Here is a 120377-nt window from a genome sequence, read left to right as displayed (position 1 = left end):
AAAGTGATAATATGAAGTGAGCCCAAGTGAGCTCAGAGTCGAGCCTGATGCTCCAAATAATTCGAAGAAACACAAAAAACAAGAAAATATTTGGGATAGGGGAAATAATCGTCCACGTCCAGAAAATATTCCTAACCTTAGAAAGATGAAGAAGGGAAGCAAGACTACATATGGCACAACAAAAATGCAGAAAATTGGGTATTTACTAAAATTTCAGTTTAATCAAGGTCACAATGATCTTGCAAAAATTCACTGACAACATCTTGCTATAAATATCTATCAAAAACACCAAATATATGTCGTTCTGGTCTCCAGTTCATATTTTATAACTTTATTCATGTTTATCTAACCTACGCCACAGACTTACAGAACATCCAAGAACTGTAAGAAGAAGACAACGTAATCAGGGCATGTCAGAAATTAATAGGCGCATGAATGTTGTAAATCCAGATCACAGAAATAACACTGACTGTCGGCAATGTAGATTAATTACATTTGATGTAACATACATATTGTAATGTTATCCTTTTTTAACTTTTTATCTGGTTCTGTTGTTGGATAGGTTGCTTGTAAATCCTATTATAAGCCGGATGTAACTTAGAATATAGTAATAAAGTGTGAAAAAAGGAATCTCATAAATTCATAACATTTTAACTTGGAAACAGTATGATTTTAGTATGTATATAGGGTATCTATTTCAAGTTACTGCACTTGAAAAAGGGTGCAATTTCACACAAATAAGTACGTGTTTAGAGTTTTTTTGAAAAGCTATACTTCAGCATGGGTACCAGGTCTGACTCGGAGTACCCCCACCCTATGCAGGGCGGGTTGTTTTTGTTCAGTCAGAACTCGTACTGCGTGGTTATGACAGTTGATTGCCGCCGTTAGATGTTCATCGAAATGAGCGCAGTACAAGCTTTCATCATTCTCGGCAGCATGTAGAAACAACCTTGCTGCTTCCGTCAATGCATGTGTTCGCATCTCGCCTGAGCTAATCAACACAGACCAGTATATTGGGGACACTCCTGGTTTTCAAGGGTCCTCGCAAGTGTTCCAAACTGCTCGCTCGCTTCCGCTATATTTGGCTTTCTTAAAAAACGTTTTTTCAACTTACTAGAAACTGCGCGTTATTTTCCAAGAAAGTCGACTTCTCTCTCCATATTTACAGCAAGAAATTGCGAGTTACGGTGTAATACGTTTGAGAATATTCAGCGATTTACGTAGAATATATCGAAATTACAGTATTACCTTGTTTCGCCTTCATGTAATTTGTAGCTTGTCATTCGTACTTGTTCTAATATTACAAAAAAGCTAGTCTATGACACGTTTAAATATACAAATATTCAGATATTCAATTTATTAGGTATTTTAATTTATTTTTAGATAATTTAATGTAAGAATAACATGTAAATTTACAAAATGTTTTGGACGAATTGTCAGTTTATAAAATTGCTAGTCATTGTCGGCGACAGGCGTTGGTGGCGCTAGTCACATGCGATGGCATATCGAGTTAGGGAATATACATAATATATTTGTGGGAGGTGAATAAAATGGTCAAATTAGCAAATTATTATTTTCTTGACTAACAAGAATTTTTTTTCACGAGAAGATTATTTTGCAAAATACGGATATTTCTATAAATTATATAAAGAAAAGTTAAAATATGTTTAAAACGACATATTTATTTTCTATGATTTAAAGTTGTCTCACACTCCGCAAGAAGATAAAAAGAAGATAAAAATGTGATAACAAATTATGCAGGTTTAGCTAAAAAATATATGAAATAATAAAATTAGATAACTGTCTCCTTTTTTCAGTCTATTTTATTTTGAGAGTATTTGAGTGTCTTATCCCTCGGGCAAACACATCTGGTATAACTGATTTCCAAGGGAAAAAAATCTCTGTATTCAGAGAGTATATTTTGCAAAGTGGGAATGCAACTTCAAGGCATTCTTACAAAAAAAATACGTATTTTTCTGAACCCATACAAATTATATTCTATAATTTTTTACATGACAATCATTAATAACAATACATATTTTAAAGTAACATCATTGTATTGTCTATTGCCTATTGTGGATTACGAGAATTGCTGATATATTGGTAATACTTGCATAGTGGTAAGTTGAAATTCTGAAGGTGGAAGTCAGAATTGGAAACAAATCTTGCAGGGACCAATAATGGACACAAATCTGCACACCTAAATCTTCGGAAAAAAATTCAAAGAGAAAACAAAAAATGTAAATTTATCATGTACAACATATCAGAAATCTACATGAAGGAAAACAACTATTTTGCACACTTTTTCTGCCGTCATCCCATGAGTTTCTTATGGCCCATATTTTATTTAATTTCTGCTTAAAAACAATATATTTCACTTCCATAGACAAAAATAAGCGAGATGTAATACTTGTTTGTACAAAAAATAGTATACGGTTATGTTATTTTCTGGATTATTCATTCTATTATTTCTCTATTTCGTCATGTTATGTCATATTGTGGCGTTTGCAGATCAAGGTGTTTGTCGCCAAGTGTCTGATCTACTAAATTGTGCCAATACCAGGCACTCAACATTGTTATTGTTTTATTACCACAACGCCTTTTTAGACTAAAAGCCGTCCTGGTGCAAATGTATGCATTGACCTACAAACCCCGTATGTAAGGCGAACCGGGATGGCGACTACCGCCAAAAATAAGTAAGATATATAATAGCACGCGCCCAGGTGCGCGGTACCTAATTTCTGGCATGTTCTGTGTGTGTAGCTAAACTGGCACGAATATCAAAGGTTTTTGTCAATACACCTTTCCTATAAATCGCGCCATCTGGCGACGAAGCGCTTCTATGACGCATGAATCAAATGCCGTTCAAAAGTTCAAAATCTCTGATCTTCAGTCAGTTGTCCATCATCAAAGATGATATTTTGAAAGATGTGACTATATTCTAGATGATGAACGTTTACACTACTAATTTTGAAGCTACAGAAACGCACCGCCGCATTGCCATTGTGCTACAGTTTCATGAAAATGTTGAAGCTTTCCTAAAACTTACCCAAGTTTGAATAATAACCAAATATATTGAAAATAAGTTTGTTTGCGGTGATTGTTGTCATTTAATCAATGTTGAACATCTCTGTTAAACACATTATATGTCAATATCGTTTAAACCTACGATGGCACAGCTCCACAACACCGCAACACCACACATTGAACTAAAAAACATTCTGCATGCATTGTTAGTAATATCATGACCCATCTTTCTCGTAATACAATTGTTATTAAATTTTATACATTAGCACAATACTGAATATAAGCGTGGTAAACAACTATTTTATGTTGACAAGGTCATCGACGTAGCGCTGAACAGACTACTGTTGTGAAAACTTTCGTTCAATTCTTCATATTCACTTGCGCGCGTTTACGTAATTGACTAACGTTGTCATTGCCTTCTGCGCATCTGATATTTCCCCCTTCTTGCCACTATTAGTTGCTACGTCATGGGCAGTAAAATATTGCTGCAAGACGATCAATGCTTCCTGTATTTTAGACACGTTACCTAACTCGTCTTGATCTGCTTGTTTCTTTTGTTTCGGTACATCTTGTCCTAATTCAATCTCCTCATAACAACCAGGTCTAGGAGTATTAACATAATCCACGTCTGTTTTATTTTTCTCGTCGTGATAATTTAAAGTCTGGTATGCATTGTCAACGTTGCCAGTTATGATAAGGTCCTGATATGTACGATCATTACTTTTATCCAAGTTTGTCATTTCTTTTTCTTCGGTCCTGGTAGATTTGAGTCTGTTGGATAAAGTGACAATGAGGAACTGACAGTATGTTCATTGTATGAAGTTCCAATTTGTTTATATTTAGACATATATAGGGATCCTTTCATTCTAATACTGATAGTTTCTTCAAGGCGAACATGTACTTGTTAGATACAATGTAAAATATTGTTTGATTACGTCAGTAGTACTACAGGCTCGTTCATAGTTCGTGCAAGATGCGCACCGTCAATGGCTCATGTTTAATCAAATTTATTCAAAGGGACTACAAGTTTCCAAGAATTCACGTTTATCTGCAAACACATGGCTTTATACCAATTGGATACGTGGAAGAATATTTTAGTTGTTTTTATAATAACCAATTGCGAACGAGGACGAAACAATGGCGGATAATGATGACGTATTCAGACAACAATTCCACGTTACACAGTAACTCACAAATTGTCTTTTATAATTATACCAATTATACCGATTGACTCAACAATGTAACTTACCTTGCTCTTCTATACAGCAATACCAACGTTACTATGGCTACTGCCATGACGACAATAACAATACCAAAGCCTACGTATACACCCGGATTAGCACCTATAATATTGTAGATATGTGTTCAAAATCAGTGTGAGGTGGCTGGTGGTTTTTATTCGCCGGTCCAGTCTGTACATTTTTTCTGCAACACCTTGCATGTATTTTTTTTTCTCCGTGCATAGCTTGGAATATTTTAAGTATTCCAGCCACTCCATGATTACAAATAGTTTACCAATGCCACATTGTTATTATTGTCTCATCACGTACGCACATTTGGTTCACATGACTTTGCAGCATTATTTAGGTCCAACAATTTGCGGGTTCATGCTAACTATAATAAACACATATTACAAGAATTTTATAAATACATTGCTTACTAATTGCATTCAGTAGTAACAATTTCGAAATGCTTTAACTTTCGAGACATATCCCTGGTAATGACATTATTATGACAACGATTACAGACATTGGCTGATTGCATGTTTACTCTACCATCCCTAAAAGTATTATTGGAGAATTGTTAAGATTTTCTAGAAGAGGACAGCGTAGCGTGACTTCAGTTGACCGTTTGGATGAATAAAACTCGACTATCTGTAATGTACTATATATTTCATTGGGTCGAACCAGGTATCTCTACAGTGTAATCGTCTCTTCCACTACGCTTCTTTCGTAACATGTCGTATACCCGGATTTATCACCGACATAGAGACATATATGTATATTATAAATACATTGTATTTAGATAACTAAATCTCTCTTTTATATTTGATAGTCGTATTACCTTTCTGATTGCACTGATCACTCCTATCTATCTCTTCCGCATTCTCACCTAATGATACACTTGGTTTGAATGTAGTATCACGAATAATTGTGCTTCCCTCACTCGGTGTCGAGCTGTGCTTTAATGTATCACCAGTACCTAAGATAAAAAAATCATAAGAATATTTTGTTTTATATCTATTTATGTTATATGCAAATGTTAAAACAATAAACATGTTTACATTGTCAACAAAGGCGACATAGATGCGATATACCAGTTTTACAATAGTTTTCATAATAGCTGATAATTGCGAAATGAGAGGAGTGAGGATATTGTCTTACCAGTGGATTCATCACTGAGCTCGTTTTGTCTAGTAGATATTTCAGGAGATTTTGTACTGGGCAAAGAAGTCGGTAGACTCGTTATAACTAAAATACATTAAACATGTTTATGGACAATATATTTAAGTTACATAAAAATATAATTCCTAGTGGAAATCATGGATACCCTGTAGGTAAATAGTCACTGAAATATGTGAAGATCAAAAATAATTATTATCAAAGGCAACATTTAAAACAGAAAACACGAATCATGTTTGATCACAGGTAAAAACATCGCTAACACAATATAGGGTTCTACTTGTTCAACACGTGACTAGGGATGAAATATTTGCAGTAACGTAATATATATAAAATAATGTAAAAAGATATTATGCATGTGTAGTGAGGAATTATCACAATTGTTAACTGCATGATCTTTAGAAATTATATAATAGTTTGCATCAATATGACGTCACATAGAAATACAGTTGTTGTCTTCCACAAAGTAAGATATTATGGAATGCATGAAAACCACAATAAATCAATTGCGATTCATATACGAATAATGTGTATACTAAATGTTTTTCAATTTCAGAATTTGAATAACAAAAGTTAAACCAACCTGTACATTGTGGTTCTATTCCAACTGACCATTCACCAGAATCCAGACATTGTTTATATAGTGTATCGCTACCACTATGATAACCATTATTACAATAATAGTATACAATATTTGGATAGATATATTCAGTATTCGTATGGTAGGCATTTGGAAATGATGGCGGGACACCACAAGACACAGCTGAAAATACAAATACTAGTAGGTTACAGTCAAGTTTACACTACCGAATTTATCTATTGCTTTAAATAGTTCCTGGTATCTATAACTACAATCTTTTCTCAACACACCTTCATGGAACAATAAAGTAAAATTCTAAATTCACACAACACAGAATTCAAGCCTTAAATGTTAAGAAATTAACCTATTTGTATATTTGTATAAATATTCTTTGTCGATATTGAATACCAATAAAAAACATTACAATATGATTCATGAAGTATAATATAACCCCAGTTTTGGAAGCAAATATACCCGTGTTGGTTCGATGAAATAAGGAAAACTCTAATGCACACGTTCCGGAATCAGTAGTACGTACGGGTAATTACACAATCGTGTATTCAGTATGAATCATACCCTAATGTTTTCATGACGTTGTAAATCAAATCTAAATTTCAAACATGTATTGGACATTTAACACTTAAATACGTCTTCTACTAAAAATAGTAAAAAAATCTTATAATTCTCTAGCAAAGCATAATTTAAAAAAGCATTTTTAAACCTACCACTCAAATTAAATAAAGGGCTAGAAGGTTGGGCTACGTGATTTGTGTCATATTCCAATTAAAAACTGACATTTTAAAGTTATTGTGAAATACTAGTAGTACATGTATGTGCAATTGAAAGAAATTATTGTATGTATCAATATAAAACAACGCATAAAATATGATCTGAAGTTGTATTTGAGGATGAATGTGAAATTGACTAAAAACAAAACAAACAAAATACTGCATGAGAAGTAGCACAGACAAATAACATAACCCAGCAAATAGTTCCTTAGATGAACATTTATATTTGACAATTGAAATATTGACTGTAAATAACCAGGTTATACGGGGAGGCGAACGTGGTGCATGGACTCAAGATGCATGCCATTTTAAATCACTATGTATCTTTAACTGTCTTATAAGAAAGCATATGTTATAGTGTTCATTATATCCTTTCATATATACAGACATATGTTTAACTGTTCCACTTTCATTATCTTGGCATGCTATAGCACTTACTCAATTCAATATATAACCAGTTGTACATCTAAATGTAATGCTATATTTATCATCTCACCTGTACATGTAGGTACACTACTATTCCACTGCCCATCATCTTGACATGTTATAACACTTACTCCATTCAATATATAACCAGTTGTACATCTAAATATAATACTGTCTCCAGGTTTGAAATGATCAGGAAGTGGAGATGGAATCGTTAGTATGTTTGAATACACTGGCTGTGGTTTACTGCACATGGGTAGAGCTGTTGAAAATACACAAAACCAGGATTGAAAGAAACAGTAAGTAAAGATGTCTCATTTAATACACATTGAAACAATCGCAGTGACATTACCATCAGCATGTTATTACACGATGTCTGTACATGTTCGTATGCATGTCTGTAATTCATATTAAAAAATATATGCATTTCAGTGTCATTTGAATTTTGTTATTAAATAAAACCCGTCATAATATAGATCCAAACTTGAAAGTGAATTACTATCTTCATCGGATTGAGCAACGGGTTAAAAATAACCCAGATACAATACCTGTAAAGTTTATGTAAATTTATACTGGAATCTGAAAACTTCAATACATTTAGCAGTTCTTTTACCAGATTGCATGAACGTCGATGTGAACAATTCATTTATAAGTTTATGATATTCAACTTTATACCTTGTCACGTTGATATGTGATAAAGATCTAATGATTTTGCAATTTCTATGCGAGTAACAATCGAACGCATTTCTAACCTACGGTATTAGAGAACCCTTTGAAAGCAAAATATATGCCAAAACACAAACTCAGAGTAATACACGGTTTGCAAATAAGCAAGGACATTAATAAATACAAATTTGAGCGATTATAATTTAACAGACCATCACAAGTTTATAAGTTCATATTGTTTACTTTCATATGTTCAACAGTGTTCTTCATCCGTGGAATGCTAGTAATCTAAATTATAATGATATATTATAATAATAATGATAATAAGTAACACAACTAACACTGATTTACCTTGATATGTCAACGCAAATCCCAAATCTGTGTTCATATCTGAGCTGGAATAAAATTGTAACCATAATATATTTCCAGAACTGTACACTGTCATGCTGTTCCATGTAATCTGTGGCGCTGTTACGTCACTACCATCTCGTATATTCAGAAAATCACTAGTGTTTATCTTATACATCAACATACTAAGTTGAATTATATGGTTGTCTTCAACTGTAATGATCCATATACAATTCTGATCATCTGGATACTTGCCAGGAAAGTTTGGGGAATATATATAACCTCTGTCACCAGTGTACTGTCCACCACATGTGCCGACGGTAGCTGTCAATTTATTTATTATTATTACGCTGTCAGTGTTGATACTCCACTTGTCATCTGTTGACACGCAACTAATTGTGTTCCAATTATACCTTAAACATCTTTAAAATTGATTTATAAACCGACTTTTTATATAAATTGTGTATCTTTTCTTGAATATGTGTTGGGTCAAACCAGTATATCAAACAGACTCCTTGATTTGCGCTTTAAAAACTTTGACTTTGATTCACACTTCATTAATTATATAATTAATGATGTTTCAAATAAATAACATTGTCTTTACCCCCCTTCTATTTCAACGTGGAATGCAATAGCAATTTATCTTCTCGTGATTCGGAAGTAAGCGAAACATGGTTTACATACGACTGCCCGATGAGATGACATTGTTTCTATGGAACACTGTGACTATAAATATTGGTAGACAGCAACTATGAGTTTAAAAATTATTTCTCAGTACTTATTCACTGTTAAAATGCTGTACCATTACTTTCACCATCCTACTACAGCCAGATCTGAAGGCCTTTGCCGCATTCTGGCCATGCTGTGTGGCGCGTATCGCGTGGACGGGTTTCACGTTCTCTGCACGTAATAAGCTCGGTTATTAAGCATCCTTTCTTTGGGGATGCCCGGTGGCCGAGGGGAAGACGTGTAGTGGCGTGAAGCTAGGCGATTAGGTGCCGTACGCGAGCGCCGGTTCGAGTCACGCACGCAGTACGTATTTACTATAATTAGACATAGTCTTTACCTTGCCGTTTATTCGGTGTTATTTGCTTACTTTACTTCCTATGTCCTATGAGTTTAAAAATTATTTCTCAGTACTTATTCACTGTTAAAATGCTGTACCATTACTTTCACCATCCTACTACAGCCAGATCTGAAGGCCTTTGCCGCATTCTGGCCATGCTGTGTGGCGCGTATCGCGTGGACGGGTTTCACGTTCTCTGCACGTAATAAGCTCGGTTATTAAGCATCCTTTCTTTGGGGATGCCCGGTGGCCGAGGGGAAGACGTGTAGTGGCGTGAAGCTAGGCGATTAGGTGCCGTACGCGAGCGCCGGTTCGAGTCACGCACGCAGTACGTATTTACTATAATTAGACATAGTCTTTACCTTGCCGTTTATTCGGTGTTATTTGCTTACTTTACTTCCTATGTCGACAGCAACTATGAGTTTAAAAATTATTTCTCAGTACTTATTCACTGTTAAAATGCTGTACCATTACTTTCACCATCCTACTACAGCCAGATCTGAAGGCCTTTGCCGCATTCTGGCCATGCTGTGTGGCGCGTATCGCGTGGACGGGTTTCACGTTCTCTGCACGTAATAAGCTCGGTTATTAAGCATCCTTTCTTTGGGGATGCCCGGTGGCCGAGGGGAAGACGTGTAGTGGCGTGAAGCTAGGCGATTAGGTGCCGTACGCGAGCGCCGGTTCGAGTCACGCACGCAGTACGTATTTACTATAATTAGACATAGTCTTTACCTTGCCGTTTATTCGGTGTTATTTGCTTACTTTACTTCCTATGTCGACAGCAACTATGAGTTTAAAAATTATTTCTCAGTACTTATTCACTGTTAAAATGCTGTACCATTACTTTCACCATCCTACTACAGCCAGATCTGAAGGCCTTTGCCGCATTCTGGCCATGCTGTGTGGCGCGTATCGCGTGGACGGGTTTCACGTTCTCTGCACGTAATAAGCTCGGTTATTAAGCATCCTTTCTTTGGGGATGCCCGGTGGCCGAGAGGAAGACGTGTAGTGGCGTGAAGCTAGGCGATTAGGTGCCGTACGCGAGCGCCGGTTCGAGTCACGCACGCAGTACGTATTTACTATAATTAGACATAGTCTTTACCTTGCCGTTTATTCGGTGTTATTTGCTTACTTTACTTCCTATGTCGACAGCAACTATGAGTTTAAAAATTATTTCTCAGTACTTATTCACTGTTAAAATGCTGTACCATTACTTTCACCATCCTACTACAGCCAGATCTGAAGGCCTTTGCCGCATTCTGGCCATGCTGTGTGGCGCGTATCGCGTGGACGGGTTTCACGTTCTCTGCACGTAATAAGCTCGGTTATTAAGCATCCTTTCTTTGGGGATGCCCGGTGGCCGAGGGGAAGACGTGTAGTGGCGTGAAGCTAGGCGATTAGGTGCCGTACGCGAGCGCCGGTTCGAGTCACGCACGCAGTACGTATTTACTATAATTAGACATAGTCTTTACCTTGCCGTTTATTCGGTGTTATTTGCTTACTTTACTTCCTATGTCGACAGCAACTATGAGTTTAAAAATTATTTCTCAGTACTTATTCACTGTTAAAATGCTGTACCATTACTTTCACCATCCTACTACAGCCAGATCTGAAGGCCTTTGCCGCATTCTGGCCATGCTGTGTGGCGCGTATCGCGTGGACGGGTTTCACGTTCTCTGCACGTAATAAGCTCGGTTATTAAGCATCCTTTCTTTGGGGATGCCCGGTGGCCGAGGGGAAGACGTGTAGTGGCGTGAAGCTAGGCGATTAGGTGCCGTACGCGAGCGCCGGTTCGAGTCACGCACGCAGTACGTATTTACTATAATTAGACATAGTCTTTACCTTGCCGTTTATTCGGTGTTATTTGCTTACTTTACTTCCTATGTCGACAGCAACTATGAGTTTAAAAATTATTTCTCAGTACTTATTCACTGTTAAAATGCTGTACCATTACTTTCACCATCCTACTACAGCCAGATCTGAAGGCCTTTGCCGCATTCTGGCCATGCTGTGTGGCGCGTATCGCGTGGACGGGTTTCACGTTCTCTGCACGTAATAAGCTCGGTTATTAAGCATCCTTTCTTTGGGGATGCCCGGTGGCCGAGGGGAAGACGTGTAGTGGCGTGAAGCTAGGCGATTAGGTGCCGTACGCGAGCGCCGGTTCGAGTCACGCACGCAGTACGTATTTACTATAATTAGACATAGTCTTTACCTTGCCGTTTATTCGGTGTTATTTGCTTACTTTACTTCCTATGTCGACAGCAACTATGAGTTTAAAAATTATTTCTCAGTACTTATTCACTGTTAAAATGCTGTACCATTACTTTCACCATCCTACTACAGCCAGATCTGAAGGCCTTTGCCGCATTCTGGCCATGCTGTGTGGCGCGTATCGCGTGGACGGGTTTCACGTTCTCTGCACGTAATAAGCTCGGTTATTAAGCATCCTTTCTTTGGGGATGCCCGGTGGCCGAGGGGAAGACGTGTAGTGGCGTGAAGCTAGGCGATTAGGTGCCGTACGCGAGCGCCGGTTCGAGTCACGCACGCAGTACGTATTTACTATAATTAGACATAGTCTTTACCTTGCCGTTTATTCGGTGTTATTTGCTTACTTTACTTCCTATGTCGACAGCAACTATGAGTTTAAAAATTATTTCTTGGTAGACAGACGACGTTTCCCCTACCAAATGTGGTATAAAACCAGCATAACGTCATACTAGAAACCAGGTCACCATCATATCATATATTAATTACCACTACTACTAGAGTAATCGTATGATGGACATTTTAACATCAATCCTGGGTCGAGAATAGGAATATTGAAAGTCATATTCATATCGCACGCAAAAACAATATGTATATACTCGTGATAACTATCTTATTGTGACAGAAAGCGGCGAGACGTTTCAATGGAGTAAATAATAGCATGTGTGACAATGAGTATGATGGTTACATTTGTACATTACCAAAAATAAGTACAGTTGAAAGCCGTGGTGAATAAATGGATCCATGATCCACAGTGGTCATTATTGAGAAAGAACTTACATTAGCCGCAGATACACTTTATTATAGAACGTTTTCTGTTCCCTGTGAGATCCCGCGTTATTTGAGAAAACGAAAAACAGGACAAACGAAGGTCATAGCGTCCCAAGGACGTTAAAACATCGCGTGGGATTCGACAAATACAAAAATATGTTGTTGTATTTCAACGCTTAACAATATGTTATAGTCATTTGATGATGGTCCATTTTGATGATGTAAGGTTATCTCAACACATTATTCCCTCATCAAAGATCGGCATTTCGACATTGAACTATGACAAAGAAATTTAAATTTGAAATCAAATCATTCGATATTTGCGGCAGACGATCGGTATTCCCCTCTCGCAGTGAACAAAAAAACGCCTATTACCAAACTTAGGCTACACTACTTTACTTAACTATACAAGAAATTTTAGTTACTATGTATTAAAAATAGAAATTACAATTAACATGTGATACTTATATATGAGACCATGAGATTCAGAAGTGCACCGTGTGGCGTTGTATGTTCAACTACAACTACTATTATTGTTACTCATCGTTTTACTTGTATTTATAATTTGTCAGTGGGGGGTCTGAATTAAACTTGTACATGCAATCTGGAAGTTTAAGATCTCTTTGTTTAACAAATGGGATTGATAAATCATTAGTGAAATACTTTATTTGAGTAATTTCGGAATAAACTGACACTAATCCTCGGAAAAGTGAAAGTAACATATCTAACCCTTACAAAAAGTCCTATAGGGAATAATAAAAATATCTAAAACAACACAAATGACAATGCAATGAAAGCATAAGAGCTATCATCGAATTATTAAGTAAACAGTGAAGTCGAAACTTGACCAGTTCTATATTTTGAGACAGTGCTCGAAATCATTGAGTTATTTATTCCAAACACCACCATGGCCAAGATGCTAAACAGTGAATAGTTTATGCAGATATGCGTCGCTATAATCACTATTACCAATGTACTGTCCTCCACGTTGGATAATAGTAGCTGTATTGACCACGAAAGAATCCATTCGAATGACTTAAACGAAGGACTGTGTATTTTGTTAATTGTATTTTAACATTGTTCTCTACCAATTTATTTCCCATTTGTGTGCTACATTTACATAGACATGCCTCTAATATTGTCTGTATGTAGGACGAACCACGCAAGCACCGAGCGGGCCGCTGAAATGCTAAAAGTCCAAATACCGACAGGTTCGGCAAACTCGATTACTGCGATAGTCGAAACAATATTGTAAATAAAGATGCTGAAAACCACAATGCCGCGTCATCTTTAATCGATCTTAAATTGAATATGTAAACAAACGAAGCCAGGTTGATTGTGAGGCACCAGATGAGTATTTGTCAACCGAGATACATTGAAAATACCAGTAGGATAAATATCTTGTAGCGTGATATTGTCTCGACTATTGTGCCAAATAGTTGGACGTCACGTCTGCAGTCCTTGCCGCAGAAACTATAGACATTCTGATGTATAGGTACCCTCCCGATTTTGAGATGATAATACATTTATTAACTGTAAAATTCGGGGTGTATAATGATTTGCCTTCCCGATGTTACACTTATTAACATTGGCTGTGTTTCAATGAATAATCAGTACATCGGGAGACAAATATTAAATACCCATCAGTCCAGTTAATAACTGTTCAATTTTTTCGCAGCTAAATGTGAATTTTAATGCTCCAATTTGAATAATAGAGAGTGATAACTCACAGATGTAGTTGATAATTAAAGATTTAGAAATGTTTTATTCTATGAGAACGGTATGGCATCTCAATTTCAACACGGTTGTATTGTATACGTTTGTGTAATGTACATTTTTTAATGTAATTTTAACAAGTAAAACAAACTAGCGAATCTAAGACGAAACTAAGGAGATGGTAGTCAAATAGCAACATGTCTATTTGTTATTCTTGTCGGAAATTTTATATTTTTTCCATCAGTGTGCTCATCTTACAAAAAAGATAAAACCAAATAAACTTACTATCATAGACATCTAATTGGTAATGACCACCACATCCTTGAATGTAAGGTCCAGTACCAGTATCTCCACTACATTGTAGGGTACCATAGGATACATATTCGTTGATCATCTCTCCAGGCACAGCTTCACCGTATTGTTGGTAATCAGTGTCGTCATCACCACAGTAACATTCATCTGCACTATTAAGTACTGCTATTGGTTTAGAGTTGTCTCTACATGTCTGGATGCATCCTTGAATTGTGGTAATAGAGTTTCCAGGAGTGTACATGTTTGATGATGGTTGAAATATTCTGTTTTGATCTCCTTCTTTGTAACGACCTAGAAAACCTGGAACTAAAATGTAATAGTATGTGATTAATTTCATTTTAATGAATAATAATATTTGTAGCGCACTAAGCAAATATATTTACATATGTACCATTAACTCACTCGTATAAATTATTATTTTCTGTTGGTATGATGGTATACTGCATCCGTTGAATTATAAAACGGAAATATTTTTATTATTATGATTTTTATTATTACTATCTTTATAAACCCCCGTTTATCGTGTTATATTGTGGGCTGCGATTCAACTATATAACTGGCGCAAAGTGTTCAGTAATTGATCTCATTTGTTAAAAAAATAGAATGTTATCATTAATCACTACATCCAAAAATTGTGGACACAGTTGGGGTGACTGTGTATATATCGTAAATGCCGGGATCAATGAAACACGTGCGCTAAATATGCAGAGGAATATGCAATTCCAAGCAGATATTTTACAGAGTACATTTTGTAAGGTACATTAATAAGACAACAATGTGTTTTATCATCCAACCTCTGGAAACAAATAAGGAAAAACATCTCACAATCGATATATAATATTCTGTTAAATGCCAAGTCCCTCACATCATCAACTTTTATTAGTATTATTGTTCTCTCTATTGAATTTGAGAGTGTTGGAAATCGTAGCTCCCATAGTTACTGTAATGTAGTTATTACTACCACAAATACGTATGACATTGAGTTTAACCAATCTTAACTCAAATCGTATAAATGTTTTTTACAATCCAAAAGAAATATTTACAATTTATAAATACTCACAATAGCAGGTAACTCCAGCTTGATTATCTTGACAATTATTACAAGACTCAGTACTAGATATTGTACAATCATTAAGTGACGTGGCTGATACGTCACAACTGATATCACATACACTCACTGGTAGATTACTGACACCATATTCACTGTTACTCCACGTCCACATGGCATCTACAAAACCTGAAATCGAATACATATTAACTATCTATTGATAATAATAATTGATAATAATAAAAACAAGCTCACATGTTTATATAACAAATAATATATACTATATATAGAAATAATGTAACAGTATTGTATATATATATTCAGTTTATCACAGTACCTAATTGTTTACACACAACCCGTGCTTCAATCGAATCCCATTTTTGTGAATTCATTGCACATACCAATCCCCATTCACCATTGTCTCGTCGTATCTCTACTCTTCCTTGGAATGGTGTCACACCTCCTGATAATCTCACATCAACTGAAACATATAAACTGGTGATTATTATATAATCTAGTGTTACCAGTCTCTCAGAATGTCATGTTATAGTTGTATTAATATAGTAATAGCCTGAAGTAAGTGTTTTTATAAAGTTTCGAATACAAGTAGTATCACGACTGTTTTTTGTATTTACCTTTATTGATGAATTTTTGCCATAATATCAAATGTATATTCCTGAAAAATACTCACTTTAGTGAGAATTATATAATTATAGATAATTATTAAAGCATGTTCCTGTAGTCTTTGCTAATTTCCCTTTCTTGTATTTTGAAACCCGATATATTATGTACTTTGATTTATCAGAAATGATTCATATACAAAGTGTATAGACTTTTCAATGTCATTTTATACCTTGTTATTTCTATTTCATGAACGAGACAAAGACACATGACCTTCATAGCCATGTATTTATCTAGTAACCATTTCTAAATTCAGTTGCTTCGCTGGTCGTCATGCTATTACTGGTTATCTCACTGTGATTCCACGTGATATATAAGTGAACCACAATAAATAAATACTGATAATCTAATTTTTTAGATTCATCATGCTAATGAGCATGCTAGCAAATTGAAAAAAAAGTAAGGGTTGGGTACACTGCTGGAGGGTAACGAAAATACAAACAATGCGCTGACGTAATTATGTATTTGTGACGTTTTTTTAACAGTTTGACAAGTCACAGCAACAACTCTTTTTTATATATATATATATAATGACTATTTATTAAACATTTCGGGCTTATACTAAATCTCGATCTTTTAAAATCAGTTTTTAATGATGCTGTATAATTCAGATGAATTATTATATGTTCACAGTGCTTACCATTAACACGGTCATACCTAGCCATGGACCAATGGCTTTGTAAAAGTTGGCGATATTTACGTTATGTCGTTGACTGCCTCTGAAACAGTAGCAGTAGACAACCGACGACCGAATTTAAATAATACCCGCTCCTGAAACGCCGTGGATCAAGGTCTATATCATACGTCTAAGCAATTTATATATTTATACGCAACACAAACAAACAATCGTCTCATACTTAACTATTATTGTCACGTTTTGTGGTGTATTCTTAAATAAATAACTGCGTACACTGTGATCAATAAATAAGGAAGTACAGTGACTGTACATGAGCTGGTGCTAAAATTATAACAAATGAATCTCAAAAAAGGTAATTCTCAATGAGAAAAATACCTTGACAATTGACAGTAGGTATACACACATATATAGTGATTAGTATGCACACAATCAGGCGTTGTCTCTTGAAACACATAGTGCGATGTATCGTTAACCCACACACAATGGAGATAGGTGTACAATGAAAAGTGAGACGAGGTGTTGACCCTTGACACGTGGCGGTCTACCACACAGACTGAACAGCCGACAGTTGACAAAACTACTCGAGACAATTCACTAATCGGGACAATATTTCTGATTAAGGTAGATGTTAAGATTGCTTATAAGGCTACTGTATGGCTAGCGTATTAAATATTCGTCCCGGTCAATGTGCATTCGTGAACGGTGGTTTCATTGGGGTTGACGCATTGTGGTATTCTCAACAAAAATAAATGCGTGCTACTCTCACCAGACTTAAAAAAAGTAATTCGATTCCTTGGATCATCGATCATATTTCAGGGGTTTGAATGTTCGAGTCTAGTTAAATATTAACTGGGCGAGAAAGTTCTATAATGGGGCCATGTCTTGTGATACGAACTAAGGCTTCACAACTGCTAATTTATTTGTAGAGATGGGGGTCTGCCAGGCCGACCCCCTATTCCCATACCTTTTTGTAGCTGCATTGAAAATAGCAACCTCAGTTCATAATACAAATATAGAAGTTTATTACTGTTTTAGAAATGAGTATGATTAATTCATATTATTAATTCAACCACAATCAAAGCACTCTCCCATATGCGTAATCATAAATCACAAAATATCAAATGGATTTAAAGTTTTACAAAGGGCGGCGGTTGTCAGTCAATTGAAAACACTGTTCAAGGACAATAAACACTAACTTAATTAAAGGGGAACTAAATAGAGCCTATTTTGGTGTTTGTATTTATCAAGTTATGTATATTGATTATAAATTTGAAAAAAAAATGATTATCTTCAGAGTTATGATGATTTAAATATGAGAAACCATAAACCTGCGAAGGACTTCCATTTGCGCCATCTTGCCATAAAAAAAAACGCCTTCATGTGGTATAAACAGGTAAGGTAACAAAGCATGATGACGAAATAGTATCTGATTAAATATAAGCAACTTAGGGAGCCATAGCTGGCTGGACTGGTGAATTGACTTCTAGTCTAGGTTGTTTCGACTTTTACGTTAATGTTATTTACAAGCATATCATCATACAAACATTATGGATGTGCGATTGATCGAGACAGGCATTTTGTTTTGTTTTTTGTCTAACTGTCTAATAAATGCTGTTTCCAGTACTGCACTGTGCGGCGTGCAAATTATTCAAAGTATGGATGCTGGAGTATGCAATCTTGAGTTCGTAGGGTGGTGGTGGAAACATTTTCGTCCATGTATTCAGGGGCTGCACTGGCAAATCATGGGACAAGCGTCACAGGAACACCAAGCAGATTGTTCACAGACTTCCGTGTAATTTGAAATAAAACTTTCATCCGAACAAGGGGCATCGTCAACGATATACTCTCATCACTCACACTGGACTGATCTGAATCTTCACAGTATACCGTACTTCCCTGATCATAAGCCCGGGGGCACGAACACGTAAAGGAAAAGTAAGGGATGAGCTTGTACTCGAGGACCAACTCAGAAAAATGATTTTGTTTTGGGGTTAAACACTGTAACCATCTTGCAAACAACGAAAAATCATCCAAAAAAATATTCGTTCACCACGCCGGGCTCGGGAAAATAATACTTATTTTTGAAAAAAAATGCGTCATTGATTTGAACGATACTTACAATGAAGAAACAAACATGTTCTTAAAAAACACACACATTTTATTACAATACGATTTACATACCGTCTGAATTTACGGTGAAATAATGGGTAGGGTCTGTGAGGAAACAGTGGACGAAGGCATTTATCATTATCTTCGTTTTAGTATGTTTTCGATCGTACGCAAACTCTCGACGCAAAACAATTTTCCACCATGAGGTTTTTCAGCACGATTTGACCTGGAACAACTTCCTTTGACATAACAGGTCATGTCTTTCATTAACCAATCAAAATGATGTGTCGTAATGATGAAATTTTCCGATTATTGACGATGATTTTTTAGCGCAATGCGGAAGTGAATTACCGCAATGTTAAAATGCGATCTGTAGCACTGATTGCAACGAAAAAAGATGATTTTTTCACCTAAAAACTGGCGATTCGCAATTTCCGAGATATAAACGACTGTTAATAGTAACCGTGGGTAAACTGAGTGTGGAGGAAGAATTTAAACACCTTTCTCGGTCGCCAACATGTCTCATCGTTCACCCTAGGCCTTTCATGATAGTCTCAAAGTAAACCATGCCCAATAACCAGGTACACGCCTTGACGATCACATTTTTGGCTTTTCGAAGGCTACTACTCAAAGAAATATGGATTACTCCAGAATTGCAACATCGATGTTTATCCTGAGTAAATGACAGAATAGAAATGATGCGAATCACGTTGTGTACGTTCGCCATGTATTTTGAACTTGAAATTAATGCGAGTTTTCTCATTAAACTAAAAGCATGAACCAAACTAACATGCCAATCACGATTATTATGAAATGAAACACACCTTTTACAGACATATTTTAAAGAATATCGTCGACGCCCAGTAAAAACCAATAAATAAATACCAAGTAAAAACATAGGGATGGGCTTCATACTCGGGAGGGGCTTACATTCGGGGAAGTACGGTACTTTAACGCAATTGGGCTTTCACTCTCAGAATACTGTGTTTCAAACGCATAAGGCTCTAACCCAAGTTTTAAAAAGCACACTGTGCATATAAAAATTGAGTTTATATTAATAGTACACAATGCTTAGCAGCATGAACGGCTATGTGCAATGGCGTATACGAATGCGATCAGATACTAAAACGTCATATCTTTGAAAAGTACCCGGATGTTAAATATGTTCGTTCGTTAATTATTCCCCTCCATGAATGGCCTCCATGGCAAGCACTTCAAATGCCTATCCAAGCTACAGTTATAATTAAAACAAAATTAAACCACTGCAATTTTATTTCGAATACAGTTTAGAATATACACAACTATAAATTAAGGCCGCATTTAGGATCGCTTTAAATTAAATTAAATTAATGGTTTGTGTCAGTCACATTTACATTGAATTACCCCAGTATTACGAGGATGTGACTTTCAAGGGTTTTACACGAGGCATATCACCAGCCACCACCAGCTTTCATGGAGTGTCATCGAACTCTGAATAGTTTTTTCAGTGTTTCGTACCTCGTGTATGTGGCATATAGCCAAGTGTCAAAGGTCAAAACCTCGTCTCACTTTCCATTGTACACTTTACCCCATTGTATTCTGGATAACGTCACATCTCAATATGTGTTTTACAAAACACAACTGGATTGCAAACACATTAATTACCATATACGTGTGTATGTGTGTACAGTCAATAGACAAGGTAATATTGTTTTGTTACATAAACAAGCAAGAATATTAATTTGTTTTTCGGAAGTTTAAAAAAAATACATAATTAGCATGTAATTTTGGTAATATCAGCTAACGAATAATAAAAAATCATAAAAACAAATTATATGTCGATTCAAAATGTAGCGTCAATAATTTGCTATCTCTATTATGTTAAACAGTCTCAACCAATGATAAAGCAATACAGGTTGCTAAGAGATACATATGGGCAGCGTTTTTTTAAGTCTAATGTAACGACTATTGTGGCAAAGCAAAACTGCTAAAATTGGGATAACGGAATATGTAATTCATAATTCAACTATATAGATTATTTGATAGCGAGTATTATTTATATCGGCAAGTACTAGTACCTGCGTGTTGAATCGGACATTTTTCTCATTCTTCAAATGACCATTGTTATAAAATATAACAGACATTTACATAATATTTTCCGTAATGACTAACACTAATTCCGACATTGTACAGTATTTCACGGTCGGTGTAATTCTATATAACATATATCTATAGTACAGCGTTGGATGACACAAAGTGTTCAATGAACGTAGCGGCGAACACCTTTATATAGAGTGACAACCTATCACGTCAGTATCAACGATGACAAATAATTTCCTATTGAAATTTAATAATAAAGCTTGTATACTTTCTTATAAATATATCTTTCTGATCTGCCAGCTCCGACCCAGTAAAGCTGAAGAAACATAAATTGTCGTGATATGTCAGATAACTGCATAATCACTGTACAGCACGGTAGTGTGTGTTTACCCGAAGCTAGGACACAGAGACGTCTACCCCGTAACCTTGACACACTGTCAGCAAGGTGAGACAAGTCAAAGAGAAGGTATATTAACATATGAATAGCACCAATCCATTTTCTATTGTTGGTATATCACACTGTAGAGTCAATACGAACTGTGGTTATAATACCTTGGTGTGACTTCAGTACTGTACAGTGTAATGATTATGACGATATTACGTGTGTATTCACTGTTATTAACCATCATATATGTATGTATATCTGTAGTACATGCACAAGGTAATACTATGTATTCTTTGTATTTTACAATCGTGTCAGTATTTATCAATTTGTTGGAAACGTGAATCCGTATGAGGAAGTAAAATGTTTGTTGAATTATTGTTGCACTATTTCTAAACGCAGTTATCCTGTTAAAACTAAAACATTGTGACAGTAATTACTATGTTGTGCTGAATTGTTTAAGTCACCGTATTTATACCCGTTCAACTACACGGTGTGTAAATTAGTTCAGTTTTCACCGTTCTCTTACTTCCGCATTCAAGTATATCAATGAAAAGTCAAGTAGGAGTGGTCTCCACAATCCACGATACTAGTAATGATTTCATTCTTATTGACATAAATTATTTATTTTTCCAAATTAAAAAAACAACAAACAAAAACGAAACGTACACTGTTTCAGGTACGACCACTCGCGCTGCTTAACTACTTCCTTATCCCCTAAATAAGGTCACATGTCATGTTGACTACTTTTAATATCACATGTTTTCAATTCCAGAATCTTACATAACAATGCAATTGCTTCCGTGCCGCCACTCTACTTGTAGCAATAAAACTCGACTCATTATTATTTAGTACCTTGAATGAAATGTGAACATAAAATTACATCATCATTCAATATTGATTGCAGGCGCTTCCGGGTAACTTTCGTAAAATCGCTCTAATTACTCCGTACTCCGTTTTATATTATTTATATAAATACTCCACTTTTATGTTTAAGTTGACGTGAGACTATCAGGAGGTCACACACCATTTGAAGGAAGAGTAGAGGTACGAAGAGAAAATGGTGAATGGGGATTGGTATGTGCAATGGATACACTGAAATGGGATTCGATTGAAGCACGGGTTGTGTGTAAACAATTAGGTAATGTGAACTGAATATTTGTTATACGTCTCCTTTTTAGAGATATGGGTTAACATATAGTGTTATTTTATCTATTGTACAATTCATTTCATACTCTGACATATAATTGTGTTTATTCGGCAATATAAAGTGTGTTTGATTCTAGGTTTTGTAGATGTGATGTGGACGTGGGGTAACAGTGAATATGGTGTCAGTAATCTACCAGTGAGTGTATGTGATATCAGTTGTGACGTATCAGACACGTCACTTAATGACTGTACAATACCTAGTACTGAGTCTTGTAATAATTGTCAAGATAATCAAGCTGGAGTTACCTGCTATTGTAAGTATTTATAAATTGTAAATAACACTTCTGTTCTGTATGGGCTATTTTACACGATTTGATTTCAGATTGCTTGAACTCAATGCCACATGTATTTGTGTCTATAGGTTTCATTACTTCCAGTTTTCCAGAATTCCATGGAGAAAACAATAATTATAATTTATAGTTGAGTGAGGATAACTAGAATCGGACTAAATATGTCACAATCAGAAATGTGTGGCTTTTATAATTGATCCAATGGTATGATTTATGTCACGAGTATATTATATATTCTGAGTATTATAATTGATTGTATATTGAGTAGGAAATTGAAAATCATATTTACGAGTTGGAAATATCAAAACATATATCCCTTGGCTGTTTTTATGACAATGTCATATTGTATGAATAAAAAGTCTTCCCTTTTAATGAATTATCGAAGAAAATATTAAATAGTGTCTTTTTGTCCTCCAGTACGAGAAAAATACACGGTTACCAGCCTACGCATACCCACAACAGGAGGGTGTTAATATTTAATATCATTGTGAGATATTTTGACGAGTTGAACTGTGGGTGACATTTAAGGCTATTTACGAATAACTTAAAATCCATTGCATCGTAATGTTTTTACTCACCTTATAACAAAAATGTTTGACGTTCTAATCTGCGTATTTACGCCGAACCGTGACGTTATTGATACCTTACAGTACGCGTTGGCGTATTACGCTCAGTCTGCCAAACCTCTCTAATAGGTAATATTTCGTTCACTGTCAGATCTCACATTATTTGTGAAAGACGCGGTTCGAACGTCTGCCAAAAAAATTGAACTTGAATTCCTATATTTTTAATGTCAAAATGTTCATCTGTCGGAGAGAAAGAGAAATTTGTTTTTCATTCTATCAAAGTTGACCATCATCACACATAACGTGGTATCTCGTAGTGAACGGTAAATACTGGCATTGTGAGTAGTAGTGCGAGAAAAAATATCAATATTGCTCCGAACACATTGCCACACATTAGCTCCGATATCACCGTTGCATGTACTTCAGAAAACGTACTTGTTATTGTTGTGGAATACGCAAATATTTGACGTGTTGATTATGGTCGAACATCAAGGTGATTTTTGAAACTAACGAATGATAAACTATTTCTGATATCTTGCAAAGTACTAAGGATATGAAATCATTTTGTAAATAAGAATAATTTTGAATATTCATATAACTACAATATCAGCTTGTGAGAATAGAATCGTCTAAACGTCATCCCGTGGACTTCGCTTTTAGTAATTAACAGTGGTAAAGTTGCGAAATCTTAACTTTATCTCTGGATTCATTATTGTGCTCTGTATGCCATTACGTTGTCAGTTTTGATTTTTTGAGTCCATATTAAAAAAATACCACTATTATAACATGGGAGCTAAAATAACAGGACAGTTCAACATCTGCTCAAAACTACATATTTCTCTTTTATGGAAGTGTTTCATTATCGATTGACAACCTCATTTTTGCAAAATCGAAATTAATATAAATAAATGTGTGTTTACATCTCAACACAGGCAAATCTCAATATATAGTTCAACTGCCATTAAACGAGTGAGGTAATGGTATATGTATTAATAAATTTGGCCGCATATAGCAATAAAACAACATACACTCACATACAATTATATTTTAGTTCCAGGTTTTCTAGGTCGTTACAAAGAAGGACTGAATCCTAACAGAATATTCCCACCATCATCAAACATGTACACTCATGGAAACTCTATTACCACAATTCAAGGATGCATCAAGACATGTAGAGACAACTCTAAACCAATAGCAGTACTTCTCAGTGAAGATGAATGTTACTGTGGTGATGACGACACTGATTGCCAGCAATACGGTGAAGCTGTACCTGGAGAGATGATCAACGAATATGTATCCTATGGTACCCAACAATGTAGTGGAGATACTGGTACTGAACCTTACATACAAGGATGTGGTGGTGATTACCAATTAGATGTCTATGATAGTAAGTTTATTTGTAGAACCTCTCTATGTGAATGTAGCCCATGAAGTCAGGTAAGGCTTATTATGATACAAACAAACTTGTATACCCGTTGAAACTCCTTAGTTTAGTTAGGTCTGTATTCCCCGATGTTCTTGTTTGTGAATTTATAGACAATACACTTGTGTCTGAATTGTAATGAACAATATGTTATGTTAAAAAGTAACTGTTCAAAAAATAGATTTTCTATAATTACCATTTTCACGAATGAAAAAGGGAGTTGTAACTCCCTTATTTTTTACTACATCTAATTCAGCACAGCTTTGTTATGTTCTATGGGACACACGGAAGTCAATCACACATATACAATTCTATACATTTAAAAAGCGACTCACACATGTATTCGATTCGATTTCATACAACATTTAACTTTTGTCTGATGTAAATTTGGTGACAATTCTCCAAATAATGATGGCTTTTCTGTTATGTTCATCAAATTAGAATCATCTACCTTATTTGTTAAACTATCTGTTATAACTAAACATCATCTCGTTGAATAATTAATGCCTGAAAATATTTGAAAATAGTGAATGATTAATTTCAATATCAATTATGTTACAGCTACTATCGGTGCATGTGGAGGACAGTACACTGGTGATAGTGGTTATATATATTCCCCAAACTTTCCTGGCATGTATCCAGAAAACCAGAATTGTACATGGACGATTACAGTTGAAGACAACCATATAATTCAGCTTAGTTTATTGATGATTATGATAAGTACTGGTGATTACCTGGATATAAGAGATGGTGATGACGTAATGGCACCACATATTACATGGCACAACATGACAGTGTACAGTTCTGGAAATATATTGTGGTTACAATTTTATTCTAATTCAGATATGAACACATATTTGGGATTTGCATTGACATACCAAGGTAAATCGATGTTGACATTTGTACTTCGCCATGAAAAATAACTCATTTAGGTGCATACACATGTGCAATTATTATCTAGTACTATTCCTTCTACAACAAACTGTCAAATGTAAATAATGCCGAATACCATCAACATTGCGTTGAAATACGTGTACTATCAGTTTCACAAGAATTCTGTTCTAAAGGTGGTATGTCTTGAAAAAACAATGTAAGGAGATTAAAAGTAAACAAGACGTTTCACCACCTAGCATGTATTACGATAAAGAGGATATTTTCTGACAATGTAAACTCAATCAAGCAATACCAATTAATAGGTACATATTATACACATATTATAGTGTGGATAAAGGCAAGTTTAAATTGTATTTCCATTATTTCAGTTTGCACATTAGATATATAGAATCAAACATTTACATTTCACAAATGGTTTGCAAGTGGAGTGGAGAATTTTGCGCTGACCACAACATCATAATGCTGTGATTGTTACAATTGGTTTTGTTAGTGATGCAAATGAGTGATTCTGGGAGAACAAGTTTATTTACTTATCCGCGTAATCGGGTTTGCGTTGTTGTACACACCTATTACACACCTATAATTTTGCAATCGTATTGTTCAGAGCGTTCATTGGTAATAGATAATAAAGTTACATACCTTTATAACATAACATACATTATATTATATACATCAACGGTTGATTAATCTTGTAAACTACTGACACGAGTGTGGCGAGTTCACGGATGCCAGTATAAATTTACAACAAACATTACAGGCCTGACATCTTTCTAGACTAAATCAAGACACACCAATAGCTATATATTTCAATATCGCATACCATACAATAAACGACATACCATCCATAAACATATCAACATAAATAAACCAGGCGATCTGCAACGAAAGGACTCGAATCAATTTAGGTAATAAAAGTGGCTGCACACCTCAAAATATCAAATCTGACAGTGAGGGCGCTGCGTACGGATTTTGGTATTCTTTGTTTCACTTTTAGAGGCGTTTTTAAAGGTTTACTTCATTTTCGTTTCAAAATTTGCCCTTGATATCGGGAGTGTTGATGTGCATCCATTCAGTGTATTAATTGATCAAAAATACATGATACTGGAGGGTCGTCTGATTTACTACTGTTGTCTATTGCTCTTGTGTACAATTTCACACCAACTGTGTGTTGAGACCAATTGTTTCTGTACTAGTCTTGACAGCCGTATACTGTTGTCAAGGAGTTATAAGAATCTAATGAATGAAATTGTTTGAAACCGTTTACATGCTAAAATTCTAATCACATTCTATTAAGGTACTACATGATGCCATAATGTATTCACTGTTCACTTGGACAGTGTCTTCTAAACTAGTATGATGACCATACAGTATAACAAATTCCAAGTAATTCATAGCAACATGACAACATAAAATTTATATTAGCCAAGAAAAAGTTATACAATAGTTACCAAAGTTTCCTGTTGCGTTTTGTTATATTTTTCATATTACAAAATTTTGCATTTTTTTAATCAACGACAGCGACTATATATGCACGAATTATTGACTGATACAACTGTATAAATTATAAAATGCATACATTACCCATAATGTGATTTTATGTGTATTTCAGTTATAGCCAGTTCATCAACACCTTCATCTAGTACTATACAGAAAATGACTCACAGTACTCACCAAAATAAGCTGAGTGTGGAATCCACAGGTAAGTATTTCACATTCAGACATTTTTTTATGTTTTTCACTTTTGAAAAATATGTTCTATTTTATTGTGTGTTTTTAGTACCATGTAAACAACTGCAATATTGTTCTGTAACTTGCCATGAAAAGTGTTGTTTTGTATTTAAAACAATTGAAACAATTCTACCATTTCATCTTATAAGGTACTGACGATACTTCTAAGTACAGCTCGACACTTAGTGGAGACAACACATTTGTGTATGATACCACTTTCAAATCTAGTCTCCCGTCAAGTGAGAGCAAGGAAGAGATGTGTGGAAAGCAATTCAATCAGACAGGTGATTAGTAAAGCATAAATTGTATTCATGATGTATATGTCAGTATTTGTTATTTCTGCGTTATCTGGCATATATCATGCAATGTCTGTGATTAGATGCATTTCTAATCCCTCTGTGATACTCAACACATTTTAGAATTGTTATTACAGAGACGAGTCTAGGTGTATGTGTAGGGGTTAGTGTTGCTGTTACCCTTATTGTTGTCACACTAATCGTATTGATGTATATATTTCTGTGCAGAAGAGTAAGGTAAGTTGGATTGTTGATTCAATCATTAATATTTATGATGTCATTGTCTGAAATATAAGCTACCAACATGAAAATACGTAGGTTTATCATATAATATAGAAAATATAGAACACAGTCTTGTGCATGTAATTGGTGTGATCTGTATTTCCGCCTTATATATGGGCCCACATCACTTGTACGACAATTTTATTAATATCTGAACATGCCGGCAAACATTTTCCGTTCAGCGTGCGATCCCGTGTTATGTGTGAAATCAAACGTGAAAACAGAACAAACAAAAATCATAACCTCGTAGTGGCGTCAAAACATCGCGTGGGATTCGACAAACGCGAAACAATTTTCACGCTCATATAATTTGGTGTAAACATTTGATGATGTTCAATTTTGATGAAGTAAGGCTATTTTTGACATTGAACTAAAAACTGAAAAGAGAGAGATTCCGCGTTTTTCATGCATTACGCGAGAACTCGCAGTGAACGGAAAATTACCTATTTACACACGTTAAAACAATTACGCTTGTTGTTTTACCAAACAGATTCAAATCTGTAGAAGAGAAAGAAATGACAAACTTGGAAGAAACAAGTAATCGTACATATCAAGACCTTATCACAAATGTTCATGCTAATGACCAAGACAATGCGGGCAAAAATGAATACCAGTCTTTAAACTTTCACGATGAGCAAAATAAGACAGAGATGGACTACGTCAATACACCGAAATCAGGCGCTTATGAGGAGTTGGCAATACGACCAGAGGTTATGGAACAAAAGAAGGATGTACGGCAACGTGCAGTGGACCATTACGTGAACACTTCTATCAACACCAAACAAGGTGAGATAGGTAGAGTGGTCGATGTTCAGAAGGCAGTGACCACTTTACGACAATGGTTGGACGTATATGACGTAACCAACCCTAAATCCACTGATGACAAGACTACGTGGAATATGTCTGAAATACAGCAGGCAATTCAAACATTGGCACATCATGTAAACACGCCTAATAAAATTGACATTAAGAGATTAAAGTGAAGCATAGTTTACCGGACAAGTTTAGGAGTTACCTGGAAAACCCGTCCCAATCAAGCACTGATCATTTTAGTATGACATTTACGATTTTGAAGCAGTGTTTTCTCTACGCGCCCTGTGTGTTTTAAAGCAGGATTCACTCTATATTTGTGTGTACATTCGAACAGAAATTATTGTTGAATAAATAATTATCATAATTGACAGGAGAACATCATAAGAACACGAATCTCACGTAATGAATAATTTTACTCCAGAGACAGATAAACGTGACCTTTTATTTTTATATATCATTATTAATCAGTTACTTTATTGGAATTCGTGGCATTTATTATGTAATAATATCCTTGTATATGCAGAACTGTATTACGAAATATATGATATTGGTTGCCAAAAAATGCAATTTGTTTCGTAGTGATTTGATTTACATAACGCTGTGCTTAACATGTTTTTATAATATAAGATGATCATCGTTAGTATTCCGAACCGGAATATGAATTGGAAATACTAATAATAAACAAGTGACTTTCTAAATATTTTTTTTAAGAAAAAGTAATTACAATTATGGCATTATAGGGTATTCATAATTCTAGATAACATTATCAGGCCATATTTGAGAACAAGAAAAATAACATCAGGTGATTGATTCCCAATTGTACTTACTACAATGTAGTTTGCATGTTGGTACCCGTATGGTGACGTGAGAATTACACCATTGACCAGCCACGATTTTATTCATTTAATTTAAATATAATGATATCTAGTCGGTCGGTGTCTCGGCAAACACAAACGTCCATGAACATACGAAACTAATTTCCAAAGGTCACATCTCTACTAGACTATATGACAAAAAATGATTTCGATTTCGCCCTCATTATTTTCCATACATTTCCAGTAACATTCCACGTGCTCCAGATTTATAATAATACAAATGTACACGCCAACAGCGGTGGACATATATTTTTAGAGACTATCAGAGCTTACTGTAAACCTCAGACAGTCATACTGTACGTTTGAGTTGTACAGTCTGCTATAATCTTGTACACTAAGTGGACAGCTGCCAGGGCGGGTTGTTTCTGCTCAGTCAGTACTCGTACTGTGTGGTTATGGCAGTTGATGACGGCCGTAAGATTGTAATCAAAATGAGTGCAGTACAAGCAGTCATCATTCTCGGCAGTATGTAGAAATAATGCGTGTGTCTCCCCGGGTGAATTCGCCAGCGTCTGTTCGCATCTCGCCTGAGCTAAGCAACACAGACCAGCATATTGGGGACACTCCTGGTTTTCAAGGGTCCTCGCAAGTGTTCCAAACTGCTCGCTCGCTTCCGCTATATTTGGCTTTCTTAAAAAACGTTTTTTCAACTTACTAGAAACTGCGCGTTATTTTCCAAGAAAGTCGACTTCTCTCTCCATATTTACAGCAAGAAATTGCGAGTTACGGTGTAATACGTTTGAGAATATTCAGCGATTTACGTAGAATATATCGAAATTACAGTATTACCTTGTTTCGCCTTCATGTAATTTGTAGCTTGTCATTCGTACTTGTTCTAATATTACAAAAAAGCTAGTCTATGACACGTTTAAATATACAAATATTCAGATATTCAATTTATTAGGTATTTTAATTTATTTTTAGATAATTTAATGTAAGAATAACATGTAAATTTACAAAATGTTTTGGACGAATTGTCAGTTTATAAAATTGCTAGTCATTGTCGGCGACAGGCGTTGGTGGCGCTAGTCACATGCGATGGCATATCGAGTTAGGGAATATACATAATATATTTGTGGGAGGTGAATAAAATGGTCAAATTAGCAAATTATTATTTTCTTGACTAACAAGAATTTTTTTTCACGAGAAGATTATTTTGCAAAATACGGATATTTCTATAAATTATATAAAGAAAAGTTAAAATATGTTTAAAACGACATATTTATTTTCTATGATTTAAAGTTGTCTCACACTCCGCAAGAAGATAAAAAGAAGATAAAAATGTGATAACAAATTATGCAGGTTTAGCTAAAAAATATATGAAATAATAAAATTAGATAACTGTCTCCTTTTTTCAGTCTATTTTATTTTGAGAGTATTTGAGTGTCTTATCCCTCGGGCAAACACATCTGGTATAACTGATTTCCAAGGGAAAAAAATCTCTGTATTCAGAGAGTATATTTTGCAAAGTGGGAATGCAACTTCAAGGCATTCTTACAAAAAAAATACGTATTTTTCTGAACCCATACAAATCATATTCTATAATTTTTTTACATGACAATCATTAATAACAATACATATTTTAAAGTAACATCATTGTATTGTCTATTGCCTATTGTGGATTACGAGAATTGCTGATATATTGGTAATACTTGCATAGTGGTAAGTTTAAATTCTGAAGGTGGAAGTCAGAATTGGGAACAAATCTTGCAGGGACCAATAATGGACACAAATCTGCACACCTAAATCTTCGGAAAAAAATTCAAAGGGAAAACAAAAAATGTAAATTTATCATGTACAACATATCAGAAATCTACATGAAGGAAAACTAATATTTTTCTGCCGTCATCCCATGAGTTTCTTATGGCCCATAATTTATTTAATTTCTGCTTAAAAACAATATATTTCACTTCCATAGACAAAAATAAGCGAGATGTAATACTTGTTTGTACAAAAAAATAGTATACGGTTATGTTATTTTCTGGATTATTCATTCCATTATTTCTCTAATTCGTCGTGTTATGTCATATTGTGGCGTTTGCAGATCAAGGTGTTTGTCGCCAAGTGTCTGATCTACTAAATTGTGCCAATACCAGGCACTCAACATTGTTATTGTTTTATTACCACAACGCCTTTATAGACTAAAAGCCGTCCTGGTGCAAATGTATGCATTGACCTACAAACCCCGTATGTAAGGCGAACCGGGATGGCGACTGCCGCCAAAAATAAGTAAGATATATGATAGCACGCGCCAAGTGCGCGGTACCTAATTTCTGGCATGTTCTGTGTTTGTAGCTACTGGCACGAATATCAAAGGTTTTTGTCAATACACCTTTTCTATAAATCGCGCCATCTGGCGACGAAGCGCTTCTATGACGCATGACTCAAATGCCGTTCAAAAGTTCAAAATCTCTGATCTTCAGTCAGTTGTCCATCATCAAAGATGATATTTTGAAAGATTTCACTATATTCTAGATGATGAACGTTTACACTACTAATTTTGAAGCTACAGAAACGCACCGCCGCATTGCCATTGTGCTACAGTTTCATGAAAATGTTGAAGCTTTCCTAAAACTTACCCAAGTTTGAATAATAACCAAATATATTGAAAATAAGTTTGTTTGCGGTGATTGTTGTCGTTTAATCAATGTCGAACTTCTCTGTCAAACGTAACACATTGCATGTCAATATTGTTTAAACCTACGATGGCACAGCTCTACAACACCGCAACACCACACATTGAACTAAAAAACATTCTGCATGCATTGTTAGTAATATCATGACCCATCTTTCTCGTAATACAATTGTTATTAAATTTTATACATTAGCACAATACTGAATATAAGCGCGGTAAACAACTATTTTATGTTGACAAGGTCATCGACGTAGCGCTGAACATACTACTGTTGTGAAAACTTCCGTTCAATTCTTCATATTCACTTACGCGCGTTTACGTAATTGACTAACGTTGTCATTGTCTTCTGCGCATCTGACATTTCCCCCTTATTCCCGCTATCAGTTGCTACGTCATAGGCAGTAAAATATTGCTGCAAGACGATGAAAGCCTACATACACACCCAGATTAACACCTGCAATATTTTAGATATGGTATTGTAGAATAAGTGTAAGCGGTCAAACGTTTGGATTTAGGGGGAGGCTAAAAGAGTGTGACCGTCTGTACATTTTTCTGCAACACCATGCATGTATTTTTTCTCTCTGTGTGTCTATCTTGGAATTGATTTCAAATCTTCAAGCCAGCCCTATGATTTCAAATGGTCCACCAATGCCACGTCATATTGTTATCATAATCACATCACGTATGCACGTTTGAATCACATGACATTCCAGTAAGATAAACAATTTGCATGTTTATGATAGACGTAATAAACACATAATACAGGAATTTTATAAATACAATTCTTTATTTTTTTTGAGACACATTCCTGGTAATCACGTTATAATGCAACGATTGCAGGCATTAGCTGATTGCATGTTTACTCTGCCACGCGTAGCGCGACCTCAGCTGACCGTTTAGATGAATAAACTATCTGTAATGTACTGAGGTGTATTCCCTTGGGTGTAACCAGTTATCTTTACAGTGTAATCGTCAACAGCCATGTGGGTCGATGTCCGGATTTAACACATACTGGCATAAAGACATACAAGTATACCATAAACACATTGTATGTATGTAAATCTCTCGTTTAGATTTGATAGTCGTTTTACCTTTCTGATTGCATTGTTTTATCTTCTCCTCATTTCCATTTGACGATACGCTTGGTTTTAATGTAGAATCACAAATAACTGTGCAGCCCTTACTTGTTGTCGAACTATACTTTAGTGTATCCCCAGTACCTAAGATTATACAGAAAAATCATTAGAATGTTATTTATTTCCATGTAAGTTACATACAAAACAATGAACACATTGTTTCCATGTTTACTTTGTCAACAACAAAATACATGCGATATACCAGTAAATAGTTTTCATAAAAGCTGAAAATTGCGAAATGAGAGGAGTAAGGATATCGTCTTACCAGTGGGTTCATCACTGAGTACGTTTTGTCGAGTCGTTTGAGTTTTCTCAGATCTATCAGGAGTTTTTGTACTGGACGTAGATATACTGGTTATACCTGAAATGCAGTAAACATTTTTATAGACAATATGAATATTTTCTAATATACATAAAAATATAAATCCTAGAGGAAATCATTGGACACTATATACTTTGGGTAAATAGTAACTGAAATATGTGAAGATCAAAACTAATTATTATCAAAGGCAACATTTAAAACAGAAAACATGAGTCGTGTTTGGTCACAGCTAAGAACACTGCGAACGTAATGGAAGGTCATTCTTGTTCAACACGTGACCAGGGATAAAATACTTGCAGTAACTTCATATATGTAAAATAATGTACATTTATGTAAAAAAATATTATGCATGTATAGTGAGGAATTATCGCAATTGTCAACTGCATGTTATCTGAAATTATCTAATAATTTGCATAATATATGGACTACATAAAACAATAAAAATCAATTCCGATTCATACATAGTTAAAATTAAACCAACCTGTACATTGTGGTTCAATTCCAACTGACCATTTACCAGAATCCAGACATTGTTTATGTGGTGTTCCACCACCACTGGGATAGTAACCAGTATTGCAATAATAATATACAGTATTTGGAAAGATATATTCAATATTCGTATGGTAGGCATTTGGAAATGATGGTGGATCACCACAAGACATAACTGAAAATACAAAGAAGTTACAGTCAAGTTTACACTATCGAAATTATCATTTGTCTTACCTAATACTTGACATCCACAACTACAATCTTCCCTTTATACACCTTCATGGAACAAATCCTAAATTTACACAACACAGAATTCAACCAATATTCATTGATAAAACGTACGCTAATGTTTTCAATGCTGTATATCAAATCAAGTTGAAAAAAGAACAACTTTATCTCAGTAATTCCATAAACATTGTCTTAGTGTACGCCCTCTGATAAACTAGTAGAGAAAGTCTCATGATACTTTTTCAAGGCATAATTCAGAAACTCACTACTAAAATTAATCAAAGGGCTAAAGGGATCGCCTGTGTGATTCTGGTTGTTTTCCAATTAAATACTGTTATTTTAAAGTTATTGTAAACAATTAGTAGTTTGTGCAATTTGATGAAATGAAGAATTGTGATTTTTGTATGTGCCAAGGTTCCCAAACAATGTACCGCTGTTCAAACAAAGCCTAAAATATGATCTGAAGTTTTTTATGAAGATGATTGCGAAAATGGTTTTAGGTTAGTATTCGCTGTAGTCCCCGTTCAACAAATGATGTACCATTTACCCTGGACAAAAATCACACTGACTGAAAAGTAGTACAGGCAAATAACATAGCACAACCTAACCGAACAAATTGTTCGTTGGTAAATATTTCCATTTGACAATTGAAATAATCATTATAAATAACCAAGTTATATGAAGAAACGAACATGGACTCAAATTACTATGTAACTCTAGCTGTTGTTTTATAAGCATAGAAATGCATATGTTGTAGTGTTCATCATATCATCTCACCTGTACATGAAGGTACACTACTATTCCACTGTCCGTCATCTTGACATGTTATAACACTTACTCCATTCAATATATAACCAGTTGTACATCTAAATGTAATGCTATATTTATCATCTCACCTGTACATGTAGGTACACTACTATTCCACTGTCCATCATCTTGACATGTTATAACACTTACTCCATTCAATATATAACCAGTTTCACATTCAAATGTAATGCTATATTTATCATCTCACCTGTACATGTAGGTACTATACTATTCCACTGTCCATCATCTTGACATGTTATAACACTTACTCTGTTCAATATGTAACCAGTTGTACATCTAAATGTTATGTTATATTTATCATCTCACCTGTACATGTAGGTACATCACTATCCCACTGTCCATCATCTTGACATGTTATAACACTTACTCCATTCAATATATAACCAGTTTCACATTCAAATGTAATGATGTCTCCAGGATTGAAATGATCAAGAAGTGTAGACGGTGTCGTTTTCACATGTGAATACACTGGCTGTGGTTTACTGCACTGAGGTAGAGCTAAAATACACAATACCAAGATAGAAAAAAACGGTAAGTAGAGATGTCTCAGAGTATCACACCGCAAATAGTGTGAGCAAATCGCAATTACATTACCATCAGCATGTTATTACACGATATTTGTATATCTTCTTATATATACCCGTCATAATATGGATTCAAAATTTAAAGTGAATTACTATCATCATCAAATTGAGCGTCGGGTTATAAATCCCCCTATTACAATACCTGTAAAGGTTATGTAAATTCTTATTGGGGTCTTCCAACTCCAGTCAATACTCTTAGCAGTTCTTACATCGTATTACACGAACTTCGATGTAAACAATTTATTAATAAGTTTATGATATTCAACTTTATATCTTGTCACGTTGATATGTGATAAAGATCTAACGATTTTGCAATTTCTATGCGAGCAACAATCGAACGCATCTCTAACCTACGGTATTAGAGAACGCTTTGAAAGCCAAACATATGCCAAAACACAAACTCCGAGTAATACACGGTTTGCAAATAAACGATGACACTAACAAATACAAATATGAGCGATTGTAATTGAACAGACCACCACAAGTTTATAAGTTCATAATGTTTGCTTTCATCTGTTCTTCATCATTGCTCCCTCGCTTCTGGATACCATCCATGGAATCATCATCATCATCATCATCATCATCATCATCATCATCATCATCATCATCATCATCATCATCATCATCATCATCATCATCATCATCATCATCATCATCATCATCATCATCATCATCAATATCAATATCAATATCAATATCAATCATCAATCATCATCTCAGTTTTGTACGCCACTGCTGGTGTGTGGCCTCCCCAACAGCTTCATTATGTTGTGGGGTTGAACCGTGCGGGTTGGTGAGTTGCCTACTGCTCAGTCGCTTGGACAACAGGGCTAGGCGACAGGTAGTACGAGGATACATTTTACCTGTAGTAAGTCAGTTTGACCTAACCTGACTGATTATTTGATATAAAATGAATTATTAGGAAGCAACACAACTAACACTGATTTACCTTGGTATGTCAACGCAAATCCCAAATCTGTGTTCATATCTGAATTTGAATAAAATTGTAACCACAATATATTTCCAGTACTGTACACTGTCATGCTGTTCCATGTAATCTTTGGTGCCGTTACGTCATCACCATCTCTTATATCCAGATGATCACCAATACTTATCTTATACATCAATATACTAAGCTGAATTATATGGTTGTCTTCAACTGTAATCGTCCATATACAATTTTGGTCATCTGAATAGTTGCCAGGAAAGTTTGGGGAATATATATAACCAGTGTTACCAGTGTACTGTCCTCCACATGCACCAATGGTAGCTGTCAATGTATCAATATTAATAAGCTGTCAATGTTGACACTCCACTTGTCGTCAACAGATACGCAACTTATAACTTTGTTTCAATTGTACCATTAACAATTATCTTTAAAAATTGATTTCTAAACCGATTTTTTTATATAAATTATGTCTCAAGAGTTGGGTTATGTTAATGATGTAGGTCAAACCACTAAATTATGCAGACTCCTTGATTTGCGCTTTAAACACTATTTATAATTTGTCAGTGGGTGGTCTGAATTAAACTTGTATATGCAATCTGGAAGTTTAAGATCTCTTTGTTTAATAAATGGGATTGATAAATCATTAGTGAAATAATTTATTTGAGTAATTTCGGAATAAACTGACACTAATCTTCGGAAAAGTGAAAGTAACATATCCAATCCTTAAAAAAGTCCTATAATAAAAATATCTAAAACGACACAAATGACAATGCAATCACAGCATAAGAACTGTCATCGAATTATTAAGTAAACAGTGAAGTCGAAACTTGACCAGTTCTATATTTTGAGACAGTGTTCGAAATCTTTGAGTTATTTATTCCAAACACCACCAAGACCAAGATGCTAAACAGTGAATAGTGTATGCAGATATGCGTCGCTATAATCACTATTACCAATGTACTGTTCTCCACGTGCAAAAAGATGAAAGTCCAAATACGGACAGGTTCGGTAAACTCGATTACTGCAATAGTCGAAACAATATTGTAAATAAAGATGCTGAAAACCACAATGTCGCATCATCTTCAATCGATCTTAAAGTGAACATGTAAAAAAACGCAGCCAGGTCGAATTTGAGGCAGTATATGAATATTTGACAACCGAGACACATTGAAAATACTAGTAGGATAAATATCTTGTATAGTGATATTGTCTCGACTATTGTGCCAAATAGTTGGACGTCACGTCTGCAGTCCTTGCCGCAGAAACTATAGACATTCTGATGTACAGGTACCCTCCCGATTTTGAGATGATAATACATTTATTAACTGTAACATTCGGGGTATATAAAGATTTTCCCTCCCGATGTTACACTTATTAATATTGGCTGTGTTTCTATGAATAATCAGTACATCGGGAGACAAATATTAAATACCCATCAGTTCAGTTTATAACTGTTCAATGTTTTCGCAGGAAAATGTGATTTTCTAATGCTCCAATTTGAATAATAGATAGTGATAACTCACAGATATAGTTGATAATTAAAGATTTTGAAATTGTGTATTCTGTGAGATATGTATGGCATCTCAATTTCAACTTGGTTGTATTGTTAGTATACGTTTGTGTAATGTACATTGTTTACTGTAATTTTAACAAGAAAAGGAAACTGGGGAATCTAGAACGAAACTAAGGAGATGATAGTCAAATAGCAACATGTCTATTTGTTATTCTTGTCGGAAATTTAATTTTGTTTCCATCAGTGTGCTCATCTTACAAAAAATAAAAGCAAATGAACTTACTATCATAGACATCAAATTGGTATTCACCACCACATCCTTGTATGTAAGGTTCAGTACCATTATCTCCACTACATTGTTGGGTACCGTAGTATGCATATTCGTTGATAGTCTCCCCAGGTACAGCTTCACCGTATTGCTGGTAATCAGTGTCGTCATCACCACAGTAACATTCATCTTCACTGGCAAGTACTGCTATTGGTTTAGAGATATCTCTACATGTCTGGATGCATCCTTGAATTGTGGTAATGGAGTTTCCAAGAGTGTACATGTTTGATGATGTTTGGAATATTCTGTTTGGATTTCCTTCTTTGTAGCGACCTAGAAAACCTGGAACTATAATGTAATAGTATGTGATCAATTTAATTTCAGTAACTTTACAGTTTATGAATAATATTGTTTTAGCGCATTAAGCAAATATATTTACACATATATCGTTACTTTACTCATATAAATTAAGATTTGTCTGTTTTCATTTTAAAACGATTTTGTTGGAATCCTGCTGAATGAATATGCAAATTCTGCATCTATTTAAAAAAATAGAATGTTACCATTATCCACTACAGCCAAAAAGTGTATATAAGCTATAACATAAATGTGTTAAAAACTTTGAGTAAAATAGGCTATTTGGTTACAGTAGGGGGTGACAGTGTCGATATCGTAAATGGCGGGATCGATCGATGACACACTTATATACTAAATATGTGGAGGAATATGCAATTCGCATATCGCTTAAGGTTTGCAGGGTACATTAATACGATACAAAACAATAATATATCATTCAACTTCTGGAAACAAATGAGGAAAAACATCTTACAAACGATATATAATATTCTGTAAAAGGCTAAGTCTGATTCCAGCCATCTTCCCTCACATCATCAACTATATATTAGTATTATTGGTCTCTCCATTTGGGTTAGTTGGAAATCGTAGTTCACATAGTTACTGTATTATAGTAATTACTACCACAAATACATATGACATTGAGTTTAACCAATCGTAACTCAAATCGAATAAATGTTTTTACGATCCAGAAGCAATATTTACAATTTGAAAATACTCACAATAGCAGGTAACTCCAGCTTGATTATCTTGACAATTATTACAAGACCCGGTACTAGATATTGTACAATCATTAAGTGACGTGGCTGATACGTCACAACTGATATCACAAAAACTCACTGGTAAATTACTGACACCATATTCACTGTTACTCCACGTCCACATTACATCTACAAAACCTGAAATCGAATACATATTAATTTTTGATTGATAATAATAATAGAAAATAATGAAAACAGGTTCACAAGTTTATATAACATAAATAATATATACTATATATATAAATAAATAATGTAACAGTATTGCATATATATATTCAGTTTATCATATTACCTAATTCTTTACACACAACCTGTGCTTCAACCGAATCCCATGTCTGTGAATTCATAGCACATACCAATCCCCATTCACCATTGTCTCTTCTTATCTCTACTCTTCCTTGGAATGGTGTCCGACCTCCTGATAATCTCACATCAACTATAAGATACAAATTATGGTAATATGGTAATAGCCTGAAGTAAGTATAATCAAGTGTTTTCATGAAGTTTTGAATACAAATAGTATCCTGACTGTGTTTTGTATTTACGTTTATGAATTTTTCCCATAATATCAAATGTATACTCATGAAAAATACTCACTTTAGTGCAAATGGAATAATTATATATAATTATTAAAGCCTTTTTTTTAGAATTTGATATCCGATATATCATGTACTTTAATTTATCAGAAATTATTCATATACAAAGAGTATAGATTTTTCAATGTCATTTTATACCTTGTTATTTCTATTTCATGAACAAGACAAAGACACATGACCTTCATAGCCATGTATTTATCTAGTAACTATTTCTAAATCCAGCTGCTTCGCTAGTCGTCATGTTGTTACTGGTGATCTCACTGTGATTCCACGTGATTCATCAGTGAACCACAATATATAAACACTGATAATTTAAATCATTTTAGATTCTTTATGTTAATGAGCATGCTAGCAAATTGAAAAAAATAGATGAGGAAGAATGCGTCACACTACTGGGGTGGTGACGGCAATATAAACAATGCGCTGTCGTAATCATTAATTTGTGACGTCGTGTTTTAACAGATTTGACAAGTTTTCACAGCAACATTTCGGGCATATACTAAATCTCGATCTCGATGAATTATTACATATTCATCGTGCTTACCGTTATCACGATCATACCTAGCCATAGATCAATGGTTTTGTAAAAGTGGGTGATATTTACATTATGTCGTTGACTGCCTCTCAAACAGCAGCAGTAGACAACCGACGACAGAATTTAAATAATACCCACTAGTAAAACGTCATGGATCAAGGTCTAAATCATACTTGGTACATGGTACGAGCAATCTATATAGTTATATGCAACCCATACAAACAATCGTCTCGTACTTAACTATTATTGTCACGTTTTGTGGTGTATTCTTAAATAAATAACTGCGTATTCAGTGATCAATAAATAAGGAAGTACTGTCACTGTACATGAGCTGGTGCTAACATTACAACAAATGATTCTCAAAACAGATAATTCTCAATGAAAACAATACCTTGTCCATTCACAGTGGATATACATACATGCATGGTGATTACTATTGTTGCAATCAAGCGCTGCCTGTTGAAACACATAGTGCGATGCGACGTTAACCCACATACAATGGGGATAGGTGTGCAATGAAAGTGAGACGAGGTGCTGACATTTAACACCTGGTGGTCTACCGCACAGACTCAACAGTCGACAAAACAAATCGGGGAATTCACTAATCGGGACAATATTCCTGATTAAGGTAGATGTTAAGATTACTTATAAGGCTACTGTATTAAATATTAATCCCGGAAAATGTGTATTCGTGGTAAATGTGTAGAATGGTGGTTTCATTGGGGTTGACGCATTGTGGTATTCTCAACAAAAATAAATGCGTGCTACTCTCACCAGACTTTACAAAGTAAATCGATTCCTTGGATCATCGATCGTCATTCAGGGTTTTGAATTTCGGAGTCTAGTTAACTATTAACTGGGCGAGAAAGTTCTATAATGGGGCCATGTCTTGTGACATGGACTAAGGGTTCACAACTGCTAATTTATATGTAGAGATATGGGTTCGCCAGGCCGGCCCCCTATCCCCATGACTTTTTGCAGCAGCAATTGAAACTAGAAATCTCTGCTCGTAACAATACAAATATAGAAGTTTATTTGTATTATTAATTCAGCCTCGATTAAATCACTCTTCCATATGCGTAATCACAAATCACAAATCACAAAATATCAAATTGATTTAAACTTTTACAAAACCATTGGCATATTCAAGCCACCACCAGCTTTCAGACTGTCATCCCACTCTGCGTAGCTTGTTTTGGGTTTTTCGTGTGTGTGGCATACCTGCAAGGGTCAAGGGTCAGAAACTCACTTTCCATTGTGCACTTTACCTCATTGTATGCTGGTTGACGTCACATCGCACTATATGTTTTACAAGACACAACTGGATTGCAAACACATTAATTACCATACACGTGTGTATGTGTGTGCAATAGACAAGGTATTTTTTTACATAAACAGGCGAAAATATTGGTTTGTTTAACGGAATTTTGAAATGAAAAAATACACATAATTAGAATGTAGCTTCAATAATGTATTATTCCTATATTTGTTAAATAGTCTCAACCAATGATAAACCAATACAGGTTGCTTAGAGATACATATGGGCAAATTTGCGGCTGATCTGCACTGGCTTGGAAGATGAATTCTGATTGGCTAAAAAAACAAAAAAACTTGTGGCGTTGAATGCACGTTCATTGTCAGTATTGTTATGCAAATTCAAACTAGCTAATCATTTACAACCTTCCGAGCCAGTGCAGATTAGCCCCAAATTTGTTAGAATTGTGATAGTGGAATATGTGAAAACGTTATCCAACTTTTATTGATGATAATTCAACTATATTATTCACAGTGTAGATTATTTGATAGTGAGTAGCGATAGTATTTATTTATTTCGACAAGTACTAGAAAATGTGTGTTGAAACGAATATTTTTCACCATGCTTGGTGAGTGTCATGACTAAACAAGAGCTGCATTCATCCACAACATTACAAAAGTATAACAGATTTTTACATGTGTTACTATTTGATTTCTAAATTTAGCTGCTTCCCTATTGGTCATGTTATTACTGGTGATGTCAATGTGATCACGTGATAGATTAGTGAATCACAATATATAAATATTGCTAATTTGAAATCATTTTAGATTCATTATGCTAATGAGTATGTAGCAAATTGACAAAATTAGAAATACTAGATTGAGACACTATTGAGGTTGGTGACTGCAATAAAAATAATGGGCTGTCGCAATCATCATTTTTTGACGTCATGTTTTAACACTTTTGACAAGTTGTCACAGCAACAACTCTTATGAATTGTATGTATATATATATAATGGCTATGTATTACACATTTCAGGCATATACTAAATCTCGATTTTTTAAAACCAGTTTTAAATGATGCTGGATAATTCAGATGAATTATTACATGTTCATTGTGCTTACCATTAACACGGTCATGCCTAGCCATGGATCAACGGCTTTTTAAAAGTGGGTGATATTTACGTTATGTTGTTGGCTGCCTCACAAACAGCAGCAGTAGACAACTGACGACAGAATTTAAATAATACTCACTCTTAAGACCCCATGGATCCAGGTCTATATCATACTTGCTATGTGGTACGAGCAACCCAAACAAAAAATCGTTTCATACTTAACTATTATTGTCACGTTTTGTGGTCTATTCTTAAATAAATACCTGCGTACACTGTGATCAATAAATAAGAAAGTACTGTCACTGAACAAAAGCTGGTGCTAAAATTATAACAAATGATTCTCAAAACAGATAACAAAACAATACCTTGTCCATAGACTGTGGATATACACATATGCATGGTGATTAATATGCACACAATCAAGCGTAGTCTCGTGAAACACATAGTGCGGTGTGTCGTTAACCAGCATACAATATAAATAGGTATACAATGAAATCGAGACGAGGTGTTGACCTTTGACACCTGGCGGTCTACCACACAGACTGAACAGTCGACAGTTGACAAAACTACTCAGACAAGTCAATAATAGGACAATATCCCTACAAGGCTACTTTATAGCTATAGGCTATTAAATACTGTATTTCATCCCGGTCAATATGCATTCGTGAACGGTGTTTTCATAAGGGTTGACGCTTTGTTTGTGATGAAAATGTGTGCTACTTTCGCCAGACTTTAACAAAAAATTCGATTTCTTGAATTATCGATCATCATTCAGAGTTTTGAATTTTGGGGCCTAGTTGGACGAGAAAGTTCTAAAATGGGGCCATGTCTTATGACAAGGACTTTGGGTTCACAACTGATAATTTATATGTAAAGATGGAGATCCGCAAGGATAGTTGTCTATCCCCTTAACTTTTTGTAGCTGCCATTGAAATTAGCAATCTCAGTTTGTAACAATACAAATGTAGAAGTTTATTAATATTATTAATTCAACATCAATCAAAGCACTCTTCCATATGCGTAATCACAAATTATCAAATGGATTTAAAGTTTTACAAAGGGTGGCCCTGCTGGTTGACAAATAAGATTTAAAAACACTGTTTAACGTCAATAAACACTTCTTACATTTAAACTGGTGGTTTGTTTCAGTCACATTTACATTGAATGGATGGATGTGTGGTCATGCAAGGGTTATACACGAGACATATCACCAGCCACCACCAGCTCTCAGAGTGTCATCGCACTCTGCGTAGCTTGTTTTGTGTTGCATTTCTTGTGTGTGTGGCATACCTCCAAGAGACAAAAGTCAACAACTCACTTTCCATTGTACACTTTTCCATATTGTATGCTGGTTGACGTCACATCACACTATTCGTTTTACAAGACACTTCTGGATTGCAAACACATTAATTACCATATACGTGTGTATGTGTATACAGTCAACAGACAGGGTAACATGTAAAAAATATTTAAGTTACATAAATTGCCTGGAACAGACGAAAATATTGATTTTTTGTATGGATGTTTGAAATGAAAAAAAACAAACATTTTTTTGGTAACCTCAGGTAATCCTAACAAATCATAAAAATCATAAAAAAACACATCGTGAAATTATATGTCGATTCCAAAGTTAGCGTCAATAATCCGCTACCCCTACATGTTGAAGTCTCAACCAATGATAAACAGCAGGTTGCTAAGAGATGCATATGGACGGCGTTTGTTAAGTCGATTGTAACGACTATTGTGGCAAAGCCAAACTGAATTGTGATAGCGGAATATGTTAAAACGTTACTAATCTTTTCTTTATGATAAATTCAACTATATCTATGACAGTAGTTTAATTGATAGTGAGTATTGTTATTTATATCCGTGTTGAATCGTACATTTTTTTTCATTTTGTCATTCTTCAAACGACCATAGTTAAAATATAATAATAACATTTACATAATATTGTCTGTAATGACATACACTAATTCCAACATTGTACAGTATCTCACGGTCGATGACGGTGCAATTCTATATAACAATGTCTATAGTACAGCGTTGTGTGACACGTCAGTAGACAAATATCAATAATGAGAAATTATTTTCTTCCAAAATAAATAAATAAATAAATAAATGTATACTTTCTTATAAATATTGTATCGTTCTGATCAGCTTCGACGTAGGAAAGGAACATTTTAAATGTCAAAGATATGTGAGAAAGTTAAGACAAACATACAACACGATAAGTATGTGTTTACCCGACGCCGGGAGTCATAGAGATGACGTACGGTCTACCCCGTAACCTTGAAACCCTGCCAACAAGGCAAGACATGACAAAGATAATGTATATTAACATATTAATAGCACTAATCCATTTTCTATTGTTGATATGTCACACTGTAGAGTCAATACGAACTGTGGTTATAATACCTTGGTGTGACTTCAGTACTGTACAGTGTAATGATTATGACGATATTACGTGTGTATTCACTGTTATTAACCATCATATATGTATGTATATCTGTAGTACATGCACAAGGTAATACTATGTATTCTTTGTATGTTACAATCGTGTCAGTATTTATCAATTTGTTGAGGATTTCGCGAACGTGAATCTACACGAGGAAGTAAAAATGTTTGATGAATTATTGTTGCACTATTTCTAAACGCAGTATCGCTGTTAAAACTAAAACATTGTGACAGTAATAACTATGTTGTGCTGAGATTTTTTTTAGTCACCGTATTTATCCCCGCCGAACTACACGGTGTAAATTAGTTCAGTTTTTCACCGTTCTCTTACGTCCGCATTTAAGTATATCAATGAAAATACAACGAGGAGTGGTCTCCACATTCCATTATTTCACTTTTATTGACACGAATTATTTACAATTCCAAATTAAAAAAAAACGCACCGTACACTCTTTCACGTACGAACACTCGCGCTGTGTAACTACGCCCTTATCCCCCGAATGAGATCACATGTCATGTGAACTACTTTTAATGTCGCCTATCTGTTCGATCCCAGAATCTCAGATAACAATGGAATTTTGTAAAACTGAACGAGATGGACAATAGACAATAATATGTCGACACAGACACTGACTTAACTTGAGCATACATTTCAAATTATGACTGAGTTGAGGGCAAACGCCAAGCTTTTGAACAAAGTGTAGATTCCATAACAATTCACGTGTTGTGATCGTGCCCCACATACTATTAACTTTGATATTTGCAGGTATACTTTATAGGTTTTTTTTAAATTCGCAACACAAAATCGATAGCATAAATGGAGGCACAACACATACAATGGGTGCAGTTGAAGAGACGTGTCTCTGTTTAACAATACGAGCGATTAATGTTACCAATAACCCCAAGGACCGAAAGCACAGGCTATGTTTAAAATGATCTGTTTTTTTTCAGTTCTCTGTTTTGGTTTTCACTGGTGGTGGATTATGACCCCGTGTGCACTACGAGCTTGATGGTTTCAAAACTATAATTAAACATGGCTTATAGCAAAACATACAGCATACAGCTACGACCTCGCCTGGGTTGGATATTTTGTCGTCATTTGTTTTGTGTTTTGGACCCATACGACTTTTGTTTAATAGACTACGATAGGGTGTGTTCTAGTTACACTAAGCGTGGGTCTTTAAAAAACAGATATATATTATTCTTCCATGCCACAACTCCACTCCTGTGTTATAAATATTTATATAATAATCACCATGTTTCAGTTGATGTAAGACTATTAGGAGGTCACACGCCATTTGAAGGAAGAGTAGAGATAAGAAGAGACAATGGTGAATGGGGATTGGTATGTGCAATGAATGCAGAGAAATGGGATTTGATTGAAGCACGGGTTGTATGTAAACAATTAGGTAATATGATAAACTGAATATTTGTTATACGCTTTATTTTTAGACATATTGATAAACAGATACTGTTATTTTATATATTGTAAAATTTATTTCATACTCATGTACAAATAAATTTTGTTTTATTCTCAATCAGCAATTTAATGTTTGTTTGATTCTAGGTTTTGTTGATGTAATGTGGACGTGGAGTAACAGTGAATATGGTGTCAGTAATCTACCAGTGAGTGTATGTGATATCAGTTGTGACGTATCAGACACGTCACTTAATGACTGTACAATATCTAGTACTGGCTCGTGTAATAATTGTCAAGATAATCAAGCTGGAGTTACCTGCTATTGTGAGTAGTTTAAAATTTAAATGAACCCTTCTGGACTGTATGGGATATTTTACACGATTTGATTCAAGATTGCTTGAACTCAATGTCATATGTATTTGTGTCTATAGGTTTCACTACTTCCAGTTCTCAAAAAATCCACGGAGAAAACAATAATAATAATTTGTAATTGAGTGAGGATGACTAGAATCGGACTTAATATGTCACAATCAGAAACGTGTGGCTTTTATAATTGTTCTGATGGTATGATTTATGTCACGAGTATATTATATATTCTGAGTATCATAAATTGATTGTATGTTGAGTAGGAAATTGAAAATCACATTTACGAGTTGGTAACAGTGGAGCTAAAAATCAAAACATATATCTCGTGGCTGTTTTTATGCCAATGTTATATTGTATTAATTAAAAATCTTCCCATCTTTCAAGGAATTATCAAATAAAAATATTAAATATTGTCTTTTTGTCCTCCAGTATTCATGAACAAAATAAACGGTTACCAGTCTACTCATACCCACAACAGAAGGGGTATTAATATTATATATCACTGTGAGATATTTTGACGAGTTGAAAGTTATTCACGTATAACTTAATAGGACATTGCAGCGTAATATTTTTGCTCATCCTGTAACAGCCATGTTTGACATTCTTATTTGCGTATTTACACCGAAGCGTGACGTCATTGATACCTTATAGTACGCGGTGGCGTAATACGCGCTACTCAATTTTTTCTAATAGGTAATATTTTTTTCACTGTCAGATCTCACATAATTTGTGAAAGACGCGGTTCGAACGTCAGCAACAAAAATAATTTGATTTTTAACTTGAATTCCTATTTTTTAATGTCGAAATTGTCATCTGTCACTTCATCAAAGTAGACCATCATCAAGCATGACGCGGAAAATACTGGCATTGTAAGAGAAAAAATATCAATATTGCCTCGAATAATGTCACACATTGGTATCACCGGTACATGTACTTCAGAAAGCGTACTTCTTATTGTTAAGGAATACGCAAATATTTGACAGGTTGATTACGGTCATCGAGGTAATTTTTTTAAACTAACGAATGTTAAACTATTGCTGATATCTTGCAAAGTACTAAAGATATGAATTCAATTTGTAAATAAGAATAAGTTTGAATGGTCATATAACTAGAATATCAACATTTGAGAATAAAATCGTCTAAACGTCATCCCGTGGACTTCGCTTTTAGTAATTAACACTGGCAAAGTTGCGAAATCTTAACTTTATCTCTGGATTCATAGTTGTGCTCTATATGCCACGTTGTCAGTTTTTGATTTTTGGAGTCCATATTTAAAAAATACCACTATTATAACATGGGAGCTAAAATAACAGGACAGTTCAACATCTGCTCAAAACTACATATTTCTCTTTTATGGAAGTGTTTCAGTATCGATCGACAACCTCATTTTTGCAACATAGAAATATATATAAATGAATGTGTGTTTACATCTCAACACAGGCAAATCTCAATTTATAGTTCAACTGCCATTCAACGAGTGAGGTAACGGTATATGTATTAATAAATTTAACCGCATATATCGCTAAAACAACATACAATCACATACAATTATATTTTAGTTCCAGGTTTTCTAGGTCGTTACAAAGAAGGACCAAATTTAAACAGAACATTCCCATCATCATCAAATATTTACAATTATGACAATTCTATAACTACAATTCAAGGATGCATCCAGACATGTAGAGGCAACTCTAAACCAATAGCAGTACTTGCCAGTGAAGATGAATGTTACTGTGGTGATCACGACACTGATTACCAGCAATACGGTGAAGCTGTGCCTGGAGAGATGATCAACGAATATGCATCCTATGGTACCCTACAATGCAGTGGAGATACTAGTATTGAACCTTACATACAAGGATGTGGTGGTGATTACCAATTAGATGTCTATGACAGTAAGTTTTTTTTTATTTTTGAATGTAGAAGACCAATGAAAATGAATTAAATTTTCATAATGATTAATATGAAAAAAATGTGCTGACTGTCTTCAGCGGGTACTCCTTAGTCAAGTCCAAAATTCTTTAAGATTTTTGTTCACAAATGTGTAGAAAATATAATGGTATTGCTATTTAATGCAAGATATGTTAATAATGTAGCAAATGTTCAACAAATGTGTAGATTATCTTTAATTATCATCTTCACAATTGTAACTCTGGTTATTCAAATTATTCGAAATATGTTTTTTTGCATTACTTGATTTTAAGTCATAGCACATTGTTTCGTTTCAAATTAAAATCTATCTTCTTTGTTTTGGTATGAGCTATGAATGTGAATTGTTTGAATTTAATTTTGAATAATTGATGCCTGAAAATTATTGTAATATTACATATATGTCAACGTCAATTATGTTACAGCTACTATCGGTGCATGTGGAGGACAGTACACTAGTGACAGTGGTTATATGTATTCCCCAAACTTTCCTGACAAGTATCCACGTGACCAGAATTGTATATGGACGATTACAGTTGAAGACAACCATATAATTCAGCTTAGTATATTGATGTATAAGATAATTACTGGTGATCACCTGGATATAAGAAATGGCGATGACGTAACGGCACCAAAGATTACATGGAACAGCATGACAGTGTACAGTACTGGAAATATATTATGGTTACAATTTTATTCCAATTCAGATATGAACATAGATTTTGGATTTGCATTGACATATCAAGGTAAATCATTTTAACCTTATTGTTTTGTATTATTATAAGGAATGCATATAAAGATGGGTTCTTTTGATTTCGGAAATATCACACAACCGATAATCTCAAAACAAAGATGGCTATCAAATTTATGTAAATTTCCGGTAAATGTTTTTGAATATTTATTATTCGATATTCAAAGTTTCTCTGTAACAAGTAACGCATATTCTGTTGGGAATAAAACTTATTAATTAAAGCACCGCCAAATAACTGACCTGCTGTAACATTTAGTGAATGGCTGTCAGATTAAATACAATTTAATTTCTGTTTGACTTGACAACAGCATTGAATTGAACTGAAGTTTTGACCCGCGAGCCTGTCGATCATAGTATTATATCAGTATTTGCGAAGAACACGAGGTGCGGAGCGAATTCATTTTCCTTGCCACCACATTACACCCAGCTAGATAAATGGATTATTTCACAAAAAAATATTATGCTATGATGGGTTGGACCACAAGACATGCAACAAACCGGAATAGCGATACTTGATACTGCTTAACAATACAATTATTTTGGATATATTCAAAATGAATGGATACAACTATTTGCCATGCATGCAAGCATATTTATACAATGTAGACTAAATAATTGGAATAAAGATGTGCATTGATTGTTTGTAGAATTGAAATTACATGACAAGATCAGCGATAATAAATTGCTTTGAATTAATCAAGGCATCCAATAAGTAATGTGTTCATTTATGCAGTGTATTCTATCTGCCATCATTCACAGTAAATATACTTGGTCACCTAATTATATTGACGTGTGTAAAACGGGGTAACGTGCGTGATTTTACATTTATGGTGCCATGAAATTACCAAAATGTTAGCATTCCATACTAGTCAGGGCACCTCTTCAACAAATATATTTACATACATTTTGAAGTAATGTAATTCAACGACATTTATTCATTCTGGTAATATTAATGTGTATTTTCCACAGCTCTACCTCAGTGCAGTAAACCACAGCCAGTGTATTCCCATGTGCATACGACACCATCTACACTTCTTGATCATTTCAATCCTGGTGACACCGTTGAATTTAGATGTGAAACTGGTTATGTATTGAATGGGGCAAGTGTGATAACATGTCAAGGTAATGGAATGTGGAATAGTAGTGTACCAACATGTACAGGTGAGATGGTAAATATAGCATTACATTTAGATGTACAACTGGTTATATATTGAATGGAGTAAGTGTTATAACATGTCAAGATGATGGACAGTGGAATAGTGGTGTACCTACATGTACAGGTGAGATGGTAAATATAGCATTACATTTAGATGTACAACTGGTTATATATTGAATGGAGTAAGTGTTATAACATGTCAAGATGATGGACAGTAGAATATTAGTGTACCTACATGTACAGGTGAGATGATAAATATAGCATTACATCTAGATGTACAACTGGTTATATATTGAATGGAGTAAGTGTTATAACATGTCAAGATGATGGACAGTGGAATAGTAGTGTACCTGCATGTACAGGTGAGATGATAAATATAGCATTACATTTAGATGTACAACTGGTTATATATTGAATGGAGTAAGTGTTATAACATGTCAAGATGATGGACAGTAGAATATTAGTGTACCTACATGTACAGGTGAGATGATAAATATAGCATTACATCTTGATGTACAACTGGTTATATATTGAATGGAGTAAGTGTTATAACATGTCAAGATGATGGACAGTGGAATAGTAGTGTACCTGCATGTACAGGTGAGATGATAAATATAGCATTACATTTAGATGTACAACTGGTTATATATTGAATGGAGTAAGTGTTATAACATGTCAAGATGATGGACAGTGGAATAGTAGTGTACCTACATGTACAGGTGAGATGATAAATATAGATGTACAACTGATTATATATTGAATGGAGTAAGTGTTATAACATGTCATGAGGACATATACATTTAGTATATATATGCATAGTTAAGATACACCTGACAAAACAATCGACTCTGTGAATAAGTGTACTTAACCCACTTATTTTATATTTTGAGTTTATTTTATTTTTATGTGGGGTTTACAATATATTTTATTATCATGTTTGTGTAACGTGTCATATGTGCACATTACTTAGTTCATCCTGATATAGACATACAGTTATCTAAAACTCTGATATAAAATTATGAAACCTCATTGTTTCCGGCAATGCTATTAAATACTTAAATACTCTGAACTCTATGAAAAGTCAATTATGTTTAAATGAACATCAACATCGTCAAACAACAGTATTATCATATATACTGTACTCCAGTTGATATGCAACATCATTTTGGTAGATGAGTGTCAAAGGTTTTAGTCAAATGTTTCACGTCAAAAGTTTCAATTTGAAATAAAATGGTAACCACACTCGCGTTCATACATGCCAATTACAAATTGAATTAGCATGATATCGATTTCTTTTGATTTGAGTGACAAGCACATTTACATTAAGTTCCCGTCGGCTGATGCAACAACAACATATACAAATTCGCAAAAAAACCTACAGGTCACATTCCACCAATTAGCCTATCAGAGTTCGTTACGTTCAAATCTTATAGTTGTTAATAACCAATGGGCTTTCTTTCACAGCGTTATATTTGAAATGCGATGTATGAGGGCGTACTTCGACTACGTGAGCTGTTTGGCTTGAATGTGTGTGTAGCTTTGTTTATTGAGTATCGGTGATCTGTGGATCTGGTGATCTGGGCAACTCTCTATTAGACACTTCAAAACTGTTACTTTTCCAAGAATCTATGTTTTGAATTGTATCATACATAAGTAGTTTCAACAAATAATTTAATATTTGTAACCTGTTTTTTTTTGCGAAATTCATCCAAACGCTAACATTGTCATCTATCTAATTAGTGGTAAGACTCTATAAGAATGTGCTAACATGCATAATGTCCACACGGCCTATTTGCCGTGACTCAAGCAGTCATATCAAGTGAGCGATTTTGCGGTAGCTCAATCTTAAGATTCCCTGAACACAGATCTCGCATATCCACCCTTCACGACTAAATCTCTTAAAAGTATTACACTAGATAGAAGAATTATTCCATCCATGTTTTTTACTCAATTGAAGCGGGCAATAGTATTACATTAATAGTAACCAAAATAACTTTTATCTTGAGTAAATAAAAAAAATATGTTTCATGGTATCTTAACGGACTATGTGACGGGATTGTTCGATGTGGTACTTGTCGTTTCAAAAGATGATAAACTGGATTTTAAAATACCAGTCATAACTAAATTGGCCGGAACTATTTATGTGTTGGTTATATTAGCACAGCTATATTTTCTAAAAACAAATATATTATTATACATCTGTCACCATAACGCCATACGTTACAGGATTTAAGTGGTATTTTCATCCTACCATATTAGGAAATGCGAATTCCAAATGGAATTATTATTATGCGCGTAAGCATCCTCTAATAATAAACATGGCTGCCACCAGATTTAACAATGAGAAGTTCACTGATTCTGTTCTAAACATTTTGGATTTCGGCATTCCCATGGTGTATACTTGGGAAAAAAATATATAATAATACGGTTATTATGAGAAAACCTCAGAATATGCACTCAGACAGTATGCCGCTGCGCGTCGGTCGATACTCCAGCTGTACTGTCTTCGTGCATACTTTGAGGTATACTCGTAATAATCTCATATTATTAATTACGTCCTACACACAGTATAATCATATTCCCTATGTCGCACTATCTGCTTTATGTTTACAGCCATGTTACATTTATGACGTTATTCTCAGGTAGAAATTAAAATGATTTATATAATTATTATTCATATAATTGTTTACCCCATTATCGGGTAATTTAGTCCACGTGTGTAATGAATGTAGTTAGGACTAAACCTTGTGTTTATTTCCAGCTGTATCCTGTGGTGTACCACCATCATTTCCAAATACCTACCATACGAATACTGCATATATCTATCCAAATACTGTATACTATTATTGCAATGATGGTTACTATCCTAGTGCTGGTGGTACACCATATAAACAATGTCTGGATTCCGGCAGATGGTCTGTTGGAATAGAACCACAATGTACAGGTTAGTTTTATTTTAATTCCCAGAAGGTGGTAATCACAATATTAAGTGCAATTTATAATTCTTTTGGTCTTAACTGAAGCAATCCAATCAACTAATTTATGTAGCTGAATACATTTTACTGTTAATGGGTTTGCAGTAGGTATTATTAATGTAATCGGGCAGAGTCCAATGAAGTTGATGTTTTGTGACAACAGCTAAAACACAAATACAAAGAGATGTGGGACGTATAATATGTATTTATAAATGGGTTTAAAAATTGCCCACTGGTATTTCTGTTCCATATCTCTTGAATGATTTGAGGACATATTATTTAAGTATTTCTGTTCCATATCTCTTAAATTATCGGAGGACATATTATTTAAGTATTTCTGTTCCATATCTCTTAAATTATCGGAGAACATATTATTTAAGTATTTCTGTTCCATGTCTCTTTAATGATCGTAGGACATATTGTTTAAGTATTTCTGTTCCATATCTCTTAAATTATCGGAGAACATATTATTTAAGTATTTCTGTTCCATATCTCTTAAATTATCGGAGAACATATTATTTAAGTATTTCTGTTCCATATCTCTTTAATGATCGTAGGACATATTGTTTAAGTATTTCTGTTCCATATCTCTTGAATGACCGGAGGACATATTGTTTAAGTATTTCTGTTCCATATCTCTTAAATGATCGAAGGACATATTATTTAAGTATTTCTGTTCCATATCTCTTGAATGACCGGAAGACATATTGTTTAAGTATTTCTGTTACATATCTCTTGAATGATTGCATTCAAACTTTAAACGTACGTTATAATTCATACGTTATAATTCGTACGTTCATAATTGATGATTTTTTAAGACAGAGAAAATTTAACTTGTATGTATCTGATATACTAGTACTAACTTTATTTAAATGTTTTATTAAAATCACAACCACATCATATATGGTAGCTATATCTACGGTGAGCACTACAATTCTCGACAGAACAGTTGATGTAACTCATTCTACGAGTCATAACGAATATTCACTCACGACATTGCAGTCAACTGGTGAGTGAAAAAATAAGGATTATTCGTTCATTGTTCATTGAAATTAATACATATCGATAAATGTATTTAATTTTTTTTTCGTTATCCCATTAATTTGTGAAAACGTAATTCAAGCCCCGATAGGTACTTCCCATCATTACAAATATATTCAGACTTCAAGTATGGAATTTACAGGCAGTCAAGATATCACTCCCAACCCGAGTGAGTCTACAAGTGGTCGTATGCAGAACCCAAATAGAAAACAACAAAGCAAAAAAGGTGATTTTGAAATTGTTATTTACTCTACTGCAATGAATTTATCTGATGAATAATTATAGTTTAAATTGAATCGGAAAACTGACATTTTCACGCCAAGGCAACTAACATAATGTCTTTTTCCACCATATATGTGTGCCTCTCTAACGTTACTTAAATATTATGTGAAATATAGTGAGATACAATGATGGTCATTCTCATATATTTTACAAACATTATATTGACTTATTGTCCATGCAATTAATATATTGCGTAAAGTAGATCAATTCATTTATATATTTACTTGTTCCGATAATGTTCATGACATGTGGTGTTTTGTTACAGTGTACACATTTAAAGGCATTGGTTATTGCGCTACAATGATTTCTGATATTTTAAACAACAGATCGTATTGTTCTATAACTGTGACAATCTTTTACAGATACCAACATGGCTATGTACATTGGTATAGGCGTTGCTGCATTTGTTACCATGACAATAATCATATTAATTTTGATATCAGTGATACTTTGTCGGCGAATGAGGTAATATCACTGTATCATTCTAAGATCCAAATGACAACAAAATACATATCGGTGTTGTATGACCAAAATATCGCATTGGGATATATATTACACCTTGGTTAATAATAGAGTTATTTTAAAACATAACTTCATTTCGTTTTACAGAATTAAAACAAGCAGAGACCATGAACTGATCGAGGTTGGTGAAAACACCCATGGTACATCTCACAGAAACATTGACGTCACAGAAGGATGTGCAGATGCAGATCATAGTCCAGGTATGACTATGGCTGACTATGATGTGATCGACAAAAATTACAAAAGAAATATCACTCCTACCATTGCTGTTGTTGAACCTTTCTCTCGAGATATAAATGTAACAGACGATGGGAAACCTGCAACTAGTGTTCAAAAACAGTGCGATCCTGGAATTGAAGAAATTAATAATATGGAAGCTGAAGCCACGCTGGCTAACATGTATGCGTGTGTGAATAAACCCAAGACAAGACTGACACGAAATCGTAATGTTGAGGTAGAAAGCGTATCTGCATACGATGATGTTCAAATAGAACAACTGATTCCTATCAGACTGAGTGTCGATTTTACTGTAAATCCACGTCCGACCACAATGGAAGTAAGTCGTGTTGGTGACGAAATTCCGACCACGCAAGTAATTGACATGTATGCATTCGTTGAAAAGCGAAATTCTGCGAGATCTCGCACGATGCCAACAGATAGACCAGTGGATGCCGAGTCAGTTGATGATGATAACAAAGTGCCTGTAGTACCACCTAGGAGAATGTCATTGGTAGAATCTGAAGGGAACAATCAGCAAGAAGGTTTTGTAGAAAATGACATTTACCAGTCCACTGGGGAGTCCAATGTTGATGATGCCGTTTTATTCCTACCAAACCCACTGAAGGATGGAAATAGAGGCGCACGCATCACTGAGAAGACGGCAGACGATTATGAAGGATTTGTAGAATGTGCTATTTACCAGTCAGCTGAGGGTGCCGACCATGATACAAATAACAGCCAATCACAGGAGGGTTTTGTTGACAATGTCATCTATGAGTCAATGTAGACATTAGTTTGCACCGAGTGCTTGAATAACTTTTAAAATAGGTTCAACTTATGTGTGATGATTCATGATGACATATGGTAATGTTTTACAATTTCGGCTTCTATTTGTTTTTAGCTTATGATATGTTAGCAAATTTCTTCAAAATAATTAGAATCAAGAAAGTAACAAGTTGTGGGTCTTGCCTTGTGACAGTTTTGGGGAAGAGGAGTGAGAACTATCTATGACTGTCCTCGCAATATTTACGTCATGGTCCGTTGTATCTTTATGGAGATTAAACGGCTCTATTGTGGTATTTCACTCATGTAAATTCAATGTCCAGCTGAATGGAGTAAAATATGGATGTTATCGAGAAAATACTGTGCAACGATGCATTAGAGGATATAACAGGGAGAGACAGAGAGTGGTCTCGCTACCATCGAAACGAAGCCAATTTTTCAATTTAAAGTAATAATATGTCTAATAATTATATCGATTTCATTACCAAATGAATAAATTAAAAATATTATAGTATGTCATTTGAACGAAATTCGAAATATATTATATTGTTCTAAGAGTTACAAAGATAGTGCTCGCCATGATGCACGTATTTCGTGTAAAAAATCAGTTTATATATGTTGTACATTTAACTATATACACATTTAACACGATATGGTACACATTATGTTTTAATTTGTACTAATTTCATCATAGAATCACATTGATTTGTGGTCATGCTTCCCACGATGCCACACATGACTTGGTATTTCCGTTATATATTTTGTGCTGGAAACCTGTGCATTGCTACCTATATCCTATATAGCAAGTTTTAATGCAGGTGTATAACCTTTGGGTTTATTTAAATTATATGTATTGTCTTTTTCATGGATAGATTTGTAAAATTGACATATACCGTTTTAAATCTCTAAAATGAATATATTCGATGATTTTCAATCCACTACGCTCATTGTTAATATTTTGCGTGCCATAATTTTCCCACAAAAAATTTTGAAAACATGTTGCCCATTTTCATGAATTTTGTTGTAGTTTTGAACGAAATGAAAATAATTTCATATTTTCTGTCGGTATTAATCGACATTTGCAAAAAATATATGCAGTTTTATTCTGTTAAAGATTAAACGAGTATAATGTAATTATTGTATTTTACTAGGTTCAAAAAGATTGGAAAAATGTTTTTACATCTTTCATTTTTACAAAATTCCCGATTTTTGGTCAGTAGAAGTAAATGCTAATATTTATTCTGTTTTTGTTGTGACGAGTCAGCAGTATTTCGTAATACACAGTTGTGTATTTCGTATTACACAGTTGGCACTTCGTATTACACAGTTGAGTACTTTGTATTACACAGTTGACTACATAGTATTACTCATCTTTGTACATTATGACTGCTGATTTAGTATTATCTTGTTACATTACAATTTATAATAACATTTGATGTTATTTGCATCTGACTGATTTACAAAATCTAATGGGGCCAAATAAATGTGTTTTTATTGCAACAGTACCCCCTCATTAATTTCTGGACAAGTATTATGTCAAAGGTTTGAGTTAACAATTAATAAAAACATACTAGTTATTCATGCTTTATATAAACTCTCCAGCCTAATAAATACCATTTTAATGAAGTCATCTGCGTTGTCGATATTCCCAGGTTGTATACAATTAAGGAGGACCTAGACAGACTAAATATTGTTTAAAGAGAAAAAAATACATCAGCTTATGTGATTTCTATCGTTGTGTGGGACAACATAGTCAATTGATTGCAATGTATGTCTCAGTAACGGATTTCTATAGATTCATTTGAAGATTTGAGTAAAATTCCCAATACTCCAGATGTAGAATGTAATTTTTAATATTGTTGATACTCTTCCAGGTGGGGCGGGCTTTCTTAAAAAAATATGGTACTCAAGCTGAAGTTAAAACAACGCGTAAAGGGGGTGTTATTTAGTTAATTTACGCGTATACGCGTGTACTGTGTTTAGGGTCGACAATTTATAAATAAAAGGTCTACTTTCACTTGTCTTGGAGATGCAACGCGTCTATAAAAATGGGATATTTCTCGGGCTGTCAACTCACATTTTTCCCCACAATAAACACACGAAAAACAAAAGAAAATAAAAAAAAGTGGTGACAAAAAGTTTGCGTGTTTCGACAATTGTTTCCAATTGTTCTTTCATCGGGCGTGCTTCCGGGTTCCTAATGCTTTCGGTATTATTCTGCGGGATTACTCGACAAAATTGGGCTGGGCAATAGAGAAGTTTTAGGCGGTGCATGCTTCAAATTTAATGAATGCGACGAGTTCGAGATAGATGATGACAGAATGTGTTGTGCATATTGCGAGTTTTCTCCGAAAAAGTACAAGGCCTTATTAAAGACATTTGGTAAGTAGAAATTCCGGTAAAATTGCCAAAATGCAATCCGTCGAATTTTTAGTCGCCGGCGTTGATGATCCCAGCGACTCTTGCAGACAGCAAGTACTTTCGGCATGCGGACTTTCGAATTATTAATTTCCCACTCTCTCTACGATCATGGATTTAAATAGAGACGTAATATCAATGCAATATGTAACTACGAGGAGGTTACTTTGCATGCAAAACGTCCGAGAAAAATCAATTAGTGTGGGCTGATGATTTTCTCATGTAATCAAGTATGATTGACACATATAAATTTTTATTGTACAGGACCCGAATATTTAATTATTTTTAAGATTATGCTGTGAGTAATATCATAGTAGTAACTCAGAAATTAATATTGGCACCACATGGTAACCTACAATAATTTCGCAGCTTTGACTGACGCATATTTTTAGGCCATGTTCGTCTTAGTCTCCAGAAAACATAATAAAATCACACTGCAAAACAAGTATTTTTTTTTAGAAAAACGTGTTATTCCTGAATAAATATGCATTTTGTTGATTTGGTTAAATACATTTTTTGGTTCCTAGTTTTTATGTAATGTTCATTGTGCCACAGCACTGAAACCTGGTGTTCAGCAAGAATGCAATTAAGAAATAACTATTTGTTAAATAAAATTGTCTACAGTATTTTTTGGCTAAAAATATCAATTATAAGGAAATAGTGATAAATACTCGATGCTCAGTCATTTTATAGTTATATCCTAGAGCAAATGTTACATAAATTCAATACACGCACAAAAAAAACAAAAACAAACAAACATTCATTCATTGGCCTCATTTAAAATTCGACAAAAATAAGTATATAATATACAGAATTGGGAACAAAAGGTTCTATGTGATTGTTATTTTACAGTACCATGGTTCAAGCCAGGGTCTGTGATTAGCCTTAGTTAGAAAAATTTATTTTTTTTATTTTTTTACCACTGTGATTGTTTATGTTTAGGTAATAATAATCGCCCAGAAGACACACAGACATCAACAAAATTACAAGAATCGGTGACACCATTATTTGATGAGAGTATTGTATCACCTTCAAGTTCTAACCAGTCAGAACATACGAAGACTAGTAGTAAAATGGGACAAGGATCGCCTATATTTCCATGCTATGAATTTCATAGAATTACTGTGGCATACAATGATAAATAATACAATGTAAAAAAAAATGCTTAGGTTTACCAAAACTTAAAATATTTCGTTATCTTGTTTGGCGTAGTTCAAAACCCAAAAAGGTGCAGTCCATTTCTACCAAGAAAAGATCACTATTTGGATCTACTCTAATATCTTCAAACACTGTAAACAACAGATATTTAAATTTTACCAAACAAGCAAAAACAGAATATAAGATTAATTGTATACAACAACGTTTAATGATATTGTGATTATTCTCTAAACTTGCCCGGTCAGATTCCAAACGCACTTTGTAGCAAATATTATCAAAGAGCATGCAAGACAAGGTAACATATCAGCTACTGCTTCTAATCTTCATCATGCTTGTGATAAAGGCCACTTAGACTCAACGAAATTGTGTTGGTATTATGTTGAAATATTCATTCCCTTCAGTGTTTCTTTTCAGGAAAGGACAAAGTATGCCTCGATTTTTTCGCGGACAATGGCTATTTTGTAATGAAAAGATACACAAATACTTTGTATGACGTATTAGGCAAAGTGATAATATGAAGTGAGCCCAAGTGAGCTCAGAGTCGATCCTGATGCTCCAAATAATTCGAAGAAACACAAAAAACAAGAAAATATTTGGGATAGGGGAAATAATCGTCCACGTCCAGAAAATATTCCTAACCTTAGAAAGATGAAGAAGGGAAGCAAGACTACATATGGCACAACAAAAATGCAGAAAATTGGGTATTTACTAAAATTTCAGTTTAATCAAGGTCACAATGATCTTGCAAAAATTCACTGACAACATCTTGCTATAAATATCTATCAAAAACACCAAATATATGTCGTTCTGGTCTCCAGTTCATATTTTATAACTTTATTCATGTTTATCTAACCTACGCCACAGACTTACAGAACATTCAAGAACTGTAAGAAGAAGACAACGTAATCAGGGCATGTCAGAAATTAATAGGCGCATGAATGTTGTAAATCCAGATCACAGAAATAACACTGACTGTCGGCAATGTAGATTAATTACATTTGATGTAGCATACATATTGTAATGTTATCCTTTTTTAACATTTTATCTGGTTCTGTTGTTGGATAGGTTGCTTGTAAATCCTATTATAAGCCGGATGTAACTTAGAATATAGTAATAAAGTGTGAAAAAAGGAATCTCATAAATTCATAACATTTTAAATTGGAAACAGTATGATTTTAGTATGTATATAGGGTATCTATTTCAAGTTACTGCACTTGAAAAAGGGTGCAATTTCACACAAATAAGTACGTGTTTAGATTTTTTTTTGAAAAGCTATACTTCAGCATGGTTACCAGGTCTGACTCGGAGTACCCCCACCCTATGCAGGGCGGGTTGTTTTTGTGCAGTCAGAACTCGTACTGCGTGGTTATGACAGTTGATTGCCGCCGTTAGATGTTCATCGAAATGAGCGCAGTACAAGCTTTCATCATTCTCGGCAGCATGTAGAAACAACCTTGCTGCTTCCGTCAATGCATGTGTTCGCATCTCGCCTGAGCTAATCAACACAGACCAGTATATTGGGGACACTCCTGGTTTTCAAGGGTCCTCGCAAGTGTTCCAAACTGCTCGCTCGCTTCCGCTACATTTGGCTTTCTTAAAAAACGTTTCTTCAACTTACTAGAAACTGCTCGATATTTTCCAAGAAAGTCGACTTCTCTCTCCATATTTACAGCAAGAAATTGCGAGATATGGCGAAATACGTTTTAGAATATTCAGCGATTTACGTAGAATATATCGAAATTACAGTATTACCTTGTTTCGCCTTCATGTAATTTGTAGCTTGTCATTCGTACTTGTTCTAATATTACAAAAAAGCTAGTCTATGACACGATTAAATATACAAATATTCAGATATTCAATTTATTAGGTATTTTAATTTATTTTTAAATAATTTAATGTAAGAATAACATGTAAATATACAAAATGTTTTGGACGAATGGCCAGTTTATAAAATTGCTAGTCATTGTCGGCGATAGGCGTTGGTGGCGCTAGTCACACGCGACGGCATATCGAGTTAGGGAATATACATAATACATTTGTGGGAGGGTGAATAAGGTGGTCAAATCAGCAAATTACTATTTTCTTTACTAACAAGACATTTTTTTCACGAGAAGAAGATTAATTTGCAAAATATGCTTCAGTGTACGGATATTTCTATAAATTCTATAAAGAAGGTTTAAAGACATATTTAAAACGACATATATTTTCTAAGATTTAAAATTGATTTACACTCCGCAAGAAGATAAGAAGAAGATAAAAATATGATAACAAAATTAGCTGGTTTAGCTTAAAAATATATGATGTAATAAAATTAGACAACTGTCTCCTATTTCCCCGTCTATTTTATTTTGAGAGTACTTGAGAGTCTTATCCCTCGGGCAAACACATCTAATATAACTATTTTTCAAGGGAAAAAGTCTCTGTATTCAGAGAGTGTATTTAGCAAAGTGGGAATGCAACTTTAATGCATTCTTACAAAAACAAAAAAATACGTATTTTTCTGAAGCAATACAAATTATTGTCTATAGTTTCATACATGACAATTATTAATAACAATACATATTTTAAAATGACATCATTGTAGATAATAATTGCATAATGGTGAGTTGAAAGTCTGAGGGTGGAGGTCAGAATTGGGAACAAATTATGCAGGGATCAATAATGGAAACAAATGCACAACTAAATATTCGGAAAAAATAATAATAAGTGAAAACTAAAAATGTTGTGAAAATGTTTTCTGATGGCCCATACTTTATTTAATTTTTGCTTAAACACAATATATTTCAAAATAAGTGAGATGTATTACTTGTTTGTAAAAAAAAATGTATACGGTTATGTTATTTTCGGGATTATTCATTCCATTATTTCTCAAATGTGTTTGTCAATACACCTTTCCTATAAATCTCGCCCTCTGGCGACGAAGCGCTTGTATCAGGTCCGAAATATCTCTGATCTCCAGTCGTCCATCATCAAAGATTTGACTATATTCTAGATGACGAGAGTTTACACTACTAAGCCAGGAAAACGCACCGCTACTAATGGCGTCATTAATGGAAATGGTTTACTGATCCAGAATCGTTTTTTTTTTCACTGAACTCAGCATGCCGTAGGAAATCAATGTTCCATTCTCGTGTCAAGCAGCCTGTGTTGTCGAAAACTAACCACATTGCCATTACACTACAGTTTCATAACAAATGTGAACGTTTTTCAAAAATTAACCTAGTTTAAATAATAGCCAAATATATTGAAAATAAGTATATTTGCGGGGATTGTTGTCGTTTAATCAATGTTAAACATCTCTGTTAAACGTATTGTAAACGTAAACAAATTGTATATCAATATTGTTTACACCTACACGAGATTAGCTCCACAACACCGGAACACCACACATTAAACTAAAAACCATTCTGTATGTAATATTAGTAATATCATGACACATCTTTTTCGTTAATGTAATACAATTATTATTAAATTCCATACATGAGCACAATATTGAATATAAGCGTGGTATAATGATGTTCGCCTGAACAACTATGATATATATGTTGACAAGAGGTCATCGACGTAGAGCTGAACAGACTACTATTGTGAAAACTTCCGTTCAATTTCTTCATATACACTTTGTTTTACGCGCATTTACGTAATTGACTAACGCTGTCACTGCCTTCTGTGTATCTGACATTTCCCCCTTTTTCTCGTTATCAGTTGTTACGTCATAGGCAGTAACACATTGCTGCAACACGATCAATGCTTCCTGTATTTCCGACATGTTTAGAGCAGAGTCATCTGCTTGTTGCTGCACAACGTTCTTTTGTTTCGATACATCTGTTCTCAATTCAATCTCCTCATAACAACCAGGTCTAGGAGTATTAACATAATCCATCTCTTTTTTATGTTTCTCGTCTTGATAATTTAAAGCCTGGTATGCATTGTTAACGCCGTCAGTTGCGATAAGGTCCTGATATGTATGATCATTACTTTTATCCATGTTTGTAATTTCTCTTTCATCGGTCCCGGTAGATTTGAGTCTGTTGGATAAAGTGATAACGAGGAACTGAGAGTAAGTTAATTGTATGAAGTTCAATTTGTTTATATTTGACATATATAGGAATCCTTTCATTATAATATTGATAGTTTCTTCAAGGTGAACATGTACTTGATAGATACAGGGTCAAATGTTGTTGAAGTAACAAAATGTTGTTTGATTGCGTCAGCAGTACTATAGGCTCGTTCAAAGTTCGTGCAAGATGCGTACCATCAATGGCTCATGTTTATCCAAATTTATTCAAAGGGACTACACGTTTATCTGCAAACACTTGGTGTTATACCAATTGGATACGAGGACGAATATTTTACTTGTTTTTATAATAACCAATTGCGAACGAGGACGACAACATGGCGGATAATTATGACGTATTGGGACAACAATTCCACGTCACACAGAAACTCGCAAATTGTCTGTTATAATTGGTATGATTGACTCAACAATGCAACTTACCTTGCTCTTCTATACAACAATACCAACGTTACTATGGCTACTGCCATGACGACAATAACAATACCAAAGCCTACGTATACACCCGGATTAGCACCTATAATATTGTAGATATGTGTTCAAAATCAGTGTGAGGTGGCTAGTGGTTTTTATTCGCGGGTCCAGTCTGTACATGTTTTCTGCAACACCTTGCAGGTATTTTTTTTCTTCGTGCATAGCTTGGAATTTTTTAAGTATTCCAGCCACTCCATGATTACAAATAGTTAACCAATGCCACGCCACATTGTTATTATTATCTCATCACGTACGCACATTTGGTTCACATGACTTCGCAGCATTATTTAGGTACAGCGATTTGCAGGTTCATGCTAACTATAATAAACACATATTACAAGAATTGTATAAATACAATGCTTACTATATGTAATGAACTAGCATCGGTATAGAAACATACATGTATATCATAAATACATTGTATGTTGATGACTAAATCTCCCTTTTAGATTTGATAGTCGTATTACCTTTCTGATTACATTGATTCCCGTCTATCTCCTCATCACTCCCACTTGACGATACACTTGGTTTGAATGTAGTATCACGAATAACTGTGCTGCCCTCACTCGGTGTCGAACTGTACTTTAATATGTCCCCAGTATCTAAGAATATTTTTGCAAACCAAATCGATGTGTTATTTATTTCCATGTGAGTTACAAATCAATAAACATGTTACATGTTTATTTTATCAAGAAAGAAAATGCACGCAATATACAAGTAAACAGTTTTCTTAAAAGGTGAAAATTGCGAATTGAAAGGAGTGAGGATATTGCCTTACCAGTGAATTTATCACTGAGTTCGTTATGTCGGGTAGTTCGAGTTATCTCAGATGTATCAGTACTGTGCGGAGAAGTCGATATAGCTAAAATACAATAAACATGTTTATGAACAATATATATATTTTATAATTTGCATATAAAACGAAATTATAGGACACGATAAACTTTAGGTAACAACAATATTGTGGTCCCCGATTTCCTTCGTTTTTACACATATTTTGTTTATAAAATGTGAATTTAATTTCATAAATTTACAAATTCAAATACTATAGTAACATGTTATTCAACTTTACTTTACCAATGTATGATTTTCTGTTGTGTCAATAACACACCAGTGAATTAGCATAACTCAGCTGACAAACAGTTGCGTCACAAAACATTTGTTTGCATCAGTGACGGCGTCATACCGACTTATAGGGCACACTGCTCTGCAAATGACAAGCTTTTGTACATTGCTGTAAAAAGCTTCAGTGAGAAATTATCACAATTCTCAGCTGCATGTTATTTAAGCAATAACCCACCGCCGGAGGCGGGTATACCACGAGATATTGCGCAATTCACTGCATATATGCACGAGCGGTAGGTTTATTGCTATTATATTATACCAACTTCATTTCTGTAGCATTTTCGACACTCTCGGCCTTTTTACAAAATAAGAAAGAGTCGTTTTCGAACGACGTACAATGAGCATCGGCTGGTCGACACGGTGATCAGATTAAATGAGCCCTGGAACCAATATTTAATCTTTTATCACACACTCGCGCTCAGTACACAGAAACGCACAGAACATCAAGTTTAGATATCATCACAATCAAAGGAAGTTTATTTGTACGACCCAAGAAACCAGCAAATAATTAGAAATTGAATAAACTGAACAAGCTCAACGCTTAATTGACATATGAATAGCTGTGAATAAATTATCATCAGCAGAACATTACCGGCAGCGCGCAATGTGCGCCTTTTTTGAAAACATGTGCTGTGGACTTAATATCGTTGTCGAATTTTCTATTTTGTTTTTGTTATGCTGACATTAATTGGTCCAACAAAGGTGCAGTTATGAAACAAAGCAGATGCTGCATGTGTACTTTGATTGTGGGTATTAGAAATAGAAGCGGTGCCAGATTCTGCGGGAGTTGGTCCAGACGCTACACTATGCTGTACTATGCCGGTGTTTTCTGGGGGTACGGATAACGTTGTCGGAAACACCCGCTTCGATCGCCACGGTCACTTCTCTATCAGAGGATTTTTTTTTATACCCAAAAATGCGAGACAGGATACTGGACATTCCTTGACTCTGATTATTTGTGAGTTTGTTGGTGTAAGACCGAACACTAGCTTCGTTTTTATGTGCCGTGAAATACATAATGTGTCTGGGTTCAACTCCTGCCGAATCCAACACAGCGCACGCAGTTGCCCTAACATAATGATTTGTATGAACTGTCAACAAATTTGCTGCTATCGAAATCTCTTTCATCATAGATCCCAATTTATTTTCACGAATACTCTGGTATTCTCAGTCTGCTGTGTCAGTGGGTGTTACATTTACACGGGGCCTCTGAAACAACGCATTTTGCAATTTGGACAAATACAGTTTGAAATGCTGCAACGTGACAATTTTCGCCGCCGGTAGCATACATTTTAGCCTGTGTTTCGAAATCGTCAAGGTCAATTTCATTAAAATTTGCAAAGCGTTTCTTTCTCTCCGTCTGCACGAATTCTTCGGTTTCCGCTAGAAAATCTTGCTCTGACAGCTCTTGAACATGATACTCGGCCATGTATGTTGCAGACAACGAAAATATGTCGCAAATAATAGCATGCACAAATTGTTGGTTGTACAATTTTTTTTATTTAACCACTGAAAAAATAAAATATGTATATAATAATTTCATGCTATCAATATTACCCCAAAATTTCCCCAAAATGTTTACTAATTGAACATCATTCATATTCTGGGGCCTTATTTGGAACACCATAACTGTACATTATGCTCTATTTAGCCATGGCTTGCATAAAGTAAAACAGTCTCCCACAATGATGCATTGATAGCAGTGATACACTGGTATAATATAATTGGAAATTATACATTAATTTGCATCAATTTTGATGTCATATAGAAATTCACTTTTCTGTGTTCCACAACAAAAATTATTATGACTTACATTATGATGACACCCTCATTAAACTATGAAAACAATTCCGATTCATACACATACATATTGTGCGTACTAAGTGTTTCAATTTAAAGGGAGTGGTCGCCGTGCTGTCTTCCATTCAATAGGGGACTTATACAGCCCGTGTAGAATACATTGGTTTACATGAAATTCTAATACGCTATGCGTGACGACCACCACCTCTTCACAAATTGAATAGCAAAAAATAAACTAACCTGTACATTGTGGTTCTATTCCAACTGACCATTCACCAGAATCCATACATTGTTTATATGGTGGACCAGCACCACTATGATGGTAACCATTATTGCAATAATAATATACAGTATTTGGATAAGTATATTCACTGTTCGTATGGAAGGCATTTGGAAATGATGGCGGGACACCACAGGGCACAGCTGAGAATGCAAAGATGTTACAGTCAAGTTTACACCATCGAATTCATCCTTCGTTTCACATAGTACCTGGAATATATATCTATATCTTCCCTCAATACACTATAAATGTTAGTAAATAAACCCATTTGTATTATATTGAGCATTCAGCATTTCATTCTTTAGCATATTAAAGTATGTTAAAATAAAAACCCTGTTTTTTGGAAGCACTATATGTACGTGTAATTACAAAATCATGTATTCGATAATTTAATCACCCAACAACACTATTATTGATAAATCATGCCCTAATGGCTTCATGGTGTTGTATATCAAAACATGCATTGAATGTTTAACACTTAGTAAATATGAATTGAAAAGGAGAACAACTTTATTTTGGTAGTATCATGAACGTTGTCTTAGTGTACGTATTCTACTAAAATAGAAGAGAAAGCCTAATGATGTTTTTTCAAAGCATAATTTAGAAACTCAACACTAAAATTAATTAAAGGGCTAAGAAGGCTGCGTAATTCTGGTTGTTTTCCAATTAAATACTGATATTAGTTCGTACAATTGAAAGAAATGAAGAATGTCGATTTATGTATGTGTCAAGATTCTAAACAATGCAACGCGTTAAATATAAAACAACGCCTAATATATGATCCGAAGTTGTTTATGAAGATGATTGCGAAAATTAGTTTTGTGTAGTATTCGCTGTAGTCCCCGTTTAACAAATGAAGCGCCATATACCATAGAAATACACTTTTCTTGGTTACATAACAAAAATTATTATGACTTACATTATGATGATACCATTTTTAAAACTATGAAAAACTTTTGATTTATACACATACATATTGTGCGTACTAAGTGTTTCAATTTAAAGGATGTGGTCGCCTGCTGTCTTCCATTCAATAGGGGATTTATACAACGCGTGTAGAATACATGGAATTCTAACACGCTATGCGCGACCACCACCATCCCTTCACAATTTGAATAGCGAATTATTAAACTAACCTGTACATTGTGGTTCTATTCCAACTGACCATCTACCAGAATCTAGACATTGTTTACTTGGTGTACCACCACCACTATGATAGTAACCATCATTGCAATAATAGTATACCATATTTGGATAGATATATTCAGTATTCGTGTGATAGGCATTTGGAAATGATGGTGGAATACCACAAGATACAGCTGAAAATACAAAAAAAATACAGTCAAGTTTACACTATCGAATTCATCTTTCGTGTTACGTAGTACCTGGTATCTACAACTATATCTTCCCCCAATACACCATAAATGCTAGTAAATTAACCGATTTGTATTTTATTCAGCATTCAGCATTTCATTTTTTAGCATATTAAAGTTTGTTAAAATAAAGCACTATATGTACGTGTAATTACAAAATCATGTATTCGGTATTTTAATCACCCAAAACACAATTTATTGATAAATCATGCCCTAATGGCTTCATGCATTGAATGATTAACACTTAGAAAATATGAATTGAAAAGAAGAACAACTTTATTTTGGTAGTATCATGAACTTTGTCTTAGTGTACGTATTCTACTAAAATAGAAGAGAAAGCCTCATGATGCTTTTTCAAAGCATAATTTAGAAACTCAACACTAAAGGGCTAAGGGCTAAGAAGGCTAAAACAACGCCTGAAATGTGATCCGAAGATGATTGCGAAAATTAGTTTAGTGTAGTATTCGCTGTAGTCTCCGTTTCACAAATGAAGCGCCATATACCATATAATAGACCAGAAACACACTGACTATAGCACAGACAAATGACATAACACAAGATAACCCAACAAATAGTTCATTTGATGAACATTTCTGTTTGACAATTGAAATATTCATTGCAAATAACCAGGTTATATGGAGAGACAAACGTGGTGCATGGACACAAGATGTGAGCAATTTAAATAACTATGTATCTTGTGTTTTAGTAGTCATTATATCACCTCACCTGTACAGTCATATGTTTAACTGTTCCACTGTCATTCACCTTGACATGTTATAACACTTACTCCATTCAATATATAACCAGTTGTGCATCTAAATGTAATGCTATATTTATCATCTCACCAGTACATGTAGGTACACTACTATTCCACTGTTCATCATCTTGACATGTTATAACACTTACTCCATTCAATATATAACCAGTTGTGCATCTAAATATAATGCTATATTTATCAACTCACCTGTACATGTAGGTACACTACTATTCCACTGTCCATCATCTTGACATATAATAACACTTACTCCATTCAATATATAACCAGTTGTACATCTAAATGTAATGCTATATTTATCATCTCACCTGTACATATAGATACACTACTATTCCACTGTCCATCATCTTGACATGTTATAACACTTACTCCATTCAATATATAACCAGTTGTACATCTAAATGTAATGCTATATTTATCAACTCACCTGTACATGTAGGTACACTACTATTCCACTGTCCATCATCTTGACATATAATAACACTTACTCCATTCAATATATAACCAGTTGTACATCTAAATGTAATGCTATATTTATCATCTCACCTGTACATATAGATACACTACTATTCCACTGTCCATCATCTTGACATGTTATAACACTTACTCCATTCAATATATAACCAGTTGTACATCTAAATGTAATGGTGTCGCCAGGATTGAAATAATCAGAAAGTGGAGATGGAGTCGTTATCACGTTGGGATACATTGGATGTGGTTTACTGCACTGAGGTAGAGCTGTGGAAAATACACAATACCAGGATTGAAAGAAACAGTAAGTAGAGATGTATCAGCTTATTACACCGTACATAATGTTAACAAATCGCAATGACATTATCATGAGCATGTTATTACACAATATTTGTACATGTTCGTATGCATTTCTGTAATTTATAATGAAAAATATACGCCTTTCTTATGAGTTTGAATTTTGTATGTAATTAATACCCGTCATAATATGGATTCAATATTGAAAGTGAATTACTATCATTATCGGATTGAGTGACGGGTTAAATATAACCATAATACAATACCTGTAAGGGTTATGTAAATTTATACTGGAATCTGACAACTCCCTTCAATACTTTTAGCAGTTATTTCACCAGATTGCAAGAACGTCGATGTAAATACCTCATTTATCGGTTTATGGGTTTGAACTTTATATCTAGTCACGTTGATAGGTGATAAAGATCTAACGAAATGTTTGAAATGTTTATGCGAGCAACAATCGAACGCATCTCTAACCTATCGCATTGGTGAAAGCTTTGAAAAGGTCGATTGCGTAATAAAAATGGACAAAATTGTCGTTGTATACCAAAACGCAAACCCTCGTAATACATGGTTTACAAATAAGCAAGAACACTATCACTAACTATATGAGCGGTTGTAATTTTAACAGACCACCACAAGCTTATAAGTTCTTATTGTTTACTTTCATATGTTCAACAGTGTTCTTCATCATTGCCGCCTCGCTTTTGGGTGGTATATCATCCATGGAATGATAGTAATCTACATTATGTTGATATACTATGAATAATAATAGGCAACACAACTAACACTGATTTACCTTGATATGTCAACGCAAATCCCACATCTGTGTTATCTGAGTTGGAATAAAATTGTAACCACAATATATTTCCAGTACTGTACACTGTCATGCTGGTCCATGTAATCTGTGGTGCCGTTACGTCATTACCATCTCTTATATCAAGGTAATCACCAGTACTTATCTTTTACATCAATATACTAAACTGAATTATATGGTTGTTTTCAACTGTAATCGTCCATATACAATTCTGGTCACGTGGGTACTTGCCAGGAAAGTTTGGAGAATATATATAACCACCATGACCAGTGTACTGTCCTCCACATGCACCAATGGTAGCTATCAATATATTAATATTAATATGCTGTTAGTGTTGACACTCCACTTGTCATCTACTGATACGCAACTCAGTGTACAAATTTGTTCCAATTGTACCATCAATAATTATCTTAACAAAATTATTTCTAAACCAACTTGTTTTATATTGTATAATTTTTTTTAATTGGGTGATGTTACTAAAATAGGTCAAAGTAAATCAGCAGACTATTTGTTTTGTGCTTTAAAAACTTTGGCGTTGATTTTCACTTCATTAATTGTATAAATAATAATCTTTCAAATAAATAAAATTTTCCTTGTCTAATTCCATTTCAACGCGTTATACAATAGCAATTAAACTTCTCCTACAATAAGCGAATCAAACGACACATGGTTTACATACGATTGCCCAGACGAGACGACATTGTTGGTGAACTAGAGACAGAAGTTTTCCCTACCAAATGTGGTAGTAAACCAACATAGCACCTACCTGGAAACTTTGTCACTATCATATCAGATATTAATTACAACTAATACTAGAGTAATCCACTTCAATTCTGGGTCGAGGATATGGATATTGAATGTCGTAAGTATATCGTATGCACCATCAATATTTATCGGCACATCGTGTAATCGTGATAGCGGATATCCCTGTCATTGCGACAGAGAGTAACGAGACCTTTCAACGGAGTAATTATCCAGGAACCATGTAACCTTGTATGTACAACTACTATTATTGTTACTCGTGAAGTACTGGTTTACTTGTATAACTTGTATAGTCTATAATCTGTTAATTGATGGTCTGAATTAAACTTGTATATTCAATCTAGTAATTAACGATCACTTTGTTTAATAAATGTGATTAATAAATCGTTTGTGGAATACTTTATTTGAGTAATTTCGGACTGAGTAAACTGACATTAATCCTCGGAAAAGTGAAAATAACATATCCAATCCTTAAACAAAAGTCGTGTAGGGAATAATCAAGAATATAAAACGACAAATTAGACAATGCAATCACAGCATGCCATCGAACTATTAAGTAAACAATGAAGTCGAAACTTGACCAGTTCTATATTTTGAGACTGTGTTCGAAATCTTTGAGTTATTCATTCCAACCAACGCCATGGTCAAGTTGCTAAGTAAGCTAAGTTTATGCAGATATGCGTCGCTATAATCACAATTACCAATGTACTGTCCTCCACATGGGTTGATGGTAGCTGTATTGACCACAAAATAATCCTTTCGAATGACTTAAACGAAGGACTGTGTATTTTGTTAATTGTTTTGTAATGTTTTGTAACATTGATCTTTATGAATTTAGCTCCCATTAGTGTGCTACAATTACATAGACATCTCTCTAATGGCGTCTGTACGTAGGGCGAATCACGCGAGTACACAGAGCGTGCTGCTGAATTTTGGGCGCATTTGGATATTAAAATGCAAAATGTTGAAAGTCCAAGTACAGACAGGTTCGGCAAACTCGATTACTGCGATATTCGACGGATTATTCTCAATACAGATGCAAGTCGTGTCCACCCCAATCGATCTTAAATTGAATTCGTAAACAAAGGCAACCAGGGCGACCCCCAATCAGCAGATGAGTATTTGGTAACCGGGATAATCTTGTCAATAAACACGTTGAAAATACTAGTAGGATAAATATCTTGTATAGTGATATTGTCTCGACTATTGTGCCAAGTTGTTGAATGTCGCGCTGCAGTCCTTGCCATAGAGACTATATGCATTCATATGTACAAGTACCTTCCCAATTTTGAAATGATAATTCATTTAACTGTAAACGTCGGGGTATATACAGATTTGCCCGATGTTACATTTATTAACATTGGATGTGTCTCAATGAATAATCAGTACATCGCGGATCGGACAAATATTAAATACCCATCAGTTCAGTTAATAACTGTTCAATATTTTTGTATTCTGTGAGATATGTATGGCATCTCAATTTCAACACGGTTGTATTGTATACGTTTGTGTAATGTACTTTTTTACTGTAATTTTAACAAGTAAAGCAAACTGGGTAATCTAAGACGAAACTAAGGAAACGATAGTCAATCAGCAACATGTCTATTTGTTATTCTCTTCGGAAATTTAATTTCGTTTCCATCAGTGTGCTCATCTTACAAAAAGAGATAAAACCAAATAAAACTCACTATCATAGACATCTAATTGGTAATCACCACCACATCCTTGTATGTAAGGTTCAGTACCAGTATCTCCACTACATTGTTGAGTACCATAGAATGCATATTCGTTGATCATCTCTCCAGGCACAGATTCACCGTATTGCTGGTAATCAGTGTCGGCATCACCACAGTAACATTCATCTGCACTGCAAAGTAATGCTATTGGTTTAGAGTTGTCTCTACATGTCTGGATGCATCCTTCAATTGTGGTAATAGAGTTTCCATGAGTGTACATGTTTGATGATGTTTGGAATAATCTGTTTGGATTTCCTTCTTTGTAACGACCTAGAAAACCTGGAACTAAAATGTAATAGTATGTGATTAATTTCATTTTAATGACCTAAACGTTAATTTATAATATTGTTTTAGCGCATTAAGAAAATAGATTTACACACATATCGTTACTTTATTCATATAAATTAAGTCTGTTTTCGTTTGAAAATAAATTTGATGGAATACTGATGATTGTTTCAAATTCTGCATCTGTTGAATTATAAAACGAAAATGTTTGGAAAGGTTATATATTATTTAAGTTTTAGGATGTAAGTTATGACATTGACTCAGAGTTTATTGTAAATCAATCTTGTTGTGCAATATTTTTTGTGTTTCATTTATCTTTATTTCAAGTATAAATAGGTAATAACAATATTTAATAATTACTACCCATTTTAACTCCCGTTTATCGTCTACTATGACGGACTGTAAGTCAACTATTTTTGGCGCAAATGTCCAGTGATTGATTTTTGTGTGAAAAAATAAAATGTCACCATTATTCACTACAGCCAAAAGTTTATAACCTATAACATAAATGGGTTAAAAGTTTAGAAAAAGATTGTTTACTACAGTGGGGATGACTGTGTCGATATCGGGTCGATCGATGCAACACTTCTACTAAATATGCAGAGGAATATGCGATTCTAATCAGCTATTTTTCGCTTAAAGTTTTTAATTTTATCATTCCACTTTTGGAAACAAATGAGGAAAAACATCTCACAAACGATATATAATATTCTGTTAAATGCTAAGTCTGATTATAACCATCTTCACTCACACCATCAACTATATATTAGTAATATTGTTTTCTCTATTGAATTTGGGAAAACTGTAAATCTCAGCTCCCATAGTTACTGTAATGTAGTTATTATAAACACAAATACATATGACATTGAGTTTAACCAATCTTAAGGTTTATGCAGGTTCGTGGGCACTTGGAGTGAAACATTTTTTGTTGCTTTTTCTTACTCAGACTGCCTTGGCTAGATAATGTCAAAATTTCGGAGCATTGTCAATGCTAGAACATACTCAAAACTCGATTTTAAATTACAAGGAACCGAGGCACACGTATGTGTTTAAACGTCCCGAATTTGTTTTACGTTGCTCTTTGATTGACAAGTCACTGTTGATGTTATATTCAAATGATTGCTCGCCTCAATTACGGTGCGGCTATGTGTAACTTCCTATTTGCGACCCTGTTTAACTTACCCCAAGCGCTATCAACTAGTCTCGCAAACTACAAAAAAAAAAAAAAAAAAAAAAAAAACAAGACGTAAACGCTTCCAGCATGTAGGAAAAATAAAACAAACAGTTGTAAATGATAAGTAAACTTTTTCACCCTTATCTCGCAACATGTCGACAAAAAAATACCCTGGAAACTACAGAAAAATCGGCAACGAGATGCTGTTTTTAAATACCGTGTAAAAATCACGCACTCTGCGATGCCATCTGGATTACCTTAATCGGAAACCCCTTGTCAGTTAGCATGCATCTGTAGCGATGTCGTAAAGTATATTGTACGGCCGTGCTTGGCGACCTCTGGTACTAAGGCACTCTATGAATGATGTATTTCCAGAGGTCAGGGAGTAGTTAAGTAGGGACTATAGGGACGACCATGAGGGCGCTGTTCGTATGACGTCATCGCATCCGATTATGAACAGCGCCCTCATGGTCGTCCCTATAGTCCATACATTAGCATAAATAATGACGTCACAATGGGAATTCGTGCATAAATTAGCATAAATGAGGAGCAATGCCGTAAAGGGGATCATTTGAATGAGGATGACGTCACAATGGGATATTGTGAATACATTTGCATAATACGAGGTCGTGTCGAGGTCATCGTGAATACATTTGCATAAATTACCATCATTTTTTTAATTATTTTTTAATTATTTTTAATTATTTTTAATTATTTTTTAATTGGACAGGCGTGGACGAAAGATTTTTCAGAATGTATCGTAGAGGGCGCTCACACACACGCACACACACACACACACACTAATAAATACACATCATTTTGAAAACTAACAGAGTTTATTACACAAAGAAGGGAAATCTACTAATGAGTAAATTATCAAAAAGAATGGATTAAAAACTGAGTAATTGAAATTGAGTATATAGAAAGTATACATTTTGTTTTTGTTTTGTTTTTGTTTTTTGTTTTTTTTGTTTAAGTAAATAATCAAAAAGAATGGATTAAAAACTGAGTAATTGAAATTGAGTATATAGAAAGTATACAATTTGTTTTTGTTTTGTTTTGTTTCTTGTTTGAGTAAATAAACAAAAAGAATGGATTAAAAACAGTAATATAAGAAATATTCGATTATAATAAAAACAAGAGAAAAACGAAAAACATCGAAAAGTCAATACACACTTTTTTCTAATCAGAATCGCTCATCTGTGATAAAAAGAAAAAAATAATATGAAATCGATTTTTGTTTTGTTTTGTTTCTTGTTTGAGTAAATAAACAAAAAGAATGGATTAAAAACAGTAATATAAGAAATATTCGATTATAATAAAAACAAGAGAAAAACGAAAAACATCGAAAAGTCAATACACACTTTTTTCTAATCAGAATCGCTCATCTGTGATAAAAAGAAAAAAATAATATGAAATCGATATATATACATGTGAAATTTCAAAAGCATAAGTCATCTAGTAAAACTGCGTGGGAAAAAATATTTGTCATAAATAGGGAGGTTGAGTCCGGTCACGTTTTCGATATATCTGTTCACATAAAGGTCATTCAAATGTCTATCACGCGTAAAAGAGTCGGCTACGGAGTTCACAGGTTTCCCCTCGTCATCTGCGCAACAAATAGGGTTAGGGATCAGTAGAAAACTCACCGAGTGTCTTTCACTGTACTACGGAGAATGATTGACATTCTTATTCTATATATGTTGTTGTATAATGTCAAGGAGTTGGGAATCCATTTCACGAGTTGATAGCGTAATTTCACAGGAATCTAAACACAGTTCAGGGTTAGATTTATACCTTTGAAACAGAATACGTGTATAACGCTTGGAAAATTTTCCAACCAAATCTGGGTAAATGCGTTGAAATGCGTCAGAACACATGGAAATTTTACCAATATCAATCTCAGATAAAGCTTGGTCAATAAAAAACCGGATTTCATCGATCCGGCTATTTTTATCGACGAATCCATAGGATAGACACCAATGTTGACGTTGTGACGAGTGGTCTATTTCACATCCGAGACAATTAGTTTGGATGATGCAACGTACGTGTCTACAAATGAATTCAGCGATGAGTTTTTTGGAAACAAGTTTATCCAGTGGTTTCCTCAGACTGCTGGCTGTGAAAAAACAAAACAAAAAACAAACTGTAAATGACTATTTCTCTGATTTACCATTTCAGGCATATTCAGTGGGTTTTAAATTCACGGTTTTATCGTTTTAATACATAAAATGTTCTATGCATTAGAAGTCGGGAAATGAGCAACGAATATTTGGATTTTTAAATGAAAACTAACATACCTGATAGCCCGGTTGATTTGCGGGATAATATCATTCAATATTCTGAACTGGTTCGCCCGTAAGGATACACCACGTTTTGTTGGGTGACCATTATAGTGCTCGCGAATGTGAACATAAGTTTGTCCGCGAAAAGTATTCACTGTGACAAACAATTGCTTGACTGGGCAAAGCAAATATGTAAAAATGTCTGTCTCACCTCTTGGTGGAGCTGGTGACGGACGCATTGTGCCACTTATAGCTAGTGCATTCGTGACTTTGCGTCGTTTAATACGGCGAGTTGAATTTTCAGAAACATCGGGCTGTGCTGTAACTGGAGTGGACATTCCAGGAGTGGACATTCCTGCATTCGTGACTTTGCGTCGATTAATACGGCGAGTTGAATTTTCAGAAACATCGGGCTGTGCTGTAACTGGAGTGGACATTCCAGGAGTGGACATTCCAGGAGTCGCGTCCTGTAGGAGACTGCCTGAGAATTCATTGAGGTAGGTGCTGAGCTGGTTCGAAGCCATGTTGCGAGTACGCTCGTCAGTGATAAAATGATTCCCAATACTATCGACGTGTGTTAAAAAAAATTCCCTTTCTGTTACCCCGGATGTTTACATCATGTCAGCATTTTTCCCAACCAAGTCAAATATATTTATAGATTCATCACACACTCACACACATGTTTATGGTAAAATAAACAGGTTTCTTCCGTTCAAAACAATTCATGAATCCAGGGGGGAAATCAAAGTCGAGTTCGCTATAGTGTTGAGCGATGAATGTCAGACCTATGTCGTCATAATCCATTTTTATCACACAAACCACGGTTACTAGTTTGTAACTGTGCACAAACTGACCACACAGACACAAAGATGTTTATAGTAAAATAAACAAATTCACATCTGTTCCTGAATCCAGGGGGTGGGGGTTTATGAATGTCTGTTATCTAGGGCATTTCAGGGTGTCAGATCTGATATCAAAACACAAATCGTTGGAGTGTATTATCCCAGTGACTTCATAGCTTAGCCAGTATTTTTAATCGAGCCACACTCGTTACACGGAATGAAATGGCGTCCACAGATAATATAAGGTAGGGGATTCATTGTTTACTTTTTGTTTTCATGTTGTAAACACTACCTAATAATTCGGGATATGTGAAAAACTGTCAGTTGAAACCAGGGGAAAGCTTCTACCATGAGTCTTTACGTCTTTAAAGAATACTTATCTTTTTATGCTATGAGAGACATTGTTATAAATTGGCACAGAAAATAGAAAGTCTGAGTAGGTAGAAAATGTATAATTAATGAAGACTTGTTTACTAAAAACGAAAACTACAATATTTTCAAATGATGTTATACCGCGGTCATTCGCAAAGAATGCCTTGACACAGCGAATCAAGACTTGCTTGGACTCATTCATCGAGCATACCCCTCAGCTTTAAAACAATGATTATGTGCGGTATTTTCCCAATTAGTTAGGGTGTCTTTTCACTAGACTTGACCTTTTATTTTGTCATGAAGGTCAACATAATGTATAGCGTTACCCGCCAACATGTTTGAACATAGCAACGTTATTTTCCAACCTTAGCTCATTCAAAATCTTTTGTTTTTTAATCGGAGCATGAATGCACGCCCTCTATATCTGAGTAAGTTTTTTTTTGAACTGACCACAAAGTTGTAGCTGATTCAAAACTCTTGTCATTTTCAGACAAACAGAAGAAAGCGACAATTCAGATGAAGGGTGATTTATTTATTTATTTATTTATTTCAAATTTTACCTGAGGAAAAAATAAAACAGGATAAAACATGTTTTTTTAACTTTTTGAATTTACAGGGAAAGCAATTCACAGCTTAAAACTTTGTCAGACCTAGAACATGAATATGGTTTTATAAGCAGGTGTGTATTCGATATTATATAAATAACTCGTTCGATATGCGTGTGAAGATTTAGTAAACAATATGAATAATAACAATAATATAACTCTTATTTTTTCAGTGAAGACGACGCATCTGAGAAATCACCTACGAAAGATAGTGTTTCGTAAGTTCTTTATTTATTTATTTATTTATTTATTTATTTATTTCAAATTTTACCTGAGGAAAAAATAAAACAGGATAAAACATGTTTTTTAACTTTTTGAATTTACAGGGAAAGCAATTCACAGCTTAAAACTTTGTCAGACCTAGAACATGAATATGGTTTTATAAGCAGGTGTGTATTCGATATTATATAAATAACTCGTTCGATATGCGTGTGAAGATTTAGTAAACAATATGAATAATAACAATAATATAACTCTTATTTTTTCAGTGAAGACGACGCATCTGAGAAATCACCTACGAAAGATAGTGTTTCGTAAGTTCTTTATTTATTTATTTATTTATTTATTTATTTATTTATTTATTTATTTATTTATTTATTTATTTATTTATTTATTTATTTATTTATTTATTTATTTATTTATTTATTTATTTATTTATTTATTTATTTATTTATTTATTTATTTATTTATTTATTTATTTATTTATTTATTTATTTATTTATTTATTTATTTATTTATTTATTTATTTATTTATTTATTTATTTATTTATACATAGTTCATGGTCTCCAGCCAGCAGTATAGATACTCCAGATTTCAATCAGAAGTTGAAATGTCTTATTAAATCTGGTTGCTACTCACATGTAACGTAAGTATACAAAAAACAAAAACAAAAAAACAAAAAACATGTGAGGTAAGTTGAAATTTGTTTTTTCGTCTTTAATCTTTGTTGTTGTTGTTGTTGTTGTTTTTATAGTTCTACAAGTACTGGATTTGCAACACCCAAGTCCGCTAAGAAAAATTTGTACTCTATATATGGAGAAACGAACACGCCTTCCCACCCTCCGAGTCCAATAGGGCCTGTTAACCATCCATCTACCTCGGGATATCAACGTGGGGGTCGTAAAGACCATGTAAGGTATGTTTATTTATTTATTTATTTGTTTATTTATATATTTGTTTGTTTGTTTGTTTGTTTGTTTATTTGATTATTTATTCATATATTTGTGTATTTATTTATTTAATTTGAAATTTTATTACAGTGATACTGACACAGATGATAGTGACGAGAATATCACCGACAAGATTAATTTCAATCTTGTCAGTAAGAGAAAACGTTTTGTCAAAAAGTTTAAGGTGAGTGGAACGGACTGGGTCGTAAAAGTTTCGCATCCAAATGCCAATACGTTTGATGAAGTGCATAGCGTATTACACGCTACTTTTCATCAACTGCTCGAGCTGGTCACCTCTGACCTTGACGGACGTGACCAAATTCGCATTTCCATAAACGTACCCAACTTGAACAACGAAATTTGGTTACCATTTATACCGGTTGAGGACATGAATGTTGACAAGGTGATGTCAAAAGTGGAGAGGATTCTACAATCTTACCAAGATATATCCCTTGAGGAAAACATCACCATCAGGACAGTATCTGTTGAAATGCCCCTTGGTGCCGGCAAAACACGTGGGAGGAAGCGACAGTTTGATACGAAGATCGCAGACAGGTTGAGAAATTCCAAATCTGTCATTGAAATCGTTTCCGATGACCAGATGTGTTGCGCCAGAGCGATCGTGGTCGCCATGGCACACGCCACAAAAGAGGAAAATCCACCATCGGTGTGGGATTCTATAAAGAGGAAAAAAACGGCGAACTACTCTATGCAAACCGTCCGAGCTAGAGAACTTTTACGGAAGGCCAGAGTCGAACAGGGACCATGTGGCATCGAAGAGATTAAAAAATTCCAGAGCGTGTTACCCGATTTCAGAATACACGTATTGTCGCACGATCATTTTGACTCCATCATCTTTGTGGGCGATGCCGCAGAAGATTCCAAAGACATATATCTGTTTCTGAAAGATAAACACTACAACGTCATAACAAAAATGACTGGTTTTCTGGGAAAGGACTACTATTGCACTCGATGTGACAAGTCTTATTCCAAACGTTACGACCATGTGTGTCCGACTGGGTGTTTGAGTTGTGGAAATCAACTGGACTGCGTGGTTACACGATGGCAAAAATGCGGAAATTGTCACAGATTTTTCAAGAAAGAAGAATGTTTCGAAAAGCATCAAAAGTCAGTTAATGGGAAAAAAACTCTTTGCCAGTCAGTTCAACGTTGCGAAAAATGTCACAAACTCCTCAAATATCGTGATGGGTCTCACAAATGTAACGAAGTTTACTGCAAAACCTGCAAGTCTTTTCAGACGTACGACCACCTGTGTTACATTCAACCACTCACCGATAGAAAAAAGAACCAAGAATCTGACGATTCGATGGAAGAATTTGAGGAGGATGACTCTGACAGCCATGGTAACTACGTCTTTTACGATTTTGAATGCACGACCGACGAACATTGCACTCATATTCCAGATCTGTGCGTAGCGCGAATTCCACCGAATACGGAGAAAGTGTTCAATGGTTCACGTACCTTGGAAGATTTCTGCGAGTGGGCATTAGAAAAAGAGCATAATGGGATGATTTTCATCGCGCATAATTCAAAGGGGTATGATGGAATTATGATTCTGAAATACTGTCACGATCACAAGATACTACCCGAAGTCATCATGAATGGTTCGAAAGTCATGCAACTATACATCCGTCGTGCAGATATCAAATTCATTGATAGCTTGAATTTCCTGCCCATGGCTCTATCTAAACTTCCTAAGACCTTCGGCATAGACGAGTTACACAAGGGTTTTTTTCCTCACCTGTTTCCGAGATCCACTGGAGACAATTACAGAGGACCGATACCCGGGGCTCGTTATTTTGACCCAAATGGTATGAAGGAGGTGGCTAGAAAGACATTCTACACATGGTACAATGGAGAAGTAGAAAAGAATTCCGTTTATGATTTACGTAAAGAACTGCTCAAGTACTGTCGGAGCGACGTGCGCATACTCGAGGAGTGTTGTTTGGCATTTAGATCGATGATGATGGATCTCACCAAAGTTGACCCCTTCAGCCGTTGCATCACGATCGCTTCCGTGTGCAACGTCATATTTCGAAAGCATTTCCTGACTCCTGACACAATCGGGGTTGTGCCTGAGAAAGGGTACCTCAGCGCCCAGAATCAATCTGCAGATGCTATAAGATGGATGGAATACGAGGCACACGTCAATAACACGCATATTCAACATGTTCGTAATTCCAGAAGGGAGATGAAAATTGGACCTTATTACGTAGACGGATATGATGCTTCTACCGAAACCTTGTATGAGTACTACGGTTGTTACTTCCACGGTTGTCCAAAGTGTTTTCCCGGAAGGAATGAGACGAATCGCAAGAATGAACTCAGTATGACATCCCTCTACGAAAGACTACTGGCGAGGGAAGAGTGGTTGAAATCGAAAGGATACTCGCTAGTCACCATGTGGGAATGCGATTTCAAAAACCTGATGAAGAACAATCACAAAGTCGAGAGGTTTGTCGGAAGCTTAGATATCTCAAATCCTATCAGAGGTAGGGAGGCTTTTCTCGGGGGTCGTACCAACGCCCTGAGTCTGTATTACGAGGTCAAGGAAGGCGAAAAGATAGAATATGTTGATTTTTGCAGCCTCTACCCGTACATCAATAAGACCTCGCGATATCCAGTTGGCCACCCGACAGTCGTAACTAAAGACTTTATCGCCAAACCCACAGACTATTTCGGTATTATCAAGTGCGACGTTTTACCTCCGAGGAGATTGTATATACCAGTTCTACCTGTCAGGGTGAACAACAAACTGATGTTCCCACTCTGTTCCAAATGCGCGGAAACCATGAATCAAGAAGAATGTCACCATGGTGTCAATGAACGTCAGCTGACGGGTGTTTGGTGCACTCCAGAATTGGAAAAGGCTGAAGAAGTAGGGTATCGCATCACCAAGGTATACGAAGTTTGGCATTATGATGAGTCGGCAACATACAACCCTGAAACTGGAGAAGGAGGGCTGTTCACCGATTACATCAACATGTTTCTGAAAATTAAACAAGAGTCTTCCGGTTTTCCAGAGTGGTGTCGCACCGAGGAAGACCGAACCATGTACATCCAAAGGTACCGTGAAAGAGAAGGTATCGTCTTGGACAGAAGCAAGATAACCACCAATCCAGGTCTCAGAGCTCTCGCCAAGCTAAATCTCAACTCGTTCTGGGGAAAGCTGGGACAGAGATCAAACTTTGGACAGAGCACGTATGTAGAAACGCCCGCCAAACTGTTGGAAATGTTGATGGATAATACAAAGGACGTCACAGATCTTTCTTTTGTCTCTGACGAAATGGTTCTTGTCCACCACTGCGATAAAGAAGACAACATTACCGAAGCACCCAATACGAACGTTGTACTGGCTGCCATGACGACAAGCTATGCCCGACTTAAACTCTACAGTGTTCTGGAGAAATTAGGTAGTAGAGTCTTGTACTTTGACACAGATTCCATCATTTACATCCAACGAGCTGGAGAATGGGATCCACCGACAGGTGATTATCTCGGAGATTTGACGAGAGAAATAACTCCGACGGATAATTACATCACACATTTCGTATCGGGAGGACCGAAGAATTACGCGTACCGACTACACAAACCGGACAAAAGTGGGAACCAAACGGTGTGTAAAGTGAGAGGGTTCACCCTCAATTACAGAAATCAACTGGAAATTAATTTTGACTCCATGAATCGACTTGTTCGGAGAACAAGCGGTCCTCTACACGTCAAAGACCCTCGAAAAATAACGCGCAAGGGAGATAGAATATTCAATAGAGAAGAAGTTAAAACGTACAGTTTAGTGTATGACAAACGGGTGATACAAGATGATTACTGTACCCTCCCATACGGCTTCTAAAAACAAAAAATATATAAATAGAAGCTAGATCGTCAGTTACCCATCATTCATCCATTTGAACCTTGAACAATCACATTGGCATGGGCTCTACCAAATCGGACTTGGTTCTATCACTCGTCTATTCTGGCTTATGTACATTACCTTATTTTGTTTTAAACTGGATGTTGAAAAAGTACATTGAAGAACGTAAAAGGAGACGCGATAACCAGCGAGGTCCTATGATATCGTCATGGATGCAAGATTGAAACACCCATTTACCTCTCTCGTGTGCGGTCCCACGCAGTCTGGGAAGACGTTTTTAGTCAAATTGATATTAGAACAATGTGACAGCGTCATATCTCCACCACCAGATGTTATCTATTGGTGCTACGGCGAGTTTCAGCCAGCCTATTTGGAAATGATGAAGACAGTGCCTCAAATTCGCTTTATCGAAGGGATACCTCCAGATATTGGTAGAATAATCGACCCGGCTAAAAGAAACTTGTTGGTGATAGATGATCTGATGACAGAAACGGGTAACGATAAACAAATCGCCCAGTTCTTCACGAAGGGATCTCACCATCGAAATTTATCCGTGATACTGATTTTGCAAAATCTCTTTCATCAGGGCAGACAATCGAGAACCATCAGTCTCAACACGCACTACATTTTCCTGTTTAAAAATCCAAGGGACGCATCACAAGTCAACGTTCTGGCAAAGCAAATGTACCCCGGAAACATTAAGTTTCTTCAGGAGGCATTCACCGATGCCACCCAAGAACCTCACGGTTACCTCCTCGTGGATATGATGCCAGACACCCCTGAGGAAATACGCATTCGAACGAACATACTTTCATCTCAAGTACCGATAGTGTATGTGAGAAAGGTATAAAAAAAAGACAGTCTTTCATCGTCAGTCATTTCACCATGTCATCCCGCATGCGAAAGAACGCTGATTTTCTCTCTCTATTGCACAAGGCCAACTCGAAACAACAAAAGGGGATAATTGATGGAGCCTCTAGTGACTTGATACAGTGTCTGTGTGAATGCTCGCTCAATGTGTTGAAAGGGAACGTCCAGCTATCACCTAGTCAGAAAAGAAAATTGGCGTTGTACGTGAAACATCTCCGAGCACTGTCCAATAAGAAAACTCCAGTCAAGAAAAAGAAAAAAATTCTGGTTCAGAAAGGAGGTTTCCTGGCCGCCTTGATTGCTCCCTTAATTTCGAGCATACTCCCTCCCCTACTAGGTCTTAAATAGATGGAATCCCTGAAGAAGATGGCTTTAGTCCCTGCTGAGCTATTATCTACCATCCAAAGCCAGAATGCTCAAATGACGAGACCTGTGGTGAAATCATTGACTTCGCTGGATAGAGACATGAACGACATAACGCAAATGGAAGAGTTGCCTGAAGATGAAAAAGTCAAACTGTACCAACAGGTTCTACGCAAGTACTTGTTGTTGCGGGAGAAGAAAAACGAACCGATTCCAATCTCCGTTACGCAGCAATTACCCAACACTGATGCTGTAGCCGATCAGGAATCTCAACCCGACAAAGATGGTGTGCCAGATCAAATTACATCCGAAGTCTTACAAAGTGTTCCCAAGAGCATGCAGAGAAAAGCGAAGCTTCTACTACAGAAAGTTAAACAGAACCAACGGGTCGACTGGGGTGAAAATGGTGAATTAATCATTGATGGACAATCCGTGCCAGGCACGCACATCATCGATTTAGTCAATGATTTCTTGCGTAAAAGGAAGAATTTCACCCCCACAGGTTGGAGAGAATTTGCCGAAGTTATGAAAATGTCAAATGTACCTCAAGACCTTGTTGGCAATACAGATCGGTGGTCTTACATGCATACCAACACACTCAAGGGGAGAGTTCCGAAGAGACGTGGACCCCATGTGGTTTCCACTCCCATTCATCCTCGACACACGTGGGTGACGTATTAAATAGAACCTCGTCGCAACCGCTAGATCTCACTTTGGTTCAGTCGGTCGTGATGGATCCACGCTGTCCTGCTTTGCTTTCGTTTATCGAACGTATCCACTGCATTTGCGCGTGTGAAATAACCACACCCGTAAACAATGACGAAGAAGATGGACACCGTCCTAGACGAACTGTTTTACGATGTCCAAAGTCCTGGAAGTTACGGGGGTTTGAATTCCCTTTATGCTGCCGTAAAAAAAACAAAGAGAGGAAAAAAGATAACCAAGTCGGACGTGAAGAAGTGGTTGAGTAAACAGGATACATATACTCTGCACAAACCTTCTAGACGGTCCTTTAAAAGAAGGAGGGTGGTGGTTTTCCAAGTGGACGAGCAGTGGGAGGCTGATCTATGCGATCTCTCCTCGATATCCAGATACAACAGTGGATACAAGTTCTTATTGACGTGTATCGATGTTTTTTCAAAATATGCTTTCGTCGTACCTCTGAAAGACAAGAGAGGGGCGAGTTTGGTCGAGGCATTTCGGAAAATACTCGGGAAGGGGCGTCGCCCTGACGTTTTGCACACGGACAGAGGAACTGAATTCACCAACAGACTTTTTCAGAACTACCTCAAGAGCGAAGACATTAAGTTCTTTACTACAGGCAATGAGACTAAAGCCAGCATTGTGGAGAGATACAACAGAACCATCAAGGGAAAAATGTTCAGATATTTCACGAAGAACAACACGTTGACTTATCTACCTGTATTAGACGACATGGTACGTTCTTACAACAATACCCATCACAGAAGTATAAATACCAAACCCTCACTCGTTACCTACGCGAACCAGAAAAAGGTCAGAGACATATTGTACGGTGATCTAAACACAGAGAAAAATGGGTTGAAGAAGAGGAAGATTTATAAACTCGGTGACAGAGTCAGAATCAGTAAAACCAAACACGTTTTCAAAAAAGGTTACTTACCCAATTGGACCGAAGAGGTATTCACGATTGTTGGACGTCTCAACACACAACCACCTGTTTACAAAATTTCAGATTACAACGGCGAAATGTTGGAAGGTACTTTCTACGAAGAAGAACTTCAGAAAATAGTAAAAGACGACGATGCATTGTACATTGTGGAGAATGTGCTGCGCAAGAGAAAACGTAAAGGTCACGTGGAATATTTCGTTAAGTGGCGTGGGTATGATGATTCGTTTAATTCTTGGATCAGGGACTTGCAACGTTTATAAATACCATTCACACACACGATGACCCGATTCATTTCAAAAGATCATCATGTCTGGAAAGGATTTCTTTTTGACGCTCCCTAGTAATGCCTCGCTCAATGTGTTCCCGAACAACACATTGACAAAATACACTGTCAAACTACCGAGAACGCTTTCGCTAGATGGCGATTGGGAAGTAGCATTGGCCGACATCCACTATCCAAATTCGTGGTACAACGTCGTACATGACGAAAATAGGATCTTTTACGATGCCTCACCCAATATGAGAGATCACGGAGAACTGAAATTGAATCCGGGCTACTACAACTCGATCGAAATGATTTTAGATGCGATTCGAGAAAAAGGTCTACCAGATGAAATACTGATGACATATAATTCGAGGTCAAGGAGAGTGACCGTGGCGGTTGAAGAAGGAGCTCGTGTAATCTTGATGGGTGGATTGGCTGAACTGTTAGGATTTCCCTCAAATACAACAATTACAAACGAAAGACGCACTAGTCCCTACCTTGCCGACATTAGAAGTTTGTATTCCCTCTACGTGTATTGCAATATAGTCGAACACCAAATGGTCGGTGACGTTTCCGTACCTCTCTTGAGAATAGTCAACATTGAAGGAACCCATGGAGATAGCGTCAATCACACTTACAACAAACCTTACTTCCTGCCGATTCGAACGTCAACATTTGAGACTGTGGAGATTGATATAAGGTCTGATACGGGGGAGAAGGTGCCATTTCAACGCGGACGAGTGATCGTGACGCTGAGTTTTCGCAAAGCTCGTCCTTCGCTAGTGTGAAGAAAAAATGAACAGACATCGACCTTACACTCCTCACGTGGGGGTTTATAGAAATTACTACATGAATCAGATTGGACGAGGATCTGTATTTTCTGGCGCGAGACTGCAACGCGGATATGGAATCGGAAGTATGTTTTCTGGATTGGCGAGATCGGCCGCACCTCTGTTAACACAAGGTCTGAAAGCAGTGGCAAAACCAGCGCTCGATGCCGGTTTGGGTATTCTAGGTGATGTTGTACAAGGGAAAAACTTTAAAAAAGCGGCTTCGAGTAGAGCAAAGACTGCGGGTCGTCAAATTACTTCTTCAGTATTGAGCAATTTATTTGGAAGACCCTCTCAAACGGGGCGAGGACGCACCATCAAAAGAAAGAAGACAACAACGAGACGTGTCATTTCTTCCAAGGCTAAGAAGAGGAGAAGATCTCCGGATATATTCGACTGAACATCATGGCTTTTGTACACGAACACTCCTGTGAATGCGCAAAGACGGAACTCGATCTCTTTACTATTCCTCCGACACAGACAAGTATCGAAAAAGGAAGTTACGAAGAGGTAAACCCACTCACGAATATAGCCGATGGTCCGATCGAATTTGTAATACCTTCGGCCGGAAGTGACTACATCGATATTGGTTCTACGCTTTTGCACATCAAGGCTAAAATCACGAATGCAAATGGAAGTAATTTGGCTGCGGACGCCACTGTAGGGCCTGCAAACTTGTGGTTGCATTCCCTCTTCAATCAAATCGACGTGTACCTAAATGGAAAGCAGATTTCGGATGCATCTCCCACCTATTCTTACAGAGCCATGATCGAAACGCTATTGAATTATGGAGGCGATGCCAAATCAACGCAGATTGGTGCTGCGATATTTGAGAAGGACACCGCTGGAAAAATGAATGTTGCAAACCCAAGGGCTGATGATGGTGACGCTAACATGGGACTCAAACGTCGATACGCATATACATCACTCAGTAAGACGGTCGACATGATCGGACGAATACACGGGGACATATTTTTTCAACCAAAGTATTTACTCAATGGGGTGGAAGTTAGACTGAAATTACATCGAAGTAAAAATCAGTTCTGCTTGATCAGTTCAACCGAAAATCCAGCATTCAAAGTAGTCATCACCGATGCTACCCTCCTAGTGAGAAAAGTCAAGTTGAGCCCCAGCGTACAACTGGGACACGTTGAAGCGTTGAAACAGGGTACTGCAAAATACCCCATCGATCGATGCGTTATGAAAATCGCTTCCATCCCGGCTGGTACTATGTCATTAAACAAAGATTTGATCTTCCTCGGTCAGCTGCCCAAAAGGATCATTCTGTGTCTGGTTTCTAATACGTCTTTCAACGGATCCTACGAAACAAATCCATTCAACTTCCAGAATTACGGTATCACATCACTGGTTCTCAATGTTAGAGGCGAGCAAGTTCCCGCAAAGCCATTGAAGACAGACTTCACGGCAGCTGGTGGCAGAAGTTGCATCATGGCTTATTACACTCTATTTACCGGTACAAATAAAATGGGTCAAGACCAAGGCAACGGCATCACTCGAGACGAATATCCCGAAGGGTACACAATCTTCGCATTTGACCTCACTCCCGACGAATCGGCCAGCGATTATCACCTCAATTTGATACAAGAAGGAAAGATTGGTCTTGAGATTCAGTTCAGACAAGCATTGACTGAGACTGTGTCCGTTTTGATTTATGCTGAATACGATAACGTTATCGAGATTGACAGAGACAGAAACGTATTGACTGATTTCTAGCTGCGATGGACACGAATCAACTGAATCGTATTCTGTCGACTAATCCGTACACTAGAAACGTGTTCTTTGGCGTTTATGCTAGAGATCAACTGCCTAAGGCTAAAGTGTTGGAGTATCCCGCAGCGTTCGTATCAAACACCGATGATAGTAGCAGAGGTGGAACACATTGGGTGGCTTTTTATCTGAAGGATCCCTACCGTGGAGAATATTTTGACTCGTATGGTAGTCAACCCTACTACGTGGAATTTAAGAGATTTCTCGATAAAAACGTTTGTACATGGGTCTACAATCATCAAATACTACAAGCTCCGTTCTCTACAGTGTGTGGTCAATACGTCCTGTATTACTTGCTGCGCAGATGTCGAGGGGAACCTATGAAGTCCGTAGCCGACTCTTTTACGCATGATAGACATTTGAATGACCTTTATGTGAACAGATATATCGAAAACGTGACCGGACTCAACCTCCCTATTTATGACAAATATTTTTTCCCATGCAGTTTTACTAGATGACTTATGCTTTTGAAATTTCACATGTATATATATCGATTTCATATTATTTATCTTTTTTTCTTTTTATCACAGATGAGCGATTCTGATTAGAAAAAAGTGTGTATTGACTTTTCGGTGTTACTCGTGTTTTCTTGTTTTTATCATAATCGAATACTTATCCGCATTTGAAAATGTATACTTTCTATATACTCAAAATGTCATTTTTTATTCTTATATTACTCAGTTTTTTAATCCATTCTTTTTGTTTATTTACTCAAACAAGAAACAAAACAAAACAAAAACAAATTGTATACTTTCTATATACTCAAAATGTCATTTTTTGTTCTTATATTACTCAGTTTTTAATCCATTCTTTTTGTTTATTTACTCAAACAAGAAACAAAACAAAACAAAAACAAATTATATACTTTCTATATACTCAAAATGTCATTTTTTGTTCTTATATTACTCAGTTTTTAATCCATTCTTTTTTTGATTATTTACTTAAACAAAAAAAACAAAAAACAAAAACAAAACAAAAACAAAATGTATACTTTCTATATACTCAATTTCAATTACTCAGTTTTAATCCATTCTTTTTGATTATTTACTCATTAGTAGATTTCCCTTCTTTGTGTAATAAACTCTGTTAGTTTTCAAAATGATGTGTATTTATTAGCGTGTGTGTGTGTGTGTGTGTGTGTGTGTGAGCGCCCTCTACGATACATTCTGAAAAATCTTTCGTCCACGCCTGTCCAATTAAAAAATAATTAAAAATAATTAAAAATAATTAAAAAATAATTAAAAAAATGATGGTAATTTATGCAAATGTATTCACGATGACCTCGACACGACCTCGTATTATGCAAATGTATTCACAATATCCCATTGTGACGTCATCCTCATTCAAATGATCCCCTTTACGGCATTGCTCCTCATTTATGCTAATTTATGCACGAATTCCCATTGTGACGTCATTATTTATGCTAATGTATGGACTATAGGGACGACCATGAGGGCGCTGTTCATAATCGGATGCGATGACGTCATACGATCCTCATTCAAATGATCCCCTTTACGGCATTGCTCCTCATTTATGCTAATTTATGCACGAATTCCCATTGTGACGTCATTATTTATGCTAATGTATGGACTATAGGGACGACCATGAGGGCGCTGTTCATAATCGGATGCGATGACGTCATACGAACAGCGCCCTCATGGTCGTCCCTATAGTCCCTACTTAACTACTTCAGGGTTTGTTTAACTTTTATCGACCCGTCTCGTCTGTAGTTGAATGAAACCTGTCTCGATTTACAATTGTTTGCTTTTCCATTTCGACTTTTTATCACCGGCGTTCGAGCGATTGAGTAATAAGAAATGCGAATAGCCGTTGTGTAGCAAACTATTACGGCCCAATTCAATCTGGCCATCTAACTTCACACGGTCCATTTCACTGGAGATCGTGAAAAACTGCGTCATATAGAGTATTTTTTTAAATGTTTGAGGAAAGGTAAATTTAGACTCAACCGACCCAATGACGATCGCTATGTTTATATAACTGTATGAATATCTCATCGGCTTTACGTAATCCATTGTGCCCCTCCCTAAGTGGAAAAGATAACACAACGCCATGACAGTTTCACGCAAGGTTTTGACTCCGGGGATGATTTTACGCCCGTTTCCGTATTATAAATATTTTTATTTTATTTTTTATCTAACGATTGAACATCAGCAAACGTCGATGTATGTATGCATTTTGGCATGTCGTTGTGATGCAATAGCCATTTTTGAAGACGATTAACGTCACTTTCATAAAACGGGCATTATCTCCGTTCGTGTTTTTTTTGGTTGGTCAAAGAGATTGGGAATTAATTAGCTCCCACGGTTTTTGTCATTTTATGTTGACATTTTTATACTATTTTAACAACGTCTCAAGGAACAAAAGGACGTCTGGGCTTAATTTAAAAGCTTTGCATTCTCGAACAATGACATTCGAAGTGTGAAATACTGACCAGGATTGAATATACGGCACACATCCTGCTTGACAACGTTGTAATATGAAAATAAAACACACTATAAATACGGCTGGACGCTCTTTTGTTAATAAACAACTGATAAACATTATGTGTGAAAGTTTCACTTGAAATAAACAAGAATTGTGAGAGCTATTTAGATTTGAACTTCCATGGTAAACTGAAAAACATAAGTGGAGATAATGGCTAATTTGCACAATCATTCACTCAGTAAGAAGTTTGCTAATGCTCATAATTAAAATGGCTGTAACAGTTCCAAGTTTAAACCTATTATCGTTTTGTAAAAAGTTTAATATAGTGCATAATATGTAGATCCCGTCATTACTTTTGTTCACCATGTTTCTTTTTGATTATTTATGTACAGCCCTGCTAAATCTTGCGAAGCATTTGTACCCGTTTTCTATATTTTCTTTTGTCTTTTGAGTCGGTTCTACTATTCATAATGCTGCGAAAATTTAACAGTCTATAGCCAAGATTGTTTGGATAATAAAAAGCAAAAAAAAACAAAAAAACAAAAATTACTACCAAGTGCCCACGAACCTGCATCTATACCTTAACTCAAATTGTATAAATGTTTTTCACGGCCCAGAAGCAATATTTACTATTTATAAATACTCACAATAGCAGATAACTCCAGCATGTTTATCTTGACAATTATTACAAGAACCAGTACTAGATATTGTACAGTCATTAAGTGATGTGTCTGATACGTCACAACTCATATCACATACACTCACTGGTAGATTACTGACACCATATTCACTGTTACTCCACGTCCACATTACATCTACAAAACCTGAAATCGAATACATGTTAATTATCGATTGATAATGAAAACAAGTTCAAATGTCCAGAATATAACATAAATAATATTCTACTATATATATAAATAAAGTAACAGTATAGCATAAATATATATTCAGTTTATCATATTACCTAATTGTTTACACACAACCCGTGCTTCCATCGAATCCCAGTTTTGTGCATTCATTGCACATACCAATCCCCATTCACCATTGTCTCGTCGTATCTCTACTCTTCCTTCAAATGGAGTGTGACCTCCTGCTAGTCTTACATCAACTGAAACATAGAAAACCGGTGATTATTATATAATCTAAGGTTACCATTCACACAGAATGTTGAATTATTGCTGTATTAATATAGTAATAGCCTGAAGTCAGTGTAATCAATCGTTTTCCTAAATATCGTAAACATTTCAATACAAATAGTATCCCGACTGATTTGTTGGATCCTGTATGAATCATTTCCGTAATGTCAAATGTATATTACTGAACAACGCTTACTATAGTGCAGATGCTATAATTATATATAATTATTAAAGCATGTTGCAGTAGTCTTCGCTATTTTTCCTTTCTTATAATAAGAAACCCGATCTATTATGTACTTTGATTTCTCAGAAATAATTCATATACAAAGAGACTTTTCACGGCAGTGATATGATTGCTATTAACCAATGAACAATATTATACTTTGTTATTTCTATTTTATGAACGATTTAATGCAATTAAACAGTAACATACTTTAAATGATTTTTTGTATTCTATATTACTATTTTGCAAGGGTTATTTTTAAAAACAAGTATTCTGATATAGACAGGCATTACAGAACTTTCGTGATTATCACTTTTATCGTGTTACTATTTGATTTCTAAATTTAGCTGCTTCCCTATTGGTCATGTTATTACTGGTGATGTCAATGTGATCACGTGATAGATTAGTGAATCACAATATATAAACACTGTAAAATCTTTTTAGATTCATTATGCTGATGGTTTAGCAAATTGACAAAATTAGAAAGTGAGACACACTATTTAGGTTGATGACGGCGATAAAAACAATGCGCTGTCGCAACTATAAATTTGTGACGTCGTGTTTAAACACTTTTGACAAGTTGTAACAGCAACAACTCTTTTCTCGAGATTTAGTATATGCCCGAAATGTTTAATACACAGTCATTATAGATATATACATACTAAATCTCGATTTTTTTAAATCAGTTTTAAATGATGCCGGATAATTCAGATGAAATATTACATGTTCACAGTGATTACCGTTAACACGGTCATACCTAGCCATGGATCAATGGCTTTGTATAAGTGGGCAATATTTACATTATGTCGGTGACTGCCTCTCAAAAAGCAGCAGTAGGCAACCGAATTTAAACAAAACCCACTTCTAAGACGTCTAAATCATACTTGACACGTGGTACAAGCAATCGTATTAAATAAATACCTGCGTACACTGTGATCAATAAATAAGGAAGTATGGTCACTGAACATGAGCTGGTGCTAAAATTACAACTATTGATTCTCAAAACAGATAATTCTCAATGAAAACAATACCTTGTCCATAGACTGTAGATATATACACATGCATGGTGATTAGTATGCACACAATCAAGCGTTGACTCGTGAAACACATAGTGCGATGTATAGTTAAGCCGCATACAATAGAAATAGGTGAACAATGAAAAGTGAGGCGAGGTGTTGACCTTTGACCCCTGGTGGTCTACCACACAGACTGAACAGTCGACAGTCGACAAAACTACTCGGGACAATTCACTGATCGGGACAATATTCCTGATTAACGTAGATGTTAAGATTGCTTATAAGGCTACTGTATGGCTAGGGTATTGAATATTCATCCTGATCAATGTGCATTCGTGAACGGTGGTTTCATGAGGGTTGACACATTGTGGTATTCTAAACAAAAACAAATGCGTGCTACTCCCACCAGACTTGAGTAATTCCATTCTTCGATCATCGATCATAATTGAAGGTTTTGAATTTTGGGGTCTAGTTAACTATTAACTGGGCGACAAAGTTCTATAATGGGGCCAAGTCTTGTGACACGGACTAAGGGTTCACCACTGCTAATTTATATGTAGAGATAGGGGTTCGCCAGGCCTACCCCCTATCCCCATGAATTTTTGTAGCTGAAATTGAAATTAGAATCTCAGTTCGTAACAACACAAATATATAAAAAATATAAATTGCTTCAGAAATGTTTAAAACTAGCAATTTAAGCAGGCGACATTACATGTTTTATTAAATCAAACTTAATCAAAGTACTCTTCCATGTGCGTAATCAGTATTAAGTTTTACAAAGGGCGGCCCTGCTGATTGATAGATAATAATTAAAAACGCTTTTTAACGTCATGGTGACTTCTAACATTTAAATTAATGGTTTTTGTCTGTCACATTGACACTGAATTCTCTCTAGTATTACCAGGATGTGTGACCTTTAAGGGTTATACACGAAGCATATCACCAGCCACCACCAGCTTTCACGGAGTGTCATCGAACTCTGAGTAGTTTGTTCAGTGTTGCGTTCCTCGTGTATGTGGCATATCGCCAAGTGTCAAAGATCAACAGCTCGTCTCACTTTCCATTGTACACTTTTACACAATGTATGCTATTTCACGTCATATCAAATCATATAAAAAATCGTGAAATTATTTGTCGATTCAAACTGTAGCGTCAATATTCTGTTATCTCTATATGTTAAACAGTCTCAACCAATGATAAACCAATACAGGCTGCTACGAGACACATATGGGCGGAGTTTTTTTAAGTCTAATGTAACAAATATTGTGGCAAAGCAAAGCTGTTAGAATTGTGATACTGGAATATGTGAAGAAGTTGTTCAACTTTTATTGATGATAATCCAACTATATCATTCACAGTGTAGATTATTTGATAGTGAGTAGCGATGGCATTAATTTATCTGGACAAGTACCAAAACATGTGTGTTGAAACGGACATTTTTCACCATGCCTGGTGTGTGTCATGACTAAACAACAGCTGCATTCATTCACAAAATTACAAAAGTATAACAGATATTTACATGATATTGTCTGTAATGATATACACTAATTCAAACATTCTACAGTATTCCATGGTCAATGACGATGTAATTCTACATAACATTGCCAACACTACAGCGTTGGGTGACATAAAGAGATTCTTCGAACCAAGTTTTCAATAAAGGTAGCAACGAACACCATTATTTAGAATGACAACCTATCACGTCGGTACACAAGTATCAACGATGAAAAATAATTTTCAATCAAAATATAATAATAAAGCTACTTTCTCATAAATATCATATCGTTCTGATCAGCTTCGACCCTGGAAAGCTGATGGAACATTTTAAATTGTCAACGATATGTCAGATAACTAAAATTAACACTGTATACAGCACGATAAGAATGTGTTTAACCAGGAGCCAGGAATCACAGAGACGATGTTCAGTCTGCTCCGTAACCTTGGCACATTGCCAGCAAGGCGAGACATGACAAAGAGAATGTATATTAACATATGAATAGCACCAATCCATTTTCTATTGTTGATATGTCACACTGTAGAGTCAATACGAACTGTGGTTATAATACCTTGGTGTGACTTCAGTACGGTACAGTGTAATGATTATGACGATATTACGTGTGTATTCACTGTTATTAACCATCATGTATGTATGTATATCTGTAGTACATGCACAAGGTAATACTATGTATTCTTTGTATTTTACAATCATGTCAGTATTTATCAACTTGTTGTGAATGTCGCGAACGTGAATCCACATGAGGAAGTACAAATGTTTGTTGAATTATTGTTGCACTATTTCTAAACGCAGTTATCCTGTTAAAACTAAAACATTGTAAAAGTAATAACTATGTTGTGCTGACGTTTTTTAGTCACCGTATTTATCCCCGCTCAACTACACAGTGTAAATTAGTTCAGTTTTTCACCATTCTCTTACTTATGCATTTAATTATATCAATGAAAAGTCAAGGAGGAGGGGTCTCTAAATTCCATTATAATAGTAATTATTTCACTTTTATTGACACGAATTATTTATATTTCCAAATATAAAAAAAACGAAACGTACATTATTCCAGGTACGAACACGCGCGCTGTTTAACTATTACTTTATCCCCTAAATGAGGTCAAAATCTCAGAATCTTACATAACAATGCAATGTCTCAAAACTTGTGGTAATGAAACTGGAGTCGAATTATTGTTATTTAGTACCTTGAATGAGATGTGGACATACAACTACATCATCAGTTAATGTTGTTTCCACTTCCGGGTAATATGAACTTTCGTAAAATCGCTCACCAATGTAATTAGTCCGTAATCACATGTTCCTTTTATATTATTTATATAAATACTACACTTTGTATGTTTCAGTTGATGTGAGACTATCAGGAGGTGTTACACCATTTGAAGGGAGAGTAGAGATAAAAAGAGACAATAGTGAATGGCGATTGGTATGTGCACAGAGTGTACAAAACTGGGATTTGATGGAGGCACGAATTGTTTGTAAACAATTAGGTAATATGATGAACTGAATATTTGGTATATGCCTCATTAGAGATACAGATACTGTTATTTTATCTATTGTACAATTGATTTCATACTCACACATTTAATTGTGTTTATTCTGCAATATCATGTGTGTTTGATTCTAGGTTTTGTTGATGTAATGTGGAAGTGGAGTAACAGTGAATATGGTGTCAGTAATCTACCAGTGAATGTATGTGATATCAGTTGTGACGTATCAGCCACGTCACTTAATGATTGCACAATATCTAGTACTGAGTCTTGTAACAATTGTCAAGATAACCAAGCTGGTGTTACCTGCTATTGTAAGTATTTTTAAATTTTAAATAAATGTATGGGTCATTTTACACGATTTTATTTAAGATTGCTTGAACGCAATGTCATATGTATAGGTGTCTAGGTTTCACTACTTCCAGTTTTCTAGAATTCCGTGAATAAAACAGTAATTATAATTTGTAGTTGAGTGAGGATGACGGACGGACTAAACGGACAATCAGAAACGTGTAGCTTTTATAATTGTTCTGATGGTATGATTATGTCACGAGCATATTATATATTCTGAGTATTATAAATTGATTTTATGTTGAGTAGGAAATTGAAAATCATATTTACGTGTTGGAAATATTGGAGCTATAAAATCAAAACATATATCCCTTGGCTGTATTTATGACAATGTCATATTGTATGAATAAAAAGTCTTCCCTTTTAAAGAATTATGGAAGACAAATATTAAATAGTGTCTTCTTGTCCTCCAGTACGAGAAAAATACACGGTTATTAGCCTACGCATACCCACAACAGGAGGGTGTTAATTTTTAATATCATTGTGAGATATTTTGACGAGTTGAACTGTGGGTGACATTTAAGGTTATTTATGAATAACTTAAAATCCATTGCATCGTAATGTTTTACTCACCTTGTAACAACAATTTTTGACGTTTTAATCTGCGTATTACGCTCAGTCTGCTAAACCTCTCTAATAGGTAATATTTCGTTCACTGTCAGATCTCACATAATTTGTGAAAGACGCGGTTCGAACAGTTTGAACTTGAATTCCTATATTTTTAATGTCGAAATTTGTTTTTCATTTCATCATCATCATCAGACATAACGCGGTATCTCGTAGTGAATGGTAAATACTGGCATTGTGAGTAGTAGTGTGAGAAAAAAATATCAATATTGCTCCGATCACATTGCCACACATTAGCTCCGGTATCACCGGTACAAGTACTTCCAAAAACGTACTTGTTATTGTTGTGGAATACGCAAATATTTGACGTGTTGATTACGGTCGAACTACTAACGAATGATATACTATTTCTGATATCTTGCAAGTAATAAGGATATGATATAAATTCATTTTGTAAATAAGAATAATTTTGAATGTTCACATAACTAGAATATCAACATGTGAGAATAGAATCGTCTAAACGTCATCCCGATTTCGCTTTTAGTAATTAACAGTGGTAAAGTTGCGAAATCTTAACTTTATCTCTGGATTCATAGTTGTGCTCTATATGCCACGTTGTCAGTTTTTGATTTTTGGAGTCCATATTTAAAAAATACCACTATTATAACATGGGAGCTAAAATAACAGGACAGTTCAACATCTGCTCAAAACTACATATTTCTCTTTTATGGAAGTGTTTCATTATCGATTGACAACCTCATTTTTGCAAAATCAAAATAAATATAAATAAATTTGTGTTTACATCTCAACACAGGCAAATCTCAATATATAGTTCAACTGCCATTCAACGAGTGAGGTAACGGTATATGTATTAATAAATTTGGCCGCATATAGCAATAAAACAACATACACTCACATACAATTATATTTTAGTTCCAGGTTTTTTAGGTCGTTACAAAGAAGGAATCGATCCAAATAGAATATTCCCATCATCATCAAATATTTACACTCATGAAAACTCCAATACCACAATTCAAGGATGTATCCAGACATGTAGAGACAACTCTAAACCAATAGCAGTACTTCACAGTGCAGATGAATGTTACTGTGGTGATGACGACACTGATTACCAGCAATACGGTGAAGCTGTGCCTGGAGAGATGATCAACCAATATGTATCCTATGGTACTCAACAATGTAGTGGAGATACTGGTACTGAACCTTACATACAAGGATGTGGTGGTGATTACCAATTAGATGTCTATGATAGTAAGTTTATTTGTAGAACCTCTCTATGTGAATGTAGCTCACACAGTCAGGTAAAGCTTAATATGATACAAACAAACGTGTCTTTTTGTTGAACCTCCTTAGTTTAGTTAGGTCTGTATTCCCCAATGTTCTTGTTTGTGAATTTATAGACAATACACTTGTGTCTGAATTGTAATATATTATGTTATAAAGTAACTGATTTTCTTTTTCATTTTCTATAATTACCATCTTCACTAATGAACAAGGTAGTTGTAAGTCAAGATAATTCAAATCAGAGCACTAGGAAAATTATATTTCCTTGCGTCAATGTATTTTTTACTACATCTAATTCAGCACAGCTTTGTTATGTTCTATGGGACACACGGAAGTCAATCACACATATACAATTCTATACATTTAAAAAGCGACTCACACATTTATTCGATTCTATTTCATACCACATCTACCTTGTGTTTGATGTAAATTTGGTGACAATTCTCCAAATAAGAATGGCTTATCTGTTATGTTCTTCAAATTAGAATCATCTACCTTATTTGTTAAACTATCTGTTATAACTAAACATCATCTCGTTGAATAATTAATGCCTGAAAATATTTGAAAATAGTGAATGATAAATTTCAATATCAATTATGTTACAGCTACCATCGGTACATGTAGAAGACAGTTCACTGGTAACACTGGTTATATATATTCCCCAAACTTTCCTGGCAACTATCCAAGAGATCAGAATTGTATATGGACGATTACAGTTGAAGACAACCATATAATTCAGATTAGTATGTTGATGGATAAGATAAGTACTGGTGATTACCTGGATATAAGAGATGGTGATGACGTAACGGCACCACAGATTACATGGACCAGCATGAAAGTGTACAGTACTGGAAATATATTACGGTTACAATTTCATTCCAACTCAGATATGAACACAGATTTAGGATTTGTATTGACATATCAAGGTAAATGTTGACATGAAAAATAATTCATTTGAGTGCATACACATGTGCAAATATTATCTACTATTCCTTCTACAGCAAACTGTCAAATGTGAATAATGCCGAATATCATCAACATGACGTTGAAATCCGCGTACTATCAGTTTCACGAGATTTCTTTTCTAAAGGTGGTATGTCTTAGAAATAACAATATAATAAGATTAAAAGTAAACAAGACGTTTCAACACCTAGCATATATTATGATAAATGGGATATTCCCTGACAGTTAAAGTTACAATTAACTCAATGTAAACTCCATCAAGCAATATTTTACACACATTCGGCAAGTGTAAATTGTATTTCCATTATTTCAGTTTGCACATTAAATAAATAGAATCAAATATTTACATTTTACAAGTGGTTTGCAAGTGGAGTGGAGAATTTTGCTCTGACCAAAACATCATAATTCTGTGATTCCGTGAACAACTGGTTTTGTTAGTAATGCAAATGAGTGATTCTAGGAGAACAAGTTTCTTTACTTATCTGCGTAACCGGATTTGCGTTGTTGTACACACCTATAACTTTGCAATCGTGCGTAATGTTCAGAGCGTTCATTGGTAATAGATAATGAAGTTACATACTTTTATAACATAACATACCTTATATTATATACATCAACGGTTGATTACTCTTATAAACTACTGACACGAGTGTGGCGAGTTCACGGATACCAATATAAATTTAAAACAAATATTACAGGCCTGACATGTTTCTAGACTAAATCAAGACACACCAATAGCTATATATTTCAATATCGCCTACCATACAATAAACGACATATTATCCATAAACATATCAACATAAATATACCAGGCGATCAGCAACGAAAGTACTCGAATCAATTTAGATAAAAAAAAGTGGCTGCAAACACCTCAAAATATCAAATCTGACATTGAGGACGCTGCGTACCGATTTTGGTTTTCTTTGTTTCACTTTTAGAGGCGTTTTTAAAGGTTTACTTCTTTTTCGTTTCAAAATTTGCACTTGATATCGGGAATGTTGATGTGCATCCTTTCAGTGTATTATTTGATCAACAATACATGATACTGGAGGGTCGTCTGATTTCCTATTATTGTCTATTGCTCTTGTTCACAATTTTACAACAACTGTGTGTTGAGATCAATTATTTCAGTACTAGTCTTGACAGCCGTATACTTTTGTCATGGAGTTTTAAGAATCTAATGAATTGTTTAAAGCCGTTTACATGTGAAGATTTTAATCACATTTTTGGTGTATTCACTGTTGACTCGGACAATGTCTTCGAAACTAGTATGATCACCATATAACAAATTCTAAGTAATTCTTAGCAACATGACAATTTAACATGTATATTATCCAAGAAAAATAGTTTTACCAAAGTTTCCTGTTTTGTTATATTTTTCATATTACAAAATTTAATAATTTAATGCAGCGACTATATTTGCACGAATTAATGGCTGATACAACTGTATCCATTATAAAAAGCATAAATGACTCATAATCTAATTTTATATGTATTTTAGTTATAGCCAGTTTATCTACACCTTCATCAAGTACTGTACAGAAATTGACTTACAGTACTCACCAAAACAAGCTAAGTGTGGAATCCACAGGTAAGTATTTCACATTCAGATAATTTTTTATGTTTTTCACTTTTGAAAAAATATGTTCTATTTTATTGTGTGTTTTTAGTACCATGTAAACAACTGCAATATTGTTCTGTAACTTACCGTGAAAAGTGTTGTTTTGTATTTAAAACAATTGAAACAATTCTTCCATGTCATCTAATAAGGTACTGACGATACTTCCAAGTACAGTTCGACACCGAGTGGAGACAACACATTTGTTCATGAGACCACTATCAAATCTAGTGTCCCGTCAAGTGAGAGCAAGAAAGAGATGTGTGGAAAGCAATTCAATCAGACAGGTGATTATTAAAGCATAAATTGTATTCATGATGTATATGTCAGTATTTGTTATTTCTGCGTTATCTGGCATATATCATGCAATGTCTGTGATTAGATGCATTTCTACTTCCACTGTGATACTCAAAACATTTTGGAATTGTTATTACAGAGACGAGTCTAGGTGTATGTGTAGGGGTTAGTGTTGCTGTTATCCTTATTGTTGTCATACCAATAATCGTATTGATGTATATATTTCTGTGCAGTAGAGTAAGGTAAGTTGGATTGTTGATTCAATCATTAATATTTATGATGTCATTGTCTGAAATATAAGCTACCAACATGAAAATACGTATGTTTATCATATGATATTGAAAATATAGAACACAGTCTTGTGCATGTAATTGGTGTGATCTGTATTTCCGCCTTATATATGGGCCCACATTACTTGTACGACAATTTTATTAATATCTGAACATACCGGTAAACATTTTCCGTTCAGTGTGCGATCCCGTGTTATGTGTGAAATCAAAACAGGAAACAAAAATCATATCCTCGTAGTGGCGTCAAAACATCGCGTGGAATTCGACAAACGCGAAACAATTTTCACGCTTAATAATTTGGTGTACATATTTGATGATGTTCAATTTTGATGAAGTAAGGCTATTTTTGACATTGAACTAAAAACTGACAAGAGAGAGATTCCGCGTTTTTCATGCATTACGCGAGAACTCGCAGTGAACGGAAATTTACACACGTTAAAACAATTACGCTTGTTGTTTTACCAAACAGATTCAAATCTGTAGAAGAGAAAGAAATGACAAACTTGGAAGAAACAAGTAATCGTACATATCAAGACCTTATCACAAATGTTCATGCTAATGACCAAGACAAGGCGGGCAAAAATGAATACCAGTCTTTAAACTTTCACGGTGAGCAAAATAAGACAGAGATGGACTACGTCAATACACCGAAATCAGGCGCTTATGAGGAGTTGGCAATACGATCAGAGGTTATGGAACAAAAGAAGGATGTACGGCAACGTGCAGTGGGCCATTACGTGAACACTTCTATCAACACCAAACAAGGTGAGAAAGGTAGAGTGGCCGATGTTCAGAAGGCAGTGACCACTTTACGACAATGGTTGGACGTATATGACGTAACCAACCCTACATCCGCTGATGACAAGACTACGTGGGATATGTCTGAAATACAGCAGGCAATTCAAACATTGGCACACCATGTAAACACGTCAAATAAAATTGACATTAAGAGATTAAAGTGAAGCATAATTTACCGGACAAGATTAGGAGTTACCTGGAAAACCCGTCCCAATCGAGCACTGATCATTTCAATATGACATTTACGATTTTGAAGCAGTGTTTTCTCTATGTGCCCTGTGTCTTTTAAAGCAGGATTCACTCTATATGTGTGTGTACATTCGAACAGAGTTTATTCTTGAATAAATAATTATCATAATTGACAGGAGAACATCATAAGAACACGAACCTCACGTAATGAATAATTTTACTCTAGAGAAAGATAAACGTGACCTTTTATTTTTATATATCATTATTAATCAGTTACTTTATTGGAATTCGTGGCATTTATTATGTAACAATATCCCTGTATATGCAGAACTGTATTACGAAATATAAGATTTTGGTTGCCAAAAAATGCAATTTGTTTCGTAGTGATTTGATTTAAATAACGCTGTGCTTAACATGTTTTTGTAATATAGCATGATCATCGTTAGTATTCCGAACCGGAATATGAATTGGAAATACTAATAATAAACAAGTGACTTTCTAAATATTTTTTTCTAAGAAAAAGTAATTACAAATATGACATTATAGGGTATTCATAATTCTAGATAACATTATCAGGCCATATTTGAGAACAAGAAAAATAACATCAGGTGATTGATTCCCAATTGTACTTACTAGTACTAGTTTGCATGTTGGTACCCGTATGATGACGTGAGAATTACAGCATTGACCAGCCACGATTGCATTCATTTAATTTAAATATAATGATATCTCGTCGGTCGGAGTCTCGGCAAAAACAAACGTTCATGGACATACGAAACTAATTTCCAAAGATCACATCTCCACTAGACTATATGACAAAAGAAATGATTTCGATTTCGCCATCATTATTTTCCATACATTTCCAGTAACATTCCACGTGCTCCAGATTTATTCGGCATAATAATACAAATGTACACGCCAACAGCGGTGGAAATACATTTTTAGAGACCACCAGAGCTTACTGTAAATCTCAGACAGTCATAATGTACGTTTGAGTTGTACAGTCTGCTATCATCTTTTATATTATGTGAACAGCTGCCAGGGCGGGTTGTTTCTGTTCAGTCAGAACTCGTAATGTGTGGTTATGGCAGTTGATGACGGCCGTAAGATGGTAATCAAAATGAGTGCAGTACAAGCTGTCATCATTCTCGTCAGTATGTAGAAATAATGCGTGTGCCTCCCCCAGTGAATTCGCCAGCGTCTGTTTGCATCTCGCCTGAGCTAAGCAACACAGGCCGGCATATTGGGGACACTCCTGGTTTTCAAGGGTCCTCGCAAGTGTTCCAAACTGTTCGCTCGCTTCCGCTACATTTGGCTTTCTTAAAAACGTTTCTTCAACTTACTAGTACTAGAAACTGCGCGATATTTTCCAAGAAATTCGACTTCTCTCTCCATATTTACAGCAAGAAATTGCGAGTTACGGTGAAATACGTTTTAGAATATTCAGCGATTTACGTAGAATATATCGAAATTACAGTATTACCTTGTTTCGCCTTTATGTAATTTGTAGCTTGTCATTCGTACTTGTTCTAATATTACAAAAAAACTAAGTCTATGACAAGTTTAAATATACAAATACTCAGATATTCAATTTATTAGGTATTTTAATTTATTTTTAAATATTTTAATGTAGGTATAACATGTAAATATACAAAATGTTTCGGACGAATGGCCAGTTTATAAAATTGCTAGTCATTGTCGGCGACAGGCGTTGGTGGCGCTAGTCACACGCGACTGCATATCGAGTTAGGGAATATACATAATATATTTGTGGGAGGGTGAGTAAAATGGTCAAATCAGCAATTTTTTTTTTCTTTACTAACAAGGCATTTTCTCACGAGAAGAAGATTATTTTGAAAAATATGCTTCACTGTACGGATATTTTTATAAATTCTATATAGAATATTTAAAGACATGTTTAAAATGACATATTTATTTTCTAAGATTTAAATTTAATTTACACTCCGCAAAAACATGAAAAGAAGATAAAAATGTGATAAAAACTATGCTGGTTTAGCTAAAAATTATATGATATAATAAAAAAACTGTCTCCTATTTTCCCGTCTATTTTGTTTTGAGAGTAGTTGAGCGTCTTATCCCTCGGGTGAACATATCTAATATAACTGACTTTCAAGGGAAAAAGTCTCCGTATTCAGAATGTATTTTGCAAAGTGGGAATGCAACTTACAAAAACAAAACAATACGTATTTTTCTAAACCAATACAAATTATATACTATATTTTTTTACATGACAATTATTAATAATAATATGACAGAACCCCACACCCTCCCCGTGGCTTTCGTTGCGTATGGAAGTTATTTTCACGAGTGATGCGGTGTATCCTGCGGTCGTACTTTCACGAGCGAAGCGAGTGAAAGTACAGCAGAATACACCGCATCTCGAGTGAAAATAACTTCCATACGCAACGAAAGCCACGGGGAGGGTGTGGGGTTCTGTTATTATTACATATGTTCCATACTTGATTATTTCGTATTAAAGAAAGAATGTGCAAACCGGGATGGAATTTAGGTCGGGGAATCCCATTGCCCATTAATATGTTCCAATATAATACTATGATACACAGTTGATGTTGAAGTTAAAAGTTCCGCCACAGAATTGTGCATTGGCAAACATGCCGTGCAACTGCGGTACTCCACAGACGGGATGACTTTCGTCGACAGCGGTTGTCGCTTAGCTGCACCACAGTCCTTCGTTGATGGACTGTGGCTGCACGCTACACCTTCGTGTGTGATGTTGCTTGCTGGTCGTGGATTGACTGAGTCTTGATTACCGGTTAAAATGTTGCTCTTTTGGCGTTGGTAATTTCTATTTGGAACTGAGTAACGCTGCAACGTCGCCAACAGAAACCTGGTATCTCGATGCTGATGGTTGCGGCTGCATAGTAATCGCTGATTTTACTTCTGGTGGATCTTCTGAGAGCGCTTCAAGGTTTATAAAACTCAGTTTCCAGGTGATCAACATACATTAAGTTCTCCCAATCGTAGTATTCCATGTGATGTACACCTGACATGCCAAAACTGGATAAAAATAGCAGACGAAAATGTGTTTACAAAATAAAAATAGTTCGGTAGCCAATGAAAATACCATGTTCATTTGCATATCGACCGTGAAAATACCGAAAACATTATTGCATGGGTGATATGCAAATTAGTTTGGGCCAAAATAAGTGACTGCCTAAAAGTACCATTACTCTTGTTCAATTTTCATGTCACTCGGCAAGTATATTCATGTACCCCAAAGGGAAAATATCGTACTTCTAAATATTGTTTATTCCGAAAAACTGTACTCCTGAAGGGACTACTTTGTTTGCTCTCGGACCTCATTTGCATATGGCTTGTGGAAATACCGATTTTGATTTCAAGGACGAATCAAAATAAACTGCAGTACATATGTAATAATATATATTATAAAATAACATCATTGTAGATGTCTCTTGCCTATTGTGGTTTACGAGAATTGCTGATATACTGGTAATAATTGTATGATGGTGAGTTGAAATTCTGAAGGTGTAGTTCAGAATTGGAAACAAATCTTGCAGGGATCAATAATGGAAAGAAATTTGCACACCTAAATCTTCGAAAAAAATGTAAATTCATCACACATATCAGAAATTTATTTAATTGTTGCTTAAAAACAATATATTCCACTTCACATACCATAGACAAAAATAAGCGAGATGTATTACTTATTTGTGAAAAAATTGAATACGGTTATGTTATTTTCTAGAATATTCATTTCATTATTTCTCTATTTCGTCACGTTATGTCATATTGTGGCGTTTGCAGATGAAAGTGTTTGTCGCCCAGTGTCTGATCTACTAACTTGTGCCAATACCAGGCACTCAACATTGTTATTGTTTTATTACCACAACGCTTTTATAGACTAAAAGCCGTATGTATGCATTGACCTACAAACCCCGTATGTAAGGCGAACCGGGATGGTAACTACCGCCAAAAATAAGTAAGATATATAATAGAACGCGCCAAGTGCGTGATACCTAATTTTTGACATGTTCTGTGTTTGTAGCTAAACAACAGATGGTGAAATATATAAATGGTGCCATGGTTATATTTGTTCTACTGTCACGAAAATCAAAAATGTTCGTCAATACACCTTTCCTATAAGTCGCGCCCTCTGGCGACGAAGCGTTTCTATGACGTATGACACAAAAGCCATTTAAAAGTCTAATACCTCTCTGATCTTCAGTCGTACATCATCAAAGAATATATTTTGAAAGATTTGACTATATTCTAAATGATGAACGTTTACACTACTAATTTTGAAGCCAGGAAAACGCACCACCGCTAATAGCGCCATTAATCGAAATGGTTTATTGATCTAGAATAGTTTTTTTTTACTGAACTCAGCATGGCGTGGCAAATCAATGTTCCATTTTCGTCCCAAGCAGCCTGTGTTGTCGAAAAGTAACCACATTGCCATTACGCTACAGTTTCATAACAAATGTGAACGCTTTTCCAAAGATTAACCTAGTTTGAATAATAGCCAAATATATTGAAAATAAGTTTGTTTGCGGGATTGTTGTCGCTTAATCGCGTTGAAACACTAGCCTAGCTCCACACCGCAACACCACACATTGAACTTAAAACCATTCTGTGTGTAATATTAGTAATATTATGGCTCATCTTTTTCGTTAAGGTAATATAATTGTTATTAAATTCCATACATGAGCACAATATTGAATATAAGCGTGGTAAAATGATGTTATTCTAAACAACTATGATATGTTGACAAGAAGTCATCGACGTAGTGCTGAACAGACTACTGTTTTGAATACTTCCGTTCAATTTCTTCATATTCACTTACGCGCGTTTACGTAATTGACTAACGTTGTCATTGCCTGCTGCGCATCTGACATTTCCTCCTTCTTCCCCTTATCAGTTGCTACGTCATAGGCAGTAAAATATTGCTGCAAGACGATCAATGCTTCCTGTATTTTCGACACGTTACCTAACTCGTCTTGATTTACGTGTTTCGATACATCTTGTCCTAATTCAATATCCTCATAACAACCAGGTTTAGGAGTATTGACATAGTCCGACTCTGTTTTATTTTGCTCGTTTTGATAATTTAAAGCCTGGTATGCATTGTCAACGCCGCCAGTTGTGATAATGTCCTGATATGTACGATCATTACATTTATCCAAGTTTGTCATTTCTCTTTCTTCGGTCCCGGTAGATTTGAGTCTGTTGGATAAAGTGACAATGAGGAACTGACAGTAAGTTCATTGTATGAAGTTCCAATTTGTTTATATTTAGACATATATAGGGATCCATTCATTCTAATACTGATAGTTTCTTCAAGACGAACATGTACTTGATAGATACAGAGTCAAATTTTGTTTACAGTAAAAAAAATGTTGTTTGATTACGTCAGTAGCAGTGCAGGTTCGTTCAAAGTTCTTGCAAGTTGCGCACCGTCAATGACTCATGTTTAATCAAATTTATTCAAAGGGACTACAAGTTTCCAAGAGTTCACGTTTATCGGCTTTATACCAATTGGATACGTGGAAGAATATTTTAGGTGTTTGTATAATAACCAATTGCGAACGAGGATGACAACATGGCGGATAATTATGACGTATTTAGACAATAATTCCACGTCACACAGATACTCACAAATTGTCTGTTATAATTGGTATGATTGACTCAACAATGCAACTTACCTTGCTCTTCTATACAACAATACCAACGTTACTATGACTACTGCCATGACGACAACAACAATACCAAAGCCAACATACACACCCGGATTAGCACCTGCAATATTTTAGATATGGTATTGTCGAATAAGTGTAAGCGGTCAAACGTTTGGATTTAGGGGCAGACTAAAAGAGTGTGACCAGTAATTGTTTTTATTCGCGTTGTCTCGTCTGTACATTTTTCTGCAACACCATGCATGAATTGTTTTCTCTCTCTGTGTCTAGCTTGGAATTTTTCAAATCTTCAAGCCAGCCCTATGATTTCAAATGGTCCACCAATGTCACGTCATATTGTTATCATAATCACATCACGTATGCACGTTTGAATCACATGACATTCCAGTATTATTTAAGATAAACAATTTGCAGGTTCATGATAGAATTTTATAAATACAATTCTGTATTTTTTGAGACACATTCCTGGTAATCACGTAATGCACCTGGTAATGCAGGCATTAGCTGATTGCATGTTTACTCTACCACGCCGTAAAGTTTTATTGAAGAGAATAGACAGCGTAGCGCGACCTCAGCCGACCGTTTAGATGAATAAACTATCTGTAATGAACTAAGATGTATTGCCTTGGGTGTAACCAGTTATCTTTACAGTGTAATCGTCAACAGCCATGTGGGTCGATGTCCCTATCACTACGCTCTTTTCGTAATATTTGGTGAACCCGGATTTAACAAATACTGGCATAAAGACATACATGTATATCATAAACATATTGTATGTATGTAAATCTCTCGTTTAGATTTGATAGTCGCTTTACCTTTCTGATTGCATTGTTCTATCTTCTCCTCATTTCCATTTGACGATACACTTGGTTTTAATGTAGAATCACAAATAACTGTGCAGCCCTCACTGGTTGTCGAACTGTACTTTAGTGTATCTCCAGTACCTAAGATTATATAGAAAAATCATTAGAATGGTATTTATTTCCATGTAAGTTACATACAAAACAATGAACACATTGTTTCCGTTTTTACTTTGTCAACAAAGAAATACATGCGATATACCAGTAAATAGTTTTTATAAAAGCTGAAAATTGCGAAATGAGAGGAGTAATGATATTGTCTTACCAGTGGGTTCATCACTGAGTACGTTTTGTCGAGTCGTTTGAGTTATCTCAGATCTATCAGGAGTTTTTGTACTGGACGTAGATATACTGGTTATACCTGAAATGCAGTAAACATTTTAATAGACAATATGAATATTTTCTAATATACATAAAAATATAAATCCTAAAGGAAATCATTGGACACTATATACTTTGGGTAAATAGTGACTGAAATATGTGAAGATCAAAACTAATTATTATCAAAGGCAACATTTAAAATAGAAAACATGAGTCGTGTTTGGTCACAGCGAGAACACTGCGAACGTAATGGAAGGTCATTCCTGTTCAACACGTGACCAGGGATAAAATACTTGCAGTAACTTCATATATGTAAAATAATGTACATTTATGTAAAAAAACTATTATGCATGTATAGTGAGGAATTATCGCAATTGTCAACTGCATGTTATCTGGAAATTATCTAATAATTTGCATAATATATGGACTACATAAAACAATAAAAATCAATTTCGATTCATACATGGTTAAAATTAAACCAACCAGTACATTGTGGTTCTACTCCAACTGACCATCTACCAGAATCCAGACATTGTTTATATGGTGTTCCACCACCACTGTGATAGTAACCAGTATTGCAATAATAATATATGAATTTTGGATAAGTATATTCAGTATTCGTATGATAGGCATTTGGAAATGATGGCGGATCACCACAAGTTACAGCTGAGAATACAAAGAAGTTACAGTAAAGTTTACACTATCAAATTTATCTATCGCTTTACCTTGTTCCTGGTATATATATAACTACAATCGTTTCTCAATACACCTTCATGGAACATTGAAGAAACATTCTAAATTCACATAATACAAAATTTAGGCCTTAAATGTTGAGTAATTAATCCATTTGCGTTATATTGATCACTCAACATTTGAATATTAAAGTATTGTTTTTTCGAAATTGCATACCAATAAGGAAACTCACAATATGATTATTCATACAATAAAACCACTGTTTTGAATTGGACGCTAAAAAAACAGTGTTGGTTCCATGAAATAAAGAAAACTGTAATGCACAAGCATCCGGAACCAGAATTACAAAACCGTGTAACACAACACAAATATTCATTGATTAATCATACCTTAATGTTTTCATTACGTTGTATATCAAATCAATTAGTTTAAACATTCATTGGGTGTAAATACTGATATTTATAATTGCTACAAGCAATCAGTAGTTCGTGCATTTGAAAGAAATGAAGAATTTTGATTTTGTATGTGTCAGTGGAACTCAGCTAAATATAAAACAATGCCTCAAATATGACCCGAAGTTGTTTATGAAGATGAATGTGAGTAATCACGGCAGTGACAGTTAAATAAAATGAAGCACTATTTACCATATCATAGACAAAAACCACACTGACTGTAAAGTAGCACCGATAAATAACATAGCACAACATAACCAAAAAAATAGTTCATTGGGTGAACATTGAAATATTCACTGCAAATAACCAGGTCATATGGGGAGACGAACGTGGTGCATGGACACAAGATGTGAGGAATTTTAAATCATTATGTGTCTTCAAATGTCGAGTTTTCATCACATCATCTCACCTGCACAGATATATGGCTAATTGTTCCACAGTATATCATCCTGGAATGTTATAACACTTACTCTATTTAATATATAACCAGTTGTACATATAAGTGTAATGCTAGGTTTATCATATCATCTGTACATGTAGGTACACTACTATTCCACTGTCTATCATCTTGACATGTTATAACACTTACTCTATTCAATATATAACCAGTTGTACATATAAGTGTAATGCTAGGTTTATCATATCATCTGTACATGTAGGTACACTACTATTCCACTGTCTATCATCTTGACATGTTATAACACTTACTCTATTCAATATATAACCAGTTGTACATATAAGTGTAATGCTAGGTTTATCATATCATCTGTACATGTAGGTACACTACTATTCCACTGTCTATCATCTTGACATGTTATAACACTTACTCCATTCAATATATGACCAGTTGTACATCTAAATGTAATGGTGTCTCCAGGATTGAAATGATCAGGAAGTGGAGATGGAGTCGTCAGTCGATATGATATGATATATAGCTGTGGAGAATTAACATTGACAAGCACCAGAAATGGTTTCTCACGGATTGAAAAAAATAATGAATTAAAAAAGAATACTTGGATACATTGAATATAATACTGCACTGAGATACAGCTGTCAAAAATACACACGATAACACCAAAATAAACATCTAAGTTAAAAGGGAAACGAGAAAAACAGACTGCTTTGGAATGGTAATGATTCAGTAGTTTCAACGAGACCATCAAAATCATGCATGGTACCCCGTTTTAAATTATGTGGTTATTTTTAGATGACAGTATATTCATCGATGACAGAGTTGACACAGTGCATATACATTCTGAGTAAGCTCATAAAAGCAAAGATCTCGTCTATGTTAGTACAATTCCTGCTGTCTACAAACAATTAATTCAATTTCATCAATTCATCAATCTATATTGTATGAACCATGCGGAAGAATCTTGCAACACAGTTATACACATTCGTATTGAACACAACAACAATCGATTGATATTTATTATTATTAGTAGTAATGAGTGGCTTATTACTATTATGAAAATTCAGTTTTATGATCGAGGTTCAAACGTCACTTTCGATTGCTTATAAGGACATGCTATATAAATTATTTACATAGTACCAACAAATTAAATCATAATATAATAGATTCGTGTAATAATTAATTTGTCACACATGGTTCCAGTTGGGTGCAACGTGGTGAAAATTAAAAATAAATAACTCTTCGCTATGTTATTTGCAAATATTGAAATTGTAATATGATAGACCGGTTTGAACGCTCTCCAGTCAAATATTGCGTTTAAACTCTGGCAATATTTTGGCGCAGTCTAACCGTAATAAAAATTTAATAACCTTACATATCATAACGGTATCAATGTTTATCAACGGTCTAATTGGCAGTTAATTAATCATTTTCTTTTCATAATTTCATGTTCTGTGCGTAGAGTAGCAGTTAATTACATAATCAAAGTTACAAAGAATCATTTGCAACGTATAGGGTCCGGGAAAAATGCGGTGATAGAAAATGAATATACGTACACTTCTCTGAAATTCCCATGGAGGATTCTTGAATATAGATTAAATTTAAAATGACGTAAATTTGACAGATCCCTAGCTATACCGATTATCAGTCGAGTAAAACTGAAACATTAGCAGGGGTGAATACTTAAATTTAACGCAACTATATCAGCATTTCTTATAAATGGTACATTACAAATAGGTTCAATATGATTTACCTTGGTATGTCAACGCAAATCCCAAATCTGTGTTCATATCTGAGTTTGAATAAAATTGTAACCGTAATATATTTCCAGAACTGTACACTGTCATGTTGTGCCATGTAATCTGTGGTGCCGTTACGTCATCGCCATCTCTTATATCCAGGAAATCACCAGTACTTATCTTATCCATCAATATATTAAGCTGAATTATATGGTTGTCTTCAACTGTAATCGTCCATATACAAATCTGGTCACGTGGATACTTGCCAGGAAAGTTTGGGGAATATATATAACCACTGTCACCAGTGTACTGTCCACCACATGCACCGATAGTAGCTGTAAAAGAATTGATGTTGACATAGTTAATATACTTTACGATTGCCATACAGTTAAACTATAAGCAAGTGATTTGTTGTGTAACGCGTTAAGGGACGGATTATGTATTACGAAGAATGTAGACGTTTTTGTGTTGATTTAAATGGGTTCACTGTACACATACCACTACTATACTGATATGCAAATTAGTGTATAACTTCTACCATCAGCACATATATTTAAAGAAGTTGAACCATAAACCTGCCTATTTATTTCTATTTAAATTATATCACACTTCCTAGAAACGAAAGGTGTTGAGGGTTAATATCCAAGTCAATTAAAGTTATAGTATCTTTTTCATAAACGCCATAAGTTACAGCTGAAGCTTGCGGCATTTTACAGAGTATTTTCATCCTATCATATAAGGAAATGCGAATTCCAAATATGGAATGATTACGCGCGTAAGAAGTTCGTTAATTCTGTTTTAAACATTTTGGATTTCGGTTTTTCTATGATGTATTCTTGGAAGGAAAAGTTGTATAATAAGGTTATTAAAAGGATACCTCAAAATATGCACTCAGACAGTACGCCGCGCGTCGGCCGATACTTCCGCTGTACTGTCTTCCTACATACTTTGATGTATCCTTATAACCTTACATTATCATTGCCCCATTTTTTTGTCAACGTGGAATACACTTGTAATAGATGATTTTTCGTTCACTTCGAGAACTTGTACATATTGCAAAAGGCGTGTACCGAACGTCTTCAGCAAAAAATTTAATGATTTCATTTTGAGTTTGAATTTCCGTTTTTAAAAGCTCAATGCTGGAACGTAGATGTCTTAGAATGGAATATTGCGTTGAGATACCTTGACTTTTTCAAAATTGACCATCATCAATTGTGTATATAGCACATTATTAAGTATGGAAATACCTCAAAGGTGCTTCGGCTTTCATCGAATCCCAAGTGATGTTTTGACCGCTACGACCTTTGTTTGACCAATTTCCCACGTGAAATCGAATGAAAACAAAACGGGACTAAGAAGCGTTGTAATGACGTTAAAACATAGCTGTGAAACGTGAAAGTTGTTTAATATGATTGGTGATAAGATTGGTTAAAATCAGTGTTATTGTGTCATTATATACCGGCTAGGTGATTGGCAGCACAAGTAAGCAATGCCTGCGTAGTTTGTTAATTGTCTTTACAATTTAATTAATTGATCATGAAATTAATTCATACAGTGGGCTCCTTTTACAAAGAGAGATCCAACATATAAACTTACTATCATAGACATCTAATTGGTAATCACCACCACATCCTTGTATGTAAGGTTCAGTACCAGTATCTCCACTACATTGTTGAGTACCATAGGATGCATATTCGTTGATCATCTCTCCAGGCACAGCTTCACCGTATTGCTGGTAATCAGTGTTGTCATCACCACAGTAACATTCATCTGCACTGGCAAGTACTGCTATTGGTTTAGAGTTGTCTCTACATGTCTGAATACATCCTTGAATTGTGGTATTGGAGTTTCCATGAGTGTACATGTTTGATGATGATGGAAATATTCTATACGGACTTCTTTCTTTGTAACGACCTAGAAAACCTGGAACTAAAATATAAGTATGCGTGATGAATATAAATTGAGTAGTAGTTCAGAAACACCCGCACTATGCAATTAGAAGCAAATGAATATCATGAAGACTAGTAAAATTGGTTAAAATGTGAATTAAGATGTGTTAATGTAATTTCATCAAATGTAAGTTAGATTTGTGAGAAGTCAGTGGACAATCAGAAAATAGTTGCTTTTACAAGGAACTAACGTGATTGGGTGGAATGTGAGCTTGTGGTTAAATATAATTACATTGTTACACAGATTATATTGGATGACACCAATGTCACTCAGCTGATGTAGATTATGACTCGAAATCGTATATGCCAGGTGTAACATGTAGACTATGATGTGTTCACTGTTATTATTTCTGAACAAATGACATCACCTTTTAAATTTACAATTCGAGATTCATGTATAGTTTGTTTGTTTTACTGATATGATCTTTTTTGTAATTTGTGTCCATGTATTTTGTATGTAATTGTTTTGCGTTCACGGACTTTATTTTCTTTTTACGAATTGTTCATGGCTCATGGTTGGTTATGTTATATATGCTTTGCAGTGAATTATTAAGTCGAGCAATTGTTTGTGAACTACAACTAGTGAGTTATTCAATTTTCCATGTGATATGTTTTAATGTACAAATCCATCATTGCAAATTCATGGTATTCAACTTATAATCGATTTAGTATATTGATTAAATGTTTAGAATATACATACTCGTTATACCAATGAATTATTTATCAAATCCCTATTGTTTCTTACTGTAACATGGTTGAACTGATTATACATTATAATCATCATAATAAAAAAACTTTGTTCCTGGAAGCACCTACTACTTACTATTAGCTACTTATACACTGACTGCTTTATTTAAAAGAAGGCGAGGTCAAGATAAAAAAATCATTAACTAATTAATACCATCTGATGACACTGACTACTCAAATGCCAGGACTAAACCTGCTTTTAGGTTTCACTGCTTCACTTTCTTCACTTTCTTCCAATTTGCCACGAGCCATAACTTGTCTCATTATTTCAAGAAATCACCACCTGAAAGGCCATGACTTTGCCCGTGTAAAATTTCGCAACTACACTAGCCACTGATTTTAACAAATTTCCTAACAAATCATTTGAATATAATACAGAATCATTATTTATATTACTTACAATAGCAGGTAACTTCAGCTTGTTCACAATTATTACAAGTTTCAGTGCTAGATATTGTACAATCATTAAGTGACTTGGCTAATACATTACAACTGATATCACATACACTCACTGGTAGATTACTGACACCATATTCACTGTTACTCCACGTCCACATTACACCTACAAAACCTGAAGTCGTATAGATCTTTATTATCAATAACTTCACATGTCTAGAAGTATGACATAAATTCTACAATATATATAACCGTGTTGCTAAAAATCAACATATCTTAACGGAAGCATAAACATAATACATATTCAGTTTGGTACATTACCTAATTGTTTACAAACAACTCGCGCTTCAATCAAATACAATGTCTCTAAATTCATTGCACATACCAATCCCCATTCACCATTGTCTCTTCTTATCTCTACTCTTCCTTCAAATGGTGTCTGACCACTAGATAGTCTCACATCAACTGAAACACAGAAAACCAGTGATTATTTTATAATATAATGTTTACAAACAACTCGTGCTTCAATCAAATCCCATTTCTGTGAATTCATCGCATATACCAATCTCCAATCAGCTGTATTTAAGACTCATTTCTATAATGTCAAATGTATATTACTGAAAAAATACTTATTTGAGTGCAAATGGTATAGTTATATATAAGTATTAAAGCATGTTCTAGTAGTCTTCGCCAATTTCCCTTTTTTGTAATTTGAAAAATTATGTACTTTGATTTATCAGAAATGATTCATATACAAAGAGTATAAGAGTAAAATTACTGTCATTAACCAATGAACAAAGTCATTTTATACTTTGTTATTTCTATTTTATGGACGATGTAATGTAAGCAAATACAGTAACATACTATAATTGAATTTTTATATTCTGTATTACTATTTTGCAAGGGCTATTTTAAAAACAAGTGTCCTGGTCTAGACTGACATTACAGAACTATCGTGATTATCAATTTATCTAGTTACTATTTAATTTCTAAATTTAGCTGCTTCACTATTTTTCATGTTATTACTCAACGTTGTACATCAGTGAACCACAATATAAAAAACACTGACAATTTAAAATTTTAGATTCATTATGCCAATGAGTACGTTACAAAGTGAGAACATATAAAGTGAGACCCAATATATGCGCTGACGTGATCATAAATTTGAGACGTTCAGTAGAAAAGGTTTTTCGCACAAACATAAAACTCTTTTCCTATGGCATATATATATATAATGACTGTGTATTCAAAATGTCGAATATATACTAAATCTCGATCTTTTAAAATCAGTTTTTAATGATGCTGTATAATTCAGATGAATTATTATATGTTCACAGTGCTTACCATTAACACGGTCATACCTAGCCATGGATCAATGGCTTTGTAAAAGTTGGCGATATTTACATTATGTCGTTGACTGCCTCTGAAACAGTAGCAGTAGACAACCGACGACAGAATTCAAATAATACCCACTCCTGAAACGCCGTGGATCAAGGTCTATATCATACGTCTAAGCAATTTATATATTTATACTCAACGCAAACAAACAATCGTCTCATACTTAACTATTATTGTCACGTTTTGTGGTGTATTCTTAAATAAATAACTGCGTACTCAGTGATCAATAAATAAGGAAGTAATGTCACTGTACATGAGCTGCTGCTAACATTACAACAAATGATTCTCAAAAACAGATAATTCTCAATGAAAACAATACCTTGTCCATTGACTGTGGATATACACACGTACATGGTGATTAATATGCACACAATCAAGCGTTGTCTCTTAAAACACATAGTGCGATGTATCG

At 35.0% G+C, this 120377-nt stretch overlaps 11 protein-coding genes across 12 annotated transcripts; 5 read left to right on the top strand and 6 right to left on the bottom strand.

The window, feature by feature from the left end:
- Positions 1–3086: 3086 nt before the first annotated feature.
- Positions 3087–7477, bottom strand: LOC144358479 (uncharacterized). Its single transcript, XM_085494441.1, has 6 exons — positions 7294–7477; positions 6013–6192; positions 5412–5498; positions 5092–5229; positions 4277–4370; positions 3087–3798 (listed from the first exon to the last, which is right to left on the bottom strand). Exons 1-6 carry the CDS (start codon positions 7475–7477, stop codon positions 3402–3404), a joined length of 1080 nt encoding a protein of 359 aa, XP_085350567.1. The 3' UTR covers positions 3087–3401.
- A 929-nt stretch (positions 7478–8406) lies between these two features.
- LOC146730126 (kremen protein 1-like) lies at positions 8407–14673 on the bottom strand (the record flags this gene model as incomplete). The annotated part of the gene is made up of 2 exons (XM_085494440.1): positions 14341–14673; positions 8407–8561 (listed from the first exon to the last, which is right to left on the bottom strand). Coding segments are annotated over exons 1-2 (423 nt in total), but the record flags the coding sequence as incomplete, so codon positions are not given.
- A 6775-nt stretch (positions 14674–21448) lies between these two features.
- LOC144355707 (uncharacterized) lies at positions 21449–29371 on the top strand. The gene is made up of 9 exons (XM_085494439.1): positions 21449–21582; positions 22301–22444; positions 22590–22766; positions 24420–24755; positions 25353–25673; positions 27295–27384; positions 27563–27697; positions 27847–27946; positions 28482–29371. The coding sequence occupies exons 1-9, from the start codon at positions 21504–21506 to the stop codon at positions 28972–28974; spliced, it is 1875 nt and encodes a 624-aa protein (XP_085350565.1). The 5' UTR covers positions 21449–21503; the 3' UTR covers positions 28975–29371.
- Positions 29372–33096: 3725 nt separating this feature from the next.
- LOC146730125 (scavenger receptor cysteine-rich domain-containing protein DMBT1-like) lies at positions 33097–43714 on the bottom strand. The gene is made up of 9 exons (XM_085494438.1): positions 43613–43714; positions 40039–40182; positions 39708–39884; positions 38647–38979; positions 36851–37171; positions 35624–35815; positions 34254–34436; positions 33716–33811; positions 33097–33534 (listed from the first exon to the last, which is right to left on the bottom strand). The coding sequence occupies exons 1-9, from the start codon at positions 43689–43691 to the stop codon at positions 33287–33289; spliced, it is 1773 nt and encodes a 590-aa protein (XP_085350564.1). The 5' UTR covers positions 43692–43714; the 3' UTR covers positions 33097–33286.
- Positions 43715–45637: 1923 nt separating this feature from the next.
- On the top strand, positions 45638–58645 carry LOC146730124 (uncharacterized). 2 transcript variants are annotated; one of them, XM_085494745.1, is made up of 11 exons: positions 45638–45771; positions 46967–47110; positions 47269–47445; positions 49047–49382; positions 49842–50162; positions 51137–51289; positions 54085–54267; positions 55209–55307; positions 55422–55565; positions 55984–56086; positions 56231–58645. In XM_085494745.1, the coding sequence occupies exons 1-11, from the start codon at positions 45693–45695 to the stop codon at positions 57147–57149; spliced, it is 2658 nt and encodes an 885-aa protein (XP_085350871.1). In that variant the 5' UTR covers positions 45638–45692; the 3' UTR covers positions 57150–58645. The 2 variants fall into 2 exon arrangements, with proteins under 2 accessions (XP_085350871.1, XP_085350870.1); XM_085494744.1 differs by having other exon boundaries at positions 51137–51328.
- Positions 58646–79514: 20869 nt separating this feature from the next.
- On the top strand, positions 79515–85310 carry LOC146730123 (uncharacterized). Its single transcript, XM_085494437.1, has 8 exons — positions 79515–79537; positions 80281–80343; positions 80443–80487; positions 80596–80658; positions 80758–80802; positions 81046–81135; positions 81244–81405; positions 81530–85310. Exons 1-8 carry the CDS (start codon positions 79515–79517, stop codon positions 85308–85310), a joined length of 4272 nt encoding a protein of 1423 aa, XP_085350563.1.
- Positions 85311–89715: 4405 nt separating this feature from the next.
- On the top strand, positions 89716–91044 carry LOC146730122 (uncharacterized protein F54H12.2-like). Its single transcript, XM_085494436.1, has one exon. It carries the CDS (start codon positions 89716–89718, stop codon positions 91042–91044), a length of 1329 nt encoding a protein of 442 aa, XP_085350562.1.
- A 3132-nt stretch (positions 91045–94176) lies between these two features.
- Positions 94177–95967, bottom strand: LOC146730121 (galectin-3-binding protein A-like). The gene is made up of 3 exons (XM_085494435.1): positions 95934–95967; positions 94508–94651; positions 94177–94367 (listed from the first exon to the last, which is right to left on the bottom strand). The coding sequence occupies exons 1-3, from the start codon at positions 95965–95967 to the stop codon at positions 94177–94179; spliced, it is 369 nt and encodes a 122-aa protein (XP_085350561.1).
- Positions 95968–97971: 2004 nt separating this feature from the next.
- LOC144358477 (uncharacterized) lies at positions 97972–105674 on the top strand. The gene is made up of 9 exons (XM_085494302.1): positions 97972–98093; positions 98784–98927; positions 99065–99241; positions 100779–101114; positions 101753–102073; positions 103612–103701; positions 103881–104015; positions 104165–104267; positions 104785–105674. Exons 1-9 carry the CDS (start codon positions 98015–98017, stop codon positions 105275–105277), a joined length of 1878 nt encoding a protein of 625 aa, XP_085350428.1. The 5' UTR covers positions 97972–98014; the 3' UTR covers positions 105278–105674.
- A 3241-nt stretch (positions 105675–108915) lies between these two features.
- On the bottom strand, positions 108916–112222 carry LOC146730120 (uncharacterized). The gene is made up of 4 exons (XM_085494316.1): positions 112124–112222; positions 111814–111942; positions 111008–111101; positions 108916–110528 (listed from the first exon to the last, which is right to left on the bottom strand). The coding sequence occupies exons 3-4, from the start codon at positions 111052–111054 to the stop codon at positions 110141–110143; spliced, it is 435 nt and encodes a 144-aa protein (XP_085350442.1). The 5' UTR covers positions 111055–111101; positions 111814–111942; positions 112124–112222; the 3' UTR covers positions 108916–110140.
- A 3253-nt stretch (positions 112223–115475) lies between these two features.
- LOC144346271 (kremen protein 1-like) lies at positions 115476–119936 on the bottom strand. Its single transcript, XM_085494434.1, has 5 exons — positions 119912–119936; positions 118874–119032; positions 118572–118733; positions 117072–117404; positions 115476–115810 (listed from the first exon to the last, which is right to left on the bottom strand). The coding sequence occupies exons 1-5, from the start codon at positions 119934–119936 to the stop codon at positions 115476–115478; spliced, it is 1014 nt and encodes a 337-aa protein (XP_085350560.1).
- Between the last annotated feature and the right edge of the window lie 441 nt (positions 119937–120377).

This window comes from Saccoglossus kowalevskii, chromosome 20, assembly GCF_978046115.1.
Source record: "Saccoglossus kowalevskii chromosome 20, keSacKowa6.1, whole genome shotgun sequence".
Taxonomy (NCBI): Eukaryota; Metazoa; Hemichordata; class Enteropneusta; family Harrimaniidae; genus Saccoglossus; species Saccoglossus kowalevskii.
The sequence above is the reverse complement of the archived record's forward strand: the minus strand, read 5'-3'. Positions and strand labels throughout refer to the sequence as shown.

Excerpts from the sequence above, each read along its gene's own strand:
- LOC144358479 (XM_085494441.1), bottom strand. The coding sequence starts at position 7,477 with ATGTGCAGTAAACCACAGCCAGTGTATTCAAACATACTAACGATTCCA. Across the intron at positions 6,193-7,293 it reads TAGTGTACCTACATGTACAG|CTGTGTCTTGTGGTGTCCCG; the intron begins GTGAGATGATAA and ends TTGTATTTTCAG. Across the intron at positions 5,230-5,411 it reads GCTCAGTGATGAATCCACTG|GTACTGGTGATACATTAAAG; the intron begins GTAAGACAATAT and ends TTTTTATCTTAG.
- LOC144355707 (XM_085494439.1), top strand. The coding sequence starts at position 21,504 with ATGATTATGACGATATTACGTGTGTATTCACTGTTATTAACCATCATA. Across the intron at positions 21,583-22,300 it reads ATCTGTAGTACATGCACAAG|TTGACGTGAGACTATCAGGA; the intron begins GTAATACTATGT and ends TTTATGTTTAAG. Across the intron at positions 25,674-27,294 it reads ATTTGCATTGACATACCAAG|TTATAGCCAGTTCATCAACA; the intron begins GTAAATCGATGT and ends TGTGTATTTCAG.
- LOC146730125 (XM_085494438.1), bottom strand. The coding sequence starts at position 43,691 with ATGTGTTTCACGAGACTACGCTTGATTGTGTGCATATTAATCACCATG. Across the intron at positions 39,885-40,038 it reads GGTTGTGTGTAAAGAATTAG|GTTTTGTAGATGTAATGTGG; the intron begins GTAATATGATAA and ends ATTCGATTTCAG. Across the intron at positions 34,437-35,623 it reads TGATGTACCTACATGTACAG|TTATGTCTTGTGGTGATCCA; the intron begins GTGAGATGATAA and ends TTGTATTTTCAG.
- LOC146730124 (XM_085494744.1), top strand. The coding sequence starts at position 45,693 with ATGATTATGACGATATTACGTGTGTATTCACTGTTATTAACCATCATA. Across the intron at positions 50,163-51,136 it reads ATTTGCATTGACATATCAAG|CTCTACCTCAGTGCAGTAAA; the intron begins GTAAATCATTTT and ends TATTTTCCACAG. Across the intron at positions 51,329-54,084 it reads TAGTGTACCAACATGTACAG|CTGTATCCTGTGGTGTACCA; the intron begins GTGAGATGGTAA and ends GTTTATTTCCAG.
- LOC146730123 (XM_085494437.1), top strand. The coding sequence starts at position 79,515 with ATGGCGTCCACAGATAATATAAG. Across the intron at positions 80,344-80,442 it reads GAATATGGTTTTATAAGCAG|TGAAGACGACGCATCTGAGA; the intron begins GTGTGTATTCGA and ends TTATTTTTTCAG. Across the intron at positions 80,803-81,045 it reads CCTACGAAAGATAGTGTTTC|TTCATGGTCTCCAGCCAGCA; the intron begins GTAAGTTCTTTA and ends ATTTATACATAG.
- LOC146730122 (XM_085494436.1), top strand. The coding sequence starts at position 89,716 with ATGGCTTTTGTACACGAACACTCCTGTGAATGCGCAAAGACGGAACTC.
- LOC146730121 (XM_085494435.1), bottom strand. The coding sequence starts at position 95,967 with ATGCATGTGTATATATCTACAGTCTATGGACAAG. Across the intron at positions 94,652-95,933 it reads ATCTACAGTCTATGGACAAG|TTGATGTAAGACTAGCAGGA; the intron begins GTATTGTTTTCA and ends TCTATGTTTCAG. Across the intron at positions 94,368-94,507 it reads GGTTGTGTGTAAACAATTAG|GTTTTGTAGATGTAATGTGG; the intron begins GTAATATGATAA and ends ATTCGATTTCAG.
- LOC144358477 (XM_085494302.1), top strand. The coding sequence starts at position 98,015 with ATGATTATGACGATATTACGTGTGTATTCACTGTTATTAACCATCATG. Across the intron at positions 98,094-98,783 it reads ATCTGTAGTACATGCACAAG|TTGATGTGAGACTATCAGGA; the intron begins GTAATACTATGT and ends TGTATGTTTCAG. Across the intron at positions 104,016-104,164 it reads AAAGCAATTCAATCAGACAG|AGACGAGTCTAGGTGTATGT; the intron begins GTGATTATTAAA and ends TTGTTATTACAG.
- LOC146730120 (XM_085494316.1), bottom strand. The coding sequence starts at position 111,054 with ATGGCAGTAGTCATAGTAACGTTGGTATTGTTGTATAGAAGAGCAAG. Across the intron at positions 110,529-111,007 it reads TTGTTGTATAGAAGAGCAAG|ACTCAAATCTACCGGGACCG; the intron begins GTAAGTTGCATT and ends TTTATCCAACAG.
- LOC144346271 (XM_085494434.1), bottom strand. The coding sequence starts at position 119,936 with ATGGCTAGGTATGACCGTGTTAATG. Across the intron at positions 118,734-118,873 it reads ATTAGGTAATGTACCAAACT|GTGTAATGTGGACGTGGAGT; the intron begins GAATATGTATTA and ends CAGGTTTTGTAG. Across the intron at positions 117,405-118,571 it reads AGCTGAAGTTACCTGCTATT|TTCCAGGTTTTCTAGGTCGT; the intron begins GTAAGTAATATA and ends CTTATATTTTAG.